Here is a 121,896-nt window from a genome sequence, read left to right on the forward strand (position 1 = left end):
CCCCATTGAGAATCTTTGGGATGTGCTGGAGAAGGATTTGCACAGCGATCAGACTCTACCATCATCAATGCAACATCTTGGTGAAAAATTAATGCAACACTAGGTGGAAATAAATATTGTGACATTGCAGAAGCTTATTGAATCAATGCCACAATGAATGTGTGCCGTAATCAAAGCTAAAGGCGGTCCAACGAAAGGTTAGAGTGTGTGACCTTTTTTTTAGTGGCAATTGTTTTTTGGCCAGGCAGTGTACTTATATCTTCTTAAACAAAATACAAAAAATGTGTAAAAATAATTTAAAATAAAAATAATAATAATAGTACATTTATCATGGTCACACTGAAGGAATATGAAAAAATCTAACTCTTAATTTGATGACTTTTATTTAGCAGGGTTGAAGAACAAAAACTAAATGACAGCTTCACAACAACAGCTTCTAAACAAGATGGCGCCGCAGATGGTCGCCTCGGCGTGTTGGTGCGCATTGTTTTGTTTTGTTTTTTGCTTTAAAACGGTCTTCTGTGATGGTACCCGGAGCTCTCTAACCAGAGAAGAACTCATGAACATCATGGCTACTACACCAGAGGAGTTATTTCCAACTTTTCTGCCTACTGCTCTGGAATATTTGGACATTCTGGTCAAAGGTTCGCTCACCTTTGTTCATGCCGGAAGAGAGGGAAACGGGCTGGGTTGCTGGTACGACTTCGCCAGCGTGGACTACGAACACCGTTACCTGGAATATTTCTCTCTAACGTGCGCTCACTTCCCAACAAAATGGAGGAACTACAACTGTTGTTGGGGAAAAACAGGGACTTTTATTCATCGGCAGTTTTGTGCTTCACGGAGACGTGGCTGTGTGGATTAATACTGGACTCTGCGCTGCAGCTGGCAGGATTCCAGCTCTACAGAGCGGACAGAGACACGGAACTCTCTGGCAAAGCGAAAGGTGGAGGAATCTGTTTTTACCTCAACAGTGGTTGGTGCAACGACGTGACAGTGATTCAGCAGCACTGTTCTCCAGACCTGGAATCCTTCATCATAAACTGTAAGCCTTTCTATTCCCCCCGTGAGTTCGCTTCGTTCATCCTGGTCGGTGTTTACATCCCGCCGCAAGCTAACGTGCAGGTCGCACAGCGCATGCTCGCCGACCAGATACTAAGTGTGGAGCGGACCAACCCGGACTCCTTAGTTATCGTCGCTGGTGACTTTAACAAAGGTAATCTGACCCACGAACTCCCCAAATATAGACAGTTTATTAAATGTCCGACCAGAGAGGACAACATTCTGGATCACTGTTACACCACCATCAGAGACGCTTATCACGCCGTCCCACGTGCTGCACTGGGCCAATCCGACCACATCATGGTCCACCTGATTCCTGCATACAGGCAGAAACTAAAGCTCTGCAAACCTGTTGTGAGGACGTCAAGGAAGTGGAGCAGTGAGGCTGTGGAGAATCTCCAGGCGTGTTTAGGCTGTACAGACTGGGATGTGTTCAGGACTACTACCAACAGTCTGGACGAGTACACAGAGGCTGTGACTTCCTACATCAGCTTCTGTGAGGACAGCTGTGTACCATCATGCACCAGGGTGAGTTACAACAACGACAAACCCTGGTTCACAGCTAAACTCAGAAGGTTAAGACTGGATAAGGAAAAGGCCTTCAGGAGTGGGGACAAAGACATATACAGAGAGGCTAAGTACAAGTTTGGCAAGGCAGTGAAAGAGGCCAAACGACTGTACTCTGAGAAGCTCCAAAACCAGTTCTCAGCCAACGACTCTGCGTCTGTCTGGAAAGGGCTCAAGCAAATCACCAACTACAAGCCGAAAGCCCCCCACTCCATCAACGACCGACGCCTCGCCAACAACCTGAACGAGTTCTACTGCCGCTTTGAAAGACAAAGGGACAGTCCTGCAATCATCCCCCACGACGCCCCCCAACACCTGCAGCCACAATCCACCACCCCCACCTCCCCAACCTCAAGAGGGGCCTTGGCACCTCCAACCCCCACCCTGAAGTTCCCCCCCACCAGCCCCCTACCCACGCCGAGGACGGCTCTTTCCATCCAGGAGAGGGACGTCAACAAACTCTTCAGGAGACAGAACCCCCGGAAAGCTGCTGGTCCGGATTCTGTCTCACCAGCCAGCCTGAAGCACTGCGCTGATCAGCTGTCTCCAGTCTTCACAGACATTTTTAACACCTCACTGGAGACATGTCATGTGCCAGCCTGCTTCAAGTCCTCCACCATCGTCCCTGTTCCCAAGAAGCCAAGGACCACAGGGCTTAATGACTTCAGACCCGTCGCCCTGACCTCTGTGGTGATGAAGTCCTTTGAGCGCCTTGTGCTCTCACACCTAAAAGACATCACCGACCCCCTCCTGGACCCCCTGCAGTTTGCCTACAGAGCCAACAGGTCTGTAGATGATGCAGTCAACCTAGCCCTTCACTTCATCCTCCGGCACCTGGACTCCACAGGAACCTACGCCAGGATCCTGTTTGTGGATTTCAGCTCTGCCTTCAACACCATCGTCCCAGTTCTGCTACAGGAGAAGCTCTCCCAACTGAGTGTGCCCGACTCCACCTGTAGGTGGATCACTGACTTCCTGTCTGACAGGAAGCAGCGCGTGAGGCTGGGGAAGCACGTCTCTGACTCCCTGACCATCAGCACCGGTTCCCCCCAAGGCTGTGTTCTCTCTCCTCTGCTCTTCTCCCTGTACACCAACAGCTGTACCTCCAGTCACCAGTCTGTCAAGCTTCTGAAGTTTGCGGACGACACCACCCTGATCGGACTCATCTCTGATGGTGACGAGTCCGCATACAGATGGGAGGTGGACCATCTGTTGGACTGGTGCAGCCAGAACAACCTTGAGCTCAACGCTCTAAAGACAGTGGAGATGGTTGTGAACTTCAGGCAGAACCCAGCCCCACCTGCCCCCATCACCCTCTGTGACTCCACAATTGACACTGTGGAATCTTTCCGCTTCCCGGGAACCATCATCTCCCAGGATCTCAAGTGGGAGCCAAACATCAGCTCCCTCATCAAGAAAGTCCAGCAGAGGATGTTCTTCCTGCGGCAGCTGAAGAAATTCAACCTGCCAAAGACTATGATGGTGCACTTCTACACAGCCATCATTGAGTCCATCCTCACCTCCTCCATCACCATCTGGTACGCCGCTGCTACAGCCAATGATAAGGGCAGGCAGCAGCGTGTCATTCGGTCTGCTGAGAAGGTGATTGGCTGCAGTCTACTGTCGCTCCAGGAACTGTACACCTCCAGGACCCTGAAGCGGGCCGGGAAGATTCTGGCTGATCCCTCCCACCCCGGTCACAGACTCTTTGAGACTCTCCCCTCTGGCAGGAGGCTGCGGTCCATCCGGACCAAAACCTCACGCCACAAGAACAGTTTTTTCCCATCTGCCACCAGCCTTGTTAACAAAGCCCGGAAACCACCCTGACACTCTCCCTTTCCCCCACACCCCCCCTTTTTTTGCTGACAGGACACCTGTAACCTGTAACTCTATGCGTTACATTAACGCTCAGCTTGGACTCCTGCTTTACTTGCACTGCTTTACTTGCACAATGATCACCTGCACTGTTGTATTGCTCTTGCATCTTATACTGCTCTACATTTACTCTCACTCACTTAAAACTGTGCACTTATATTTATATTATATTGTAGATATGTTTATACTGTTTAATTTGTATTGTATTGCACCGACTACGCCAAAACAAATTCCTTGTATGTCCAAAAACGTACTTGGCAATAAAGCTTTTCTGATTCTGATTCTGATTCTGATGATAAATGATGCAACCGTGACATAAAATAACTGTAACTTAATGGGGACATAACATGCTTTTAAATCCTTCCTTTTCAGCATCTGAGAGCAACTCGTTTTGCTCCCGTCTCTTTAAATGCTGCTGACGCTCTTCCCACCCCCACCCCCTCCAGGTCAAAAACCGCTCCACTTTAACCCGTTCGGCCATTTTTGTAGTTTGATAACAATTACCTAGCAGCACAGAAATAACACAAAACGGCAAAAGCAATGCTGAACTGTTTATGTAATACTAATATTAAAACACACAGTACGGTTCTGTCCTCAAGGAGCTAAAAGCAGCACACAGCACTAACATCAGCAGAAAACCTGATGCTGCTGCTATCAGAATAATGACCAGGACATCATATCAACACAATAAATTCATGTCTAAAATAAAGTTTGTCGTCATGTTAGCGTTATTTGCAGCTTACTGTGTCCGTCGTTCTCATAAACAGAAGGAACTGACCCTTAATCAGATGAAGTCTTTCAGCAAATCCTTCTTGATACTGGTGGAGGTTGCTGAAGAACTCATCCTTGAAGTGGGTAAAGAGGAATTTCCCACTGATGTAGGAACGTTTCCATGAAAAATAAAATTTAACCAGGCACTTCAAAGAGGTTCTGATGCTGGAGGACAGTGTAATGAACCAAACGTATCCTCTTTCAGCGTAGGCATACTTGCACTTAGACAACAAAATCACAGTGAGAAATAAATATGGCTGAAATTGATCAGCTGGAAGTCCATGGCCGTGTTTAGCTGTTCTGCAGAAAATACTTGTCATGGTATGACATCTTTGGACTTGGTTTGTGTTTTTGTGTTAACTGTTAGGTCTATGTTTCCCTTTGTTGTTAATTAGTTCCACCTGTCCCTTCTACCTCCATGTCTCCTTGCCACACCTGTTCTTAGTTCCTGTGATTACCTGCCTTTGTTTTCTCCCTGTATATTATTTGGTGTGTGTTCTTTGTTCCCCGCTGGTTCCTCCGTCACTATTCCTCGTCACACCCTGGTTTAGTCTTGTGTTTTTCTACTTTCCTGCAGTAGTGAGCTCTAGTAAGTTTTTGGCATTGTTCTCACACCAGTACCTGAAGTGTATTTTTGCTACGCCTGGAAATCGCTAAATAAAACTGATAACTCGTTTAATCATGCGGCTCCCAAGCTCTTGTCTGCGCATTGGTCCGGTCCAAACTCAGAACGTGACAATACTGTCCATTAACAGTTGGAAAAACATAACAAATGATATCCACAACACCTGGAGAGAATAAACTGAACCTTTCTGCACTCCCAAAGACTCCAAGTACACAACAAAATGTTCTGGCTAAAAAAGTGGATTTTGCATGATATGTCCCCTTCAAGCATGTTTGTCATTTATACTCTGCTGCTGGTTGTATTTTGTTGCTGGCTACCTACAGTGTTCAGGAAGGTAGAATATAGTATTTCATGGCTTCACGTTTCCCATGTGTTTAAGTACAGTGTAAAACAGGTTCATATTCAATTAGCCACTGTTCAAAATGGGAAAGACAAAAGAATATCCTATTCAAGGTCAGCAGATGAGATTTGTGAATCACAAAATGGTCATGAGAAGATAGCACTGATGCATGCAGCAATAAAACTTCTAATAAGGCATTTAATAAGCAGATTACATATTTTCTTTCTATGTTCCTATAAAGAGACATGGGTAACTAAGAAAACTAACCAATCCAGTCGGTCCCAGGTTTACCTTGCCATGATGTACAGTTAGGAGGATGGTAAGAGAGGTACATACATCTCCTCAGCTCACTCACATACCAACCAATTGTTTAGAGGTCAAAGTGGCAAAGAGCCTTTTCTGTCCAACCATCACATACTTAACCATGTAGAGTTTGCTAAAGTCTGCTGGGATTTTACCTGGACCCGTGTGCTTTGATGAGATGAGATTAAGATTATGTTTGTACGTGACAAACACTCCAGGTGGTTTTAGTATGAAGCAAAACATATATAGTACTGTGTAAAAGGTTTAGGCAGGTGTGAAAAAAATACTGTAAACAAAGAATGCTTTCAGAAATATAAATGATTATTGTTTATTTTTTATCAATTTACAAAATGCTAAGTGAGCGAACCCAAACATACAGCCAAAGTCATTAAGAACTTTCTTCACCGTAAAGAAGACCAAGACTTGCTGGAAGTGATGGTATGGCCTCACAGAGCCCTGATCTCAACATCATGGAGTTTGTCTGGGATGACATGAAGAGACAGAAGGATGTGAGAAAGCCTACATCCACAGTAAATCTGTGGTTAGTTCTCCAAGACGTTCGGAACAACCAACCAGCCGAGTTCCTTCAAAAACTGTGTGCAAGTGGACCTAGAAGAACTGATGCTGTTTGGAAGGCAAAGGGTGGTCACACCAAATATGGATTTGATTTAGATTTCTCTTTTGTTCATTCAATGCATTTTGTTGATTGATGAAAATAAACGATTAACACTTTTTGAAAGCTTTCTTTGTTTACAGCATTTTTTCACACCTGCCTAAAACTTTTGCACAGTACTTTATACATAGAAACGCACATAATGCATACCTTTAGGTACGGTGGAGGATTTGTGATGCTGCAGGCCTGTTTCCCCTGAGAACCTGGTTGGGCTGCATGTCATTGAGAACTTTTTTAAATACCTGGAGATTTTAATTCAAAATCTGATAACCTCTGCTAGAACACCGGAAATGGGTTTTTATTCGGTCTTTCAGCAGAACAAAGATCCAAAATATATTATTAAAGCATAGGCAAAGATGGGAGATGGACAGTACTGACAAGAGGCCTGCCAAGTTGCATGGATATGGCTATTAAAGCCCAGTTGTCCAGATAAGCCAGGGTTTGAATTTCCTTTTCTTTGAAAAGGGCTAACACTCGTAACAAATGTAAATGTGCACGAGGCGAGCAGTAGACCAAAAGGCAAGAACAGGTACTCGTCAGATATGCCCTCAAAGGCAAATTTTAGAAACTACCTGTGTTCCAGTTGTATCGCTACGTGAAAGTAAGCGTCCATAAGATCAATTGTTGCAAACCAATTGCTTGGGCTGACCACGTCCAGAAGCTTTCTTAGTGTCAACATTTTGAATTTGTACATGGGAAGGTATTTGTTTAACACTCTTAAATGTAGGATGCGAAGAAGGCCACCTTCCTTCTTTAGAACAACAAAGTAGCAACTGTACCAATCTTTGTTTTTAAAAGTTGGAACCACGTGCATCGCTACTTTTGCCAACCCTCAACTTTCTCTAAATTTGGTTCCTACAGTTTTATTTACAACTGAGAGGACACTGGTTCATTCAAATAGGTGGCCCTGTCCCTATCTGGGATGTCAGAAATGATGTCTCTACAGCTAATAATTGCCGAACAACCGTTGAAACCATCTCTCTGCCCAGCGACAACCCTTCACAGCGGGACGTGTGGAGGATACAATCTGCATTGATTCTAATCTCATTTAAAAGCAGGACCAGAGGGCTCTTAGGTGACATTTGAGCTCTGAGCTCGAACAGGCACAAAGCTTCAGCATGGTAGCTGAGCTCAGAGTGGGACAAGTTTTTCTCCTGATGGCGTGTAGATTGTTTAGATGGAACGGTCGAGGGGCCACTCTCACTTTGGTTGTATGATGGCACCAGGCAAGCTGCAAGGGATAGGTCCAAGGGTGGAGGATTAACCAGTGCAACTTTGTCGGCGCCCTTCAGATCTACATACTGTCTATAGCCAGACACAGTTACGGGTACGTACAGCGTGTTTTTTCCAGGAGGATGTTTACTCTGAGACAAAATCCGAGGACATGGGCAGGCCGCTTTTAACCATAGTTGGCTCCATCGTAAGATAAATCCCACTGAACCTTGACACCCTCTGAGGAGGAGGAGGAGTGGGCCTTCCAAATTTTCAGCTGCACAGCAGCAAAGGGAAAGACATGAAGTGTTGTCTTGGCCCATTGGAAAGGAGTAGCAGCAGCTGTACACTGACCCGTTGAAAGTCATTGTCGTCCACGGATGTCCAGCACATCATTATCCTTACCATGAGGCTCTAGGTGATACTAAGAGGCAGCAGGATCCTGCTCCGCCTCAGCTAACCAGTCCACATTTTCCTTATGGTCTGCTGGCTGGAAGTGAGTTCGACCAAAAGCCATCCTCGTTGGACTAAAACTACACCATGTTCCTTGACCCGGAGAGCAGGAGGCCTTGCTGTGACGTGGTAGCCTCTCCCAGTACTTCCTGCACAAACCTGACCCACCGTTCAAACTTCGAGCTCCAAAGCTCGCTGCAAAATGTACATGAATCCAGATCCGTCAACACACAATTTCAAGGCAGATGGGACCTGCTGAGTGCTGGTCTTTGCCATGAAGGAGAAGCTGTACCCCTGAGGACAGTAGACAGTAGACTTCTGCTTCGCTATTTTCTGCTTGGTGCTCATTCCAAACCACAAAGCCAAAAATAGGGAAAAGAAAAGAAAACAGAAGTAGCGCCCAGTGGACAGACACGCTAACCAGCAGGCAGTAGTGGCTATATCGCTCAAACTTGGAATGGGTGTTCTTAGTGAGGTGAAGACCGTAAGAACGGAATAATGACTGTGATGACGGATGTATTTAAGTGGAGGTCTGGACCATCCACCTGTCATCGCACGTCGTTTGCCTAAAGAAGTGATTGGAAGTGTCTTCAGTCAGGCCATGCGGGGGCATGATATCCCATACTTTATGTGTTGTACCATGTGAACTGACTGAAAGGGAACAGCTTTGTGAGTGCAAGATGTACCGAAAAAGAGGATAAGACCAAAAATCATCTGATTCGTGTCACCAACAGAGTTAGTTGTGCAACTATCCTGCTCATTTGTCGTTAAAGCAGGTAGTGTTTGCTCCTCATACCTCACATTAATCAGCTCCATGCGCTTTCTCTCTGTTAAGATCTGCTTGCATTCCTTCATTTACACATTCTGAGGCGTAACCTCTGACCCTGTCAGAGTGAGACATAGATCAACATATTTTTTCCTGTTTGTGTGTGAATGCTGTGCCTCATACCTGACTGTGGTGTAATACTGGATTACCTGAACGGATGTGTTTGGGTAAACAGTGCTGGAGAATTTAACTGGTTTCAGCTGGTGCTCTGGAAGCTGTGGAGTTTTAATGACATCCAGGCACGTAACTTTTAAAAACAACAACAGAGGAGCTAATAAGTTGATTTGCTGTTGTGTTTGCAAAATAATCCAGTTAGTTAGAAGGTCTGAAGTTGAGCAAATAAATGAGGCAATCTTTAAGCTTTCATTAAACAAAGACCTGCATTGTCACCTTTTTTAACTCTGCAAGAATAGCACAGCCCGATAAATAAAGTCCCAGACATGAATTAATTACAGTCACAGCTAATCTCTCCGCCTCTCAGACACAATTAAACTGGAAACCAACAGACAACTTGGTAGCAACCATTCAGGACTTCTTTAGTATGTAATTAGGTTAAAAATTTATATTTTCAGCCTATGAAGTCAGACAGATGTGTCTTAATTTTGCTGCAGGTTATTTCACAGTATTTGTGAATATTACAGCACCGTTACATACTGTATTTATCTTGCTAGTTAAGTATTTTGATGAATTGTTGTGATAAATATATGCTAGAAAACAAATACCTGAAGTCAGGACTTCAGGTAAAATCACAAATTAGTATTTTAGTTTTATGGAGATCCTAAGAAACAGTTTTTTTAACTTTATGTTAAGCAAAAGGCCATTTGGTGATGACACTATGTTTAAGTGAAATTCTAAAGGCTTGTGTCAAAAAATACAAATATATTATATGAATTATTATTTTCATTGTATTTATTCTAATATTATTAATTCTGTTTTATTAATAATTATTAAATTGTCATTATTTCTGTTAATATGTTTTGCTTTCATTTATTTCTATTCATTATTATCTTTATTTTATTCTATTAACATATTTATTTGTTTTCGTTATTTGAAATTTAATATTTATATGTTATTATTTTAATATTAGTTTTAGGTATTAATTCTAATGTGAATTTAATTTTATTAATACATATTAGTTCATTATTATTCTCTTATTACATTGTATTTATGTTTATTATCATCATAAATGTTATATTACTTTTCTTAATTCTATTTTAGTATGATTTTTATTTTCTTAATTGTAGTATTCCATTTACTATATTAATACCTATTAATTGTCTATTCTACTCATTCTATTAAGATATTTTATTTGTAGTTTTTGTCATTGATGACAATCATAATAATGATAATGATATAATAATGAAATAAGTATCAAACAACTGTTTGTATGAAAGCAAACTAAATGTACTTAAATGACCCTAAATCATAATCATGAATTATTTGCTGCCTATATTTTAAGAAAGAAAATACCCGACTTGGTCACGTTTCTGACACATTTCTGCTGCACTGACTCACCTTCTTAGAGCCCCAAGCCTGTCCTGCTGGTAGGTCATGAGTCACCTTGTTTCTGTTACTCACTACGCAACTTTCCCATCCTCATACCAGAGTTGCTTCACTCTGTTAGTTAAAAGCTAAGCCAGCTGGACACATTCATCCATGCTCTGTCTGCATGGTCCCTTTGCCAAAACTCCAGCAGGTGCTCTGTCCTGCGTAAAGCTGAAGAACATCTAAGAATATGATAGCTACAACATGATGATATTTATTTACTGGATGCTGCTATTGACATTTGCTGGTGGTGACTCTTAGCTATTAATGTCATTAACAGATTGAGGCCATGCAAGCAGATACCTAAAAAGCATTGATTTACTGCCTACTATGATGTTAGACCTGAGGTCAACTAGGCCGGTTGTTCATACTGAATGCTAGGGGCTCCTAATCATGGATATTGTCAGTATGAGATTCTCACAGAACGATCACCTTGACTAAATATACCTCAGTCATATACTGCAGGACCAAGTCATTGCAATACAAGTCAGAAGTAAGAGTCAAGTCTCTTAGGACTGTGGAAATGACTGTAGATTTCCAGGGGATGCCCCCCTACACACACTCACTGCCCCCACCATCCTCATCCTGCCTGCTGTGGAGCACTTCATGACCCTTGGAACCACCACTTCTCGTGACCAGAGCTGGTCCTCACACATAGATACTGTTTGGAAGAAGGCCCATCAGAGACTGAACTTCCTGTGGCAACTCAAGATGTACAACCTGCTACAGGAGATGCTGGTCACCGCTCTTCTGATTTTTTCCACATCTGAATTAATTAAGACTTAAGATTTTGAGAAAGCCACATTCTTTGAAGAAATATAGTTCTGTTTCAAACAAGTTTCACCTTCCAAGCAACGTAAACAACAGGGTTCCTGATTTTTTTGCATTCTTCTCTCTTCTTTCTCAAACATTCCTAATTTTTCTAACAGTTACGACCTCCTGTAAAATCTAAACTTGTCTTTTTCAGATGGCACTGACATGCACTACATTACTGCATCTCTATTAGAGACTACTTTACACTTATAAGCAGGGTGATGTTTATCGTCACTGTTCACGGGCCAGAAAAGATCACAGTCTCAGAGTTAAATCTGCAGCAGAGAGCATAGTCTGGATGCTATAAATGTCCCCTAAGGTTTAGCAGCTGTCTTGTGTTGCCTCTTGTTCTAAATCTTCATCATCTCGTCACTGTCATGATATAACTGCTTGTAGCAGGAGAAGAGTCCTACAAGGTTCTGGACGGCTCTGGATTCTTCGGTCATATTTGACCTCAAGCTTTACAAATAATTGACCACATTATTTAAACATCCCGAAACGTTTAAATAATGTGTTAATAATGTTTGTGCCTCGGACATCTCTTAGCTTTAACATTAAGGCTTAAGTCAACATTGGTGAACCATTAAACTACTTTCTGTGGTTTTGACCTGTAGCCGTTTGGGTCGGGGCTATTTTAAGGTTGTTGGCCTGAATAGGTTTCAGCTTTGACAAAATCAAGCAGTTAAATTTGCTGCCTCTGGAGCAGCTTTAATTTTTTCATCTGAATCTTTACTTTTTAGACTGTATTTCATCATTTCAGTGTGCACATAAAATGTCACTGATGGTAAAAGCTTTTAGTCTCAGAATTTCTGATGTTCCTTATCTGGTTATTGGACCGCGGGGTTTGACCTTCTTCTGATCTTGTTCACAGTCTTCTTTTAGAGTTTCCTTATGCCAGAAGTCATTTTAAAGAGCTTCACCCAACTAACCTTCAATTGCTCCGTAACTCTGCTCCAGACATGGCCGTCTGCCACGCTGTGCTGTCACTGTCAACACCACTGTTTATAGAGGCTTTCATCCATATCTCTGTATGTTGAGGGACATGTACTCCAGGACAGGCAAACAGGAAGGCAGTAATGAAGTGAAAGGTAGCCTGCAGGACAATTTCCAAGAATTGTGTATGCAGTTAAAACTTCAAAGCCATCAAAATGTTGCAGAAAATGTAACATTTTCATATCTAAGCTTAAAATCTTACAAAAAATTCCAAAATAAACATACTTCTAATGTTTGATTTTAGGTTTTCCAGGGCTGGTGTTGCTGATGACCTGAAAATCAGCTAAAGTAAAAAAAAAAATACATGGCTGACTACAGCAGAAAGTTGGGAAGAAACATCCTTCTGAGTTTATATTTCTTATAGTTGCTTGTTTAATTTGGTTTTTGTGTCAATCCCAAACAGATTCCTAAAGCAAAGCAATAAAACAAAAGTCACAGAGGTAAGACATCCCTCTTCAACACTGTTCAGGTAATTCTGCAGGTTTAAAGACATTTCCAAACCAGAAGGAATATAGTGTCCCTCACTGGCCAGAGGTCTCCTTCCAGTGGGACTTGCCTTGAACATCTCTTGGGGGAGAAGTTCAGAAGTCATCTAGATCAGATGTCCGAAACCAACAAAACTGTCCTTCTGATGCAGAGTTGCAGTGGCTCTCCTTTGAGCTCCCTCAAGAAGCTCCTAAGCCCTCTTGTTAAGGCAGAGGCCAGTCGCCCTGTGAAGGAAATTCATCATAGCTGCTTGTATTCTGGAATCTTTTCCCCTCAAACACAATCCATACCTGATGACAATCGGTAAGAGTTGGAGCATAGATGAGCTCTTTCTTCCACACGAAACACCATGTTGTTCCCGTATAACTACAGACAATGCTCCAAGACTCAGGGAAATTATGAATATGTTCCTGGTTTTAAAATAAAATAAGAAATTATTACAATAAGAGATGATTTAAATAATAACAATTAGCATCTATGTGACATGAAAGGCGGTTTACCACTCAACAGATTTCTTCTGTTTTTCCTTTTCGGGTCACACCAAAATTGTCACGGAGTGACATTTTTGGACTGTGTTTGTGGCTTTGTGTTTGTTTACCTGTTGCTTAGATTTTTCTATTTTGGTTTTTGTTTCATGTTTTCTTTTCTCCCTCTTCTGCCTCCTAGTGTTTACTTCTTAAGTTCTTTTATGGTTGTTTTCTTATTACTTGGTATGGTTTATTATTATTATTATTGTAATTATTATAGTTCTTGGTCTTCCCTGGATTCTCTAGTTTTATTTCTCTTTAGTATCTTTGTGTTTAATTGTGTTTTATTTGTTCCTTTGCACTCTTCTTGTTTACTAGTTTATTTTCTGTTTCCTTTCCAGTTAATTCAATCAGTGTGGTTAGGTTTGTTAACTTTTGTATTCAGGTTTTCTTTATGGGTTCTTTGTTTGTTCTTAGGTTGTTATTGTTGTTCCTATGTTCCCTCTAGTTTCTCTGTTTACTTTAGTCATGATTATTCTAGTTCTCTTATTCCCCATTTGATTATTTATCTTTGTCTATAGGTTTGCTTGGTCTGTGTTTCTGTTTATTGTTTATTAGTTACTTTGACCATCCTCAGTCTTTGTATTTGTTTCACCTGTTCCTTCTGCCTCCTTGTCACACCTGTTCCCTGTTTTCTCTGATTACCTGCCCTTTGTTATCCCTCAGTATATTAGTTGGTTTTGTGTCATTGTTTGTTGCTGGTTCCTTGTGTTTGTCATACCCTGTTCTCAACCCACTTATTGGTGCTGAGTTTTTTCCATGTGCCTGCAGAACCTCTTTTAAGTTTTTTGGATCAGGACTTTGTATCTGCAGTGCCTTGTTTGGTTTCTTTTGAAAACCTCTGGAAATAAAGCTAAAACCGTTTACAACATGCTGCTGCCCAGCTCTTGTCTGCACTTTGGTCCGCCTGTAAACCACATTATGACAAAAATGCTATCAAAACATTTTAAAATAAGACAAAGATAACCTGAGAAAATTCAAAAAGCTGTGTTCAGATAATAATGTCATTCATTAAGGGAAAAAAGCTCAAATCTAAACCAACCTGGTCTGATGTGGAAAAAGTAATTGCTCCCTAAACTTAATAATTGGTTCGACTTTGGAAGCAACAGCTACCATAAAGCATCTGCCATAACTGGCCACAGGGGCACTGACACCTTCGCCAGGGCCGAGGACATCCACTTTTATCTGGTCAGTCCTCAGAAAATTGTCTGGAATCATCAGACATTAACTAGTGAGGCCTTTTGGACATGTCCTAATGCCAGGAGGCATCAAAAGGGTCTGGGATGGATGGATGGATGGATGGATGGATGGATTTGTGTTATGCAAACATTTTCTGAAACATGGACCAGGGTTCTTTTTGTTTTCCTGAGTGTAGAAACCAGTCGTTTTGCTCTCACAGGACCTCCTTAAGCTCTGATCGGAGCTGTAGTTAACTCTCCCCCATGCATGTAGATGCTTGGATCACTTAGGGCTTGAACATTGGCCCCCTAGGGGGGGGGGGGGGGGGGGGGGGGGGGGGTTCAGTGTTCCTCACTGACCTGTTGTGACCATTTGTTTTTGTAGCATTAACTCTCCCCACTTGTTTTCTTTCAGTAACCACCTCTGCCCTGTCCACTGCAGACCAGATGTGGTGAGGTATGTAAGCACATAAAGCACATAAATATGATAAAAAATAATAATAATAATAAAATGTAGTTTAGTGTTTTCCTTCTATTTACAGGTGCCAAACACCTGTAAACCTACTGTAAAACAATTAAACACAAAATTATAATTATTTCTTAAACTTCTCACTTTCTATCTTTCCTCCCAAGGCGTTTTCTGGATCAGACCATAAGCTCCGCAGTAGAGCAGCACCTCTTTGACATAAACCCCTCAGCAGAGCAGCATTCAGAAACTTGTGGCTTGACTCCACGTCATTCAAGCCCGAAGGGAACGCCAACTGCTCGACAGAGACGTCGACAGCAGAGGGAGCAGCAGGGGGAGGGCCTCCGACAAAGAAACCGGTACAATCTGTCTGATGGTACCAGCATGAAATTAGTTTTCATTTGTGTGAGGTGTACTTCTGGTGGTCACATGATGTCTGTGTATGTGTTTTATGTGCAGTGCTGTGGAAAAGTATTTGTATCATTTGTTTCAGATCAAAAACTAGTTTTGTTTTCAGCAAATATGAGGAAACAAAGAAAAGTAGTTTTCAAATAATGGTTTATTTTATTAAGGTAAAAAAATAAGCTATCCAAACCAACCCCAACCCTGTGTGATTAAATAGCCCTCTACCATTAATTAGTGGTTGTGCCCCTTGGGCGGCAGCAGCTGCCATTAAGTGAATTCTGGGTTACTGAGCATGATTCGCTTCTTTAAGCCCATTCAACAACAGTTAGATTTATATCTGAACTTTGACTAGACCATAACCCAAGTACAAACTAATGGCTGGATATTCTCCTTCAGGATCTTATGGAAGAAAGCAGAACTTTCACTTCCATCAATTACAGAAAGTCGTCCAGGCTCTGAAGCAGATTTGCAAGCTGTTTATTAAATCAACATTTGAAAACTGCCTTTTATTTTTACTCAGGTTTCCTTGTTTTTGTTTTGCCCTTTAAACTGTTATTGTACTGCCATAAGCACAATAATACTGAATAACTACCAAAAACTGAAGGTTGAAGTCTTGGTAAAAAAGAGCAGAAGCACTGACTCACAAAATAAATAAATAATAATAATTATCCGCCATAAATTCAAGATATATCTAAAAAGGTTAAAACAACATAATATTCCTCTTAATTAAAACATTGATTCTGTTTAGACACATTATCAACAAAATCTGTAGTTATATAAATTAAAGACCAAAGGGATGTAGTTATTTTGGCTACTTACCGTAAGGATGGTCTGAGAGGAAACTTAGAAATGTAACAGACTGAGCTGCAGCTTCTCTGCTTGTCTTCGCTGTCTCTCCTGTCCATAAACAATAAAGTTTATGGTGCACAAGAACTCAGTTTAAACTATTAGAGGGTAATGCATGAGGCTTCAATTAATAATATTAGGTATAAAGTTCTAGAATTGCGCCGCTCAAGGTGGCAGCAGGTTGGAGTAGCTGTGTTACTTTTGATTCTCATTTATTCTTTTTTGGGAACTATTCCTCTTGTGGTGGATACAGTTGATTTTTTTTGGATGACTGTCCACTCCAGTGTCTGATGCTGTGCAGCTTGGAGGATTTTTCTTAATACTTTCTATTTTTTGACATTTGTTATGATGCATTGCCATGGCAACGGGGTTGTTTCTTAAAACCGGGAGCAGCTGATTAATATCTCAAAAGCTCAAATAATACTTCAGCTACAACCCCAAATCCCTGATGAGTTGAAAAGGAGACGTCGTGGATGCAGAGCAGGAGCTAAGAGAAGAGAGAGAAGGAAGAAGTTCAAACCATCTCTTCCGTCAATTTTGATGGGCAATGTGAGATCATTGGGAAACAAGTTGGATTAACTCCAAGCCCTACAAAGGACCCAGCCAGAGTAGCGGGCATGCAGTATCATGTGTTTTACTGAGACATAGCTGCAGGATCATATCCCTGACTCCAGTGTCTCTCTGCCGGGCTTTTTAACCATACGAGCAGACAGAGATTTAAAGAGGAGCGGCAAATGTAAAGGAGGTGGACTGGCAGTACTTGTGAACAACAGATGGTGTCATCCAGGACATGTTACTGTGAAGTGTCATCTCTGCAGTCCAGATATTGAACTGTTGGCAGTAAGTTTTCGTCCATATTATTTACCCAGAGAGTTCACCAGTGTTATTTTGGCAACAGTTTACGTTCCACCTTCCGCTGTTGCTGACACTGCATGTGATGCCATCAGCTCAGTTGTTGCTTTTGTGGCAATTTCTGGTGATTTTAACCATGCTTCACTCTCTGCTACACTTCCAACGTTTCAACAGTTTGTCAGCTGCTCTACCAGAGAAAACAAAACATTGGATTTGTTTTATGCAAATGTCAAGGACTCATACATCTCTACAGCACGACCTCCGCTAGGCAAATCAGATCACAATCTTGTTTTTCTCTTCTCGAAATATAAGCCCCTTGTTCAGAGGCAACCTGTAATAAAGAGGACTGTGAGAAAATGGTCACAGGAAGCTGAAGAAGCTCTGCAAGGTTGCTTTGAGGCTACAGACTGGGACACACTGTGCCAGCCACATGGAGAGGACATCAATGCCATGACTGAGTGTGTAACCGACTATATAAACTTCTGTGTGGATAACATCATCGCCACCAGAACCATGAGATGCTTCCCCAATAACAAACCTTGGATCACCAGTGACCTGAAGGACCTGCTTAACAAGAAAAAAAGAGCCTTCAGAGAGGGAGACAGAGAATTATTGAGGAATTTACAGAAGCAACTTAAAGTCAAGATAAGAGACAGCAAGGAGGTGTACAAGAAGAAGCTGGAGAACAAGCTCCAGCAAAACAATATCAGAGATGTGTGGACAGGGATGAAGAAGATCACAGGCTTCAAGCAGAAGGATGATCAGAGCGATGAAGGTCTGGACAGAGCCAATGAACTAAACACATTCTTCAATAGGTTCAGTTCAGAAACAAGCTTCGCATCCTCCTCTCCTGCTCACAGCCAAACAGACATTCCATCTTCCTTTGACCCACAGGACCCACAGCTGTCCAGTAACACCTCACATTTTTCATCTTCCACCTCTGCCCTAGACCCTTCTACATGTTTGCCATCAACCATATCAGAAGATGCTGATGCTTCCTTTGCTTCCCCCTTCCACCTGTGTGTCTCAAGAAGTCAGGTGAAGAGACAACTGGAGAGACTGAATAGGAATAAGGCTGCAGGTCCAGATCATGTCAGCCCTAGAGTCCTGAAGGCCTGTGCAGAGCAGCTCTGTGGGATTCTGCAGCACCTCTTCAACCTTAGCCTGGCCCAGAAGAAGGTTCCAGTGTTGTGGAAGACCTCCTGTCTTGTTACGGTACCAAAGAAAACTCACCCATCAGTCCTCAATGACTATAGACCTGTTGCTCTGACATCCCACATCATGAAGGTCCTAGAGAGACTCCTGTTGGCCCACCTGATTAAGCAAACAGTAAACCATCAGGACCCCCTTCAGTTTGCTTATCGCTGTGGAGTTGGAGTTGAAGATGCCATCATACACCTGCTTCAACAAACCCACTGTCATCTGGACAAAGCCAGTAGCACTGTGAGGATCATGTTCTTTGATTTCTCCTGTGCATTTAATACAATCCAACCTGATTTGCTTTGTCAGAAACTCCAGAAGACTCAGGTGGAGGCCTCAACAATCTCCTGGATCAAAGACTACCTGACAAACAGACCACAGTTTGTGAGACTTAAGGGTTGTGAGTCTAACCAGGTAGTCAGCAGCACAGGAGCACCACAGGGGACTGTACTCTCACCATTCCTTTTCACTCTGAACACCTCAGACTTCCAGTACAAGACATACTCCTGTCATCTGCAGAAATACTCGGATGATTCTGCAGTTGTGGGGTGGATCAGAGATGGACAAGAAGCTGAGTACAGGATGGTGGTGGACCGCTTTGTGGCATGGTGTGGAAACAATCATCTCATTTTGAACGTGACTAAAACAAAGGAGATGATTGTAGATTTTAAGAGAAACAGGAATAAGTCAAAAACTATATCTATCATGGGAAAAGAAGTGGAGGTGGTGGAGGAGTATAAATACCTCGGTGTTCACCTGGACAACAGACTAGAGTGGAGATGCAACTGTGAAGCCATCTACAAGAAGGGACAGAGCAGACTGTACTTTTTGAGGAAGCTTAGGTCCTTTGGTGTTTGCAGCAAGATGCTGCATATCTTCTATAAGTCTGTTGTGGAAAGTGTGATCTCTTCTACCATCATCTGCTGGGTAAGCAGCATCAGAGCCAGGGACTTAAAAAAGCTCAACAAGCTGATAAAAAAGGCTGGCTCTGTTCTGGGGACTCCTCTGGAACCTCTGGAGATCATTGTGGAAAGATGGATTCTTCATAAAATGAAGAACATTATGGAGAACCCTGAGCATCCTCTTCATGAGACTGTCCTACAACAACAGAGTGTCTTCAGTCAGAGGCTTCTTCCGATCTGCTGTAAGACGGAGCGCTACAGGAGATCCTTCCTGCCCACACCCATCAGCATCTACAACGGCTCTTTGAGGAAACCTTCATAATATGAGCCATAACAACATTTAATTTCCCTTTGGGATTAATAAAGTATTTTTGAATTGAATTGAATTGAATAAAGCAAAGCCATCATCAAGTTTAAAGGGAGAGCAGATGGATATGATTTCAACATTGGGTTCTCACTAAGAATAGTTTGGTATCTTACCCCACTAAAACCCCACACAACTTAACCAGTTGTGGAATATGAAAATATGACAGTGAAACCTTAAAGGTAAATTTGATTTTTTTTCTCTGTTTAGACACAGAGACATTAGTTTTCTTTGGGTTTTCCAATCAAGTCTTCTTAAAGGTTTTTTTTTTCTTTTTGGACAAAAATTGAAAGGTTATAAGAGACAACTTTGGAACAAAAATATATTTTTTTAATTTTTTACTTTTCGTTATGTGCATGGAAATGTAAGATTCATGACCTTAGGCAATTTAAAACATATCAAATATTAAGTAATAAAAACATCTGACACTAGTAAAACGACTAAAATAACAAAAGCCAACTGTGATAAACAGTAAATGCATCACAAAATAAACTTTATGTATAATATAATCAGAACCTTTAGGATTCATTTTCAAGAAAGAGCGTTTTGTTTCCAGATTAGTTCCATTTGTTAACAAAAACTGACCCCAGAGCTTCTGCAGTCATAGATGAACATAGTTTTTTTGCCAGCAGAAAGAATTCATAGTGTCCTTCTGAATGGTAAGCTTTTTTACTGAGACATAATCCAGTCAAAACAACTGGACCCACACCAGTAAGGAGCTAATCCTTGTTGATGGAGACTTGGTGGAGTCTGAGAGATCACTGTCATGTGGATTAGAGCTGTGTCTTAGTCCAAGGGAAGCAGAAAGTGTCATTAAGAGCACAGATAGTAAATATACTGTAAATAGAATTAGTACAAAGCTAAACAGCACATTATCTGCTTCGGAAGGTATAAGTAGGCCACCCGGATGACCTTGGTGTTTGTTTTTCATCTGACATCGAGCTGATAAAAAGAACAGGAAGGAGTCAGACTGAAGGCAGATGTCTAAAGTTGTGGTTCTTTTCTTTTTCCATCTGAGAGCAGAGCTGCATCCACCTGGGCCGACACCAACAAGGAGAACATCCCAACGAGCGGCGGCAGCAGTTCAGGGAGCGCAGGGGAGGAAACGGGCAGCAGCGTGGACTCGTTAGAAGACCAGAGCGGTCGTGCTGAACAGACCTCCAAACCTAGGAAGTCCAAACACTGCCCAACTCTAGTGCAACTCACTGACAACCAGGCCGCCCACACAGTGAGTCATGCCTTTCATCCTCATCTCTGCTCGTAGCACCATGTGTGGGACTAAGGGAGATACTGCTTGGTGAAATTGATGTCAGTTTAATGTGGCAGAAATTATTTCATTCTATTTTAACAATTCTATTTTCAAGAGTTGTCCATTAATTCACCAGTAGTAATGAAGCATTTTACTTTCTCCTATTCATCGTTTTCTCTGCGCAGCAAATAACTGTCTTGTTAACTGCCTGTTAACAAGAATCATTTCTGTAGGAAAGCTGGTTAATGACAGGAAGTAGCATCCTAATGGTTTTTAAACCACGAGACAGCGACATGTAATTTCCAGCAGATTGTACTAATTGTGAATTTTTCCCCTAAAGTAGTTCACATGTAGGGAGCGATGAGGGCTTGATTAGCCATTATCCACTTAAAGACGATCACAAAAGAAAATGATCAAAGCTCACCCAGTGTCGTGCCTGTAACATGTTCTTAGAATATTGATTATCTTTGGAATAATTATGTTTTTCAGCAAAAACAGATGTAAAAAAAAAAGACATAATAAAATGGTTGCATAAGTGGTCACATCCTTCAACTTATACTTTGTGTAAGCATTTTTCAGTTTTGTCATATTGCCCCCAAATGTGTCAGATATCAAGGACACGTCCTGTGCAGGGTCCTCTTCAGATCACCCCACAGGTTTTCAGGGTCTGGGCCGGGCTCTGGCTCAGCCATTGCATTTTAAAATCTTCTTCTTGTGTAGCCATTCTTTAGATATATGCTTTGGGTCATGGTCATGTTGAAAGATGATGTTCTTCATCTTTCTAGCAGAAGAATGATGCTGCCACCATGCTGCCACAAATACAGGGATCAAAATACTAACTGGGAAGACCGGGACATGAGGAACTAAACTAGACTAAATAATAAACCTAAAAATGAGCGAACATAAATGGTAACTAAATCTAGATGGAAGCAACAACTAAATCTAAGGACACGGGAAAAACCGAACTGCAAAAGTAAACAAGCACAAGAATACTAAGCGACAAACACAACTAAATAAAACTTGACAGGAAGGAAATAAACATAAGGAAAAAACTAAAGATCTAAAGGAAACACATAAGCACAAGGATCTAAACAAATATTAACTAGACAAAGTAAACTACTAATTAAAGGAACAGGGAAAACCTCTAATGACAAAGTAAACAAAAACAAAGACCAAAATGGCAGATCCTGACAGTTTTAACCATTTACATTGTGCGTAGATTCTCACTGAAGCCATCAAAACTGTGAATGAACAGGTATGCAATTATGTAGCAAACGGAAAATTGTAAAAGAACTTTGAATATATTTTGTATTCCTTAAAGTAGCCACCCTTTGCTGTGATGACTGGAATATTAACCTTTAGCCATCTCTCAGTGAACCTCCGGGAAGTTCTTTCAAGACCCATTTCAGGTGACCACCTCATGAAGCTCAGGGAGAAAATGCTAAGGGTACAAAGCAGTAATCAGAGCAAAGGGTGGCTATTTGAAGAATCTAAAATATAACAATGTTTAGAGTTATTTCACACCTTCCGTTTACAATATAATTCCATTTGTGTTCATTCATAGTTTTGTTGCCTTTGGTGAGAATCTACAATGTAAATAGTCATGAAAATAAAGAGATCCATTTGGTGAGAAAGTGTATCTAAAGGTTTTGACCGGTAGTGTAGGTCGGATCTATGAAAAGACTCTTTATTAGCAGTCACAGTTAAACAGCATATACAAAATTGTTCACTGGTGTTAGGCTGAACTGCAGGACCCGCTGTCCGACTTACTTACTTTGATTTTTTTTAGCCTAATACACAAGTAACAGGAGTGAGAGACAGTCAGATCACACAGTTATTATTTTCTCCCTGTCTGCCAGTAAGTTACATAACAGCACAGATGACACATGATAGCACCACAGGTTCTAGGTTAGATCTGTGTTAGTTGGTGTGAACAGCTTTCTCTGAGAATGACAGCTCATTAACTCAAAAGCCATTGAGGCTAAACAGTAGCTTTATAATCTTTCAACCTAAAATTATTTTGATTATATAGCAAAAATGCATCAGGAAATTGCTCAAAGTTGTCAGTGTCCTATCTATCCATCTATCTATCTATCTATCTATCTATCTATCTGTCTATCTGTCTGTCTGTCTATCTATCTATCTATCTGTCTGTCTGTCTGTCTGTCTGTCTGTCTGTCTGTCTGTCTGTCTGTCTGTCTGTCTGTCTGTCTGTCTGTCTGTCTGTCTGTCTGTCTGTCTGTCTGTCTGTCTGTCTGTCTGTCTGTCTGTCTGTCTGTCTGTCTGTCTGTCTGTCTGTCCGTCCGTCCGTCTGTCTGTCTGTCTGTCTAAATAGCGGAGATAGCTGAAAGTCTAGGTAGCTTTTAATCTAGATAGCCCAAATACATGATAGCCACGATACTATGGATAGCAAAGATAGCAGAGATAACCCCGATAGCTTGTAGCCTTGATGGGCAGGATAGCTTAAAGTATAGATAGCTGAGACAGTTCAAAAGCTGGGATAGGACAGCCAGTCGAGGGAGCCTAGATACCCAATTGTTACGAAGGCATGGATAACTGAGGTAGCAAAAATATGGTATAGCAAAGATAGCAGAAATAACCTTAATATGTGACATGGCGTAGATAAACAAAATAGCTTATAGTGCAGAAAGCCTAGACAGAGGAGCTAGCTTATAGCTGAGATAGATTACAGCCAAGATGGCCAAGATATTGTGGACTGTGGAAAGACAGACAAAACAGCCAAAATGGCCAATAACTAAAATCCCCAAGATAGCCTATATAGCTGAGAGAGCGCCGATAGTTTATGGTTAAGGCAGCAAAGCCAGCCTATAGCTAAGATCACAAAGATAGCTTAGATAGTCCACAACCAAGATGACCTAAAGGTCCAGGTAGGCTATAATCTAGACATCAAAGATAACTTGTTGTCTAAACAGCGGGATAGACAAGAATGTCTAGCTAGCAACATGGCCTACACAGCCTACCTAGAGATAGCCTGAAGCTTATAACCGATAGCAGAGTTAGCCAAGACAGCACGTAGCAGAGATAAACAGGGTAGCTTATCTATAAGTTTTATTTTTGCTTAACTTACATGCAAGTTTTTTTCACACTCACATCAGCATAATGCTCATAATTCTAAATGCATGCAAGCTAATTTGGAACATCATTCTTTCTTCAACTTTAATTGGTATTATTTAAATACCAATCTTGGTTTCATCTTTAGCATTTGCTTAATTTGGCCATCAAAACAATAAAACAAGGTTCTGATCGAGGATTTCTTTTTTGCAGTTTAAAGCATGTGTTGGTGAAAGACCTGGAGAAAACCACATGGACCCACTTGATAAAGGGTAAACTAAAATCACCAACCCTGTTGTACACAGTTTGGCCAACCTGTCACCCAAGTGATGTTTTTTTTTTATTGATAAGCTACCTGCTAACAATGGCAACCATGTTTTTTCTCTTATGACGTGCTCTGTGACTTAACCTGATAAGAACTATGATAGACCTATACATGTGAATGAATTTACTGCCTGAGGTTTCCTCAAGTTTTTAGGCTAAAACGCACAAGACTTTGTTGTTCACATCCAGAGGTTTAACCTTTGCTGAAATGGTTTTCCTTTTGCCTTTCAAGAAATGAAATTTTAAGAAGAGATGGACCTGGATCCGCCTCCCAGGTAAGTTCATTTGCTCTGAACTTGATTTAACTTTCTTGTTAGGTCAAAATCTGTAAACTAAGGTCTTAAATGCACAGCTAAGCTCCAGTGTAGGTATATAGAGACAGGAACAGTTTACTGTGGTACAAAACAGAATCAAGAAGTCAGAAAAGTGCATAGACAAACAAACCCCCCCAAAAAAAGATTGCCAAAGGTCAAACTAAACATAAAGCAGAACAATACTGTGTGGTACAGTTTATTCTCAAAATCTAATCAGTAAAGAATGAACCTGCGACAATGTAAATTCAATAATTCACAAAGGTGGCAGGAAAGTGGAGGGGCAGGAGAGAAGGACTGGAGTTGAGGATGGAGACACTGTAGTCAAGCAGAAACAGTGAACTGCATTCTTGAGAGGTTTCAGTGTTTTTTTAAAGAATTTAACTAGATAGAAAGGCTAAAAACAAATTAGGAAGAATTTAATCCAGCAGTTTAAGAATTGCCTCTTTGGCCTGCAAATATACTAGGTACACTTTGCTGGTACTAGTTCCTGCCCAGACTTGGCACTATTATATAGCTGCTGCAGATTGGTTGACTGCACATCCCATGATGTGAATTACCTCAGATTGCCTGGAGGTTCAGAGAAGGTATTCCCCAAATCTTGGTTGTGTTGAGTGGTTATTTGAGTTAGTGTTGCCTTTCAATCATCTTAAACCAGTCTGCCTGTTCTGCTCTGACCTCTGATATCTTCAAGGCATGGTTGTCCACATTATATTTTAATCCACTTACTGAATATATTCCCTTTTCTGGACCATTCTTTGAGATGGTTGTGTGTGCAGCTACCATGCCATGTTCAAAGTTCCTTCACTCCACGTTCTTCCCCATGCGGATGCTTGGTTTGAACTTCAGCAGGTCATCTCCAACACAGTTAAATGCACAAGTGCATGGAGTTGTTGCCATGTGACTGGCTGATTCACTGTCTGTGTAAATGAGCAATTGAGCTTATTTACCTTAGGAAGTATCTGGTGAATGTCTAATTAAATTGTTGACTCCAGGGGATCTTGGCTTCCTATCAAAGTTTTTTTTTCGTAAAGTGTAACTTTTACAGTCATTCGTTTTGCTGTTTGAAGATATCAAAAGATTTTAAGTCGATGTTTAGTGATGCCAGTGGGTCTGAGGAGACAAGAAGCCACCTTCTCGATCTACTTGTCTCCAGTTGTAAACGTTCAGTGAATCATTTCTCTAAGCAGATGGATTTTAGTAGCAGGTCAGGCAGCAGTTCAACCACAACACCCACATGGTGCCCCCGAGCTGCCATCTGGAGCCGGCATATCGCCGATCTCTGACAGAGGGGTAGTGCAGGACTCTCCCAGTTGCTCGTCAATGCCTAGTTTTCATATTTATTACCATCAGGATGGCTTTTTCTTTGGTAAACATTCAGTTTACCAATGTTGCACAGTATTACTCTGTTTACTTTCTTTGGTAATTCAAAGATTCATAGTGTTTTTAGTGACCTGGTAGAAATTATGATGCATACAGTCATATTTTTATTTGATTTGATTAGATTTTTCTTTACAAATTTCTTGTAACTAATTAGTTTTTTATACTATAGCATTATTGCACTGCCGGAGGCTGCCTGGGTGCTTTAAAGTGTTTCCTTCGTGACATTTTCTTGACTAACAAGCTATTAGTTACTTGCAAAAAAAATAATAATAATCTACAGATCTTTGAGATGACAACCTCTGACCCAGATGTTTGTTTGTAGGATTATTTAAGTTATGGATTAGATCTGCATGAAAACTTTAGCTTTACATTACGGTGTCAGACTGATCTTATTGTTACTGGTTACCTAAGCCTCCTGTTTCACACCTTTGACACAAACAGTTCTTAATCATTAAACACACAAACAGCTGTTTTAGCTCTGTGTATTTGTTTCAGTCTGTATCGGTAAACTGATAGAGCTCAACACAAACATGTTGTACCTGCAATGCCAGAAAACTGATAGTGGGATGTGATACAGTAGCTGTCTTTTTTCCCGTGCCAGCTCGAGCGCACATCAAATCACAAAATCATGAGGATATTTCCAACGACATACACTGACGTGTCGTTGACTTTGTGTATAATTTTGGGGGATTTTTGCAGCAGATACATTTTTACACTTGGTAAGGACTTTCTTTTAAGCTACTTAAGGCTATTTGTGACCCCTTTTGTATTAAACTAACAAGTAAATAAACAGTTTATCATTAGATTTTAGCGCGCCTTTTAGGTGTTTTGGTAATAATGGTTGATGTTAGACTAATCAAAGATGTTCACATCCTTACACTGCCACCACCATGCTTCCCACTGCATGTTCGGGGTGCATTTTGATTGTAGGTCAAGAAGTTAAAGTGTGGTCTCATCTGACCAGCCCACTATCTTCCATGTGTTAGCTGTGTCTGCTTCATAGCTTGTGGCAAGAAAACAGGCTTCCTTCTAGCCATTCTACCTTAAAGGTCAGATTAGTGGAGTGTAGCACTAATGTTTTCCCTGCTGACAGATTCTCCCACCTCAGCTGTAGATATCTGCAGCTCCTCCAGAGTAAACATTAGCCTCTTGGCTGATTCCCTGATTAATGTTCTCTTTGCAGAGCTCTGTGAGATGTGCAAAGCTTGGGAAATTTTGGTTTTAGAACCTAACCCTGCCTTAAACTTCTCCAGAACTTTCTCCCTGACCTGTTTGCTGGGTTCCTTGGTCTTCATGATGCTGTTTGTTCACTAATGTTTTCTAACAACCCTCTGAGACCTTCACAGAACAGATGGATTTTATTTTGTGCTTTTACATGAAAGGAATAATAAATACAAACGCACACCACACTTTCTAGGGTTTTTATTGCTGAATAGTTCAATCTTTTAATCCCCAAGGAGTTTTCGAAAGGTTCGTGCTCGAAATAACACGCCTAATTGACTTGTTTGAGTTGAGTTGTTTTTCTTTTACAAATTACAAACTACTAAAATAATCATTTTGTTAATGGTTATGTTTTCCAAATGCGAGTGAGAATTTTGGTCTTCCTTTGATGCTGGTTGAGTATATCAATCCTGAGTGATAAAATGTATATTATTTGAAAATCTGTGAGATCTCTTTTTTTCAGCAGACATGCTGGATATGTGTGTAGAAGCCGTGTGGTGAACAGTTGAGACCGAGTTTTGCAGTGATGCCATTTTGTGGAGTTTGTTTACTTTCTGATTCAACTGCTTGTAGTTTTAACTGTGTTTGGTGCTTGTAAAAATGTTTTCTATCAGCTTTTAGCCAAGATTCTAATATTTCTGTTAATACATGTCCATGTTTGACTAAGGGAACTTACAGTAGTTTAAATAAAGTTTAATTATTCCCCCAGTACTAGGGATTCGGGCTTAAGAGAGAAAAACCCATGTATTATTTTCCTTCCACTGTGACTACAGCTATGCTTTACAATGCATTGGTTTATCACATGAAGTCCCAAATAAATACTAAGGTTGTGGCTGTAACATCAGAAAATGTGGAAAGTTTATGATGACTTCTGAGAGGCACTACATGTGTGCTATATTTGTTTAGGAAATTGGAACATGACAACATGAAGCAGGAATATGAGATACGCGACTGTAAGCCCAGCCAGATGGAGGTTTGAGTGAGGGTTTCTGGGATGCATTAGGTCAATGAATAGTCCCCTCATAGGTACGAAGACAAGGATTAGGGCTGCGTCTTTCTGCAACCTCAGCAAGATTCCTTTCAAATTCACAGCATTTCTGTTTGTAGAGTATACATGTGTAAACCCACAGCTTAATCATTGTCTAATACATCCCCTTGTCCACTCAACAAGCACAAACACACACACGCTAGTGTCAATATAAGCCTTTCATTCCCACCACCTGGGTCAGTCACGATGATGTAACCGTGGCTCAGGAGGCTGAACGCATGGTGGTGTCTAGAGTGTGTGTGTTTGTGTGTGTGTGTGTGTGTGTGTGTGTGTGTGTGTGTACCTATGTACATCTAAATTACATCAGGATGATGTGAGTTGTAACATCTGCGCTCGAGTTAATTCACAGGGGCTCTCTCCAGAGCATCATCGAACTGGTTTGTGTCTGCGTCACTGTTCCCCCCAGAAAGCTCACAGCAGCACTTTTTCAATTATTTATTATCAGTGGATTGATTAGTCTGTCTGCTAAAGCAAATAGGAAAAAGTAATCAAGTTAAAGTTGATTAACAGCTTTTCTCTGCTTAATGAGCCGTTTGTTTCTGAAAGAACAGAAAAACTGCTCTCTGGTGAGATTTCTGGCACTTTTGGTTGTTAATGTGTGTGTGTAAGACATGATAATCTGTTTTAAAACACATTTAACCACTGTATTCCCTAAAACACAATATGTCTGAAGGAGTTGGAGGCATTGAATAAATGCAATGTTTCTGTAAGCAATGATAGCGATGCTAAACAAGAGACAACACAAAACCCAAAATATCACAATCCAAGCCTGAAGGAGAACTGGAAGAAAGAAACGCCATGCAGGAGTCAAGAAAAACAAAACTGAAACAAAATACAATGAATCCTTTCAAAAACAATGCAAATACTGTAATGGACACAGAAAAGCAACAATTTGTTCTGCTCATCTGAAAATAATATAACACAGTTATCATTACACTTTTGATAATGCTGTATATTATATTCAGTAAAATATTTTATTATTATCCTGATTTTGAAATTAACTTATTGCACTGAATATTAAAACTTTTACCAATTTTGTTATTTAGAGAGTAACACCAGCCCATTAAGCTGATATTAGCAGGTTAATTAGTCAGGGTATGTGTTTACGTGTATCGTTCATTCAGCTGCTCAACAGAAATGCAGCTCATAACTTGCTAATTGTAGTTTTTGGTCAGTGCTCCTTTAGCTCCCAAACCATGATTGTCCAACAAGAAATGTTTACAAACGCACACATTTTGTTTTGTTTTTTTAATCAGGAAAATGTTTAGCTTTCTTTCAGCCAGATGACAAGAAGTGTGCAGCAATAAATGAAAGAGGGGTAGCACTATTTCTATGCTTCATGCAGCCATAGACACTTTGACCCTTGGGCATTATCCAGTAAAAGGTTTAAGACTGTAGGAAGAGTCTGAGGGAAACTTTTAGCAGTATTGAAACAATATTTTTTTGAACCTTGGTAAACCTTGATACTGGAAATTGGTGCATGTGTGTCCCCAACCCAGGTTCTGTGGGTACCAGTGCTCTACGTGTTACAGACGTGTCCCCTGCTGTAAACCACCAAATACAAATAATAGATTAATATAGATAATCAATGACATGTTGTGTGCTGAAGCTGGGACACATCTAAATGTTAAATGGCATCAGCTCCCTAGAGCTACAACTTTTAACTCTACTCTCAAGGAATTAGTACTAATAAATAAATAAAAGCAAACATCTGTCCTCAGTGGAACCTCTAAATATGAACGTTTCTGAATTTTTCCAAAGACCAATAGCGCCTGACGGCCCCAATTAGATATTTTCCTGTGTATACGAATGTCTAGGCTGTCCTTGGCAGGATGATGCGATTCAAGCTTCAGTGTTCCAGTGTACGCTTGATTTCCTGTTGTCTTGTTTCTTCTGCTTCTTCCATGACGGACACGCAAAAGATTTTATGTGCCGCATAACTCTGTACAACAATGTTTTGGCACATTTTCTAACATTTTTTGGTGCAGACGAAAGCGGATGTCAATGAACTGATTTCTTTTAAAGGGGACATATCATGCTTTTAAATCGTTTTTTTACCATTAAATCATCCAGTTGTGGTCTATATAAAGTGGAACTGCAATGATTTGGTCTGAACTCCTTGTTACTGTAGCTCCACAGGCTCCTCTTTTACCTGTTCTGAGGTGCGTCTGAGAGCAACTCGTCTCTTTAAATGCTACTAAGACACTCCACACCCCACTTGAGGTCCAAGAAGGCTGAACTTTAACCCGTTCAGCCATTTTGCAGTTTGATAACAATTATCTAGCACCGCAGAAACGACAAAAACAATACAAAACACGGAGTAGTGTTCTGTCCTCAAGGAGCTAAAAGCAGCACACAGCACTAACATCAGTAGAAGGCTCGATGCTGCTGCTATCAGAACAATGACCAGGACATCATATCAACACAATAAATTCATGTCTAAAATAAAGTTTATTGTCATTTTAGCGTTATTAGCAGCTTACCACTTTGCTGTGTCCGTCGTTTCCATTGACAGAAGGAACTGACGCCACATTAGATGTAGTCTTTCAGCAAATCCTTCTTGATACTGGCGGAGGTTGATGAAGAACTCATCCTTGAAGTGGGGAAATTTCCCCACTGATGTGGGAACATTTCCATGAAAAATAAAATTTTACCAGGAAAGTAGTTTTGATGCTGAGGGACAGTGTAATGAATTGTTTGGGTTAATACAGCCAACAACCGCACCAAACTTATCGCTCTTTCAGCGTAGGCATATTGGAGCTTGGACTACAAAATTGCAGCATGAAATAAATATGACAAATGCACAAAATTGATCAGCCGGATGTCCATGACCTTATTTAGCTATTCCGCAGCAAATACTGTGACGTAACAGTTGGAAAAACGTAACAGATTATAGAGAAAACTGAACGGACTGAAAAATATGACCCAAACAGAATAAAAAGATAGCTCCGCAACACCTAGAGAGACTAAATTAAACTTTTCTGCACTCCTGCAGGCTCCAAGTACACAACAAAATGTATTTAAAGGCTAGAAAATTGGATTTTACATTATATGGCCCCTTTAAGCTGTGAGCTCTGCGATAGTGATGTGATTTCTGACTTCTAGGCAGTTACTTATGGGATGCCAGTGATGCCGAAATGTGTGCAGAATGCTCTAGGACCGAGAACACACCATGCCTTCCTCATCTAAGTTATGATATAAGTTTGTTTATCCTTATAAAAAATTAAAAGAGACTAGTACATTGAAAATGATTGTTAATATGGGTGTTGTGCATGTTTTGGCTGGGTTGTGGATGGAGGGGTTGGCATGAATTATTTTAATATTCACTGAGAAATGTGTTTCCAAATAATATAATAATAATATAATAATAAAAAATATTCAAGATACAAACTGCATGTTTGAATTAATTACATTCGTTTCGAGAAGTCCCACTCTGTAGTGGGACCTCTCAAAACGACACAAGTTTATGCAACACAAGGCAACACAAGTTGCATAAACAACCTCTCTGGTTGTTTATGCAACTTGTGTTGCCTGAGTGCCCCTGTTTAAGTGACTTACAATAATGCTTGGATGCTCATATAGATAGTTTCTCTGTGTATTTGCACATGAACTGAATTTAATTGAATTTAAGTCTGACGTTTGTATCTGTGAAACCATCATCAGAAAAAGAAACTTTTTATGGAGAATTCACTGAAACTGAACAAGTAAAATAAAGTTCTAGGTTCAGTGTATGAAAAACATGTTGGCCCTGACTTGCAGGTTAACTTTCAAACATTAATCTCACTTCATACTATTTCCCATTTAGACTCAAACAAGCTAAAAATAAAGGAATTACAAATGTCTGTTGAGGAGTAATCCGGAAAAAAGAGGTGTTTTAATGTGAAGCCTGGCGTGTGACGGGACAAAACTATCCTAAATGAACATATGATCTGAGTTTAAAAGATAAAACAAAAAAGTACAAATATATACTAAGCACAAAACAAGAGCTTTAAATACTCAAGAACTTAAGAAATATAATAAAAAACAAACGGTATAACCTGAAGATCTAAGGCACACTGGCTTTAAAAAACAATTACCACATCATTTATCCATCCATCATTTTTTCCCGCCTGTGCGTGTGGGGTCGCAGGGGAGCTGGTCTCTACCTCCAATGGTAATTGGGTGAGAGGTGGGGTACACCCTGGACAGGTCGCTTGTCTATTGCAGGGCAACACACACCTTTTTCAACTGTGGGAGGAAGCTGGAGTACCCAGAGAGAACCTACACATCCACAGGGAGAACATGCAAACTCCATGCAGAATGACCCCAGACCAGGAATTAATCTCAGGACCTTCTGGCTGCAAGGCAACAGTTGCCAACTGTGCCACCATGCAGCCCACACATCATCTAAATGATTAAATTATAAATGAATACAGAAAGCTATCCACATACAGATTACTGCTCCGTTAATCAACAAATGAAACATAAACAGGTTTTAGAAATGTGTAAATGTCTGTTGTCAATGATTAGTTCTTAATAAGATTTCCTTATTGGACCCACATTGATCTCAGACAGAGCCAAAAAGTGATTTAATCTATTTAATCACATTTTCTTATAAAACCAAAAGGTGATGACATGTAAACACAAATTTACTCAACAGACTGCTTTAACCTTTTTAACATTAAAATGCAAACACGGGTTGTTTGTTATAAGGAATATCTCTAATGATTAAACAGGCTGAGGCCATTACAGTCTAATTTGACCAGTAAGGCCTGAAGGCAGGGGAAAAAAAGAAAACTCTTACCAGAAATCTATGCTGTGAATAGCAAAAAAAGGAAAGGTCTTTTGTTTTGCTTTTTATAGAAAGAGAAAATGTTGTCCATTTTGTAATAGCCTCTGTTTTGTAATAACTACGGGTTTAATCCCCAAAAAATTAAAAGTTCGGCAAGAAATGTTTTGCACATTGGCAAACTAGAACTTGGGCTCAGTGTTCTGTTCAGCAATGAGCAGGTTCTGCATGCTGAACAACATTCTGGACACATTTTAGCCTGGATGTGCAGAAAGTGGTTGTCCGCTGTTTTTCTCGCCATGCAGTCAGGCTGTTACACACACTCCTGTGTGCTCCTGTCTTCATCCTCTGCCACTTGCAGCTTTTTCTGCCTGACCATCATACATGTATTATTGCCACATTTACACCACAGATGTTCTTTGATTTATGTGTGAGGCGGTATTGGGTTTTAACAAAATCAGGGTTCTATCAAAGCAAAACATCAAGGTTGAAGTGCTCTGAAGGTGACTGTGATTAAAAGAATCAGCTTAATCAGTCCAGAATCAGTTTCACTTTTTGCTTTCTGACAAAAGCAGAAAATGGTGTGAATACGAGCAGCATGAGAACATTTAACGAGGTCAACAGAAACCAGAGTGGAAATTCTGCATGACAATGCAATTCATTTCCTAATAAATTTAACTTTTTGTAGAAGACTACAGTTTCTTGAAAGCTTTCACTCCTCTTGACCTTTTTCACTTACAAGCAAAAATCTTTCATGGGGATTTTTATGTGCTTGACCAACACGAGGCAGTGCATAATCTGGAAAATGATACATGGGTTTTAAATGTTGTTTAGAAAAACCATCCACAAAATGTGACATGCATTTGTGAATGACACCATTTATTTTGACAACACTGCATGACGGATGGTCACAGAATCATGCTGTAGTTGTATTTTTCTTCACCTTGGAGCTAAAAAACCTTACCATGCGGGATACACTCAGCAGGTCACAACATCAGAACAAAGAACATGAGGATGTGTCTGGAAAATTCTGGCAGGTAGATGTAAATGAGCGCTGTGGGTTGTGGGCTGGGTTGGCTCTGAGATTAATTCAAATTAGTATCTGGAAAATGTGAACCCTGAATGTTTTTATTGGGTCCTTTGAGCTGCACTAAAACTGATTTTAGGATGGCCATAGTGCGGGGCTGGGGGGTGGGTTCTGAGGACAGATGTTCAGAGGTGATTCACAGCTGCTAAATAACTTTCTGTACAAACGCCACTGTGCTGTTTCCTACCAGGTGAGCTGGAATGAGATGAGCAGCGTTATTAACATCACCTGAGTGCGTCTATGATGAGGTGATTCTGAGTGTTGACAGAGGAAGTGAGTGCATGTTGTACACGTACAGGAGGGAGGAGTGTTCCTGAATGTCAGCTGTGATTGTTCTCCCCATGTGAGGGAAATTTGTACAGTTAGTCGGTCACAGTCTGCACGTTCACACAAGGCCAGCATTGCCATTTTGTATGCTTTCTGATTCACATCACAGTTACTTACCGTGCAACAGCTAAGGAGACGTGATAAGCGCCTGGTTTTGGCCTTGAGCCCGATACTGCAGCTACTACAGATCCTAATCAAGCTGCTTCCAGTAATGGGTCATGAATTAGCCTAAAAAAGACCTCTGGGTAACATTACCAAACCCATGGGGGGGGGTTTAAATGCAACCTTCACTGTAAACCATCTGTGGCGCCCAGTGTGTCTGATGGTTCTGACCTGTTTTTTCTCAAAAATAAGCCCAGTCCTTCCCAGACAGAGGAAATGAGAACCCAAGGGCATCCTAAAACTGAATTGTTTCCACCCCAGATTTTCATTTGTTTTATGAGCAACATAACATCTGAGCAAATCTAAAATAAAAAATAAATGACAGATTCCAAAGCATTACATTTCAAAATGTTGATAAAATAAAAGAGGTATTGAGGATGTTTTCATTTAGTTTCCCTGCTTGGAGGCGAGCGTTTCTCCTGCAGTTACAGCAGCACAGTTATGGAGGGAAAAAGAAACCATTCAGTCAGCCTACGTGTAACAGCTCACATTCTCTGTGCTTTTTCATGTCCTCTTCTCTCGCCCCACCTCCAGCGTCCGTCCGCCCCTTCCCACAGAAACAAACAAGCCCGCAGCAGCGCTCCGTTCAGGGGTCGCGGAAATGTATGGCAAGTTGTTGTGTCATAAAACGCTCAGGACGCTCCGTCCGAATTACAATAGCAGATGTAAACATTTCTAATCAATCGATGGCAACAGTCGACACTTCAAGAATACACATACACAATTATACATATTTATTATTGAGATGTAGCTGCATTATATATATATATATATATATATATATATATATACACAAAAATTGTGTCTTCAACCCCTTATTTATGATGATTTTACTTCCTACAGCTAATGAAAACAGATCATTTAAGATTAGAATATTACATTATAATAATATCACAGCCGGAAAAAAATGAGACAGTAAAAATTAAAACAGTAATATTTAAAACAGAAATGTGGGATCAATAACAGGTATATTTAATATATATCTATCTATCTATCTATCTATCTATCTATCTATCTATCTAGCAGTTGTACTCATCTCAATCTGAACTTAGAGCACAGAAAATGAACTGTCCAGTTTGAGCAATCCACCCAGATATTGAAAGAGGCAAAGAAGTGCATATTATATTTAATGTTTAAGTATAGTTATATTTAGAGAAATACGTGTTGGGAGTGCAGTGGATCACATAATTTACAGTTACTACCTTTAACTTAAGTGGAGCAACACCAAACTGGACCTCAGCAGTAAATAACTGAAGCAACAGTGTGGGGCAAGGCTGCCAACCTCAACCCACTGTGTGGTTATTTTATGCAAAACATGATTTAATGTATATTTTACACTTGAAATGTGTTGGGGAAACCATTTTATAAAGAGTTATCAGAGCTTTAGTTCATAGTAAAAATGTAGTTTGTACTTTAAGAGAAGGGTCCCAGTGAGAGAATAGAAGTATGTTATATCTGGAATGTTAATTTTGGACGGTAAATATGGCAACCTGGAATGTTTATTTTGTCTTTTTTTATTTATTTGCTAACTTAATGTTGGACCAGTGTTCATGTAAAGGCATCCATCCATCTAGACTTAGAAATTAGTGATCGGAATGTCTGCGTTAAAGCGCCTGTGTATTATATTTCACCACGGCTTGCCATACCTGTGAGAGCAAAGGAAAACTTCTATGGCGAAGGAGGGAGACAACGGATTCAAAGTCAAGGCGGGGCTCCGCCACTTCTGCCCAATCAGGTTTAGCAACGCTCCGGTGGGCGGATGTTTTTAAATGTTTCTGCTGCAGCCAATCAGAAGCAGGGACCAGCCCCTCTCTGGAAGCGCAGGGCCTCCCCGAGTCTCTGCTCCGTTTAAAGAGTGCACCACCCCAGCCTGTACGTTGTTGTTGTTGGATTGAGGACTCTTTGCTTTCACTCCCATGGTTGTGCAGACGTTAAGGATGAAGATCCAGGAATCGCCCGTCGCTTGTGACGCGGGGAGGATCGGAGATGGGGAGGTGCGCGCTTCGGAACCGGACCGAGAGGACGTGCCCAGGCTGGACCTGACAGCTCTGACCGAGGACAGCAGCTGGGGAGGTGAGGCTGCACGCTTACGTTGACTATTCACTTATTTCTTTATTTACACCTGCGTGTTATTGTAAACGGGGAAGCAGGGTAAAAAAAACACCATGCTTTAATGACCTCCATTTAGATCTGCACACATGGGCGTCAGCTGCACACGCCTTCCGCTCCAACTGCGCCTCCACTGCAGCTTCAACCATAAGAAAATGTCTCCAGCCACCTCGTTTGCCTTAGATTAGTCGCATTTGCTGCAGGATTGTGCAGCTGAGTTTAGTTTAAACAGCTTGAGCTTCGCTAATCATGATTTTGTTCATGATAAACAATGATTGCTGAACTGTGTGGAGCCTCATCCACAAACCGCCTGCTGCCGTAATTTTCAGTATATGGGAGGTTGAGAGTTTGTTTTGATGCACACCACAAATGGACTCTATTGAAAAGCTTACTGCAATGTTCAGAAACTGGTTGCATTAGAAGTGTTTATTCTTTTAGTTTAAGTCATTTTGACATGATGTGTGTTGGGAAATAATTGGAGTTACGCCATCAGAAAAGATTAATCCAGGGTTATTAGAAGCAGCCAAGGCGTTGCAGCACTCACTCACTCACCTCCTCCTCCTTCCCTCTCGGAGTGTTTCTAGATTTTCTTGTTTCTCTGTTTGCCTTTGCCCAGTTTGCTTCAGTGCAGAAAGGAAACAACACACAGTTTGTTTTGTGCTCAGACACCGATTGTTCAGATAGGAAACTGCAACACACCCGCCTCTCAGGTTCTGATCGGAGCGTCTACATGGATGAATGGGATGGTAAACAAACACGGTTCATCCTCAGGAAAACATTCAGAGAACACCATGTACTGGCCTGTTTTTGTTCCGGTTTTGATGCTGATGCTCCAACGACGCAGTTTCCTGTTCGATATGAGAAAACTGTTCTGTGCAATAAAACGTGTCAGCTTCAGCAGCCTCATGGTTGGAGGCTGGCTCATGGCCGTGGAGCTCTCTAGTGGCCAAACTTTGCACTTGGAAAAAAGTTGGAGCTCTGTCAGGGGGGGTTTGTTGCCATGCAGCCAGACCCCGTTTTTCCTGCACACATGGTGCATGGAGGATTTTCTTTCTATCCCCACGAGAGCTGCACAACATCAGGAAAACATGTGACCTTACCGTAGGATGACAGTTAACTGCTATTTTCCAAATGCTGCCCTTTCTTTTCCACCGTCATAATGTCCCAACAGCTTCTTATGTGCTTCAGGTGAGGTCAGAGCGTCCAACTGACTACATTTATTATTGCCATGTAGAGTGAGACGGCATAGCACTTCATATATTAGCCCATCAAACATTGCACTCATATCTATTGATATTGCAATGTCTTGGAATATTTGCATAAATACATATTTTCTTTCCTGCTCTTATCTCTCTGTCACTTTCAATTGCACCTCATTTTTATACCATAGGGTTCCTAAACTGTCTGCAAACGTATATGGAAAATTGTTGCATTAATACATTTCCATTGTCTAAAAGTTGCCCTTGCTCCTTATTTCCTTCCTTTCATTTTTGTGTCTGTCCTTCATTCATTCTTTCTTTCTTATTTTCTTCCATCCTACCCTGTCCTTCCTCCATCCCTTTCTTCCGTTGTGTTTCTTTCCTTCCCTTTTCCGTACCTGTATTCTTCTGTTTTTCCCTTCTGCCCCTCTTTTAACGTTTGCTTTCTTATTTACCTCTTTGTAGCCTTCTTTATCGTCTGTCCCCTTCCTTTTTCCATCCTTCCTTTCTACCTTCTTTCCTATCCTGTATCCCTCCTTCCTTGCTGTCTTTCTTATATCCCTCAGTCCTTCTATCCTGTCTTGTTCTTCCTTTATTTCTTCCTTTCTTACATCTTTTATTTCTTCCCTGGAAAATCTGGACGTTCACGTGAGAAACCCAGAGAGGGGTAACGGGCCCATGCGTAACTAAAGCACATCTAATATCAGAAACATTTCTAAGTCTTTTACCTTTCTATTTGGCTCCATCCTACTCATACTTTCTGTGCTGAAGGCAGAATACAACAGCACCACAAAGAGACTCCATGAGTGGCTGCAACAGGCCGCCTGGATGTACCGGACCTCCTCTGGGATTCCTTTCAAGCATGAAAACAGTCCGTCTCTGGCAATGCATGAAGTGTAACTATGGACTCAATTATTCCCCATCACCGAGGACCCAAAGAGGGATTTGTGTTATGTGCAATCAGATAATAAAACAGTATTATACTATAGAAATGGGCATGTGGATGGATGGATGGGAGCATTAGGCAGGGGTCTCCGACCTTTGTCCCAGTACACTCTGGTCACTGTGACCTGATATTTGTTGTCGGCTGCCAGCAGTGCTGAGATCACAGAAATTACAGCAGGAAGTGACACAGTTATGTCTCATAATTGCTGTTGCTTGACTCTACTTCATTTCTATTTCTTAGTTGTCATTTCTTCACCATGTCCATCTGTCCTTTCTTTCTCTGTTCTTGTAGAGTTCCTTTTTCCTAACTTCTGTTTCCTCGATTTCAAAAGCATTTTCCATCCTGGTTGTTGTGATGGTAAGTCTTGTCAGCATCTGAGCAGCTAATATGTCAAAGTAATTAAAAGGAAAGAAAGAAGCAGCTGTCTGTCTGACCTTTTCCTCTGCACGGCAACATGCTTGAACGATCTGGAACATAACCGCCGAGTATCTGGAATGGCGCACAGGCGGGTTTTTTGTTTCATTAATCTAGTTAATCCCAAACCATCAGTGTGCAGTTGATTTAAAGGATTAATTTAAAATGCCATGGAGCCTTAGCGGCAGGCTCCACCACACTGACCCGAGCCTCACAGGAAAAAACGTGTGGATGTGATGGAGTCTGAACCTGCTGATGCGCCGCAGGGTCGCTGCTTGATAAACTGCATGTCCCACATCCATAAAGGGCAAAAACCTCCAGGATTCTAGAGCTGGAATGTGAGCTAAATCTCTTCCAGTTTGGCCCAAATGTTCCCCCAGCTAAGAAAAATATGCATGAGCAGTGTCAAACTGGCCCTGCATGCCTTCCAGGTTGCATACTGACGCTATGGCTCATTTACACTGAAGGTCGGCTTGTTTTCATTCGCTGTCTCTGTTCTGTCAGAATAACAGCTCCTCAGTATGCTTCCACTCCCTGCTCCCCTTTTCCACGGCATCCACCTTGTAATTCCCACTGAGTCTCTGTGTTTTCAGCACTAAAATTTCCCAAACAGCCTGATATTTTCCCATCTCGCGTGTCTTATTTTCCTTTTGTTTCCTCATGCATACATTCTTGAACAGATGCAGCGTTTGTTTCTGGAAACTAAAAAAACACAAGTTCATCACAGTACCTCTCAACAGGGATCGTGGCCTGACATTATCCCACAGAGATTCAGGCTTTTATTAATAGCTCGGGGATCGTCAGGGGTATCCGCCTGGCTATTTCTCCCCAGACATAATTATTACCAGAGCGGAGGCAGTAACCAGGGGGACCAGAGTCAAGGTGGGCGTGGTTTACCCACACTTTCACAACATCGGTGGCTCTTCTGCCCCCAGAGAAAGTTTTTTAAAGAGCTTGTAGAGAGCTTTGCTGTTGTTTAGATTACTGCATCAGAAAGAAACCACGTTGCTTTTTCTAATGTTTTGAATCTGGCATTTTAGTTTAAAATCCTTTTTTTATTCTTTCTAAAATTAAAATGTTTAAAAGATTTAACTAATCTCTCTAATTTTAGAGGAAAACCTAGCCAAAAGACTGATTTTACAGATGCAGACTCATGAGCACCTCCAGAAATTCAGTTTTATTACAGTGTCACCATACGTAATAGGGGCCAGCCATAAACAATGATGAATAAGTAAATCCTGCAGCTTATATAAACAATTTAATTATTTATAAAAAAGCATGATGCATATCAGATTGCCTTCCCCCTGTTCCTCCCATCGATGGGACCACTGTGCAGATTTCTTTTCATTTTAATTTTAATTTTTAGGTTGAAACTGTTGGTTCAAAAAGCCAAATCAAGCAATTTAAAGGTGTCATATGTTTATTTTTAAGGAACTACTAATGGGTTTTTTGTTTTTATTTTCTTTTTCTGAGTCAGAAATTACATATTTGTTTCTTTTGTGTTTTTTAATATACTACTATAGTTTAGAACATAATTAAGGTCGTAAATTTCGCCGTCATTGAACTCCGGATCTCTCTGCAATAGCAAGTGTGCCAACTACAACAAATCCTGCACGTTTTCCGGTTTCATTCACTGCATTTCCACCCACATTATCTTTGCTGCAGCTTTTGTTTCATATGTGCAGACAAGAATCAAAATGTGACCTCGCAACAATCCCTTTACGTGTTCCTCAGAGCCAATCCCGGCAAGCCCACTGCAAAGGGAGAGCATGGACCGCGAGGAAGCTCGGCTATCCCCCCACGCAGGGGGACGTCTGATCCGCCAACTGCTGGAGGAGGACAGTGACCCGATGGTGTCCCCCCGTTTCTACGCCTATGGACACAGCCAGCAGTATTTGGATGACACGGAGGTGCCTCCTTCACCACCGAATGCTCACTCCTTCATCAGGTAGCCTGAACATTTTTCTGCGTGGCTGCAGGTGGAGAAAGAAGGAAAGAAAAGTTGGAGTTAAAATCTTATTTTGTCTCCTCAGCCGCAGACGAAGTTCATCTCTTGGCTCCTGTGACGATGAGAAAGAGGAGCTGACCTCCGCCCAGCTTACAAAGAGGATTCATGTTCTGAAGAAAAAGATCCAGAGGTTTGAAGAGAAGTTTCAAGATGACAGGAAATACAGGGTACGTAGTTATCACAAAAGAGACAAAAAAAATCATGATTCATTCAGGTGATTAATAGAAAAGTTAATTGTTTCTTGTTTTCCAGCCCTCCCACAGTGATAAAGTTGCAAACCCAGAAGTGCTGAGATGGCTCAACGAACTGGCCAGGCTTCGAAAAGAGCTAAAAGGTAAAGACTCTGTGCAAATAAACTGAAAGTTGGATCTTTAAGACAGTAAATCAAATATTTGTCTCCATGTGTTTCTCCAGAACGCAAGCTGTTGATGTCCGAGGAGGACCTACCCCCTGTGACCCGTCAGCGCAGCAACACACTGCCCAAAAGCTTTGGCTCCCAGCTGGACAAGAAGCCCCAGCAGGAGAAAGCGCCCCAGCCTCCAGTGGAGAGCACTCTGGAGTCCATCTTGAAGAAGCTGCAGGAGAAGAGGGAGCAGATGAACCGCCCCGAGGACATTAAGGTAAGACCATACTACAACCTTGCATTAAGAATCAATGATGCACACAGAAACAAACAGCAGGAATTTTGAGTTTCTTACTGTCCTACGACAGGATATGACACGAGAACAAATTGGAGCAGAGAAAGTTGCTCTGCAGAAGGGTCTTCTCCAATTTGAGAGCATCCACGGCCGGCCTGTGAGTCTTCTTCCATCTTAACCGCTACAGATCAAGTTTTTAAATTATACAAATTATAGGCTTACAAAATGCAGAAGAAAAATTATACAGTGGAAAGGAAAATGATGCAGTTTTCAAACTTCTTTGCAAATTAAAATCTGAAGTATGTATTCAGTACTCAGGAACCCTAAATAAAATCCAGTGAACCTGTGAACCAATGGAAAGGTTTAGACCCAATGACATTTATGTGTTGGTCCAGTCAAAGTCCAGATCTCAATTCTAAATTAACCTTTACAAATTGTGTATTTCTGGACTTCAATGCGTTTTAATTGCAAGAGCGTAAACGGCACAGTTTAGATTTCAATAAAAACTGTACAGCTGACCCTTCTATCCTCTAATCCCATTATAAAAATCATTTAACTGACTTCCTTTCTTTAAAGCATGAGCTGCAGAGCTATAATAGGGAAAAGTACAATAGCTGTCATGTTGTTTTTATGTGAAAAAAAGCATTCTAAAAGGACAAATTTCCTGCTCAAGGTGACCAAGAACGAGAGGCAAATCATGAAACCGTTGTACGACAGATATCGCCTGGTGAAGCAGATCCTCTGCAGAGCCTCCACCATCCCTGTCATAGTAAGTACCGCATCTTAATTCAATCTCACCACACGTTCAGCACGTCTGCAGGCGCTTAATCCCGAATGGTGCCTGCTGCAAGAACACGTGGCAGTCACGCCACAGACATGTTGTTACCCTCTCAAGACTTTAAGTCCAGATTTAACTGATCAAAGGATTAAAGAGAGGATCCTTAACAGGAAAGGCTCAGAAACTGTAGAACCTTCTCCACAAAGAGAGGATGGATTGTTCTGAATGGAATAAAACTGAAAAAATGTGTTATTGTTTTTTTTAGATTGTTTACTTGCATGCTTTGCCATTATATGTGGATTCACGTCTTAATTCCACACCACGACTTTAATTTTAAAAAAAGACATAAAGACACCCAGATGTGTCTCTTCCTGCTTGTGGCCTTGCTTTAAATGCATCTCGGTGTGGTTAATGCCTCCCTTGTTGACCGTCACCACAGGGCTCCCCCTCCAGCAAGCGCCGAGGGCCCCTCCTTCAGCCAATAATCGAGGGTGAAACTGCACTCTTCTTCGACGATATCAAGGTGAAGAGCTGCTGCTGTTATTGCTGCCTCCCACAGACCCCTCCTCCATCCTATTTGCTACCATTTTCACTCTGATGGACCTAGTTGGTGCCTGTTGATTGGGCAGATGGCTGCATCAGTACAGCTGTTAAATCAGTAGCTGTTGATGTTTGAATCCCCATATCGCTTGGATTCATATGTTTATTGTTGGGTGATGAAAAATTAAAGCAATGTTCTCCATTTCAGTTTGTACACACTAATGGGTGTAAACAATGATTTAAGGACTAACCCTGCATGATCCTCAGTGTCTAATACCTGAAGCTGGATCGGGTTTAACCCTTTGTCCTGTTCTTCAGTCTCTGGTTGCTCTGTTTATTAACCATGTGCTGTTTTTTCTTTCTTTTAGGAGGAGGAGGACGGCTCGGAGGACGATGGAGACACAAAGACTCATTTCACAGAGAACATTCAGCCCGAGCTCAGTGTTTTCAGCTTCATGGATGAGGAAGTGGATGGTTTCATTTCTCCTGTGGATGAACTTTCACCCTCAAAAACCACAGCAGACATGGGGCTGTCCAACCTGCACTCGGCCACCATGTAAGTAAATTAATAAGAATAAGCACAGCCTGTTGTGTTTTATAACACTCAGTGCTTATCAGACCTTTTGATTTAACATAATAAAACACTGAAACTGAATTGAGATCCCACACAATAAAGGTTGGTATTCAGGACCAGGGTTGTTTGGAGTAGTTATGATCAGCTAGTTTTTTACTGACGTAGAGAGCAGTCCGTGATCTGAGTTTAGAGAATCAGGGTGTATACTTATGGGACAGCCAAGCTCAAAGCTACTCAGGCAACACCTATTCATGTTAACAGCTATTCAAGCTAATGGCTACACAGACGAGCAGTTACTCAAGCAAGAGAAAATACACAGGCTAGCAGCAATTCAAGTTAACAGCTATTCAGGCTAAGACCTACTACAGCTAACAGCTGCTGAAGTCAAGACCAAATTACATTAACAGATACTCATGCTAATGGCTACTTTAAAGCTAAGGGCTAAGCAGACTGTCTATTTAGGCTAACAGCAACTCGGGCTAATAGCTATTCAAGCTCATGCACAAGCTAACAAGCTATACAAGTTTTCAATTATACAGGTTAAGATCTACTCCACCAACTGGCTAATGTGTATTTATGTTAACAACTACTCATACTAACATGGATTAGTTGCTTTCTGTGCTTACCCTCACAGCAACTTCAGCTAACAGCTGGTGAAATTTACAGCTATTCAAAGTAATAGCTACTTATTAGCTACTTAAGTTATTCAGATCTCACACCTGGCTAATGAGACTGACAACTAGCTACTGAAGCTAACAGTTAGTTAAATTGGCATCTACTCAAACTACTCATGCTAACAGTAGTTAGTTACTGTGCTTAGCCTCTCAGCTAGTCAACAGTTACAAATGTAAGTTAACAATATTAATAGCTACTTGAGCTACTGGATATTTGAGCTCATACCATCTCAGGGTAGCATCTAAAAGGATTAACAGCTAATCAGGCCCACAACTACCCAGGGCAACCAGTAATTACTGCTCAAGCAAATGGCTATAAGGGTTTACAGGTACTCCAACCATTAGCTATTTGTGTCACTTGTGTATGGACTATTTAGGCTAACAGTTTTGGCGAACAGCTAATAACTAATAGCTACTCCTAAGCAAACATCTACTCAAGCTATTCAGGCTAAGAGCTTATCAGGCCTTGTCTTCTGATAAAACCTAAGCTTCAAAACTTTATTAGAATATCTGGTGACAACCAGATCAGGTATTTTAACCTTATTACTTCCATAACATAGTTTTTGTCATCCGCTATTTTTCCTTTTCTCAACCAAACTGTATTGGTGCTAACAGTGCTTTGGGGATTCTAACTTATCCTTCCGTCTTTCGCCAACATTTGTTCCTTGAAATATTCTGGCTCATACATCTAGCACTTCTAACCTTTTAAAAAACGACATACTGTCTTTGCCTTTGTAATCGCTTTCAGTATCCGAAGCAATTGTAGTTTTGGTATTACTCTGTGATAAATGAGCATCCCAGGAGACTTGCTAATGGATACATTAATAAAGCCTTCTGCACTCAGCGTAAGAAAAAGATGTTTAATAAAAAGGTTGCGGTTCATCAAGTCTCATGCAAAATTGACAAGCGATAAGAATAGCTCGAATAATTGAGATTATTTTGACTTGAAATTTATTTTTTACTATAGAGGAAATTGGCTCATATTGTAGCTGTTAGCTTCACTTATCTTTGAGAATTTCTACATGATTGTCCAAACTTAGACTGTTTTGACAACTGTTTACCTCAGGTACCACACTGACTGCTCATTACTCCTCCACACTAGCATCTTGGTTTGTCCTGCCCTTTTTAGATTAATGGGTTTTCTAATGTTCAGAAAACTGACCAAGAACATATTAAAGAATCTAGCATAAGAAAACAGAAAATAAGCAACATTTTTAGGCTGTTGTCTAGGGAACACTTTAAATATCTCTGAGTTGGTGTGGTGCTGATGGTGTAGGGGCGAAAGCGCACAACCATGTGCAGAGGCTATAGTCCTCGAAGCGGCTGTCCCGGGTTCGAGTCCCGGACCTGGTGACATTTGCCGAATGTCTCCCCCTCTCTCTACCCCTCTTTCCTGTCTGCCTACTGTCAAAGGAAAAATACAAAATAAAAGGCTACTAGTGCCGAAAACATATCTTTAAAAATATATTTATATATATCTCTGAGTTAAGCATTTAATTTAAGCGTAAAACATGTTTTTATTCTCTCCATCACAGGCAGGAACTCGTGGAGCAGCTTCAAGAGACAAGAGAGGAAAAGAAGAGGATCCGCAAGAACCTAAAAGAGTTTGAGGACCAATTCTTCAGACAAAACGGAAGGTATAGACATTTTGTCCTTCACGTTAGAGGTTCTCTCCAGCTTCATTTGCTAATTTTTGCAGTCTTGTTTTTTGTCACAGAACTGTCCAGAAGGAGGACCGCTCCCCGCTTGCAGACGAGTACCACGAATACAAACATGTGAAAGCCAAACTGCGACTGCTGGAAGTCCTCATCAGCAAAAGAGACTCAACTAAGTTCATCTGAGACAATATAGATTCAAATAAAATTTACCAGGACTGGTGCTCAGTTTCTTGTGAAAAAACACATCTCACTCTGTTGGAATATACTGGGAACAACGCGATGCTCTGGGAAAACACAAAGCCAAGCCAGACGTTCTTCTCCATCTCACCTCAACTTTGAAGCAAGAACTTTCTTCACACAAAGCAGCACACGCACAAATAAACTTGCATCACTGATCATTTATTTCTATCAATTTGATAGTTTTAAAAGAATTGTTATGTTAAACTGTAGAAATCCTTAAAGTAAAATCCTAATATTATTTAGAAAAAAAAAAAATGTCATCAAACTGTTGCTATTTTTGAAGGATTTTGTGATGAAGATGTGTATTTATGCTGTTTTTCTAAGGGAGATGTTATTGTTTGTATCAGTTTTCACCAGATGAATAGCTTCTGTTATTTCAGTTTTGCCCTCCATGTACTGTCTGAAATAATATTTTTATTCTGCTTCTGTAGAAGTTTAATCAAGTACTTGCTCACTAACAGAAACGGATTTCTCTTTCACTACAACCCATAAATGGCGGCTCAGAGTATAGGAAATGATCACAGTCAATCAAACTTCTCAATTTTGTGACCACTTCAGCAGCGTTTGGCAGGATATTGTTTATATGCTTTTTAATTTATGTCACATAAGCTGGTCTGGAAATCACTGTTTGGTGTTTTCACACACTGTTCAAAGCAGACAAGGCCAGGTGAGTGTGCAGGACAGAACATGGCTGCCTGTTTGTTTCTCTGTAAATATGGATCACTAAGTATGTTTACATTTCTGTGAGCGAGTACTTTTCTCCTTTCTTTCTCCAAAATGGATGATTACTTGTGTGAATTTTGTTTTCACTTAGTGTAAACACTGGCCAGGCTTAACGAATCTTGAGTGTGTACATTTTAGTACATAAAATTGTATTTTGTATATAATATGGATTAAATCATATTTTTATTGACATTTATGGCCTTTGCGCTTTTTTTGTTTGGCATAAAATAATGTTGAGAATATTCATTCCTCAAATAAAGTTTCAAAGATTAAAAGATGCGTATGAAGACAGAGAACATTTCTAAGCACATGAAAATATACAATAGGCTACGATGATCGTACAACATAAAGTGTGGTGCAAAGGTTTTAAACTACTCATTTCGATGGTGAGCTGACAGCCTCTTCTGATCTTCCCTTAAATTGTGTGTGCTTTGACTCCCAGAATGGCTGGCAAGGGTGGAGGCTTTACTACAATATTTAAATCCTGCTTTCACTGTTGGCAGATTTTCCCAGAGCCTTTAAACTGCAGCTACTGGAGATAAACTGATGCAGTCCGTTGTTGTGCACAGTGGTGCATCTTCCACCTAAGTTTAATAAGATTTTACTGATTTCTTGACTCAGGTTTAAAGTATGACCATTTTGTAATCATTTGAGGTTTTAACGTACATGTATGCTGTAATAACAAGCCCCTGGTCCAGGATTTTCTGAATTTCTTCGACTCCTTTAGCCTCATTCAATCTCTGACCGGTCCTACCCTTAATTAAGGAAACAAACTGGATTTCGTACTGCCCATTGGACTTTGCGTGGACATTAATAAGTGAGGCTGGTAAATCTGACCGTTTTCTAGTTCTATTTACCTCATCGGTCCCTGCTCTAGATGTAAAACCCTGTGCTCCACCATTTTGTTCCCGTCTGATAAACTCTTCTTCAACAGGTTTATTGTTTTCCACAGCCTTTTCTGAAAGTAAACTTTCTGATCTGGATGCTTTTAATAACTTTAACGTTGAGGAGCTTGTCTCGTTATTTAATTTCGTCTGTACGAAACTTTGCCACTGTGGCTCCATTGAAGAACATAATAAATAAATCATCACCAGAGCACTGACAATGAAATGAATCCATTAATGGACTAGGCATGAATGCCGACCAGCAGAGAGATGTTGGAAAAAAAAATCTTCATTGAAGGACCGTGTAGATAATTATGAAAATGCTGTAAAGTGTGGTAAATCAAGCTTTCTTTCTAGCATTGTCTTCTCTAACAGTCATAGACCCTAAAGTTATTTTTTATGTTTTAAACTATGTTTTAAATCTTTCCAACTTATTTGGCCCTACAGCTTCTATTGAACTTTGTGAACAATTTCTCGTTTTCCAAGGCAAAAATGTTACATTTGAGGGGCTCTGTCAATAGAAGTCGTTGTGGTTGTGATCCTTCCTTTTCGGTCTTCCTTACTCATTGTGCCCTGCGGTTTTCAACCAGTTTTGCCTTATCAGTTTTAACTGATAATGTGAAACAACTGCGGCCCACAAACTCTTCTTTAGACATTGTACCAGCTGGCTTTTTTAAGGAGGTTTTTCAAACTGTTGGGTTATTTTTTTGTTACTGATAAACACTTCCCTCAATTCAAGCTGTATCCCAGCTGCCTTTAAAATGCTGAGGTTCAGCCACCTATCAAGAACAAATATTTTGAGCCTTCTTTCATGTCAAACTTCAGACCCATTTCAAACCTGCTGATTCTTTGCAACGTTCTTGAAAAAAAGCTTTTTATCCAGGAGCAAACTTTTTTAGAAGACAACACCTCTCTTAAGAGTTTTATAACTGTTGATCTGGGAACCACGTTCAGCGCTGCGGATCATAGGCATGAGCATTGTGTGGGCATTAAAGGAGCCGATGGACAGTCGTTTAAGTCTTACTTAACAAATAGGATTTTGTTAGTCCAGATTTATACTTATTCCTCAGCTACAGCACTTATTTGTGGAGGTCCTCAAGGATCCATCTCAGGGCTAATCTTGTTTTCTGTATTTATGTTGCCCTCGGGTATATTTTTAGGAAATATGTCTTATTCCACTGCTTTGCTGATTACACTGAAATCTATCTTCCAATTTATACAAAAACAAATAGCTCTTTGAAGCTGTTATTGGACTGTCTTGGTGATATAAAGACCTGGATGAACTTCCTCCACATCAACAATAATAAAATGGTGGTTATGGTATTTGGGAAATTGGATCTCTCCAATACTATTTCTGAGGCTGATATACAGGTCCTTCTCAAAATATTAGCATATTGTGATAACGTTCATTATTTTCCATAATGTCATGATGAAAATTTAACATTCATATATTTTAGATTCATTGCACACTAACTGAAATATTTCAGGTCTTTTATTGTCTTAATACAGATGATTTTGGCATACAGCTCATGAAAACCCAAAATTCCTATCTCACAAAATTAGCATATTTCATCCGACCAATAAAAGAAAAGTGTTTTTAATACAAAAAACGTCAACCTTCAAATAATCATGTACAGTTATGCACTCAATACTTGGTCGGGAATCCTTTTGCAGAAATGACTGCTTCAATGCGGCGTGGCATGGAGGCAATCAGCCTGTGGCACTGCTGAGGTCTTATGGAGGCCCAGGATGCTTCGATAGCGGCCTTTAGCTCATCCAGAGTGTTGGGTCTTGAGTCTCTCAACGTTCTCTTCACAATATCCCACAGATTCTCTATGGGGTTCAGGTCAGGAGAGTTGGCAGGCCAATTGAGCACAGTGATACCATGGTCAGTAAACCATTTACCAGTGGTTTTGGCACTGTGAGCAGGTGCCAGGTCGTGCTGAAAAATGAAATCTTCATCTCCATAAAGCTTTTCAGCAGATGGAAGCATGAAGTGCTCCAAAATCTCCTGATAGCTAGCTGCATTGACCCTGCCCTTGATAAAACACAGTGGACCAACACCAGCAGCTGACACGGCACCCCAGACCATCACTGACTGTAGGTACTTGACAATGGACTTCTGGCATTTTGGCATTTCCTTCTCCCCTGTCTTCCTCCAGACTCTGGCACCTTGATTTCTGAATGACATGCAGAATTTGCTTTCATCCGAAAAAAGTACTTTGGACCACTGAGCAACAGTCCAGTGCTGCTTCTCTGTAGCCCAGGTCTGGGGAATGCGGCACCTGTAGCCCATTTCCTGCACACGCCTGTGCACGGTGGCTCTGGATGTTTCTACTCCAGACTCAGTCCACTGCTTCCGCAGGTCCCCCAAGGTCTGGAATCGGCCCTTCTCCACAATCTTCCTCAGGGTCCGGTCACCTCTTCTCGTTGTGCAGCGTTTTCTGCCACACTTTTTCCTTCCCACAGACTTCCCACTGAGGTGCCTTGATACAGCACTCTGGGAACAGCCTATTCGTTCAGAAATTTCTTTCTGTGTCTTACCCTCTTGCTTGAGGGTGTCAATAGTGGCCTTCTGGACAGCAGTCAGGTCGGCAGTCTTACCCATGATTGGGGTTTTGAGTGATGAACCAGGCTGGGAGTTTTAAAGGCCTCAGGAATCTTTTGCAGGTGTTTAGAGTCAACTTGTTGATTCAGATGATTAGGTTCATAGCTTGTTTAGAGACCCTTTTAATGATATGCTAATTTTGTGAGATAGGAATTTTGGGTTTTCATGAGCTGTATGCCAAAATCATCCGTATTAAGACAATAAAAGACCTGAAATATTTCAGTTAGTGTGCAATGAATCTAAAATATATGAATGTTAAATTTTCATCATGACATTATGGAAAATAATGAACTTTATCACAATATGCTAATATTTTGAGAAGGACCTGTACAATCGTTCTTCTTTCAGGAATCTTGGCATAGTACTTGACAGCTCCTTTAAACTCACAAAGCAAATCAGTTCTGTTGTTTTTTTCAGCCACAACTTCTTGCTAAAGCAAAGCCTTATTTTCTTCCTATTGGTTTTCAATCTGATTCATGTTTTGCCTTGGTTATTGTAATTGTCAGATCTGTCATCCCTTCACCGCTTGCACCTTGTACAAAATAATCCTGCTCATCTGTTGACAGGAACTAGAAAACAGGAACATATAACTCTTGTTCTGGCTTCACTCCACAGGCTTCCTGTTGGTTACAGGATTAATTTGAAACTTTTGCTACTGGTTTATAAAGGTCTTAATGGTCACCCCATCATATTTAAAGTCAAAACAACCAGTTGCTCTTAGATGTTCCAAGGTCTACTCAGAAAAGTAGAGGTGATCTATTGCAGCATCAAAACTGTGGAATAATCTACTGATCCATTTAAGAACTGCTTCTAATCACCAGATTATATCATCTACGTTAACATCTACTGTCAATTAGCTGCTAAGGCTAATGACTACTTGGACTAACACTACACAAGAAATAGCTAATGAAGCTAATAACTGTTTGAGCTATTAGGCTTAAGTTGCCTAAGCAGTAGCTTTATTAAAGGGCACATATCATGCCTGTTAAATGCTTCCTTTTCACTTTTAATCATTCAGTTTTGGTCTATACAAAGTGGAACTGCAATGTTTTGGTCTGAAGTCTTGCTATTGTAGCTCCACCAGCTCCTCTTTTACTCCTGTTCTGAGATGAGACCTTGTTTTGATGCCGTCGCTTTAAATGCTACTGAGGCACTTCACAACAAGGGTAAGTAACCACAAGATCTTCGGTTTCAGGGACAGACCTCATCGTACTCTCCAAACCTCAACCTATGAGCCATTGAAGTTCCGTGTCCCAGCAAAACAAGAAATGTTTGGAGCATTACTGTGAACCAATAAAAGGAATAGCCAACAATACCCAAACTACCTACAACAGAAACCTTTCCAACATATTTTATTTCAAACCTGGGCTTGAACAGAGAGCATTCTGTATATTGCAGACAAATATGCAGAAAAATCACATCACATCCTCTGAAGCACAATAAAAGGTGCAAAAAGTCAGGGGCTGCACAAACCTTTGCATAGGACTAAAGTCTGTAGGAGAAATCAGCCTGAAAATGAAGAAATGAGAAATGTTGAACATGAGTGTACATGCAGCATAGAGCTTAAGCCAAAGGATGCAGCGTCATCAGAAGAGTTTCAGGTGCTTTGACGGTAAACCCAGAGATTTTACGACAACTTGGCTGATTCAAGTTATTGCTCAGCGGACCAAGTAGCCATACTTTTTGTGTTTGTTAGATATGCAAAATGACTTCACTCACTTCACACTAAGAGGTTGGACTTCAGGAATAGATACAATATCAGGGCAAGCTCTAGAATAAGTGGCAGGTACACTGTATCAAATGTTTATATATATCTAAGTATTTAATATGCATACATCATTAAAATATGGATTTATTCAATTATTACATATTAGTTACTGCTAATCTATGATACAGTAGCTAATAATTACATGTACTAATACTAAGATTTGAATATGCTTTGCTCTAAGCGACATTTTTGGGACATACTTCAAGTTTCCTTGATTCCTTGCAGAGACGACGCTGTCCAATTAATAAACAGTCAAATCAAAAAATTAATGGAAACCAGAATCAACATGAAGAGTTGAGCCCTAACAAAATTCAACAGCCAGAAAATCCATTAATGCATCAGAGCGAGTCTCATTCAGGTCTCTGCAAGAATAGGAGTCACTGTATTTCCAAGAAAATGCCCATCTGGGATTTGGTTTTACCCAACAACATGCACACAGACAACATCCAGGGACTAAAAGTCAGCGTTATGTCCTTACAGAAGGCAACACTGTTGAATGCAGGTTAAAATGCGTCAGCTGCTCAATGATTTACAGCTAAACAGGAATGAGCAATTATGATGTTGCCCTGGAGCCTTCGTAGGCCTGCCAAAGACTCCTCTGCTGCCCTCTTTTTCCAAAAATCAGGCAAGGATGACATCCTGGTGTATAGATTTTAAAGGATCAGCATGACTATCACCCCTCCCAAAGATCAGGGCTGTGGATTTGGTTCAAAGTCCTATTTACACACATTTATACATCTCCATTTCATCAAAATATAGACACTCTATTTAATAAATTAAAACAACAAAAACAAATAGTGTCTCATAGTAATAACACCAGTCTTTAAATGTGAAAAATAGAATTTAAGGAATATAAAATACACAGCTTTGCAAAAGAAAAGGAAAACGTTGCAAAAATCCAGACGTTTCTTGACTGTTACCGGTTTTTCTGATCTCAGGTCGTCATGCACATTTCAGAAAGCGATCTCTATTTGAATCTTCTGAGTTATGTCCAAATATCAATGTCGGCTCATCAAATCCTCAATTTTGAACCGTTTTCCAGCAATAAAAGTAATATAAAAACATTGGTTATACACATAGACCTATTAGGATTTAAGATACTAAACAATCTTGAGCGAGTGACCTCCCTGCGTCCGGCATCCTCCAACTAATACTCCGCCCGTATCTGTTAAAGTGCATTAAAGGCCCTCCTGGAACCCCGTTTCCTCAGACCAGGCTGAAGCCCTCGTACTGCTCCACCGCCTGAGTGAGGCGACGGCGCAGGATCTCTTTGGTCTGGTAGCGGGGCATGTCGAGGAGGTTGTAGCAGGTGTGAGCCACGGGCAGGTAGTGTTCCTCTGCCGTGGTGGACTGGATGACGATCCGAAGGCTCTCCATGCCGTGGATGGGGATGCGGTCGCTGCCAGTCAGGAACACTGCAAGAACAGGACAGGGGAAGTTTCAACTCAACAGCTCCAAAACAGATTAGCACATGTTGAAAATGGTTCTCTGTACTGTCTAAAATAATACATTAGAATTTCTAAAGTCATATTTAATGTTTTTCCAACTTGCCCGAGTTCAATTCAAGCATTTTTGCATTTTTTGTGTTTTTAACCACTTTAATCCAGCAGCAGCAAAAATTCTGCAAATTGTTTATATTTTTGTTGCTCTTATGTAGAGTGCAGGGCAAGTCAAACTGTAAAAATGCTTTCTGAGGCCAAAAAGTTTAAAGTTACATAAAAAAAAGGTTCGTCTGCAGACATGAAATAAGGCACAAAACACCACATTAACTACATGTACCTATGAAGGAAATAACAAAAAGAGTCTGCTGTCAAGCACCGAGAACTGTTATCGCCTTCAACCAGTGAAAATGCTCACATAAGAACTGCTTCTTCTTCTCCAGCGGGAATTCGTGGAAAACCTCCCAGAAAAATCGAACAGTTGGGTGAGTGGCGGTGTACTCTCCTTTGTACACAGCGTTCTATAAAGAAACGGGAGAAAAACGGATAAAAAACTTCACTTCTTATTCAACAGGCCACTCTGAAGTGAAGACTGTGGAAGTACAGTCTTTAAATAGTTGGGATAAAATCGTGAAATTACGTATGTCCGTCTGAACTTAAAAACCTTAAACAGTCTTTTGATTTTTGGTTTATTCTTGTATTATCAAGTTTTCAGCATAAAAATTAGTCCCAAGAGGTAAAATTTATTCCCAACAAATCAGAGCAACTTTTCTCTGTAAAAAGCCTTAGGCTGCTGTGTTAAGATTGAGAGAGGCAGATGTTCACAGAGACTCCAGGTGACTTTGGTAATTAGACCCAATTAAAATGTTAGGATGCCTGAAATAAGAGCAAACACTAAAAATCCAAGAATAATGCGTCAATGTTTTATTTCTGCAAAGCTGCCAACAGCCTGCCTTTGCAGATGGTTTCTCAGACCTGTGAGCAGTTGTTTTTACAATTAATGACTAACAACACTACGTCTCTATTTCTATAAGTGCTTTTTTGAACCTGTAAATAAGCATGTTGGCGTCATCACAGGAATGAGCTGGTGGCATGGAGGGAGTGGTGAGAGTGCAGGGAGCCAGGATTTTTTAATGAGATAAAAAAAAGTGTTCAGGAAGTAAGAATTGTCGCAATAAACTCCAACATTGTGCAAGGACTTCCCTCACAGAGAAATAATATGTACGAATGATTGTTTAAGTCCAGCTGAACTTGGGCATTTTTTTTGGTATCTCAGATTTCTAAAAGAACCTGTTGGGTCACTCTCACAACATTAAAGAGGGATACCTTCATTAAACTACAGTGTAACAGTATTATTTTAATACAATGACTCAAGACTTGCCACTTATGTACGTGAAATCAACAGAAACACACCGCTCTGCATTCACTATTATTTGAATCTTTCACGGTATCTCAGCAGCCGTCAGAGCAGAAGCTGAGGAGGGGAACGAGGCTATCGAAGCCTAAACGCAAAAATAAAAAGGAAACATTCAGCAGTAGTTAATTTAGAGCTGCCGGTCATCTGCGTTGTCATGGTAACGTATGTTGTTTGTCATGATCGGAGCTACGTCTTGATGTCTTCCAGTCAGCCACATAAATGCAGACCGTTTGAAGAACCACATCGCTGGTATTATTGGACCTCAGTACAGCACTGTTGATCAGGGTATATTACTGGAGCGACTGCAGACCTGGGTCAGTCCTTCTGGAACAACACTTGACTGGTTTGAGCCCAACTTGAAGGACAGGGACTTCTTTGTGTCAGTAGATAACTTCACATCAGAGTTGACCAGAATAACTTGGGGTTCCCCAAGGTCCCATCCTGGGTCCCCTCCTATTCAACACCTCCATGCTCCCCCTAGCTCCGATCATGATAAGTCACCATGACAACGCAGATGAGACACAGCTCCACATGACAATGTCACCAGGTGACTATGAACCTATTAAAGTTCTGGGCAGATGCATAGAACAAATCAATGCGTGGGTGGGCCATAATTTTCTTCAGTTGAATAAAAACGAAAGTTATTTTTGGACCAAAGGAGGAGCGATCAAGAGTCAGAACCCAGCTTTATTTACTACAGCTAGAAACCGCAGACCAGGCACCAAATCTGGGTGTAGTAATGGACCTGAACCTTCAGAGGCACATAAGGACACTTCATTAATCACTAAATGGACCTTCTATCACCTGAAGAACATTTTCAGGATTAAAAGACTAACGTCCCAGCAGGATCTCGAAAAACCCATCAATGCGTTCATCTTTAGTGGAATTGATTCCTGCCTAAAAAGTCCATCAGACAGCTGCAGTTGATCCAGAACCCTGCTGCCTGGTCCTCACTAAAACTAAGAAAGCAGAGAACATCTGCCCAGTTCTAAAGTCCTTTCACTGACTCCCTGTAGCTCAGGAGAAGACTTTAAAATACTTCTGTTAGTTTCTAAGTCACTGAATAACTTTAAAATACATGAAAATATCTATTGCTGTTGTACCAACCTTCCAGACCACTCAGGTCTTCTGGTTCAAATCTACTCCACATCCCCAGAATCAGAACCAAACATGGAGAAGCAGCATTCAGTTATTTGGCTGCACTAATCTGGAACAAACCTCCAGAAAACTGCACAGATGCTGAATCCCTGAATTCTTTTAAATCAAGGTTAAAAACCCATTTGTTGACATTTGCTTTTGTAATATACTTAGACAACATATTTACTAAAACATTTGTCAGTAGTCCAACTTTTCTTTACTTGGTTTTGCCACTGCACTGTATGTTTGTGTGTTTTCATCATGTAGAGCACTTTGAATCGTCTTGTTGCTGAACTGGGATTCACAGATAAACTCGCCTTGCCATTCAGCAGTCTAAGCAAATCAGAGTAGGTCATTGCAGAGATCATGTGATCCACACAGATGATGTTAATCTGGTTCAAACGACCACCATTTAACCTCTGAGCTACAGGGACCACTGAACAGCACTCCAAGAAAGTTTGCAACCTGCTGAGTATTTGTTCAGACCTGATCCACTATTCTGGTTTGTTAAACATATTGTACTTAAGATGTTATAGCAATTAAAAATACCTCTTCGCTGCAACTTGTTCTAAGAGAAAAATCTAGATTTAGCCCATAAATGTTGCAAAACTACAAGCAGAAATAAGAAAATGTGACCTGCAATCCAAGACAAATCGTAATACGATATAGAGGAAAGGATCCAAGGAAATTTTATAAGCATAAAAACATTACTCCCACCAAAATCCAAAAATCATATTTGTTTCTAAATTTCAAATGATGAATCTAGGATAGGCCTTGCTGACTGGAACCTGTTGGTAAAGGTGTTTGTGTTCAGGTCTTTGACCATCTTACTGACCTTTTCCATCTCCTCCCAGTTGTAATTGCTGTTACCGACCACCATGGCCATCAGCTCAGAGGGCTGGAACAGCGACAGGATCTCCCCTCCACACACTTTCAGGAAACCAGAGGAGAAGGCCGAGTACTGCTCGCACATCGAGCCTGAGAACACGTAGCACAGGTAGGCCTCCACAAACTCCTTCCTGAAACACAATCGAATCACCACCTCAGGTAATCAGCTAACTCTGTGAAACATCTGCATCCTTAAAGATCAGCTTGAGAGGAAAGAGCTTATGCAGACTGTAAACACTCCGTCATTGTGTCTGTATCTGTGCGTTCTCATTGTTTTCACCAGACGAACACGAGTTCATCAACAAGCAGCCTGAGCTGAAGCTGTTTACATCTCAGTGGCGTCTTTCTGCAGAGGTTCTTTAAACAGATTAGATCTGTAATCTGCTGCGTTGTGCTGGACCACCGGTGACTGCATCCGTTTACCTGCTACACTGTTTACTTGAAACTCTCAACTAGCAAAGCTTTAGAGGTTGAACAGAAATGTTCAAAAAAAGCCCAAGGAAACCGTTGCTGCAGGGATGCTGGTGCTGCAGATGTATCAACAGAATATTTCATTAAATTTATTCAATATTTATTCCATTTAAAATCATTTTAGAAGAGCATGATAAATGTAATAATGTCTGCAAGGAAAAATCTGCAATTTGATTTTGTGATAAAATTTCATCTAAATTCTTGACCAACTACAACTTAAAACATTTAAGCCATGTTATAATCTCTCTCTGCTTTTTATGTTATCATCAAACACATTTTTATATTAAATAAAGTTAACCTGAGTTAACACGAAAAGCAGTTTTCAAATGATTTCATTAAGGTCAAAAAGCTCCAAACCAACTTGGCCCTCTGGGAAAAGTAATTACCCCCTTTGTTAAATCACAAATTAAAACTCTGATTAAACTATGTTCTTTAGAAAGATAAACTCTGACAACCCAAACACAGGCCTGATTATTAACCGACATGGAGATGTAATAAATAATTGAAATAGAACCTCTCTGACAGCTGAAAGAACTCAAAAACCAACAAGCCAAAATAATTAATAAATGTAGAAAAACAAGTGACATCAGTCTGGAAAGGATTATGAAGCCGCTTCTAAGGCTTTGGGACACCAGAGAACCACAGTGAGAACATTTATCCATAACTGGAGAAAACCTGTAGCAGTGGGGAACCTCCCCAGGAGAGGATGATCAACCAAAATTACTCCAAGAGCTCATTGATGATTCCACCAGGAGGTAACAAAACAACCCAGAACAACATCTAAAGCTCTGCAGGTCTCACTGCCTCAGTTAAGGTCAGAGGTCATGATTCAACAATGAGAAAGAGACTGGGCAAAAATGGTCTCTATGGGCAGAACCACTGCTGACCCAAAAGAACATACAGCCGCCAAAAACATCTTGATGATCCCCAAGAATTTAGAGAAAACATTGCATGGACTGATGAGACGAAAGTTGACCTTTCTGGAAGATGTTTGTCATGTTCCATCTGACCTAAAACTCACAGCATTTCAGAACCAGAACATACTGACAAACAGTGGTGGTAGTATGATGGTCTGGGGTTGGTTTGCTTCCTCAGGACATGGACAGCTTCCCATAATTGATGGAATCATGAATTTTGCCCTTTACCTGCTGGAGAACATCCAGCCATCAGGTACAGAACCTTAAGCACAACCACACATTGGTTCAGCAGCAGGACAATGGTCCAAAGCAAGGGCACCCCTGAAGTTTGGAATCCATTCAGATACTGTAGTGTGGCCTTGCTACATACTAAAGAACGCGCCAACGTGGCTGAATTAACATTTCTGCAGAGCAGAGCGGGCCAAGATTCTGCAGTGCTGATGTTAAAGACTTGTTGCTAGTCATCATAAACTCTTCATGTCAGCTGCTGTTGCTAAGGGTGGTGCAACTAGTTAAGAGATTTAGAGGCAATTACTGTTTCACCTAAGACCAGGCTGGTTTGGATAGATTTTCCCCCTAATGAATAAAAACATCCGAAAATCTTTGTCTAATAGTAAAATTATTTCAATGATCTGAAACATTCAAGTCTGACAAAAAAGCAAAAAGAGAAGAAACTTACAACCTTTTTCAAAACCTTGAAAATCTGCTTCTTGGTCATAAACCTCCAGACTGAGGCGTAGTTCAAGCTTTATTTAACATTCATTTCTGTCCAGACTAATAAACCATCTCTTACAACTGTCTGGAAATTGTTTTTATGAGGTCACGGCGACTTTAACTCAGACTGCAACAATTGAATCCATTCTTCCTTGAGTTGAGATGAGGTGCTAGCTTTAACGTAGATTCTCTCAGGGGCTCCACAGAAAAGGAAGCAGGAGAATTATAAGGTCGCTGTGACCGATTAAAGAAGAAAAACCAAAGCTTTATTCTTTACCGTTAATAAATATCTTCTTTAGCATATAAAACACAGGTCTTCATTTTAAAATGATCACTTCAATTAAACTCGGCCAGAATTTTGTTTTTCCAAGAAAAGGTTATGTGGAGAAGTGATGAACTGTCAGTAGTTTGGAGAATCCTTGTTTCGGTTCAGAAAGTAGTGACGGCATAAACCAAGGTGGATTGCTCCATCCAGGTTGGTGGGGAGACTCCAAGAGAGTTTAGGCATTGTGATACTCTATACTGCCAAAAGTGTTCACTAACTTGTGTTCACATGAACTTAGGTGACATCCCATTTTTAATCCATAGGGTTCAATATGACCTTGATCCACCCTTTGCAGCTATAACAGCTTTAACTCTTCTAGGAAGGCTGTCCACAAGGTTTAGGAGCGTGTTCATGGGAACCTTTGACCATTCTTCCAGAAGCACATTTGTGAGGTCATAAGGTAATGTTGGGTGAGAAAGCCTGGGTCTCAGTCAGGACTCCATGCAGACCAGTCAAGCTCATACACATTAAACTCTCTTATCCATGTCTTTATAGACCTTGATCTGTGCACTGGTGCACAATCATGTTGAGGGACAAGAGGAAGTTGCCATCTCCAAACTGTTCCCACAAAGTTGGGAGCATTGATTTATCCAGAATCTCTTGGTATGCTGAAGCAATCAGAGTTCTTTCACTGGAACCAAGGGGCCAAGCCTAGCTCCTGAAAAACAACCCCACAGTATAATCCATCCTCCACCAAACTTTACACTTGGCACAATAAAGTCAGACAAGAACCGTTCCCCTGGGAACCGCCAAACCCAGACTCGTCCATCAGATTGCCAGATGGAGAAGTGCGGCTCATCACTCCAGAGAACATGTCCAGTGGCAACGTGCTTTACACCACTGCATTGGACACCATTATGACTGGATTCACTTTGTGGCGGAGTTGCTGCTGTTTCCAGTTGCTTCCACCTTTTAAATTATATCACTGACAGTTGATGGTGAAATATTTAGAAGGAAATGCTGCAAGTCACTGACTCGATGCAATCTGCTGGGTTTCCCTAGGTAAAAACCTTTTAACCAATTTGAATAAATAACCGAATCTGACTGCACTGTTTGATAGTTGGGATTAATTAGAATGTATGAACCAGACATGAAATCTGTTTGAGTTGATTGAATTTAATTTGTAAAGTGCCTTAAGACGACATGTGTTGTTGATTGGCGCTATATAAACTGAATTGGATTGAAATTTCACGACTGAACTTCTGAGGACGACCCATTCTTTCACCATTATTGGTAGAACAGTCTGCATGTCTAGGTGCTGGATTTTAATCATCTTGGAAGGGACTGCAACAAATGATTTCAATTATTTGGATGGGTGAGCAAATACTTTGACAGTATAGTGTATCTTGTCCACGAGAGACGGCGGGTGAAACGGGATGGACAGACAGGTGCTTCATCTATAGTAAAGAGGAGCTTGATCCGTTTGTGGTGGTGAAAAAGGAGTTGAGCAAAGAGTTAAAGTTCTCGATTTACTGGTTCTGATTCTCACCTATTTATACAAATTATGAAACATGACTGAGCCTGCAGAAAAAGCGGCTGAAATGAGCTTTACCCTTAAGGTGGCCGGGTTCTGCTTTAAAGTTGGGGAGAATCGGAGTAGAGCTGCTGTTCCTCCAGGGGGTTCTGATTAGCAAGCATACTGGATGCTTCCCTTTGTGAGGAGATCCTGGGCAGACCCAAAACTCTCTAGAGAGACTGTATACCCCCCATGGCTTCAGAAAGCTTTGGAAAATATTTTGGAAGACCTGCCATAAAGAGCGACTTCTGGATTATGGACCACACTCATCTTTGTAACCTTAACTCAGAAAACAATGGTTAGACCAGGGGTTTGCAACCTTTGGACCTTCCAACATGGCTCCAAATAACACTGGCTAAAAATGATAAAGAACCAATGAATGTTTAGGTTAAAAGGTTCAGGTTTACTTTTTAGATCTAATTTTCCTGTCAGGTTGGAGAAAATGTATCCATCCAGTTTGTAAAACTTTAGTTTTTCTTTATCTTAAAACCTAAAATTAGAAATAAAATTACAATTTTTTAAAACGACAAATTTTCTATACCAGATATTTATCAAAAATTACATGTTTTTTATTTATTCAAAGGTCATCTAACATATGCGGCTCTAGATGGGTTTTATTTAGCTGGACTGAGGGTAAAAATGACTCTTTGGATCGTAAATGTCGCAGACCCCTGGGTTAGATGGATAAACAACTGCCCGGTGGAAAATAAACGCCTTGTAGTTCACTTAAAATGTTTTGAGTTGCTTCACATGGTAGAAATTTGCTCCTGAATGGACTGCAGCTTTCAGCTTGACCCTCCCGGTCGTCCAACCCTGGATCACACTGGCTGCTGTCTTCTGCATGAGATAACGTAATGATTACTGCACCACACAGCTTCACCTGTGAAGAAAATTAACTATTTTCGGAGGGCTTGCAGAGCAACAGCTGTTCAACAGTTGTCACTGCAACTCTCGCCATCTGTTCACCACTAACTGTTGGGCCCGCCGACACCACCTGTTCCACAGCTCAGAGCCTAATCAAGCCCGTTGGCATCAGATCAAGACATTAAAGTGGTTCTGAAAAACACTCTGTTCATTGTTGATGATAGCTTTCACTAAAAGCAAGGTACACAGGCTGCAAGATGGACAAAAACATGACTGTCCTGACTGAAAGACGTATAAATAAACCTCTTTGTTAGCTGTTCAGACCTTACAGATACTAAGCTGTCAAACCTGTTGTTTTTGTCCACAGCGATGCTCTCTCCTCCCGGAACCAGCTCCTTGATTTCTGTCATCCCATAGTTTTCCCTGGTGATCTACGACAGAAAACACAACAGTCTCAACTCTGAATGTTTATAATTACAGCAGTAAAGGGCAGCAGTTACAAGAAAGAAACCATAAATTAACACTTAACAAGCATCTTAAAAATGAACATGGATATTATTTTGACACGATGACAATAAATCGTAAATACAAGTTATTTTACGCATGCATAAATGCATAGATACATGCATACATGCATGTGCATAACATCTAGTTCTTTCACTAAATTGTTTGGAAACCTGGAAAAGGGATGCCAAAGAAAAATGTCTTTTTACACCATAGGGAGAAACAAAACATCCGCCATCTTTGATCGGCAAATACATGTTATAAGAAAAGATGAAAGTTACACACAGAAAAGTTGAGAAGAAACGTCTCCTCTATGTCTCCTTCTTCATAGTCTAGAAGTTGCTGAAGACTCCTGGAAAAAAAAAAAAATCATTTGTTAGTTATAAAAGTCTAAGATTATTACATCAGAAAAAAACTCAATCCATTAAACATGTAAAAAGTAACAGATTTGAACCAACAGTGTGTGTCTGATTAGAGGTGATCTAGTAAAACAGTAGCGAACAGGATATAACTCAGAGGGAGTGTGGCCTGACGTTTTCCTGCAAGAAACATGAAGGATATTCATTTCCAAAACACAGGGAACAATGCAAGACGTCAAACAGTCCGACAACAAAGAGGTTAATTAGTGAAAGAGGACCGACGTTTGTTTCCACTAAGGTGAGGTCATCACGGTGCAACTGGAAGGAAACTGGAGCCAGTGACCTGCATGGATTTGGTTCCATTTTAACTCCTAACAAATAAGCATCTGTTTTAAGTTAACCTGTCCTCGAAGATCATGTCTGTGGAGCTGCAGGCTACGCAGGCAGATAACGTTAAAAAAAATATTTATGAGGAGAATTACGCACTACAGAAACAAAGCTATTAGTCCTCCTAAGCCCAACATTGACTTTCTTACCTCAATAAAAACAAAGCATGAATTTATGCAAATGAGACATCAGTGCATGCAACATTAAAACATAAAGCAGTTTAATAAACCATTTGTAGCAGACGTTATGCTTACTGTAAGAAAATAAATTGATTGGAAATCATAAAAACTAGAGCAAACCTGGCTTCTGTTGGTGAGAGCTCTTTAAAGTCCTCCAGTGTGGGCGGCACATCCAGCAACTTCTTGTAGAGCGCCAGGGGAAAGTGCAGATCCACCACTGTGGAGTTATAGATGGCCAGACCACAGATGATCCCGATCAGATGAAACCAGTTCTGCTCTACAAAACACTGGACATGCACACAGATTTACATGTTAATGAACCTGATGGACTTGGTTTTAGCGATGCCTGTCCTCTTCAAGTAGCTGCAGAACATGAAGACTCACATCCATCAATCTCCAAGGCATGGATGTTTTATGAAAAAGAAAAAGCCCTTTTTAATACACATTACTGGGTTTGACTTCATTGTGTTTTTTCCCATAATCCATAGGGTCAGAATTATACATACACCCCCCTCAATATTTGGGAGATGTAATAGTCGCCAAACGCTTTTTGTATCCACCAGAGGATTCCTAGCATATGCTGTCTGAATACTTTATAACTTGGCAGAACTGGTTCAAGTCATTTCAGTGGGTTTATTTTCTGGTCTTTAAGCACATTTCACCCATGTCCAACCAAGTTGAGGTGTGGGTTCTGGGAATGCCATCCCAGCAGTTGCTGTGGACAGCAACGCTCGGTTTGTCCTGAGCCTTGGCGGCTCCTGCGTTGTTCCTGAAGATCCTGATGAGTTTTCTCCCGATCCACGAGGGACAGTTTAGTAGAACAATGATCCCAAACACACAGCGATGGATCCGATACAGCAGGTTAACAAAAACGGTCTGGAAAAATCTTCTCAAAACTGCAACACCAACCCGTTGGTAATGTGCCGGCGGTGATTAAAAGCCTGGTCCATGTCGGGAAACAAGACCACATAAATTAACAGTCGAGAATGTTAGTCTAGAAATAACTGGAAAGAATTTTTTTTTTTTTTCAAGAAAAAAAAGCTAATTTTATTGTTAAAGATTAAATTATATACAGCTTATATCTGAGAAGACAATGGCGTTAAAACAATCGTCTGTCAGATCTGGTGAAAACTCAGGGGTTGTGGCGTAGCACAACTATGGCACAGGTTCACAAATAAGTAACTAGAAATTATGTCCATGATAAAAAAACATGTTATGCACATTAGATTCAAAAAAATATTTAGGATTTATTGGGCTGAAGGTGACAGATATCGGCAGCATTAAATGTGGAGAGAAAACATTTAATATATGAAGAACAACAACCATTGAAAAGCTGCTCAGATGATCCGATTCAGAAAAGAGTGAAAAAACAAGATGAATGTTCCTGGAAATTAGGAGATGACTAATTTTGAAGATTTAGTGTTAAACATTTTATTGCACTACATGTTTCATTTCTGAAAAAAACATCTACTCAAGCTTTAGAGGGAAAATACACTTTTAGACAAATTCCAATTGATTAAAATCAGGATAAGGTTGTGGAAAAGGTTTAGAGCCATTACAAACCTGCTTCACAGCTTTACTTCAGAATCTAATAATGGTCACAGTTCAGGTAAATGTTCCCTCATGGTGATTCTTGTTTTATAAACCTGAATGTTCGCTCTGATAAACAGCATGACTTTATATTACCAGGACATACAGGGCAAATATCTGCCTGCATCATCCTGCAGATCAGGTTTACCCAACAGAAAGTCACCTAATGTCCTAAAATACAGATTCAAACCGCTCAGGAAACAGCCTGAAAATAAGTTTACTGTGATTTAAAAAAAAAAAAAAGACGGATTTAACTTGTTTTAATTGCTTTAACTTGATCCAACAGCCCTCAGTGTAACAGTTCCCACACAGCGGCTGCAACTAAAAACCAGTACAGCTTGTTTGGATCTGGGCTTGTGTAAACTCCAGTTTAGTCCCACAGAAGAACTTACTTTGTCTGAGAACCACAGCAGATTGGACTCTGTATAATGAGTGAACATCCCATAGACAGGATCCAGAAGCTCCTTTAGCAGCAGCAGGAAGAACTCTTTAGTTACTCCGCCTGCGTCTATGGCCTCCTCGCCATCAAAGATCACCTGGAGGGAGCAGATAATGAAGGAGGCTACAAAGTACATCAGGACGGGTTCCTGTATATTTTCCATGTCGTAATCCCAGACCTCTCAGTTAACAAGTGCGGCAAAAAAATAAAAATAAATTATTGTGAAAAGTGAACTTCATATTTCATGTAGATTCATTGAATAGACTGAAACGCTTCAAGCTGCTGGGTTTACTTTTTGTAATTTTGATATTATGGCTTACAGTTAATGAATGCCCAAAATTCTGTCTCAGAAAATGTGAATATTGTGAAAAAGTTATAGTATATTCCCAGAAAGTTGAGTGGGAAAGAAAACGGTAGAAAAAGGTGCACCAACAACAGGGATAACTGCAGCCTTGAGAGGATTGTCAAGCAAAATATATTGAAGAATTTAGAGGAGCATCACAAAGAGTGGACTTAGACTGGAGTCAGAACATCCACTAGGTGCACTGGTCTGACCTCAACCCCACAGAGAATCTATGGAGGATTGTCAAGAGGAAGATGAGAGACACCAGAACCAATGCAGATGACCTGAAGGTCACTATGAAAGCAACCTGGCTTCCTGAACACCTCAGCAGAACCACAGGCTGATCTCTTTACATGCCACACCACACTGATGCAGCCATTCATGTCAAAGGAACCCCAAACAAGTATTGGGTGCATAGAAATGAACATACTTCTCAGAAGCCTGATATTTCTGTTTAAAATATATTTTTTATTGATCCGACGTAATATACTAGTTTTGTGTTTTGAGGTAATTAGCCGATGTGACACCATGGGTGTCCAATAATGAACTTTTCATAGTATTCTAATCTTCCGAGACACTGAATTTTGGGCTTTCATTCTCTGTAAGCCATAACTATCAAAATGACAAGAAATTAAGGCTTTAAATATTTCACTCTATGTGTAATGAATCTATATAGGAGTTTCACTTTATGAAATTAGTGCTAAAATATATTGAACTACTTCACAATATTCACATTTTCGGAGCTTTTCTTGTATTTTTTATTTTTTTTGTATTTCTTTAAGTTTAAATACAAAAGTAAATAAAGAATGAGCAAAAAAGCGGACTGAATGGAAGCAACCTTTGGACAATGAAATGTTGAATAAAGTATGACTAAAATTTAAAAGTCAGGCTTCTGCTCACCTTGAGTGGCTTCTTGAGGTCCACATCAGAGTACATGGTGAGCTCCCGTAGCGTGTCGCTGACTAAATGGTTCCGGCGCACATGCAGCACCAGATATGGGTTCCTAGCGAGGTGGGGTTCCAGCGTGAGCAGCATAAAGACGTTGTGTAGGTTTGCACCACTAACTGCCATCTTGGCAGAAGTAACAAAGAAAGATGAATATTTAGAATAACAGATAGCATTTTTTCACAATCTGTCATTTTATTCTGATTTATTTTCTAAGCAGACAAACATCATTCCTCCTAATCTTTAAAAGATGATCTTGATCAGCAGTTCTGAAGCTTTGCTTTTTTCTTTGATTTTTAAGCAAATCCTCCTAAACTTAAATTATGGACATGACGAATGGTCCATTTTAAAAAAGGGTCTTTAGGCGTTTTGTTAGTGGCAGCCCATCCCGATGCCAGTTTGTTCTCATTCGTTTTGTCAAATCTATAAATAAAATCCTGAAGATAACACAGATCGACAGAAAATAGGATTTTTGCTCAAACAAGATGATTCCCAAAAACCTGGCATAGTGTAGATGCAGAATGATGATCTTGGGCCCCCGTGTCACATCTTTGCAGGATTTTATTCCCCATTTCTAAAACACATGACTTCCACACTCTGTTTGTCTGCTGTAGAGAGTTCTTTTAAGGCCCGGTACTTCTGCTCTGGTCTTCCCGTTTTCTTCATCGTTTTTTACAAACCGCACATACGTTCTTAGGTTACAGTCAGGTACAAGCACTGTCACAGCATAAATCAACTGAACTGAATGAAAATTAGTTTAAAAAAAAAAAAACAAATCCAGAAAGCTTAGAGAACCGTTGATCAAGACCACTTTAAAAGATCACAAGAAAGTCGGCTATTCGGGGAGGTTTAAAACTTTTGCACAGAACTCTATTAGCTAAAAAAGATGCACTGTTGCAGTTACCTGCATTTGCAGTTCAGCATCTGTTTGCAGCATTGTCGTCTTGGCTTGGGCGTTCAGGATGAACGGGAAGGCACACAGGTTCACTGAGGGAAAGTCGTTCTGCTGGGATTATAACAGTTACTGTATTACAAACCCAACATTAAATGAGTGATGCAAGATCTTTAATATTCAAGATCAAAATACCTCTGAAGGGGATGAGCCCATTTTCTAAGAATCAAAATAAGAAGGGGAGAAATATTACCCGACGGTGACTGAAATCTCTGATATTTAGGTGTTCCTTTACGAGTGGTTTGTGATGTCATATTTCGACATGCAAAATGAATAACAGCCAAATAACACAAATGAAACACGGCACTCACAATATCAGCTTTACTCAGAAACCATTTGAGGTAGTCTTCCTGGATGTCCACCAGGCTGGTGATATCAGGGATATAAAAGCGACTGTACTCCACGTGGTTAGCTTTTAGGTTTACCTGGCAACACAAAACAAATCTGTGGCCCAAATCCCATCTGATTTCCCAGAATGCAATCCACTACACATTTCCAGGAACTTTCAAGCAGTAAAGCATTTCCTCCTCAAGTCGTCCTGAATGTTAGCTCACAGCAGCAGGTGTCAAGTCTGGATACCTTGTGGAGTTTCTCCAGCAGCCGTAAGGTGGCCAGGAAATAGTTGTCGTAGAAGACGGGCACCAGGACAGTCTTGCCGCCCGTCAGCATGAACACAACGATGCTTTTGTACATGTCGACCATTCTGGTGAAGAAGCTGTCGTCCATAAAACACCACCAGTTATCTAATAGAAGAAAGACGATAAAAAAGGGAAAGGACTTCAACTTTGCTTGTTAAATCACTTGAAATGCAAACGATTTCACAGATTACCTAAAAGAAATATTGGATTATTTGACTGTGGTGTGTGCATGGAAATATGATACCCAATACTTTGCTGGGGTTGGCGTCTAGCCGGAGAATAGCCATTGCCAGGGGAATAGTGAGTCGGATGTAGTTCTTGGAGTCCTGCAGGGCGGGATACTCAGACAGGATGAGGTAGATCCTCATGGCCTCGACATCGGGGGGCGAGCGCGGCAGCTGAGGAATCAACAGGCTCTCAAAACTCTTGGTGGCCTAAAAGAGACATTGAAGTTGCAAATCAGGTTCAAAAATGTTACACAGAGGACGGGAAACATTCGTCTTGCTTAGCTAGGCAGCAGGACTAAGGCAGAAGACTCTGAATGTTTGGATTGTGGCTTCGGTTTAACCGCTGATTACAAATTCATCTCAACTTCATTCAAACAATTCCCAAACCTACCATTACTGCCCCATAAATAGTGGTCATGAGTCAGAGCTGCAGTTTCTTTTTTAAGACCTGAGGCAGAACTTGATGTACTTCCAAAACAAACCCATATGCACAGGAACATCTACCCTGGGAGTGATGAGTTTCATGGAAATGGTTCTCCAACGGGACATTACACCTCCACAAATCACTCACTTTAACATTAATGCGTGCAGATGCTTCTAAAGCAATGATTTAGGTATACTGATATGGTGATGTAAAATAAATGAATATTATTTTGATTAGACTAATTAAAGCAATGGAAACACAGGATTTTCAATGATTTTTCTGTTGAAGGGCTGCTTCCTCAACATGATCAGTCTCCAGCAGTGTTCAACTGTCTGGTTCAGAGGTCAGTGGGAGATAGACAGATGGATCAGGGCTCTGCCACAATAATGCAGGCCCACCTGCAGTCTGCATGCCAAGGAAAAGCTGGGATGTTGGGTTTGCTCGCGCCCATGCAAGCATGCATAGATGGATGGATGGAAGCAGTGCACATCATTTAGCAGTCATTAGATATGTTTGCAAAAGTCAATTTATTTATTTTAAGATGTAAAACCCAGCAGCACCGACGAACAGTATGGTGAGTCTTGGTGCCTTGGAGTGTCGGGGCAGATTTGCTCCACCAAAGCAGGAGACAGAAATATTCTTCTGATTTTATAACAAACTCTCAGAAAAAGCAAGCATAAAGTGCTCTAAAATGTCCTGGTAGATGGTTTCACACTATACTCATTTTTTGCCTAATTTAAGTCATAATCATTAAAATGACAAGAAATAAAGTCTTGAAATATTTCCCTCCATGTGTAATGAATCTCTATCACGAGTTTCACTTTCTGATACGAGTGAGAAAAAAAATACTGAACTTTTTATTCAAATTTTTGTGCACCTGTTTACATCCAAGGAACACGGCGCTGTGCTTCCAGAGGGTCGGCTTCTTCCAAAACTACATCAAAAAATGCTGGATACCGATTTAGATGTTATGTTACATATAGTGTGTGTTTTACCCTGTCTGGAGGATGATTTTATTGGAAATATTTCTATTCATTAAAATCCTGCTTTCATCCAAACCAAACCTCCTCAGTGACAGATTTTCAGGGTGATATGAAAAGGCCTCATCACCAGACAATCTGACTGATATTGATGCAACATTATTCTATCTAATAAATCATCTATAGCAGCTTGTCTCATTATTAGCATGTTGACTTGTAAACAATGAGATGACTATTAAAACACTTCATATTTCTGATTTATTACCTGTTCCAGGAGTCCAGTGAAGGCGGGTTTGCTGAGAACCTCAAACAATGTTCTGACCAAATTCAGATCAATACCTGGGATCTTTGGGTTGGTTTTGAAGTGAGTATCATCACTGAGAAGACAAAAAATATAATATATATATGAAAAAAGGGGCAGAAGCAGGTTCTGGTTCATATTCAGAAGCAATAAAGAAAAACAAAACCTGGTTAAATTTTAAATTAAAAAAGGTCTCAATATATTACGCTTATAAAGATCTTATTGTATTTATCAGCCAAGAGTTAAGTTCACTAAATGTTAATTCAGTTTGATTTTCCAGTTCTCAATAAGCTGTGGTTGGGGGCATGATCAGACAGAGATTCACATGCAGAAAAATCACCCCAGAAGCAGCAACCAAAACCTTCTACATGAACAAGGAGATTTTATTTACAGTCCAAACCTTCTAAACAAAGCAAAGGTTGGACTTACCCCCAACACATCAGATGCCATCCTGTTGAGACCAAGCACAAAACACCAAAGCAGACACAGCTATAGTAAACCGAGTCAGAGCAATGAGCTGCAACATAATGACTCTTCTCCGTTTCCATATGAAACAAGCAGTTTAGGGCTGCCGAACACCACATCGCTACAATGAAAAAGGCTAAATATTCCAGTGGTGTCCATCTCCAGCCGTCACTGTGCAAAAGACGGGGTGACCCCTGGACAGGCCCCCCAGTCCATCACAGGGGAACACAGAGACACACAGGACAACCAACCATGCACACACGCTCATAAGGGCAATTTAGAGAGATCAATTAACCGGTCATGTTTTTGGTCTGTGGGAAGAAGCAGGAGTACCCAGAGAACGTACATATGCACAGGGAGAACATGCACACTCCTTAGAGAAAGACCCCAGGCTGGGATTCAAACAAGAAGGTCCTTGCTGCGAGGCAGCAGTGCTGCCATTGCTTCACAGTGCAGCCCATCAGAAGATCCTTCACTTGTAGATCAGGAGACACATCCCAACCTAAAGCCCTGCTCATATTACAGTACCAATTCAACTTTTTTTAGAAATCTGATTAAAGGCATTTTACATTTATAAAGTTAAAGAAGGGGTTCACTTTTCCACCATTTATGTTTACAATGATACATCTCAGGAAATGGAGACTAATTGAGAGAAAAAGGAGTGAAGTGGTGCAGAGCTGCAGTGCAGCAGGGAGTACAAACAGATTCAGGCCAAACTAATGGCTTTTTACAAACTTTAGAAATAAGAAACAGTAACTGATCTGTTTATCATGAAGGCAGGTCCAATCCCAAGACAAAACAACCTGATAAAGACTCTGTGTCTTTTATGTTTTATGAAAGGTTACCTTGAGGTATATCTAAGTCCACACTGCAATTATAAGTTAGTTGTTAAACTTTCAGCTACAAATAAAACATATGCAGGAAGTAATTTAACTCCGAGTATGTCCTCTGGTCTTCCAGCTTTACTTCGTTAATTGATCTGATGTAGAAACATTAAGTTTCTGACATAGATATCAGAAAACCTGAATCTGTACAGAGTTTAAGCTTAATCCTCTGCCTGTCGTTCAGTAAGAATCCTTGTTGACAGCAGCGACGTTGCGTTTATGATGATATTCGTCAGCTATATTCCCATGATGAAAAGTTTTCCCTTAGGTGGGCGGGGCATATCTGCACGGTGCTATGCAATAAAGTGATGAAGATGTATGTCTTCTGTAAAGGTGCAGTGTGATACCAAACAACGATCGAATAACTGAGTCACGATTCAGAAGCTCTTTGTTCCAAGTCAGGTTTGTTTACCTTTGGTCCAGGAAGCTGGCGTTCCAACAAGCCGTCGAGGAGAGCTGAATCACGATGTCGCTGCAGAGGAAAACAAAACAAAGCATGTTTTCTGCAAAACAAGCAAAAAGACAAAGTGCCTTGCAAAACTATTCATTCAGTTTGAGCTTTTTACATTTTGTCATATCACAGCTAAAACGTATGACTTTATCTTTACAAGGATTTTATGTGATAGACCAACTAAAAGTGGTGCATAATTACAAAATTTAGGGGAAAAAGATACATTATTTTCAAATATTTTACAAATAAAAATCTGAAAAGCTGCAAGTCCTTCCGGGTATGCCTGTACCAGCTTTACAAAATAGCTCAAGCTCAGACAGGATGTACAGCGTCTGTCAAAATCACATTTAAAGCGTTGCCACAGAAGAATCGCCCTGCTGAAAGGCAAACCTCCACCGCAGCCTCGGGTCTTTGGTAGCACCCAACAAGGGGCTCCATTCCTCAAGGTCTGCTGTCCTGCAACTTTGAGTTGTGTTCCAGATTCAACCCTTCTAAATCAATCGCCTCATCGTTTCCTATTAAAGTCTACAGACCTAATTATTTAATTCAGCTGTGTGGAAACTGAGACCCATCTAAAAGTTGCAAGAAACCGGGCTCGAGGACTGGAGTTTGAGACCCTTACACTAGCAGGTTTATCCTTCTTCCCATCAACCTGACCAGCTTTCCTGTCTCTGCTGAAAAGCAACCCCACAGCATGATGCTACCCCTGCCATGCTTAAAAGAGGGAAAGATGTGTTTCACATTGCATTTGCAGAAAGACCAAAAAGTTAGATTATGGTTTCATCTGACCAGATATCAAGAGGGATAAGGAATGTTTTAAAGGCACGCTATAAACCAAGAAACAAATATTTGATTAACATTATAACAGTGGCTCAAAATCCATTCAACCCTGTAAAACAGACTGGCAGAGTTGTAGCTAAATATGAACTATGTCTAAAAACTCAATTAAACCAGGGCAACAAAAAAAAAACTGCCTGACAAAACATTTTACAACTTTTATCCATTCATAATAACTAATTTTGAATCTATTCTAAAGTCTAAAGCTATCATTTTAAATTTTAAAACTATAGCTTTAGACTAGCCCTGAGGTAATGACATAAAATGGGAACAATAATTAAATTAATTCAATATTTCTGACTTACTTGGTGACACTAGAGTCTGTGTTGTACATCATTTTTAATCTCCATGAATTTAATTGTTCATAGTTGATCGGGAAGAGGCTTTTACTGACATTAATCACTCTGAAGTCCTCTGTGACAACAGAACTCTGAAGAAAACAAGAAGAACCATCTTAAACACAAAAAGGTCATGTAGATTCAACATCTGAACAATAAACATCTCTTTAATGCTGATTCTCTTTAAAAAAAAAAGTACCCTGAGAAGATCTATAAAGTGAAAATTCATCATTTTTTCTCAGCAAATTATGCATAGTTGATGCAAATAGCTTAGAAATTACTGCCACCTTGTGGTGAAACACCGAACCCAAAGCTGTTGGGGAAAAGTTAACCCACTTCTTTACTGCATGTGTTAAATTGCTGCAGTTTAGATTAACAAGTAGAAAATATAAGTGTGTCTAAACATGAATTAAGATCTAATTAGGGAGTTTTTCCTCTCCACTGTCTCTACATGCTCATCTGGGAGGAGGGAATGCTGCAAGTCCCTGACTGGTTGCAATCTGCTGGGTTTCCTTAGACAGAAAAACTTTAAGCAATTTGAATAAATAACTGAATCTTACTGCACTGTTCGATAGTTAGGATTAATTGGAATGTATGAACATGACTTGTAATCTGTATGATTCGATTGAATCGGCATTTCTGCTACCTGTGCGACCCCTTCTCTTTTCCAACGGTTATAATAAGTCTGACAGAGAGAGGTTCCCCCAATCCTTGTGGTTTTTAGTATAACAATGGTATAACAAATAGTATAACAAACTAACACTCAGTAGTTTAATCTAACCTCCCCAACAACCATTACAAACCATTTGTGAAGTGCTATATAAATAAACCTGAATTGAATGAATTGTTCTCAGTGTCTCACATTTCTTGGTTATAAAAAAACATTTTGTCACATTTCTGGACCAGCAAACCTTTTCCACTGTTTTTAAAAGCAGATCAGTCATTTTAATGTATTTCTTGGCACAATGAGAGCTCTGGAATCATTTAGTACCTGCACTAACATATGGACGTAATGTTGTCAAGTCCAATGGACTTTAGACACAAACAGAAATCAGATTGTTTTGTCTGTTAAAAAAATTAAATGAAACTTTGTAAGGAACTGCCAAATGGATGGATAGTCACTTATTGGAAACATAAAAGGAATGGAGTGAGCACTCTTATTTTCCATTAAAAAAAAAAAATCCAGCTATATAGGAAAATTGAGTGAGATTAATGAAAATACTGGAAGAAGAAGAGGGTGGATTTCCATAGACCAAAAAAAAAAAAAAAACAGTTGAACAGTTGTTCAAAAGACTTCTTATCTCAGAAATATGAAACATGTCTTATATAAAATCTTTTCTTTAAGGGTAGAAACAAGGCTAAAGGTCGAGGACACAACGTTGTTCATGACAAGGCTACAGCGGTCTCCAGCAGAGTCTACACCATGGCCACTGAGGTGTAGTAGGTGTTGGTAAAAGGGTGATGGTGAAGTCTCATGTACGAAAATATGCCGTTAAACTGATTTTTACTGTTTAAATGTTCTCATTGAGTAAAGGAAAATGGCTACAGAGATCTGCAGATCTTATTCAATCAATCAAAAATTCTCTCCAAATTTTCCTGAATGATTTTATCCACAATATTAGCTGTAGGATTGAGCGTTTTTTTTCTTGGTGTCTGAGCCAAATGGACAAGAGTATTTCACTGAAGATGCTGTCTGATTGTATATCAGTATCTTAACTTCTTCCACCCAACACGTGTAAAGGACTGAAGTGAATTTTTAGGCCCACACACCCTGTTGTTGCCAGAAAATTAACTGTAGAAACACTTTGCTGTAAAGCAGTTAAACCATCTGCTGATCAGTGGTAGGAAAGTGGGACTTTCAGCTGCTTCCATTCACTGCTGTTATGTTTTACTCAAGTATTTTGTAGACAGTTGGGAAACATTAGTGCTGACAACCGTGTACATACGACTAAAAATTGCTTCATTCAAAACTGAATCCAAAATGAAAACGTTTCCTTTTTTTGAATGAGAATTTTTGTCACAAGCAGTCATTTGCCATCATGGTGAGTTACAGGGAACTGGGTTCAGATTTAAGCTGCACATATTTATGCCGTCATTTTCGTCTTGGGTGGCCGTTGCATGGGTTCGTGTTCCGAATGTAATGTCATATTTATTTTACAAATTTTGGATGCATGCTAGGCTTTCTTGTGCTCAGCTTCTTTACAATCAACACATTTATTGACTTCAGGAAATGTGGAGAACGATCCTAAGTTAGAAGCCTGACCCCATTTTAAACGGCAAAGAGGTAAAAACCATAAAACATGGCTTTAAGTAACTTTTGATTTTATTCTGTATTTGACACATTTTCCTCTTTTCCTCTAAACAAAAAAACAATTTAAATACAATTTCAAAAGTTCATTTAAAAATGTTTTTATTAATTCTGATTCTGTAAAGCAGGATTTAAACTGATGTGAAACTCACAGTATCTGTAATTACAGATTTAGGTTATTTTCCAGAAGAAATACGTTTTAATAGGAGAAATAAATCACATACCTGCTCATTGGAGTACAATAAGAAACTGTGGTCTCCTCCACAGATGATTTTTGTATACTGCTTTGAGTCTAATGAAAAAAGAAAAGAAAATTAACATGTGATAAAAGTGAATCAAACTGTTAAACTAATGGCAGTTATCTAAAATAGTCTAAAGCCTTGCTTCATTTATTGCATTTGTATCCAAGGAGACAGAAATGAAGGATAAAACTAACATTGTGTCGAAGCATTTCTCATAAAAGACCAAAATTTAATCTCAACAATTTCTTTAAACATTTTTCATTTTTAAGAGATATTTTCTGCAGTCACATATCTTCCAGAAATCATCATATGCAAACACTGAAATCCATTTCTGAGAAATCATAAACAGAAAGGAGGTTTTGTTTGCGTGTAACTATCGACGAAAACAATCGGCTTTAAAGCGACTGTTTTGCCAACAATTCGCAAAGACATCTTTATAAATGACCCATACCAGAAAGGTCGAGGTGAAAGTAGGTCAGAAAAGTCACAGTTTTCTTTTAGAGTTGAACTAAAATATCTGGAGACTTTCTGTCAGCTCTGTCGACCCGACTGTAAAGCAAACTGCTGAATAAGAAGTATTTCTGGTCCATTTTCAGTCCAGTCCTGGGCCATGACAGCATGTTCTGCAGCATTTTCCTGATAAACTGAGGAAGGCAGACAAGTGGAGGACAAAGAGGTCTAAAAAAATATACATCTGCAACAGATTAACAGTGTTTTTAAATCATGTCCTTAAACAGGAAAACATTCCAACAAAGTGCTGACATGGGACCTGAGAGGTGCATCGTCCTCCAAGTCGGTCATCTACTTTATATTGATGGGGTCCACTTTAAAAGGATTTTAAACTCAGTCTGCTTGGAAGGAAAATATAAAGAAATCTGGATATATATACAGCTTTCACAGTCCTGTATGTGGTCATTGTTTAATTTTATTGCTGCAGGTGGCTTAAACAGCCATAAGCTTTTTAAAGGAAAAGTGGCTCCACATTCACAGCTTGATAATAAGCAGGTGGATTTTCCCTCCAGTGTCTCTATAGCAACCATCTATGAGCAAATGACAGCAACCAGGAGATCAGTTTGTCAGTAAATATGAAAAGCATCAAGTGAAAACTGCACCTCTTCTCTGCAGGTTTCCAGTCAGGAAACTGGACTTCACAGGAAATGGGCTTCTTGAATCGCCCAGGACTCCTGTCCCCAGTTGGCCGTGGCTGTTGCAACCAAATGCATACACCATGCTAGACGATGGGGCTAAGGCCAGAGTGTGGTGCCTGACAAAAAGAAAAAATATCAGCGGCATTTCTTAGAAATGTAAAAGAAAACTCCTCCAAAGGAAACAGTTTACCAGTTCAAATGATTTACATATTTAGAATGCTATTAATATTATTACAACTTAAAAAACATACATGTTCCATGTGATTTTTACATGTCTTAAAAGCAACATGTGTATATAACAAAACTAAACTCTTAACTAGTTTAAGGGGGGAGAAATTGGATGGTTTATTTTAAATGTTACAAGATAAAAGCAGTACAAGATTCCAAGGTTATGATAACTAGGAGTAAAAATATCAAAGTCTTTTAGTGTCAGTGTAAAAACAAGGCTTTTTACACAAAAATGTACAACATGATCCTGTTGTTTAAAAAAAATAAAAATAAAATTATACTTTGCTGCTGCTAAAATGATCATATTATTATTGTAATCTTTAGCGATAATTTTGACGTTGATGCATAGACTCATATTTCATGTGCTGATTGAGTCGTTGAGCGTGTTGACAGATCACATATTTGTTGTAGTTGCTGATGCTTCAAATGTATTTGATCAGGAACAAGACATGAAACAATGTTACATTTAAAAAGAAATCGGCGTCCTGTCTATAGGCCCTCGGCTAAAGGTTAATTCACAGGCCGGGTCAATGGTCAGGCTTTTAAAGTTAACCTTTTAAACTAGTAATAGAAAGAAACACATTTAAAACTCGTACTCGTACTCGTCGTCTTCCGCTTTATCCGGGACCGGGTCGTGGGGGCAGCAGACTCAACAGAGACACCCAGACGTCCCTCTCTCCAGACACCTCCTCCAGCTCCTCCGGGGGGAGCCCAAGGCGTTCCCAGGCCAGCCGAGAGACATAGTCCCTCCAGCGTGTCCTGGACCGTCCCCTGGGCCTCCTCCCGGTGGGACGTGCCTGGAACACCTCCCAAGGAAAGCGTCCAGGAGGCATCCGGTATAGATGCCCGAGCCACCTCAACTGGCTCCTCTCGATGTGGAGGAGCAGCGGCTCTACTCCGAGCCCCTCCTGGATGGCCGAGCTCCTCACCCTATCTCTAAGGGAGTGCCCGGCCACCCTACGGAGGAAGCTCATTTCAGCCGCTTGTATCCGGGATCTCGTTCTTTCGGTCATGACCCAAAGTTCATGGCCATAAGTGAGGGTAGGAACGTAGACCGACCGGTAAATTGAGAGCTTTGCTTTTCGGCTCAGCTCTCTCTTCACCACAACGGACCGGCACAGCGCCCCCATTACTGCGGCAGCCGCACCGATCCGTCTGTCGATCTCCTGCTCCATTCTTCCCTCACTCGTGAACAAGACCCCGAGATACTTAAACTCCTCCACTTGAGGCAGGAACTCCCCTCCAACCTGAAGAGGACAAGCCACCCTTTTCCGGTCGAGTACCATGGCGTCGGACTTGGAGGAGCTGATCTTCATCCCAGCCGCTTCACACTGGGCTGTGAACCGCCACAGCGCATGCTGTAGGTCTTGACTAGAGGGGGCCAGCAGGACCACGTCATTTAAAACTATCAGCAAAATAAGACTTCAATACAATCAGGAAGTTAACCTGTAAAACCGCGATTACAAAGGTTGTTTAAAACCAACAGTAAAATAAGAAGAAAATGCATATAACGTGCCAAGCAGTGTAATCTGTGCAGGTTTCAGTGTTCAAGTAGCATTTACAGACAAACTGATTTACCAATCAGTTTATTGAAAAATCTAATCTTAAATTCTACTTGAACCGCAAATAAATGTGACCTAAATGATTATTTTAAGATTTACTTTCTAGTTTTTTTTTTTGGCATGGATGTACAAAGAACTGAAAAACCTAAGGTAAGTTTAGAATATACACCTGCTGAATTGACGTTTTCCAGTAAATATGCTTATTGCAAAGAATATTATCTCCACTCGTTCACCGGGAATCTAACAAGCTGCCATCAGTTGCTGAACCAACCAGTCTGCTGCTCGCTTCTCCAGCCTTCTAGCAATCCACCTTTCCCTTTATAAGAGACATGGACGACGCTCCTTTGGTTTCCAAGCTGTGACTTACTCTCTTGTAAAAAAAAAAAAAAAAACCAAAAAGGTGTAGATGCGCTCCTCAGAGCCAGAAACACTTTGTTCACTCTGGATTTTCTCCAGCAGCTCAGTATGAACGAAGGTTTTTCTAGCTTTGAAACCATGACTGTTTAAACCTGATTTAATGGTTAACTGTTCTGCTGAAGCTCTCTATCCCTTTGCTCTAGTTTTATATGCCTTTTAGTATGGGTTAGCAAGCAGTTGTCAGGGTCAAATTTCTCTGTTGCTGTTCTTTCTTGAGTTTGACGCTGCAAACGTTGGGAAACATTCATCATCTCAATTTAAGCTCAACTAAGAGAGTTTACAGTCTGGTTGCCGTTTCTGGTGGCAACAGATTTTCACTTAGAACTGATGTAAGTTTAAAATTCACAGTACCTGCCACAGGCAATCTGGGAAACCTCGGTCCCCATGAGCTCCAGCACCCGTCTCGGTAGAAGCTCATTATTGGTGGAGCCATGACCCAGCTGCCCCCATGAGCCGTCTCCAAACGTAAACAGGCCTCCATCCTGCCGCAGAATGAACATAATTACTGCCGTTTGTTCATTCTAAGGTTATGATACACAGTAATCCTTAGTTAGAGGGGAACCTTGCAACCAAACTGGACTATTTAACCACTAATGGACAGATAATTCAGACCAGGTGGCCAAATCATCCATGTCAAACTCTGGTCCTCTATGGCTGGTGTCCGGCAAAGATGTGGCCTTGGTCCAACACAGCTGAATCAAATGGAGGAATTACCTCCTCAGCTTGTGGTTCTGCTAATGACCTAATTATTTGATCCAGGAGTGTTGAAGCAGAGACACATCTAATAGTTGCAGGACACCGGCCATCCAGGAGTTCGACACCTGTGATTTAGACAATGGGACAGTGAATAAAGTCGGGGAACTCAAATATTTCTCCTTACATCTGGAAATTACTGGACAGTTGAGAAATGATATACCTTTGTGAGCGCTGCAGTATGCTCATCTCCACAGCTGATATAAACAACTTTCTGGGACCTCAAAAATTTGATGTGACACGGGACGGCTCGGTCTGAAGATGGAAACGATAAAGTCACGTAAAATTAAGAAAACAGAAAAGAAAGAAACCAAAGGAGGATGCTGTAAAATGGGATTTTGTACTTAGGTTTCTAGACCAAAAACACTGCTCCCTCTAGACACCTTGACTCTTTATGGGTAGGATGCAAGATTATTTGCAACCAGCTGATAATTACCTTGTTTGTCATTAAGACCAAGTTGTCCCGCTCTGTTTTTGCCCCATCCAAAGACGGCGCCTGACAAGGACAGGGCAAAACTGTGGTCTCCTCCAGCCGTTATCTGAGCCAGAGGAATTCCCGCCAGAGACTTCAGGGGATGAGGCGAGAGCTTGCTCGGCTCTCCTTTACCCAGACCGAGCTGACCATTGGTGTTCTGGCCCCATGTGAACAGCTGACCATCTGAGGAGGAAAACACAAGAACTTTATTAATGTAAACATCCAAACATACAGTTTATAGATCCCGTCATAGTGGAGGAAAACATGCACTCTCTAAATTCTAGGGTTTCGTGTATCAGGACATAAAAAAATAATTATTTTACTAGTATCTTAAATTATCTAAACCCCAAAGGTCTAAAAACACAATGGAGCCAGACTTTTGTTCCATTTCTTCACCACTCTAAAAAGGTCCCACTACAACTAGGCTAAGGTCTGGACTTTGACTAGGCCATTGCAACACCTTAACTCTTTTTCCAGCAATTTTGTAATAGTTTTGCTGCTGCTTAGGAACCAGGACTGTTTAAGTCCTGGTTCCTAAACACGTTTGTCATTTATTTTGCACCATGCATGCACAAGGTGATTCAAAGTGCTCTGCATAAAATAAAGAAACAAAGATAAGAGAACCACATTAAAAACACTTTGAAAGAGTTCCCTCATGATGAAATCCATCTCAAAGCTGGAATTTATCACAGGATTCTCGCTCATTTTTTATTCCAACCCAAATAAAACAAATATAAATATATGCGGAGAAAGACATACTGTAAATATTCAGTTATTTTGACATTTAAACAATGAGACAGGAAATAAAGCCTGGAAAAACATATTTTTCCAGACTTTATTTTCTTATTTCATACATAACCACCAGCCAGAGAAGCAAATTATATTGATTAATATTTCTTTCTAAGTGCATTTAAAGACACCTTACATTATGAACAACACATCAAAGCATCATTATAAAAAATATAATCAAGATAGAAATACTATAAACTACTACAGGTTCTCAAAAATGTACATACGCAAGGTAAACTGGGGCAAATATGTAGCCCAAATAATTAAAATAAATTTGCGAGGTTATTTGATTACAAAGAGAAGTCAGATACAGGGAAGGAATGCAGGGTTTGGTGCTTTAGAGATAATTTTTCCCACCTCTAGAAAGTGCGATGCAGTGCTGGTTCCCACACATTACTTGAGAGACGCTGTGGTCACAGAGCCTCTTCACCAACCTGAAACAAGAAAAGAACATCATTTAGAGTAAAGACAACTGAACAGATATCCGTGGAAACACGACAACAGTAAAGGGAACAGACCACACAACCTTAATTAAAACAATAACAGGGGTCAAATATAGCAGTAATAGCTCTAAACACAAATTAAAAAATTTGCTGGTTGAAGAGGAGCCTTTATATCTTTGACCTCCGTGTCTTTTAGTAGAGGCTGATCTGAACTGCAAGGTATCGACTAAACTTTCAGTAAAACTTCTGTCATGGGTTTGTAAAGCAGGGCTCTACTGTAAGCCAGCTACTTTCCTGGCAACACCAACAGTTCTGGACAGACGGTTTTGGTTTCCTACAGAAAGATTGGAATAAAAAAAATGGGTCAATAAAAGATCTGTAAAATAAAAATAGAAAGCCAGTGTTTTTTAGGTTAAACTTGTGAAGACTGTGTCAAAAACACATCTCTGATCACAGTGGTGCTGTGGTCAAGGGTCGGGTTTTCATCAGTCGCTGGCCCAAATACAACCAGAAGCGAGTTCTTTCAGAGTTACAAACTTTTTTCCTTTCACATATTCTTGCCTCATCAGGAGACTTGTTGTAAAACGTTTTTTCTATTCTTGCTTGGAGGGATTTTAGCTGTTTAACATCAGGAGGTATTTTTAAAGGATTGCAGGTTGGGAACAACAGTCAGACCACTTTAATAGTAATATCTCACACCCCCAGAGTGTGATCTGATGACGCACAGCAGTGTTTATAGGAGGTCCCAAATGTTCAAAACTTCAAAACCACCCAGCATTAACAGGCATCAGTAAACTTTTTACATAATTTCTAAGCATCCGTTTCATTTTGCTGAAGCTATGATCTGTCATCGATGTGCCATGTTGTCACCTTGGGATTCGAACCGCAGCCTCCGCAGTCCCCAGGCCGAGCTGTCCCCCTTCGCCGGCTCCCCAGGCGAACACTTGACCCTGCTCATTTATGGCCATCGAATGGGCCCAACCACACGACACCATCGTTATCTTCTGAGTATCCAGAGCCCCCACCAGCTCTGCGAGGAGAAGACATTTTCATCAGAGTCTTGGTTCTACTTATACAGTTACACTTAATACTGCTTTGAAAGATCAACAATTCTCATTTACATTTTTTATCATTTTAGAATACATTTAAAATAACCCATACAGCCCATAACCTGAAGATCAACACTCATGGTGACCTTTGACCCTATCTTTTCCTGATCAAAGTGTTATTAAACTTTTTTTAAATGATTTATGAATTTTTTTTATTCCTGTGAAATCTGATCAGTTTAAACTTCTGGTTCAATTCTAGATTTGTGTCGCTCAAGGTGGCAGCAGGTTGGAGTAGCTCTGTTACTTTTGATTCTGATTTATTCTTTTTTGGAAACTATTCCTCTTGTGGTGGATATAGTTGATTTTTTTTGGATGACTGTCCACTCCGGTGTCGGATGCTGTGCAGCTTGGAGGATTTTTCTTAATACTTTCTATTTTTGGACATTTGTTATGATGCATTGCCATGGCAACGGGGTTGTTTCTTACAACCGGGAGCAGCTGATTAATATCTCAAAAGCTCAAATAATACTTCAACTACAACCCCAAATCCCTGATGAGTTGAAAAGGAGACGCCGTGGATGCAGAGCAGGAGCTAAGAGAAGAGAGAGAAGGAAGAAGTTCAAACCATCTCTTCCGTTGATTATGATGGGCAATGTGAGATCGTTGGGAAACAAGTTGGATGAACTCCAAGTCCTACAAAGGACCCAGCCAGAGTACCGGGCATGCAGTATTATGTGTTTTACTGAGACATGGCTGCAGGATCATATCCCCGACTCCAGCGTCTCTCTGCCGGGCTTTTTAACCATACGAGCAGACAGAGATTTAAAGAGGAGCGGCAAATGTAAAGGAGGTGGACTGGCAGTACTTGTGAACAACAGATGGTGTCATCCAGGACATGTTACTGTGAAGTGTCATCTCTGCAGTCCAGATATTGAACTGTTGGCAGTAAGTTTTCGTCCATATTATTTACCCAGAGAGTTCACCAGTGTTACTTTGGCAACAGTTTACGTTCCACCTTCCGCTGTTGCTGACACTGCATGTGATGCCATCAGCTCAGTTGTTGCTTTTGTGGCAATTTCTGGTGATTTTAACCATGCTTCACTCTCTGCTACACTTCCAACGTTTCAACAGTTTGTCAGCTGCTCTACCAGAGAAAACAAAACATTGGATTTGTTTTATGCAAATGTCAAGGACTCATACATCTCTACAGCAAGACCTTCTCTAGGCATATCAGATCACAATCTTGTTTTTCTCTGCTCGAAATATAAGCCCCTTGTTCAGAGGCAACCTGTAATAAAGAGGACTGTGAGTAAATGGTCACAGGAAGCTGAAGAAGCTCTGCAAGGTTGCTTTGAGGCTACAGACTGGGACGCACTGTGCCAGCCACATGGAGAGGACATCAATGCCATGACTGAGTGTGTAACCGACTATATAAACTTCTGTGTGGATAACATCATCCCCACCAGAACCATGAGATGCTTCCCCAATAACAAACCTTGGATCACCAGTGACCTGAAGGACCTGCTTAACAAGAAAAAAAGAGCCTTCATAGAGGGAGACAGAGAATTATTGAGGAATTTACAGAAGCAACTTAAAGTCAAGATAAGAGACAGCAAGGAGGTGTACAAGAAGAAGCTGGAGAACAAGCTCCAGCAAAACAATATCAGAGATGTGTGGACAGGGATGAAGAAGATCACAGGCTTCAAGCAGAAGGATGATCAGACCGATGGAGGTCTGGACAGAGCCAATGAACTGAACGTATTCTTCAATAGGTTCAGTTCAGAAAGAAGCTCAGCATCCTCTTCTCCTGCTCACAGCCAAACAGACATTCCATCTTCCTTTGACCAACAGGACCCACAGCTGTCCAGTAACACCTTACATTTTTTATCTTCCACCTCAGCCCTAGACCCTTCTACATGTTTGCCATCAACCATATCAGAAGATGCTGATGCTTCCTTTGCTTCCCCCTTCCACCTGTGTGTCTCAAGAAGTCAGGTGAAGAGACAACTGGAGAGACTGAATAGGAATAAGGTTGCAGGTCCAGATCATGTCAGCCTTAGAGTCCTGAAGGCCTGTGCAGAGCAGCTCTGTGGGATTCTGCAGCACCTCTTCAACCTTAGCCTGGCCCAGAAGAAGGTTCCAGTGTTGTGGAAGACCTCCTGTGTTGTTCCGGTACCAAAGAAAACTCTCCCATCAGTCCTCAATGACTATATACCTGTTGCCCTGACTTCTCACATCATGAAGGTCCTAGAGAGACTCCTGTTGGCCCACCTGAGTAAGCAAACAGTAAACCATCAGGACCTCCTTCGGTTTGCTTATCGCTGTGGAGTTGGAGTTGAAGATGCCATCATACTCCTGCTTCAACAAACCCACTGTCATCTGGACAAAGCCAGTAGAACTGTGAGGATCATGTTCTTTGATTTCTCCAGTGCATTTAATACAATCCAACCTGATTTGCTTTGTCAGAAACTCCAGAAGACTCAGGTGGAGGCCTCAACAATCTCCTGGATCAAAGACTACCTGACAAACAGACCACAGTTTGTGAGACTTAAGGGTTGTGAGTCTAACCAGGTAGTCAGCAGCACAGGAGCACCACAGGGGACTGTACTCTCACCATTCCTCTTCACTTTGTACACCTCAGACTTCCAGTACAAGACAGACTCCTGTCATCTGCAGAAATACTCAGATGATTCTGCAGTCGTGGGGCGGATCAGAGATGGACAAGAAGCTGAGTACAGGATGGTGGTGGACCGCTTTGTGGCATGGTGTAGAAACAATCATCCCAATTTAAACGTGACTAAAACAAAAGGAGATGATTGTAGATTTTAAGAGAAACAGGAATAAGTCAAACACTATTTCTATCATGGGAGAAGAAGTGGAGGTGGTGGAGGAGTATAAATACCTCGGTGTTCACCTGGACAACACACTGGAGTGGAGATGCAACTGTGAAGCCATCTACAAGAAGGGACAGAGCAGACTGTACTTCTTGAGGAAGCTTAGGTCATTTGGTGATTGCAGCAAGTTGCTGCATATCTTCTATAAGTCTGTTGTGGAAAGTGTGATCTCTTCTACCATCATCTGCTGGGGAAGCAGCATCAGAGCCAGGGACTTAAAAAAGCTCAACAAGCTGATAAAAAAGGCTGGCTCTGTTCTGGGGACTCCTCTGGAACCTCTGGAGATCATTGTGGAAAGACGGATTCTTCATAAAATGAAGAACATTATGGAGAACCCTGAGCATCCTCTTCATCAGACTATCCTACAACAACAGTGTCTTCAGTCAGAGGCTTCTTCAGATCTGCTGTAAGACGGAGCGCTACAGGAGATCCTTCCTGCCCACAGCCATCAGCATCTACAACGGCTCTTTGAAGAAACCTACATAATGAGCTACAACAACATTTAATTTCCCTTTGGGATTAATAAAGTATTTTTGAATTGAATTGAATTGTTCCATGAAACAACTGGGGCTGCTTCTCATCCAAGGTATTGAGCTTCCTCCAATTCTGCCCCAGGAAAATTCCCCTGAATGGGACAATCCAGGAACAACTGGAAGACTGTGTGTGGATGATGGAGCTCAGAACATTGGAAATGTGGACCTGCGTTCAGGACACTCCTCAACCCCACTGAGAACCTGTAGTCAGGTCTCAAAAAGAAGAAGAATCTAAAGCCTACGAACTGGGATTATCTCCAAGCACAGGGAACACAAGACTGGGTCACCGGCACTCAAGATTTGGAACAGAACCTGATACCCAGCATGTCTGAGAGAATCACAGACATTATAAACAATTGGAATATTGACTCTTCTTAAAAATGTCATGCAGTCAAACAAACCAAATCTTTTGGCCTACAGAACTCACGAGGTCCTCATAAACCCAACCCATTAGAGGAATTTAGAAATCCTGCCGCTACAAGACTTGTTCTATAAAACTATGATAGACGCATTTAAACTGTGCCAGAGAGATTTTATGCGCTCAGAAGGGACGCAGATACTTACAAACAGTAACTCTATGTTTCCTCTGCAGATTTCAGCTAAAGAGTTTAACGAAGAAGCTTTGCAGGAATGGATAAATCCTAAACATGCCACAGCTTTTAATCAGAATCAGCTTTATTGGCCAGGATTATGTGCACATGTTCACAGCGTACAGACATTGATTTTAATGTTTCCAGGATCAGTTAAAGGAAATAAAACAGCTAACCTATAGAGAGAAATATTGTCCATCACTCCCATTTCTGCTACTAGGTCACAACTTTATTGCTTCCAGATTTTCTCAGCTTCCACCGATTCCTGCATGGTTTGTGTTGTTGTTGCAGACTCACCCAGATGCCTGTACCAAACCTTCCTTACATCTTGGTTCCTACACATTTTTCATGTACAGTTTCTAACTTCTCAGTCACTTTCAGCAAATTCCTCAAAGCAAAAGTAAAGTTTACTGTGAATTCATGATGAATATTTCCAGAAATGTCCGGTTTTAAATAAGAAACCTGGAAAAACCACACCTGAGCACAAGCGGACGGACAGATACAGGTCCTTCTCAAAATATTAGCATATTGTGATAAAGTTCATTATTTTCCATAATGTAATGATGAAAATTTAACATTCATATATTTTAGATTCATTGCACACTAACTGAAATATTTCAGGTCTTTTATTGTCTTAATACGGATGATTTTGGCATACAGCTCATGAAAACCCAAAATTCCTATCTCACAAAATTAGCATATTTCATCCGACCAATAAAAGAAAAGTGTTTTTAATACAAAAAACGTCAACCTTCAAATAATCATGTACAGTTATGCACTCAATACTTGGTCAGGAATCCTTTGACAGAAATGACTGCTTCAATGCGACGTGGCATGGAGGCAATCAGCCTGTGGCACTGCTGAGGTCTTATGGAGGCCCAGGATGCTTCGATAGCGGCCTTTAGCTCATCCAGAGTGTTGGGTCTTGAGTCTCTCAACGTTCTCTTCACAATATCCCACAGATTCTCTATGGGGTTCAGGTCAGGAGAGTTGGCAGGCCAATTGAGCACAGTGATACCATGGTCAGTAAACCATTTACCAGTGGTTTTGGCACTGTGAGCAGGTGCCAGGTCGTGCTGAAAAATGAAATCTTCATCTCCATAAAGCTTTTCAGCAGATGGAAGCATGAAGTGCTCCAAAATCTCCTGATAGCTAGCTGCATTGACCCTGCCCTTGATAAAACACAGTGGACCAACACCAGCAGCTGACACGGCACCCCAGACCATCACTGACTGTGGGTACTTGACACTGGACTTCTGGCATTTTGGCATTTCCTTCTCCCCAGTCTTCCTCCAGATTCTGGCACCTTGATTTCCGAATGACATGCAGAATTTGCTTTCATCCGAAAAAAGTACTTTGGACCACTGAGCAACAGTCCAGTACTGCTTCTCTGTAGCCCAGGTCAGGCGCTTCTGCCGCTGTTTCTGGTTCAAAAGTGGCTTGACCTGGGGAATGCGGCACCTGTAGCCCATTTCCTGCACACGCCTGTGCACGGTGGCTCTGGATGTTTCTACTCCAGACTCAGTCCACTGCTTCCACAGGTCCCCCAAGGTCTGGAATCGGCCCTTCTCCACAATCTTCCTCAGGGTCCGGTCACCTCTTCTCGTTGTGCGGCGTTTTCTGCCACACTTTTTCCTTCCCACAGACTTCCCACTGAGGTGCCTTGATACAGCACTCTGGGAACAGCCTATTCGTTCAGAAATTTCTTTCTGTGTCTTACTCTCTTGCTTGAGGGTGTCAATAGTGGCCTTCTGGACAGCAGTCAGGTCGGCAGTCTTACCCATGATTGGGGTTTTGAGTGATGAACCAGGCTGGGAGTTTTAAAGGCCTCAGGAATCTTTTGCAGGTGTTTAGAGTTAACTCGTTGATTCAGATGATTAGGTTCATAGCTCTTTTAGAGACCCTTTTAATGATATGCTAATTTTGTGAGATAGAAATTTTGGGTTTTCATGAGCTGTATGCCAAAATCATCCGTATTAAGACAATAAAAGACCTGAAATATTTCAGTTAGTGTGCAATGAATCTAAAATATATGAATGTTAAATTTTCATCATGACATTATGGAAAATAATGAACTTTATCACAATATGCTAATATTTTGAGAAGGACCTGTAGATGGATATGACATCTAGACAAGTGAACATAAATAAAATCTGTAAATACCAATATTTGACCATATTTATCAAAGCCCCGGAAAGTACTTCAAACTAATTCCAAACTTGTCTTTTTATCCTTTGTAGGAACATTTTTAGATCCAGCTTAAAACAACTTTCTAGTTTTGGTTCAGGTCTAATTCATGACAGATCCATGTATTAAATGATGGACTTGTTGCGACCTGCAGATGACATTTTCCTGAACATCTACAGTCCAACTACAGAGGAAAATAAACACCTGCACTGCTTCTTGTGTCTACCAATTTACTTAATCATTTAAAATTCATTCTTTTACATTTAAATATTTAAAGAATATTTGCTTTGCTGCCTCTCCACAAACACGCCAGCAACTCTGCAGGATGATACAGCTGAAATCGCTGAAGCAAAAGCTGCAGAACATAACCGCCCTCATTTATAGCTTACCTGGGGACGTCCCATCTCTGTTGTGGCCCAGCTGTCCACAGCTGTTGGAGCCACATGTGTACACGCTACCATCGTGCAGCAGGAACAGCGTGTGCTGCCCTCCACACGCGACTTCCTTCAATCCTCGTCCACTGAACACATGGCAGTTCCTGGGCTCAAACGCAGGGTTCCTCTCCTCACCGATGCCCAGCTGTCCATCCCTGGCATTCCCCCAACACAGCATGCTGAGGAAAGGAGAGGAAATGAGCAGCAGTCTGAAGAGGCGGAGAGAGTGAGGGCCAGATGGAGGGAGATGATTCTGTTCAGGCCTCAGAGCAGCTCCGCTTTCTCCTCTTCATGTAAATTCCAACCCTGGGAGAAACCAAACCAGCAGGACCATGTCATCATCCTTAGTAGAACCGCCTGCTAGTCACTGTGCACTACCGTTTAAATCCTGACGCCTGTTTAATTATAAAGCAAGTGTTTAATTTTGAAAAGATTGTTGCTAGAATAAAACAAGCAGAGAGACCAAAGAGCAGGTTCAAACGAATGAATAAAAATAAAACGTGTTTTATTTGGTCAAAACCCCTTTAAAGCAGTTAATGTTGTAATGTTGGATTATTTATTAGCAAAGGTTGGGGATTTGTTTTTACACTAGAAACATCCCTGCAGACACACATAACTGCAGAAAAATAGTTCTTCTCTCAGATGCTGCCTTTAGGGTGTGGACCATCTGCCTGAATCTTCCTCAATCCAAACCATCCTCCTCTGCACTGCATCTATGTACTTTCTCTGTGGTCTTCCTCTTTTCCTCACACCTGAAAGCAACATATTTAACATCATTTATTCAGTACATTCACTATCCATCTATTGAACATTGCCAAACCACCTCAGCATCGCCTCCACCTTTGTCTCTAACCTGAGCTGTTTATCTCTGAACATCTTCGTCTTTTGTGGTTTTGTTAGCACAGTGGAGCCAGTCTCACCACCATTCTGTAAAACTTCTCTTTACGGTTTCAGTTCTACATGCGTTTCATTTAGGGCTGCTGCTTCATATCAGGAAAACATCCACTTCAGATATTATTGTCACAATAACATCCGTTGCTGATTTGTTATCTGGCCAAGCGTAATATCAGCACTGAAACTGTAATCTATTATATTACAACATGCTGCATCCAAAGCAGTCATTTAGGATTGAGATTTTGCACACACTGAAATTGTCATGTTTGACATTTATAACTGTTATAATCCATTATATTTTTTAGAATTATGAATAATTGTTGCTTTTCTTCATTAAATTAAGAGCATTTAGATGATTAATTTCATGTTATATATTTGGTTTTTAATCTTTGTGTAAATAGCGTGCTGCATTGAAACTTTGGTATTTTTACTAATTATTATCAGACCATGAAAATCTCATTCTAGGCCATCCTAAAGTAGACATAATGTAGCATTCTGCTTATATCTCCTATAAATTAACATCTGAAATTATGGATTATGAGAGGTTTTGGTTGATTTCTTTATCAACTAAAAAAACTTGCATTTTTTGTCTTTTGGTCTGAATAAATAGTTTCGGAAGACATTTTTGGCCACCTCTTTGGTAACTAATTATTAATATCTTAAAAATAAATATGTGTGTGCTGTCTGGGTCGAATCAACCTGAATTTCAGCCTGATTTTAGCTTTAACAGCAGTCAAATCAATTCACATAGCAACTGTCACTAATGTCAGTTATATTTATATAGAAACGGTTAACCACAGGACCCTACATCCTCAAAAACAAGCCTCTAACATCCATCCGTGTCTGTGATTGAGCTGCTGTTTATTATCTCACAGGATTATCACAACATAATCACTCCGCTCGGCTAGCTGCTAACTTTAGCTCTACTTTATCGGACTAAAGCCGCTCCAACCTTGCGGTCATATCAGATATTACACTAACAATCGCGTTAATTAAGTGCAATGAACGTACCCGCCTATGTCTACTGATATGTCTCTATTTTAATTTCGTAATGAGACCAAAACAGAACCAGCTAACGTATCAGCTAACTGAGTTGTGGGCTCCAGCGCCGCTGATAACCAGCGGGAACCTTTAGATCCTCGGCTGTTTGCAGCGTCACCTAAACGGCTGCTGTGAGATAAATAATGCTTGTTAATCGCATGTGAACGTGGGTAATCTCACCTTGACAAATGCATGTTGAAGAAGGGGCGTTTTCTGCTCTCCAGTTCATACAACAAACGAGGAAGCGCTCCCGTTGCTTAAGTCACCAAACTCTTCTGCGAGGAAAGATGTGATTGGTCCGCTTAGCCGGAAGTGCTGCTGTCATAAAATCTGAAACCTCCTCAAATGTTGGAATTTATAAACTGATTTGTCTCAAATATTTTTTTAGATATGTGTAGGTAAAATGCTGCTACATAAATGCTAATTATGGCTACAAACTGTACTAACTAAAACTATAAGCAGTATTAATTTATATACAAATACTGAAACATCTTTAGGTACAAAGGTGTGCAGCTGTACAGTCATCCCAACCAGCCAACATGTGAATGTGGGTCCTGCATGGATATTTGTTCAGATTGACCAGGTACATAGCTTCTTGTATGGGACCCACTTGGGTTGACCAACTACGTCCTGTATTTATAAAACCAGAAGGAGTTTCACTAGGTCTCAAAAAGGCATCAGGAATATCAGTACAGCTGTGTGCTAGGACCCGTATGGGTCCCAGTTTTCTGCCATTCAATCTTCTGTGTGTATAAAACCCACATTCTTCAGAAACTTTCCAAAGCATCAGAGGGATCACAGTTCAAGATTAAAGATTCATTATTGGCATTATATCACCATAATGAAATTTAGCTGAGACCTGGCTCTGGGGGGGACTTCACGTAACTCCAGGTTGGATGTTTTCTCAGTCCAGGGGAGGTGTGTGAATGCCCAGGAACTTAATTCTGTCCATATGCTCCGCCACCTCCCCCTGTATGCAGAGAGAAGCATGTTTAGTCTTCCTGGACCTCCTATAATCAAATATCATTTCCTTGCTGGTGTTCAGAATGAGGTTGTTCCTGGAGCGCCACTGAGTCAGACTGAGGACCTCCTGTCTGTTGTGGGTCTCATCATTGTTAGGTGTGAGACCCACCAAAGTGGTGTCGTCCGCAAACTTCACAACCATGTTTGTTTTGTGAATTGCAGAGGAGTCGTGTGTGAATAGGGTGAAGAGGGCAGGGCTGAGAACACAACCCTGGGGCGTGCCGGTGTTGAGGATAAGTGGAGCAGATGTGAGTTTCCCAATCCTCACCACCTGGGGCCTGTTGGTGAGGAAGTCGCTGATCCAGGAGCAATTCTCCCTGTAGACAAACTGCAGGCTGTCCAGGCCAGCAGGGATGGCGTCCTTGATGTACTTCAGGATGATCCTATTAAACAACTTTATGATGACCAGGGTCAGAGCAACAGGACACAATCATTAAGGCAGGTGGTGGTTGATTTTTTGGGCACAGGCACAGTAGTGTAGGACTTCAGGCAGGGAGGGACCATGGAGAGCTGCGGGCAATGGTTGAAGATGTCCAAGAAAAACCCTGCAAGTTGGTCAGCACATGGTTTTAGCATCTGACCTGACACCACGTCTGGACCTGCAGCCTAGTTGATGTTGATCTTTCTCATAATGGAGGTCATTGGTGCCGCTGCAGGACGAGAGGCTGGTGCTGCACCTCTGGCTAAGGTAGGTGTTTAGTCCTTCTCCTTCCTCTTTTTAGATTTCCTAAAAGGATTATATTACAATTATATCATACCAGTGACAGCCAAACATTATTAGTATTTAAAAAGTTTGGACTAAAACTGTTTTATACCAGTGACGCAGCTTATTTGAATGATGGGACCACAACTGCCTCATACCAGCGACCTCAAGGATTAATATTATCATTTTTCTTCTAGCACCTGATGAATTCCTTACCACAGAGGACTTAATGAGCTAATTACCTCTATTAGACAGATTGGATTAGAACCAGCTGTTACCAGTAAACTCCCAAGGATTATTAGTGTCATTTGATTTGTTTTTCTGTGTTTGATTTTCTGTATCATTGTAATGTTTTTCCTCAAGTACAGCGCTTTGAGTGCTTTGTTGCTGAAAAAAGCTATATAAATAAACTTGACTTGACTTGACTTGACTTCTGCTGCGTGTAGTGTCAAAGCATGCAAAAAAGCTGCTTAAGGTGTCAAGGAGAGCTGGGTCATGGTTGAGCTGCTGGTCGCTCTGCTTATAGGTTCTGATGGATCTGATGCTTCTCCACATACTGCGTGGGCTGTCGTTATGGTGCTCCTCGATGTCCTGCTTATACCTTTGTTTAGCCTGCTGGATTCCCTTTCTCAGTTCTCTCCGGGCCCTACTGTAGGACAGTCGGTCACCTGATCTGTAAGCTGCATCCCGAGCTCTTAGCAGGGTCCATACTGTGCCGCCTACCTATGGTTTCTGATCAATGTCAAGAGGCATCAGTCAGGAGGAGGGTACAAAAGACAAGATTTTAGATATTAAAGGGAATGCAGTGAAGACAGTTATAAGGGGGAGAAAATATTTGACAACAGAACTGGAAGGCCCTCCAACACTGATGATCAGACGAGAAGACAAGTGGAACCAAGAGGTTCACAGCAACAATAAAGGGAATGCAGGAGTTTCTGGCAACAGCTAAAAGCACATGGCTAAAGTATCCTATTTTCTTCGTAGGTCTAAACTATCGGGGAAGGTGGCAAGACATGAGTCTTTTGCCTTGCAGCAAGAAGTTCCTGGGTTCGACTCCCGGCCGGGGGTCTTTCTGCATGGAGTTTGTATGTTCTCCCCGTGCATGTGTGGGTTCTCACCGGGTACTCCGGCTTCCTCCCACAACCCAAAAACATGTCTGTTAGGTTAATTGGTCTCTCTAAATTGCCCTTAGGTGTCGGCATGGTTGCTTGTGTGTTGCCCTGCGATGGACTGTGTGATGGAAATTCTTGCAGTAAGCATTTCACAGTGTATAACCTTTTTTACTCCTCAGAACATCTGTGTTAGAGGAAGAAGCTGTAAAAGCCATTATCAGAAGTTTAATGGTTCAGACCCATCTTTAGGACAATGTCAGGAAGGGCAGTTAGGTCTGTTCCTAGATAACCTTGTCACCTTTGAACTCAAGAAGGGTTTGGGTCATAAAACACAGAGTCTTTGAAGTTGAGATAACACTGTCATGTTCTGGTATAAATACTGTGTGTAAATGTTGATCGGGGCTCTGTTCAACTGACTTGCTCGGTGACAGAGTCATTCAAACACTGAATGCCTTTGAATAAAACTTATAAAGACAAAGTCCGGATTTTCTCTTGTTATGAGTCAACTTCTCTCCACTTTGATAAGAAAATTCCACAACAATTTTAGCGTCACAAACAGGATCTGACGTGCCAGAGGAGACCGCAGGATGGGACACGGACGCCTGGCCAGCCTGAGAGTTGTTCTCAGTCCACCTCCATTTTACGGAGGGGAGTCCGGGTGCCCGCCTGCGGCTTCTGGACGATTGGATCCGAACTAATTGTCTACAAATATATCTGGGTGAGAAGTTGCTCTATATGATATAATGTATATTATTATTTTTTATTATACATTAACCATCATCTCCTAACTAATTAATTAGGTTCCAGAGTTGCGAGAGGGAGGACATCAGCTGAGGGCCCAGTTACCCTGCAAAGGAATGGCAGGGAGGTTCTCATTGGTAACAATGGGATAAAGCAAAACACAGGGTTTTGCGGGTGGTTTTTAGCAATTTTCTACACCTCATAAAGGAGAAAATCCAGAGGGCAGACGTGCCGCTGGACAGGTAAAAAAAAATGGTTCCGGAACCTTGAGGCATCAGGGGTGTCTCCTTCTTCATACTCTGATTTATAAAATAATGAAAGGAAAAAGTGGGGATGATTGTGTGAAATGTGCTTTAATTTGGAAGATAAGTTTGGTTTTTCACAGCGTGGAAGTTTGAGTGTAAATAAGTTAAATAGTTTAAATAGTTTCAAGTAAAACAGTCGATGGAAAAATAAAAAAACATGAGAAAAAGATTAAAAAGCACAGAGTGCATCAATTAAGGGGTTAAAGAGTTAAAACTTTCCTGAAGGAAGTTTTGTTTGTCTTAAATATTGCGATCAGTCGGAAAAGAAGGTAAAAGTGAAAAGGGACATTAGAGATGCGAAAAGAAAGTTGTTTTAGAAAGGAGTATAGTTCATGTTGTGGAAGGAAGTGACAGGCAGGGGGACAATTGACTGACTGACTGATAATATTTCTTTGTGCAAAATCTGAACCTATACTAAACTTTTCTTCTGCCTCTCTCACACACAAATACGCACATATATGGGATTTGAGTTCAACATCTGCGTTTTTGAGTCTGGATATTAGAAACCTGCCCTTCTCCATGGCTACTCCGCCAGAGATGCTTCTCCAGCACAGCCTGAAAGAGAGAGATCTGCCTTCCTGCATGTTGAAAATCGCAGTGTGACTTTCTACAAGAAAAAAAAAAAAAAACAAAGCTCAGAAGAAGTCTGGACCCACTGAGATGGACAACGATCCATGCTGTTTGCAAGAGCCAGAAGAGCGATACACTGGATTTATAATGAAAGCATCTTATTCGGGCAGAAGAGAAACCGGAGCAAAGTTTCTTCTTTCTCCCTCCTGGAGAAGTTAAAGTGGACAAAGAATGATTGAATGTCTCACCAACAGACCGGGGAAGGGCCTGGTTGTTTTTTGGACTGATAGAGGACTGTGTGTGACAGTCTGACTCTGGAGCGATTTAGAAACTGATGGGGGTAACGTACAAACACACACACATTTGCATAAATCTCTTCCTATTTTCTGCAATGAAGAACGCTTATTAACCGCTGCTCATGTGATGCTTGCTTGACGTTGACAGATATAGCGGGTTAAAATATTATTTTAGGGTTAGAAAAGTATCTTTAAAAGGGTGATAACTTAACTCATTTGATACTTTCCAGTTAATTCTTTTAGAGAAACAAGTTCTCTTTCATCGTGTAATATTCAGGGTCAATTATTCTAGTTATTAAAAGTTATGAAAATGCAGAGGAAGTTACAACATCTCCAAAACTCAGCAGTAACCAAGTGTTTCTATGTTATTCTCAGGACAGATCTCATGAAGGAGCATTTTTAAAACCCAGCGAATGCGTAAAACCTGATGGGTTTCTCCTTCAGATATTATTTTCTGTTGTCAGAGTTTGTATTCCATAAATCTAATGGGTAGAGACCTCATTAAAACAGGCTTAGTTCTACTGCAGATGGTCTTCATACAGTTTCTGACACAGTATTTACAGTTTGGTGCAGTTTTTGTCCGCAAGTGCTAACTGACGCTTATGGAAAGTACAAATTCATTGTTTTTCACAGCAGCTGCTGGGAAGAAGTTATATTAGGTTTTTTCTTCCCTCTTCTGATTCATGCAGCGTGTTGATTTATACTGTACCTTATATCAGGTCCTGACAAAAACTATGAAAGGTTTGGTTCTGCAGGTTCTTTTTTCTCCCTTTGGAGAAGGAAAGGACCTGATCAGTTCTGTGTTGCACAGAAATATTATTAAAACACTAGTTGTTTTCTAAGATATCACCAGATAAAAACTTTTAAAACTTTTGAGAGTAATTGGTTTTGTTAAACACATTTCCCTTGGTAAAACAAACCTTTAAAATGAGTATGAAAAATTGGGTTATTTAGAGAGAATCTGATTGGACAGTGGTACCACACAAAAATTAAACTAATCTCATGCTTCCTAAAAGACTCTGCATGAAAAGGCCTTCAGAACCGTGGAGTTATTTTCCACCACAGTAACAAGTTTTTTAAGCATGCTTTTTCTTTATTTTAAAACAGATCTGGTTTTTGTTTTGTTTTTGGCTTTTTAGCATAATGTTTGTCTGAAGCTTCTTATGAACTGGGTTAGGAGCAAATATGATCTGAGGTAAATTAGGAGCTGTGAACTAATAATTTTAAATCTGATTATTGTCCAGGCAGAAATAATATATTTAGCCAATCCTTCAATCTCTGCAGAAAGTTAACACCATTGTTTAATGCAGTAGTATTCAACTTGTGGTTCCTGGACACCTGAAGCCCGTAAGCCATAGATTTTGGGTCCATAAAATTATAATATTTAATTAAAGGTAGACCGATTACTTATTAAAACAGATCTAAGCCAATGATGAGTTCCAGTCATTTGGTGGCTTTGAAAAGCAATAATACTAAAAATTTCTACTCTGGGGAACACAGATTGGGGTTGAAGAGTTTAGTTTTGGAACCAAGGTTGGGATTTTTATAACAGAATCAAGACAAGTAAAATCCTTTATTTTAGGAAAAGAAAAGAAATAAAGGCCCTCTTAACAGTAAGAGGATGGTCGGCTCAAACTCAAGTCTCCTTGTTTGATTTCTTAGGGTTTAAAGATTAAAAGAATACATATGAGTACAAAGGTACACAAGGTGATTTCAGATTACTAAGAGATAAAATATTGGAAAATTTATCAGCATTTGGATTATTAAAGAGGGGTTCTAGTAATAATTTTATCCCCAACTCTCAAAATTTAAATAGCCCAAATTAAAGAAAATTATGTTTGTTCTTTTTAAAACACTATGTGGGAAAAAGTCCAGTTTGGAGACAAGCTTCTTATCTTAATTTCTGATTAAGTCAAACACTGCAGTTTGTTTAGTTTTGGTATAACATAAAAATGTCAATGCCGACTTTTCTAATTTCCCCTCGGGGATCAATAAAGTATCTTTGAATTTGAATTAAATTAAAAATACTTCTTTGCATTTAACTTGAAATTCTGCAATACAGCTGTGATTTTTTGGACTATGTGCACTCATTTTTTTAAAAAGGATCCTGAAGATTGTCATAACAAAATTGATCAATTATAGCATTAAAAGATATGGCTGAGAAAACATATTCTGAAAAGAGATTGTTAAAAATTTCTTTGAATTCTTGAAGCTTCAAATTTGGCCATTTGTCTGTCTTTGATGTTTTGTCTTTGTTTTGTTGGAATAAATGTTTGATTATATGTTGCATGAAACAATAATCCATGTTTAGAATAATGTTTCTAAATCCCAGATTGATTAAACTTTTGAGTTTTCAGGAGAGTTAAGAAGCAGCTTGTTTCTGAGGCTGTCAATCAGAGGTTAGTTCTGCCTGACTCCGCCCACCTACCAGGTTGGTTCACGCCTTTGTTGTCATGGTAACGCTCAGCACCTCCATTCCTGAGTTTTAACATTGTTTAAGAGACAATAGAATCAAAATGCTTGTAGTGATTGTTGCCTTAAAAACATGTTTTTTTTGTATAATGATTAAGGATGTAGGATGACTTGGATTTATGTGTTTTATTATTAAAAGGTTAATGAAATAGTTTAAACTAGTTTGAAGAATTAGTTTTGCAAGCAGAATCATTGGTGATTTATTAGATTGAAAGTTTCCCTGGTGCCATTAAGCTAGCTGACAATTCAAGATATGCCAAAAGTAAGGAATATATTTTTGATAAAGAATCTGAGTCATTACTTTATACTTGGTGGGAATTATTTATTAAATTCAAATTTGTAGGGTTTATGCATCTGAATTACATTAGATGTCCATTAATCTAATACTCATCTTTGTACAAGACAAATCAGGATGATATGTGACTCATTTCTAAGTGAGACATTGATGAACTGAATAATTAAAGTTTGTGTTTTGTTGTTAATGGAACTGAATTGCAGTTAAAAACATCTGGATTTTCTTTATGTTGCTTTCGTTAAATTCATAGTGACACATAGTTATGTCAGAATTCATTTCTTTGGTTCTAGGTTATGTGATCTTGGTTACTAAACATTTTTGTACAAACTTTTTGCTGGATTGTCGCATGGGTTGGACCCTGCGCCAGAAGAGGGGAATGTCAGAATAAAGTAACATGGGGTTCCAAAAGTTTTTGCACTCTTGGGAAAAAGGGTAGCTCAGACCTCCAGTGAGGACTTATTGACAATGCGAGAGAGACGTTGTACTATGTTTATATAAATGGTGCATAGCTCCCTAAGACCACATTCTGAAAACCTCTCTGAAATTATGGTGTTGATTCTTTTGTGAAATTTTACATCTCCACAGATTAGACCATTTTTGAAATTATTTTTGGGTATTCTGAAACTATGAAATATTGACCTGTAATCAGGCCTTCCACAAACATCATGTCACATTTTTGATATTCAGAATATTTAGCTGATGGTCACTGCTAGTATATCAGGTGAAGTCAGAAGATCAATTCTTTGGATTTTGTTGGATGTTTTAATGAAGTTCATGTAGTTAAGCACTTAGGTTTGAGAATGGGACTTTGAATTGAAAATTAGCCAAGCATTGTGAAGGCCCTGCCTATTGTTCTCACTTATATGAGATTGAGACAAAGGACACAGACAAATCTCAGTCCTTTTGAAGTGCTGTGTGGCAGGTCTCCTAATTTGGACATGGGGACATTGCCAAGATCATTTTCTTCCACATCTTTGTGTGAAGATAGGATGTTGTTTTACTGTCAAAACCTGTCCACTGTGTTTTCTCAAGTTTCACAGATGGTGAAGGCTGCATTACCAGAAACAGCCACTTCCACCCTCCAGTCCTTTATTCCCGGCGACTGGATTCTGCTCAGAGAATCTAGGAGAAAACACAGGAAGTCCAGGGCTGGAATGGCCCATATCAGATCCTACTAGACACCCAGGAAAGCTGCAGGAAAGCTCTAGCTCATCCAGCTTCAACTGGCTTCCAGGACAAGTCATCTTCTAACTGGATCATCCACGGCTGAAAGGTGTGAGGACAGCGGACCACCACAAGATAAAGAACTGTAAGCTGATCACTGGCGAGTGATTGAAGAGGTGGTTGAAGAACACTGTTCTTACAAGGGCACAACAATCTCTTGGGCAGTGCAACGTTATTTCAGAATCTACTTAAGGCCATCGCATTGCCTGAAAGTTAGAAATCATAAGGTCATTTGCCTCACTGCACACGATATCTCGGATGCTTTTATCAAACTTTTATGTTTATTGCTTGATATTTATCATTATGGTATTATTACAAATTTGAATGTGTTCATTTCCACCGTTGTTTAGTTGGACTATGGAAGCCTAACGTCCAGCAGGTTAGAGTTCCTGTTTCTAAATATATTTCTAGAGGAGCTTCCTACGACCGCCCACCTGTACCAGACTGGTGACAGGCAGCTTGAAGCCACTCAGGAGAGACAGCAGGATTTTTTGTTTTTTTGTTTTTTAAGTTGTGTTTATAATTTGTTTTCTTTGGGAAAAACTGTTTGCTTTCAGTACCAGAAGAAAGGACATTCCACTTCAAGGTCACGATGCAATTAAACGGAAGATGGTCTGTTCTGACGCTAATGATTGGTATTGCAAGTATTTTTATAACTCTTGTGTTCATTTTGGGAAAAGGTACAGCAAAGACAATGTGTGGTTAATCTGACTAATAATACTCATCAGCAGATTCAAAGAGAGATTCATCACTTTTCTGACTACTATGATCATACTGATAATGTTTGGTGGCAACTAATGCATCAAACTGTGAGGAAGATAAGAAATGATGGTTGCTATGTTTGTTGTTTGATTTCACGTGCTATTAATGATCAACCATTTTTGGTACCAGTTCCTATTGATACTGCTTATACCCTAGCTACTTTCTTTCCAGATAACCGGTTGGTGGAGGTCATTTTTCCTTGGGTGAGGAATTATACTGTAAGAAAAAGCAGAAATGTTAGTAGATTTTCTAGTGAGACTAATTTAACATGTGCGTCTACAGGAACTCTTTATAGATTTCGGGGTAATAAAAATCCGATTAAAGATCCAGATATTTGTATTACACAGGAGGAAAGCACACTTTATTTCCTTGGGAAGACAGTAGGTTGCGAAGCTATTATATCTGTTTTATGTGCTTTAATCAACAGACATAAATTTGAGTCATGTCCTATCAGAACTGATCCTTATACTATTTCATGATCTTTGGCTCCAGATCCTTTTGTGTTAACTTTTAATCTTACTGCTTTATCTGAGGAAGGTTTCACTGTTCTAACTACGGAGCAGCAGGCTATAAGAACTATGAGTTTGCAAACTAGAATGGCTTTGGATTATCTGTTAGCTGAGAGGGGTGATGGTTTTGAAGAATTTTCCTTTAGTTGTGATTATCTTGTAATCAGAAGAAGGGAGTGTGATGGAAATTCTTGCAGTAAGCATTTTCACAGTGTATAACCTTTTTTACTCCTCAGAACATCTGTGTTAGAGGAAGAAGCTGTAAAAGCCATTATCAGAAGTTTAATGGTTCAGACCCATCTTTAGGACAATGTCAGGAAGGGCAGTTAGGTCTGTTCCTAGATAACCTTGTCACCTTTGAACTCAAGAAGGGTTTGGGTCATAAAACACAGACTCTTTGCAGTTGAGATAACACTGTCATGTTCTGGTATAAATACTGTGTGTAAATGTTGATCGGGGCTCTGTTTCAACTGACTTGCTCGGTGACAGAGTCATTCAAACGCTGAATGCCTTTGAATAAAACTTATAAAGACAAAGTCCGGATTTTCTCTTGTTATGAGTCAACTTCTACCCACTTTGATAAGAAAATTCCACAACAACTGGCAACTTGTCCAGGGTGTACCCCGCCTCCCGCCCATGGACTGCTGGAGATAGGCACCAGCTTCCCCACGACCCATTACGGAAGAAGCATAGAAAATGAGTGACTGACTGACATTTAGAGTCCATATATGAAGCATGATGATGGTAGCCTTATGTTTTAAAGCTATGTATATGAGCAAATCAACACAAGGACATCATGTAACCAGTGGACAATTCAATATGGGGCCAATTTTAAACCTGTTTTCCACCAATATAGGTTCCATGTCTACAAGCTAGAGGCAGAATTTCTGTTCAGATTAGGTTTATTTCACATTATTGTACTGTGGCAATAAAATACAACAACAATCAATACAAATACATGACAAACACTTGAAATACAAAGTAATACAATGAATATGGACTGGATAGTTTTAAAAACCGTCCATCCATCCCTTTATTGTCTTCCACTTGTCTGAGGTTGGGTTGTGAAGGAACGGGAAGAACAAGAGGAGGACACCCTGACATACTTCTTACTAATAAGATTCTTCATCTCATTTTGAAATTTCAGTACATAGTCTAATAAACTTCCTTTAATTACCGGAATATTATTTCACAAGAAATTGAGTTATGTTGTGTACATGTTAGTTGTATAAATACATTTTAAGCCACATTCTGAGATGCATCACAATATATGTTTCAATTTCAGCTCTGAGGTCAATCAAGAATCTCCACAGAGTTTGATGTTTGCAGATTACATTGTGATGTGTGGTGAGAGTAGGGAGCAGGCAGAACAGAACCTACAATGATAAAAGTATGCTCGGGTGAGAAGATTAATTAGAGTCAGTTTAATGTGTGTCAATGAGAGGGAGACTGCGAAGCTGTAAGGGGAAGATGTACTTAAGATAGATGACTTGTTGTTGATGTTTTGATCTGTATCCTGTTGAAAGACCAAGTGATGACCCATTTTCAGTTTTAAGTCCAAAGTCACCAGATCTTAATATAAAATCCCTGGTTCATCATGCTGTGCTCCTTAACAAGGAATTGAAAGGGAAACATGCCTATTGCATCTCAGATTCTCCACCATACTTAACAGGGAGTATGAGCTGCTTTTGCACATTATTATCCTTTTTTCACAAGAGACCCACCGTTGTTGAGAAGCACATGGTAACAGTTGAGTAAACTTCACATGCAGAAAGTATTCCTTGCATGGCTGTCAAACAACCAGTTGACATGTAGATACTGTCTAATGTTTGGAATGAAGATTTGGTTATCTCAATATGCCACTCTTTGCTACAGTTCTCTAAAAGTCATCTATGAAGAATTTATATGTACCTCCTTTACAATCCTGCTTAATCTGTGTCGTGGTAAAGAAATAAGTCTCCTTGCCCAGACTCATAGTCGGTGGCTAAAAGAACAATAAGAAAATGTAGCCTCTGTGTCATTTCATGGCATTAACCTACTGCAATAGAAGATGAGTTTATTTTACGACTTTTCACACATCTTTATTAGGGGTGCCAGCTTTTCCAGAAGACATGTCTGTCTTCTGGAAAAGCTTAAAACTGGAGGGCAGTTTGCCCAGTAAAAGAACAATGCATGAATAGGTTTGGATTATTCTCCCTTTAACCCTAAATTCTTTCAGGGCTAAAAGAAAATTTAAGTAAACAGTCAAGTCTCAAAATACTGAAGCAGTTGTGGGTGATAAACAAAGGGGCTGGTCAACATTCTCACTGTTAATAAAATACAGGCAGATAAATGGAAATAACTAGGCTAAATAAGTGTTATTTTTCCTTTTACTCTCACATAAACTCAGATATTTATTCGACCAGGTCATAAAGCCCTTCTTTTTTTTTTTTTACTTTCTACGGCAGACACCAGACGGGGCGTATTGATTGGTGCAATTCTCTGTCAGTCATAACTTACTGGGCCAATTGAAAGCGCTGTGTGCGGGGCGTGAAACGAGATAAACGCTGATTGGTCACATAAGAGGCCTTGTACTCTGTCCCAGACACAGTAGATGGCGACGTTTGATGCCACCCGCCGAAAAAAATCTCAAAAAGAAGAAGAAGAAGAAGAGGCCTTGTTTGATAACACCAAGAGGAGGGCGGAGGTTTTCACTCGTTTGCATTCAGTCGCTCTTCGGGAAGTAGAAAGGATTCAGGTCTACAGTTATTGTTTTAATAGATCCAAGGTATGACTTTAAACACACAACAGAAAGCTCAGTAGGTTGGTGTTGCTATGCTTATGTAAACTGCTTCTCTCAAGCTAAAGGTAGCCACTTAGATTGCTTGCTAACTAGCTAATGCACAAGACTGAAAAAGACGAGCGACCTTTTTACTGACGTGTCTTATTGGTTTAGAGTTTATTTGTTGTTATGTTTAGAGCATGTTATTTGTTTATCGAACGCATGAAGTAATGCAATTATCTTATAATGCTTATGCCAGATTTGTACTGCAAATGTTAGCAGCTAGCATGCCGATAAAGCTAGCTTCTCACTTAAATTGAGTAAGGAATCTCGGCTAGGGTTGAAAATCTAAAATATTAAAACCTAGACTAAATTCACACTTCTATGTTCTCTAAAACAACGTTTATGTTTTGTGTTGTTTTTGTTCTGTTCGCGAAAGTTAATAAATAGCAATTTTTTTAAAATGTTTTACGAATACAGGTTTGACAAGTCGTACGTTGGGTAAAGGAATCTGTTGTTATTGTGGTTTTGTGTCCAGCTTTGAGCTGTCTGACTGTAGTAGATGGTAAAGTACAGCTTCAGCGTTGTATTTAACAACAGTGGGATGTCTGCGTCATTTAAAGACGGTCATTCTAGAAAGGACGTTGTTGAATCTTGTTTAGATCATTTAGTTTCCAGGCGGTAATGTTGTAGTTTAGAGTGTCTCCTGTGTTAATTCTAATAAATACAACAAAATTCAGATTTACATAAAAAATATCCTCTCCAGCATTTGGGTAGTACACCCTAATACCATAAATATTACCAATCAGCGTAGTGGGAGATCCCAGTTTCCCTGCTCCATTTTACAGGAAGTTAATAAAGCATCTAATAAAAATAAATTAAGAATGCAAACCAGTAAGAACCTGGTACAATTTAACCCGATTCTGTCAGTTAACTGGACCCCTCAATTAACATATTCATGCCAGGAGTATTTACTAAGACTTGTTTTTCCTGGGCCGTTACTTGCTTTGAATGAAAGGAGCTCCTGAATGTAAATGTTAAATTTAAAATGCATTTGTAAACAAAGAGCAACAACACACAAGCAAACTTCCTGAAAAAGTAAATCACCTTAAATCAAACATGATGTAACGACATCATTTCATAATTTTCACCACTGCTTGCTCTCCTTGTCATTTAAAGAGCACCTTGGGATTTCATGGCTGCAGGAATGTTTTGAGATAATTTGAGTCAATTATTTACACTGCTCATAACCTGGTGTTATGGTTTAGGTGCAAACACACCCTCCATTTCTGCTACCTGTATGACCCCTTCTCTTTTCCAATGGTTATAATCAGTCTGACAGAGGGAGGTATCCCAATCCTTGTGGTTTTTAGTATAACAATGACCATCAGTGGGACCCTTTGTGGGGTTCCTCGAGGCGACATTGTTGTAAATAAGCACCATTTAACTAAATAATCTGAACTGAAACTATCTCTGTAGTTATGCTGCTATAGATTTAGGCTGCTGGAGGACATAATGACCACTTTCACCCTCTTTGCTACATTCTCACACTACTCTCCAATTTTACATTATTTGCTGTTATTTCAGCTTTTAACTTTGTTCTCTCTTTTCTCTTCCTAGAAGCTACACCTGGCCTGGCTCTGTGTCTACCTGTGACACCTTTCTGGAGAGGGGAATCGTCCGAGCTTCTGCTGACAACAACTTAATGCTCACCTTCTACAGATGATCCACATGGCCCTGTCTTTTAGTGTTTAACCCTTTCTCTCTCCTAGACATGGCTACTGACTGAGCTTCTACTGTGACTAACTCTATGTTCTATCTTTCAGACTCTAACCTTGAAAACTGGCTCAGAGTTTATCTGTTCTTTCTTTCTAGATGAAATGACTAAAGGAGTTACATCCATTAACATTTACTTTTCCTTCCCATAGAAAGTACTCCTGGATCAGTGCTTCTTTGTTCTTTTTGTGTCTCTGCTCTGTTCTCTCAAACCCCCAGTCAGTCGTGGCAGATGGCCGCTCACACTGAGCCTGGTTCTGGTTCTGCTGGAGGTTTCTTCCTGTTAAAAGGGAGTTTTTCCTCTCCACTGTCGCTACATGCATGCTCAGTATGAGGGATTGCTGCAAAGTCAACACCAGTGACTGTCCACTGTCTCTACATGCTCATCCAGGAGGAGTGAATGCTGCAAGTCACTGACTGGATGCAATCTGCTGGGTTTCCATAGATAGAAAAACTTTTTAACCAATTTGAATAAATAACTGAATCTGACTGAACTGTTCAATGATTAGGATTAATTGGAATGTATGAACCTGACTTTTGTGAAGTGCCTTGAGACAACATGTGTTGTGAATTGGCGCTATAGAAATAAACTGAATTGAATTGAATTGTTCGTGTCCCCTATTCACACACTTTCATTCCTTTATTTTACTTTGTTTTTGCTCCATATGGTAAAGGCGAGTTTGTTGAGTTTCCGTCCTTAGCAGTAGTATTTTCTTGCCCAAGATTTTGTGTTTTCTTTCCTGGAGGTCTGCTTGCTTGTGGCTTAACAGTTTTTATATATTTATTCTTTCCTAAATTGGTAATGTAGTTCAAAGAACTCTTGTTGTGTTGGTGTTTATGATACAAATTGTAAATACCAGATGTCTTCAATGACACGGTGAGATGAATTTTTTTTTTTTATCCTGAAAAGGGTTATACCGATGTTATGGACGTTTTGGTTATAACGATCCTAATTAAAATGTTTAATTGTGCTTATTTCTCTTCAGTGTTTGAACATTTCTTTACCTCTGCATCTGGTCCGCCCTCTGTGAGTGTCTTCAAGGGGATGTCAGCTTCCTGCCTTGTGCGCCTGGCCAGGTGCAGTGGTTCTAAAGTCAGTTGTAGTGGTCTGTTACAGAAGGCTATTGATCAACTGCCCTTTCAGCTTGATAGCAACAAAACAGAGTTCCCATTCCTCTGCAGACAACTTTATGGACCTTCTGGGAGGCGATACAGCAACACACGCTTTGACACAGACAGTAGTGGCCACCTTACAACCTGGGATTCCTTTGGCATTTGGGATGATCGTATTGATGAGCCCATCATGCTCCCCCCGAGCATTCGTTATGGCAAACCCATTCCCAAAGTTAGCTTATCTAAGATAGGGTGTGTTTCCCTAATTGGTCAGCGCAAGGAGAATGAGGACCGGTTCCAGGTCTCCCAAATGTCTGACAACATCCTGTACTTTGCTTTGTTTGATGGGCACGGTGGAGCAGAAGCAGCTGACTTCTGTGAAAAATACATGGAGAAATTCATCAAGTAAGCGAATTGTACACATACTTTTCATGTCTGTCTGGGAAATAAAGACTTTAACGTCCAGCTGCTAATAATTCTGATCTTATTTCAGGGACATTCTGGCAGAAGAAGACAATCTTGAATTGGTTTTAACAAAAGCCTTCCTTGAAGTAGACAAAGCTTTTGCTAGGCACTTGCACTTCTGTCCAAACGGTAGGTACTTTTATTTGAATATCACCTAAGAATTGTGTATACTGTACTTAAACACTTTTCTATTTTTAAATATAGAACATATTGTTTTCCTCCTCCTACAGGTCCTTCTCAAAATATTAGCATATTGTGATAAAGTTCATTATTTTCCATAATGTAATGAGGAAAATTTAACATTCATATATTTTAGATTCATTGCACACTAACTGAAATATTTCAGGTCTTTTATTGTCTTAATACGGATGATTTTGGCATACAGCTCATGAAAACCCAAAATTCCTATCTCACAAAATTAGCATATTTCATCCGACCAATAAAAGAAAAGTGTTTTTAATACAAAAAACGTCAACCTTCAAATAATCATGTACAGTTATGCACTCAATACTTGGTCGGGAATCCTTTGACAGAAATGACTGCTTCAATGCGGCGTGGCATGGAGGCAATCAGCCTGTGGCACTGCTGAGGTCTTATGGAGGCCCAGGATGCTTCGATAGCGGCCTTTAGCTCATCCAGAGTGTTGGGTCTTGAGTCTCTCAACGTTCTCTTCACAATATCCCACAGATTCTCTATGGGGTTCAGGTCAGGAGAGTTGGCAAGCCAATTGAGCACAGTGATACCATGGTCAGTAAACCATTTACCAGTGGTTTTGGCACTGTGAGCAGGTGCCAGGTCGTGCTGAAAAATGAAATCTTCATCTCCATAAAGCTTTTCAGCAGAATGGAAGCATGAAGTGCTCCAAAATCTCCTGATAGCTAGCTGCATTGACCCTGCCCTTGATAAAACACAGTGGACCAACACCAGCAGCTGACACGGCACCCCAGACCATCACTGACTGTAGGTACTTGACACTGGACTTCTGGCATTTTGGCATTTCCTTCTCCCCAGTCTTCCTCCAGACTCTGGCACCTTGATTTCTGAATGACATGCAGAATTTGCTTTCATCCGAAAAAAGTACTTTGGACCACTGAGCAACAGTCCAGTGCTGCTTCTCTGTAGCCCAGGTCTGGGGAATGCGGCACCTGTAGCCCATTTCCTGCACACGCCTGTGCACGGTGGCTCTGGATGTTTCTATTCCAGACTCAGTCCACTGCTTCCGCAGGTCCCCCAAGGTCTGGAATCGGCCCTTCTCCACAATCTTCCTCAGGGTCCAGTCACCTCTTCTCGTTGTGCAGCGTTTTCTGCCACACTTTTTCCTTTCCACAGACTTCCCACTGAGGTGCCTTGATACAGCACTCTGGGAACAGCCTATTCGTTCAGAAATGTCTTTCTGTGTCTTACCCTCTTGCTTGAGGGTGTCAATAGTGGCCTTCTGGACAGCAGTCAGGTCGGCAGTCTTACCCATGATTGGGGTTTTGAGTGATGAACCAGGCTGGGAGTTTTAAAGGCCTCAGGAATCTTTTGCAGGTGTTTAGAGTTAACTCGTTGATTCAGATGATTAGTTTCATAGCTCGTTTAGAGACCCTTTTAATGATATGCTAATTTTGTGAGATAGGAATTTTGGGTTTTCATAAGCTGTATGCCAAAATCATCCGTATTAAGACAATAAAAGACCTGAAATATTTCAGTTAGTGTGCAATGAATCTAAAATATATGAATGTTACATTTTCATCATGACATTATGGAAAATAATGAACTTTATCACAATATGCTAATATTTTGAGAAGGACCTGTATGTTTAAACCAAATGTAATTATCCTGTGTAGGCATTGAGGCTTTGGATTTCCCCACTGACATGACCTGAGCAGATTCGGTTAAAGGTCTGCCTTTTCATCCAAAGTTTCTCAAATGATAAACGAGCTACAAATGGAGGAAACAATAGAGCTTTAGTACATATGACATGGCTCTCAAACACGTAGATAGGCAAGTAAATGTGTGTTATGCTGCAGTCACTAGATGTTAACCCTTTGAAGGCCCTTAAGACCTGAAAAGTGTGAATAATGTAGTCATTTTCACTCTCTATCAATAAAAATGGACTTGCAAAAACTCAACCATTAAACAATATGCAGAAATATCCCCGACTCATCTGTTAGAGCTTATTTCAACAAGCATAGTTGATCCCTTATAAAGTTATTAATGGTGTGTTTTTCTTTGATTTGTGCTGTTATTTTCTTTTAATTTGTTACTCATCTGTTTATCAGAGTTAGACAGATTAAACTGGTCCTGAACAGGTCTTTAGTGAATACAACCTCTGTTAAACATCAGTATGTGAAGTATTACGTTGTGTTAATCCTGACAAAATCTAAATGAAAAAACTCAGTTGCAGCCAGTTGCAGCAGAGAAAATCCACTTAATGAACTGATCATTAGCGCTTGTGAATGTCTCTCTGACAGCAGAGGATTATAGAGGTTCAGCAGCAAAAGTTGCTGGCAGACAAAAATTAAGTTTCCCATTATTCTACAGGAAGAAAGTGAGGGAAATATATCAGATAGCTGACAATATTCCCAGGAGTTAGATGTTGCAGCAAATGTGTCTCAATGCCATGGCGTGCTTCATTCGAAAGTAAATTTCATGACAAGCTCTTTTCTGTCTAAGACAAATGTGGCAGTATAGCTAAGGTCTCCAAACCTGCTGCTGAGTCATCATAAACTCAACCGTATACCAAAGTATTCTGAGGTCAGGTGGCAGGTCAGCTGGTGCTTGGCCCAAACTCATGAACAGAATCATGATCCAAACCAAAGTAGTAAACAGCAGAATTTCTGAAATGGAAAAGAAGCAAGGTGTGGGTAGGCCTCAGCCCTCCATGTGTATGTGAATATGGCTTGGGGATGGGGGGGGGGTCACACAAGAGATAATTTAGTACTGAAAACAGTGGGTCTTAAATCATACAGTGCAAAACATGATTTCTCAAAATACTATAATTTACACATTTGTCTCAGTGAAACTCTTCATATTGTTTTCTTTTTTCAGTTATCATGCAGTTAGAGAGTAAGATTCTGTCTTACTGTAAAAGCTAGTAAACGTGTTATGTGGCCTGATTTCGGGCCACGCTGTGTGAAATGTCCCAATATGCCTGTGTGTGTGTGTGTGCATGTTATCTACGGCAGCTGCTGACCCAGCTCAGAGCTGGAGGCCCTTGGTACCAGTGTGGATGACGAGAGGATAGATATTGGAGAGTCCAGCGGGTCCTAAATCCTGGACTACTGGAAGGTTCCCTATCTTTCTCTAAATCCTCTTTCTTTCTCTTCTCTTACCAAGTGTATGCTTCCTGTGAGACAATGCATCTGTTTGACCAGCTGTATGAGATGTTCAGTATCTTCTTAGTGAAAGACCTCCAATAACGGCAGAATGTTTGAAATACAGCACACTCTACACTTGCAGACACCGCTGGTAAAAAGCCTGACATAAATTCATCTTCTAACGCAGTATTACACTGATATCTAACCTTTATTGGAAATGGATTTATAAACCAATAAAAGATAATACAGCAGCTCTTTGTCGAACTCTGGTGGCGTTTAAAGTCCATTCCATGTTTACATATGTGATTGAAGGACAAAAGGCTTTTTCCTGGCATGCTTCCTAACCAACCAGTTGGCATCTAGATGGTATCTGATGAATGTTAGAGAGGCTTGATGTCCCCAAGATGCCACCCGTTGCTGCAGTTCTCTAACAGTGAGTTTCTGTTTATCTCCTTTGCCATCCTCCTTATCGTGCTTTTATGGCACGTTGTTCGTTTGTCCTCAACCAGCCTTGTTTGTCACAGTTTCAGTTGTTTTAAACATTTTAATTAATGCTCTGACTGCAGATCTGGAGAAGTTTAGGTGAGTAGCTATCTTCTTGTAGTCCTCTCCCGACTAAAGGAGATCAACACTCCAACCTGACGTGTTATTTTAGTCCTAATTATTGTTAAATACAGGAAAATGATCTTGACGAAGTCTCCCTTGCAATACTGTGGGATGCTTGTAAAGAAAAACATAAAAACAATATAGACCCAGAAACTACGCAGAAAATAAAAGGAATTAAAGACCAAATAAACCAAGAATTACAGATTCATATACAGAAAAGAATATTATTACTAAAACAGAGCTGCTACGAAATGGGAACAAGCGGAAAGAGTCGTATTTAAAATTAGAGAACCAGTTAACTGTTGGAAATGTACCTTCTCATTGATATGGAGGGAATCATTTTCTTGGGAAATGTAGTGCGAGTCTTTTTTTTGCCCAGAGGAGCTCAAAGGTAGATAACTCGTGCTGGAGGGCATGTGGCTCGGAAAAAGCAGAGAAGCATCGTGTCTTCTGGATTTGTCTGAAACTCTGTACTGGAATTAAGAAAATGGGTTGAGGAGGTTATTGGGACCAGGGATCCCCTATATTTTTGGGAAAACTCTCAGGTGGTGTTAAAGGAACCAGCAGAAGGTATATATTCAGGATTATTTTAGCTGCTAGTAAAAAGGGTAATTACCCAGAAACGGAGGACTGATAGTTGAGAGCCTTACATTTACACTAAGACTAAAACTAGATAATACTGAGAAATCTTCATGGACACTAGATCTACATCCTCCAACTGAAAATGAACAGACACCCATTAATGTATGGTTATTATTTATTTGCTTATATTTGTGTACTTGCCTTCAGTCTCTGTCTTTTATTTTTTTTAGATACCACACGAACTGTTTAAAAACTTTGGAAACTTCTAACATTGAAATGGGGATCGTCTTCTTTTCATTTGTCCTTCACTAAAAATAAAATATATAAAAAGAAAGAAATGCCAATTAAAAGTGGATCAATATCACTTTATTATTGTCCCTGTAGGGGAATTCGCCAAAACCACAATCAGTTTACAACAGAAGTCTAAACAGGAAAGAAAATGCAATGGAAAGCTTCAGTACATACATACATTAAATCCATCAGACTTTCATGACAATGCTGTCCTGTTTTACATTGATCTGAATAATAGGAGTTGCTGTAGGTTTGCACATCTTTTCCAGGGGTGCCAGTAACTGTGGAGGCTGCTGTAAGATCTCACATTCATCAGTCATTTCATTCATTTGAGAGACTGATTGTCTAAATTAAAATAATTTTACCTTAAGGTACTAAACATTGCTGTTGTATAGTTGCACATTTTTCCAGGCTTTGCTAAACTCTTTGCCCTTTATAACAACTAGTTAATGTTTAGAAACGATTCACTTTGACATTTTCTGTTGTCTTTTTTCTTTACAACTCTGTTGTTTTTGGGCAGCAAAAAAATATAAGTCTTCAATGATTATTTAGACCTTTTCGATTAGCTTGTGTGTTGTTATATAAGACTGAACACTTAAACATCTTGTGTGTCATTTGTTTTAAGGTTTATTTTTACATTAAACTTCTATGAAATTTGCTCCGGATCTCAACGTTGTGCTGCAACACAGTTCTACCTGCATGTATGATTACATCCTGTGTCGTCTACTGTGTAAACTGTAGTTTGCTCCGAGTCTAAAGTAACTTCTACTCGTTTGTTTATGTTGTGCTTTGTGGATGTGAGATACACCATGTGATTGTTGACCTTCTACAGGCCTTGTTCTACTTCTGACGGTTCCTTTTTTGTCTTTGTAGGGCCAGGAATTAACGCAGGAACCACCGCCACTGTGGCCCTGCTGAGGGACGGCATCGAGCTGGTGGTCGCCAGCGTGGGGGACAGTCGCGCCATGTTGTGCCGCAAAGGCAAGGCTCTTAAACTGACTGTTGACCACACCCCTGAAAGAAAGGACGAGAAAGACAGGTAAGTCTCTATGTAAAAACATAATTGCCCACCTTGGTAAATCAATAATTAACTGTGTGATTAATTTAGTTTTTTGGTTCAGTTTTACTTGCCACACCAACGCCTGATTATTGCCAGACCTGTAGAAACAAGAAATCACTTTGTTTGGTTTTGTTGACCTTGTATGGAAAATGTACCCTTCCCTTTTTTGGATTTTGGTCACATTAATATCAAGAACAGGACATGCAACATGGACCAAATAGAAGAATAATTTTAGTTCTGGAAACCTCACAAATCATGGGAATATCTCTTGAAGTAGAATTTATTTAAGGAGGCCAACAAATAACGGTTTGCATTTGCTAAGTTGTATTAAGTTGACAGAAAGCCCCACAGTGACACTTGAAGGTAAGACGTAAATCCTTCTGCACAAACTCCTGTGGTTGTTTAAAAAATGTCATTAAAAGTCAACTAAGAATAGTTTGGAAACCAGAGCTGCACGATATATCTAGTTGCAGTTGTCGTCCCAGTATCAGTGCGAGGAATTTCAGCCAAAATCTGTCAAGTGTGACGCGTTCACACCCTCCATATCTACCGCAGTTGAATGAACTGTTGGCTTCCTGCAACACGTGTGTTTCCTCGTGGCTGAGATTGTAAGACTCATTGTCACGTTGTGTCATTGTAACGAAAGGGAAGTCTCCCAGAAATGAAGGTTGACTATAGATGGTGGTGTTGTTGAAATTTTCAGCAGTAATATCACAAAAAATATATTTTTCTGAAATTGTACCACCCTATTGGAAAATTATTTTAAATTGGGTCTACATAAAGTCACTTTTTCCAATTTTAATAAACAAAAAAGCAGTTAAGTTTAGTCAGTTGTGCATAAAATAGTTCTGTTCCTCTACAAGCCTCTAACTACGCTTGTCTGGTTGTTGATTGATGACATGTTTTCTATCAGGCTTCTCTTTGAGAAAGACAGCTCTGATCGGTTGTTTTGGGTTAATAAATTACTGCACAGAAAGAAACGTTTTAAAAAACAAAGACAGCTAAAACTAAATCAAATCTTCAACAATTTTTTGTCTTTATTTCTGGATGGATTCCTCCAGTAGTTGTGGTGAAGATCTTACATCTAATGCTCGTTTTCCACTAGTCCCCACTCTGCTCGACTCGGGTCGGGTCGGCTCCACGCAGTTTGGTTCGTTGAGTAGAGTACCATCTCATTGTGGACGGTATTGTCTCACAGTCCAAAAAAGTAACTTGATGTGATTTTTAGTGACACCAACATAACACCAATGGAGGAGCTGCTGCCTTGTGGCTGCTGTCAGACTCAGGGTGAAAGAAGAGATTCACATATCCACTAATGGGAAAGCCAAACAGAGCCGTACCGAACCGGGCCAAGTAGGGACCAGGGGAAGTTGGCCTTGGTCATCTGCCTAAAACATCTCGTGTGTTTTGCTTACGTCTGGCTGCCATGTTCAGGATAAAGAAAAGCGGGGGCTTCATCACCTGGAATAGTCTCGGACAGCCGAATGTCAACGGCAGGTTGGCGATGACTCGCAGCATCGGAGACTTTGACCTGAAGAAGATGGGAGTCATTGCTGAGCCAGAGACCAAAAGAGTTACGGTAAGTTCAGATCCAGAGTTTCTGGAAACTAGAAAACAAGATCATTTGGAAAGGATCCTCCAGATATAGATAATGGCAAGATGAGCAGTCTTATATCTAAACAAAATTACATATCACTTAAAAAGTTGCATTGTTTGGTCCCTCATTTCAGAAACTCATCTATTAGATAGATTCATCCCATATTGTGAAATATTTCAAGCCTTTATTTCTTGTAATTTTGAGGATTATGGCTTACAGAGAATGAAAATCCAAAATTTGGTCTCAGAAAAATGGAATATCACATAAATGGCAATTAAAAAAAACATTTGAATGTATTAATGTTATGTAAGTCAGAATCATCAAAATTACAGTCTTGTGTTATTTGACTCTGTGTAATGAATATTTGTAATAAATGAGTTTCCCTATGGCATATGAGAGACAAGAAATATTGAACCTTTTCACAATATTCAAATGTTTTAGATGTATTATAAAAGTTATAATACAGGTACATCTAAAACATTGGTGTTTTCTGGTCAAACGACCTGTTCAACTATCTTAAAAACCAACTTTTTGTTGTCTTTCTTGCAGCTGCATCATGTCCATGACTCCTTCCTGGCTCTGACCACAGATGGCATCAACTTCATCATGAATAGCCAGGAGATCTGCAACGTCATCAACCAGTGTCACGACCCCAAAGAGGCAGCTCAGAGAATATCTGACCAGGTAAAAAACACATCCCTGACATGGAAACACAAACATGTACATTACCAGAGCATTCCTGCCTCTCCAGAACTGCAAACTTCCATATATTTAATTAGGATTTTATCTGATATTCTCTTTGTCTTAAGTTGAGTCTGTAAACTGATTCTTTTATGTGATTTTTATGGAAACTGTTGATATTTTCAAACAAAAAAAAAAAAAAAAACAGCATTAAAATGTTTCTTTTGTTAAATAGTGGTTCTTGTTTCTGTCAGGCTCTTCATTACGGTACGGAGGACAACAGCACCATCATCGTGGTGCCGTTTGGTGCCTGGGGAAAACACAAGAGTTCAGACGTCAGTTTCTCCTTCAGCAGGAGCTTCGTGTCCAGTGGCCGCTGGGCGTAGTCTGCAGCCCCACAATTAAAGAGGTGTTTTCTGCACACTTCACTAACGTGCAATACAGGCTGTACCCCTGGATAAACATAGAGTGCACTTTGCCCACACGATGATACCTAATAGGTTTAACATGTTTAGAGCAGCTTGATGTGCAGCTCCTGTGAAGAATGGGGCTGTAAATTCACGATGTGCACTAGATAAAATAATCCCTTGTTATATAAGGTTTTGTACACAAGTAAAGAAGCAACATTGCGGTGCTAAAAACAAGGAAATGTTTGAACGGCAGGTAGAAAGTCATAATGACATGCAAGCTCGGAAAAAATGTGGCCAAACCAAATTAATTTTTATTTGTGATTGAAACCAATGGGAAGAAAAAGATTTCCTCTTTATTTTACTTATTTTGGGGGTTTTATCTTTTATGTTTGGAGCACATTTCAAGGTTAAACAACTTGTGGGAAAACTTTGATACTTAATAATCAGTGGAATAAATTCCTAACTTACCATTTTAACGCACGAAATGACTGATAAGATAACGATGAACCATATCCGTCAATTAGCTTAGTGTCACAGACCTAAACAACTTGTTCCAGTCATGTTAGCATCTTTATGCACAGAGCAGTTTCTCTACAACACGGCCTTCAACCTTTCATTGACCACCTTCTAGATCTTTAAGATCTTTTTTTGTTTAAGAAAAGCCAAACTTCTAACTTCACCCAACTTTACTGTTAGTTTAATTACATTTGCAGCAGCTTAGGGAAAACGAAGGAATAGTTAATGGAGACTTGGAGCCAAGTAATCATAAGCAAAACATTTTTGGTCTGAACATCACCACCAGCCTGCTGTCTATGTTCCTAGAAGGCTTTTAGATACTGTATCTGGACGCCAACTTCTCTGCAATGAGTTGTGCTGCATCAGTTAAAACCAACCACCAAAAAAAATCCTTCTTAGGGGTTTTATTGTCCGAATCAGTTCCTAACTGGTTCTGTACAGTTAAGAACCGGGCCGGTTTTTCACAGATGATGTCCAGAAACGTCTCTCTCTTCCAGTTAATGTTTTGATGTATCCTCAACTTCTGTAGATGATAAATGTGCAGGAAGATGGTTTAACTAAAGTTTATCTGTTATACTTTCTTTCATTCAGATGTCCTAATATCACCACGCAAATTTATAAATGCAGTTTAAAGCAACAGTGTTTATTCAAAAAAGAAGCCTTAATGGTGCTGACCGGATCTTCTGATCAGACCCACAAACATGCTTCAATCACATCTTCTTCTTCTTGAGGCCAGGCCAGGATTTCAAAGGCCGTGCATTTCTCTGTCCTACATTAAGCTACATTCACTGTGTGACTTCTGGTGTTGAAACTAAAAAGGAAGATGAGAGAAAATGTTCTGGTGTGTTTCCCTGCAGTCTGACTTTTTATTGAGGTTCAAGTTCAGACATTTTCTGTCTTTCAAAGAGTTGATTCCAAGAGGGAAAACGGAACCGGTGCTGAACTAACACACTCCAGTTTATCACCGGTTTGAATAGTTGGACAAACTCCCATTAATTTCAGGTTCAAGTTCATTACAGTTTCCTCCAGTCCAGCTTGAATTCAATCAACATGAAGCCATTTGAGGGACTCCTGGATCTCTTCTCTTTCGCCTCCTGCCAGTAACACCTTGCATCCTTAACACAGCAGGCAAGAAACCGGGCCACACGAAAGGCTTCGTGAATTAGTCCCTGTGATTTATTTCAATCCTCTCCTTTTTAAATGTTCATGCTCTGAGAGAACCATGTCAGAGAGCTCTGGCCACTGCTTTAAAGTGATGGTAAATATTCACAGAACATGATTTAGCTTCTTTCACCGTTAGGGAGTGAAAATCAAAAACTTTGTTTTTAAAGGGTCCAAGCTTTCAATTCTTAGAAAAGCAGCCCGACCTGTCCAAAAACAACTGCAAAACGGCACAATTTGGTTATTTGTATAAATAAAAAAGTCACCAGAGCAGCCCTGAAAGCATCATTTAGCACAATCTTGGAGTTTTAGAAGAGAAGTTTGATTTCGGTGTAATAGCTGCACATTTCTGAAGTGGTCATGCAAGTTCAAATGTTTGCAGCAGTTTGTGTTGCTGTTTGGGCTCAAAGGTCTGTTTAAGGTACAGGAATGGAGACTGGATGTGTTTGTAAATAGTTATATTTATGTACCTCTGTAAAAAAGATCATTATATATAAATATATAATATGTGTGTGTAATATTTATCTTGGATCCCACATGTCTGAATATTTCACACTTGCAGGTAATCACTAAGAACGCCATCTCTGGTCCACAGAACGAAAAGCATTTTTAATGCAGCGCTACAGCGAAACAGTCACAGCGTAGAAGCAAGCTGTGTTTTGACCCTGGCCTCCTAGTGTGAGCTAAAACATTTAGTCAGTAGAAGGCAGACTTAAACCAACATATAAATGGGTTGTTTGTGTCTGTTGGCACTTTGTGATCGATCGCATTGCTTCGTATTTTATCTGTGAGTGTTGCAGAGCTTGTATGACCCTTTATGTTAGCAGGGTGCCTGTGAACATTTTTTGATGGGGCTGTGATGTATTATTAAATATGATGTATTGCTTTTCACATATCCTCCAGCCACAGCCTGTAGTATGTTCTTCGGTGTTTTACTGTTTGGTTTTAAACACTGTGTGGATCCTCCCACACCCACCTTCATAACTGGGACCTAAATGTGATGCATCGGCTAAACCGTTACTGTGACTGGTTTTCTGTTTTACCTTGTTTTTATGTTTGCTCTGATCTGCTCGTCAATCATAAAATAAATCAAAATGCTTCTTGCTGCTCTGGTCTGTTTAGTGTTTGTTTGCAGGGGCCTGAGCTGAGTAGGGATCAATTTACTCCAGTCAAAAGGGGCCAACTGGGAGGAATTTATTAAATAAGCACATGAATAAAACAAACTTTTACACAGATAAGGCTATAAAACAAACGTGTTGAACCAATTTCAGAATTGGTAAATGGACTGAAGAGCTTCATTACTTATGCTGGTACACTTAAAATGCTGTTTTGAATATTGTTGAAAGAACAAATTACACTGAAAATGATTGGAGTATTTTATTCTTAGTCTGTGGGTGTTTTAGGCAGCTTCTTCTCAGCTGGTACTGATGATGACCTGTCCTGTTAAACAAACCAAACAAATGGATAAAATACCAGTACTGTGACTAATCTTTGAAATTGATTGTTTTTCCAGTGTATTTATTGTTAAACACATGAATACACACTGAATCAGCGGCGCTGATGGTGTAGGGGTTAAGCGCGCGACCATGTATGGAGGCTACAATCCTCAAGGCGGCTGTCCTGGGTTCGAGTCCCGGATCCGGCGACATTTACTGAATGTCTCCCCCTCTCTCTACCCCCTTTCCTGTCTATCTACTGTCAAAAATAAAGGCCACTAGTGCTGAAAAAATATCAAAAAAAACAAACAAATGTCTCTTCCTCTGTAGGGTGTTTGGGCTAAAAGGTTCCCCGGGTGCCTGAGCACCTTTCAAAGGTTCTGGAAGAGAATATTATAAATTGAAGGGGAGGAGTAAACTGTGTGCAGTCTAGTGTTAAAGACTTAAGCATAGGTACAGACTTGTTTTAGAGATGTTTAGTATTAATGTTTGTTAAATAAAGTGATGTTTTAGATATTTCGTATGTATGTTAGTGTATATGTTTGTTTCCCATGTCATGGTAGGTCTGTTAATGGGAGGGGCTATAAAAGGGTGCCGGTTAACAACCTGAGTCCAGCTGTGACCTGTGTAACCGGGTCTTCTACCTGTATGTCTTCAGTGTTGGTGAATAAACACCCAGTGGGTCTGCACCTTTTCTCTGCCTCAAGCCTCCTGCCTTAATCAGCTGCCAAGGGCCATTCTAGCACTGAGTTTATATAGCGCTGCACCCTGGAGCCACAATCACACACTGATACACAGACGAGTAGGCAAGTTAAGGTTAAGTGCCTTGCCCAGGGGCACATTGACATGTGGCACAAAGAAGCTGGAATTGAAACCACAACTTTCAGAGTGCAAGACATCTACTCTCCCTACTGAGCCACAGTGGCCTCCAGTATCCTTACAGTTGGATACTTTCCAATAAACCAGACCAATATAAGCGTTAAATACTCTTATTATCTCTCTTTATTTAACAGGGGTATAAAACTTTTATTGCAGCAGCAAAATCTCACATTGAAAAACTCCCACTTTGTTCCAATCTCAAAAGATTGTTTTCAACAATTATTGGTAAACCTGCCGTTAAAACCAAGTTTTTGTGTTGATTTGGATCAACATCCTTCAGAAAGATCTAAGGATGACACGTTCAGGTTCCTAGCAGAGACCATCAGATTTTACTCTGAAATGTTCTGGTATTTCAAAGAGTTCATCATGCTGTGCACTTTTACAAGCTTCCCAAAGCCTTTGGAAGTACACAGGCCCATAACATCGCAGATCCCCCACGTTACTTTACAATGCGGGCCGTTTCTCCTTCACATATTCATCCTTTATCGTACCAAACCCACCTGCGGTGTTTGTTTTCGTCTGTGTGCTTTGGTTCCCTTTAACCAAAGCACACATCTCCAGCTAAATGTCTGAACAGAACAGACTTTTTCTTAATGTGTCTGAAATGATCAGTTGGTTTATTCATGGCATCTGATGGGGGTTATGGAGGCATGTTGACTGCAGGATGCCACTCTTTGCTGCCTTTCTCCAATAGTGAGCTCTGGAGATGTGTTCCCTCCATCACAATCTTCCTCACCGTTCCTGGTGGTGATAAATACTGGAACTTATCCAGCCTACTGGCCAGTTGCTACGAGTGCCATAATTTATGCCATATTTACAGCGCATGGAGACAGAAAGTCTTGGATTACTAATTGTGACTAGAAACTTAAAGATGTAAACTATAAATTTAAAAGATGCGTTAGTTCCTTTTATTTTATACTAACCTAGGAAATAATATATGGTTTTGCCACCCTTGGCAGCAAGAAATTAGCATTTAAATCAGATTTAAGTCCAGACATTGACCACTCTGCTCCAAAACCTTTATTTTGTTTTGTTTTTGGCCCTTCAGGGATGGACTTGCTGGTGTGTTGTGAATCATTGTTCTGCTGCATAACCCAAAGGCACTTTAGCTTGAGAACAAAATCTGATGGCCAAAAACATTCCTTCAGGATTTTCTGCCAGAGACGAAATTTGTGGTTCCATCAATTACAGCAACCCATCCAGATCCTGAAGCAGCAAGTAAACCTGAGACCATCACAGTACCACCACCTTGTATGACTGGATCATCTTGTGGATCATCAAAATGTTATTGGAAATGTGAGACGGGCCTTTGTGCTCTTTTGGGTCAGCAGTGTGTTTCACCTCTGAACTCCCTGATTGAGGCTATTTTTGCCCAGTCTTTCATGAACTCTGACCCTAACTGAAGCAGGCGGAGCCTGTCGAGTTGTTCTGGGTTCTTATGTGACCTCCTGGATGAGTCGCCAGTGTCCTGCAGTAATTTTGGTCGGCCGGCCACTCCTGGGAAGGTTCTGCACAGCCTCTATGTTTTCTCCCTTTGGCCCTCACTGTAGCTTGCTGGAGTCCCACTGCTGTAAAAAAAAGAGGTGATATCATGAATTTTCTCATCTAATTGTAAACTTCTTTAGATCGGGGAATGAAATTTAAATTATTAAATTTGTTTAGCCGACTTCATGTTGTCAGACAGGTTCTTGAATCTACAGGTCAGGCCTGTAATAAGGCCTGGGTGTGTCTTGTGGAACTGGAAGAAAGAAAGAAAAAGCGCCTGGAGGAGGAATTATTTTTTTTACAAAAGTTCAGTTTGGTTTGGATCACTGTTTTCCTTCAATAAATAAAATAATTTCAAAACAGCCTTTTTGTATTTATGTAGGTTATCTCTGATGACACAAAATTGGTAACAGGAGAAATACTTTTTCATAGCTCTACATGAAGAACAGAAAGCTGCAGTGTTGTTAGCTCTATGTTTTAAAGTCTATATCATCATTAAGGTGGTTGAGGGGGGAGATGTGGAAGGTTTGAACAACCAGCTGAAGGGAAAATAAAGGGTTACACCCCCATGCAGCTTGGTGGGGGTCGCCATTAAACCTATCAGTCCCTAACAAGTTGATATTATTCAGCTTGAACAGTTCCTCTGTTCTGTCAGTCTGCAGCAGCCGTCTTCTCTCTTCTTCATCAAGCGGTAAGTAGTTTAAAATACATTTATTACTTTTTCATCATAGTGGTGATCCTTTTCCTCAGATTTCACACAGCAAGACAGCACCTGTTAGGGAAAAATGTGTTGCGAGGTGATTTTATCTCAGGCACAGAAACTCCAGTAAACTGTTCAGGGAAAAAAT

The 121,896-nt window shown here is 40.3% G+C and overlaps 3 protein-coding genes and 1 long non-coding RNA gene across 11 annotated transcripts in view; 2 read left to right on the forward strand and 2 right to left on the reverse strand.

Annotated features, from left to right (window-relative positions):
* The window catches only part of LOC124868286, a 21,058-nt gene extending 10,792 nt beyond the window's left edge, over positions 1–10,266 (reverse strand). The window contains exon 1 of the long non-coding RNA XR_007038297.1: positions 10,223–10,266. This is a non-coding gene — a long non-coding RNA (uncharacterized LOC124868286). The remainder of the gene's footprint in view (positions 1–10,222) is intronic.
* Positions 1–46,929, forward strand: part of fam13a (family with sequence similarity 13 member A) — a 92,046-nt gene extending 45,117 nt beyond the window's left edge. Inside the window, exons 10-26 of one of the 4 annotated variants that reach the window (XM_047365352.1) lie at positions 14,665–14,706; positions 14,883–15,074; positions 20,308–20,512; positions 23,819–23,877; positions 24,162–24,204; positions 36,165–36,309; positions 38,782–38,847; positions 40,639–40,852; positions 40,938–41,079; positions 41,165–41,246; positions 41,327–41,532; positions 41,624–41,707; positions 42,224–42,319; positions 42,768–42,851; positions 43,237–43,424; positions 45,652–45,753; positions 45,834–46,929. In XM_047365352.1, coding sequence (XP_047221308.1) covers positions 14,665–14,706; positions 14,883–15,074; positions 20,308–20,512; positions 23,819–23,877; positions 24,162–24,204; positions 36,165–36,309; positions 38,782–38,847; positions 40,639–40,852; positions 40,938–41,079; positions 41,165–41,246; positions 41,327–41,532; positions 41,624–41,707; positions 42,224–42,319; positions 42,768–42,851; positions 43,237–43,424; positions 45,652–45,753; positions 45,834–45,957 — 2,074 coding nt within the window. In that variant the 3' untranslated portion in view covers positions 45,958–46,929. The remainder of the gene's footprint in view (positions 1–14,664; positions 14,707–14,882; positions 15,075–20,307; positions 20,513–23,818; positions 23,878–24,161; positions 24,205–36,164; positions 36,310–38,781; positions 38,848–40,638; positions 40,853–40,937; positions 41,080–41,164; positions 41,247–41,326; positions 41,533–41,623; positions 41,708–42,223; positions 42,320–42,767; positions 42,852–43,236; positions 43,425–45,651; positions 45,754–45,833) is intronic. The other 3 variants (XM_047365355.1, XM_047365353.1, XM_047365356.1) reach the window with 3 other exon arrangements.
* A 4,635-nt stretch (positions 46,930–51,564) lies between these two features.
* herc3 (HECT and RLD domain containing E3 ubiquitin protein ligase 3) lies at positions 51,565–91,229 on the reverse strand. Of its 4 annotated transcripts, XM_047365390.1 has the most exons (26): positions 91,096–91,229; positions 89,593–89,732; positions 88,936–89,286; positions 82,164–82,323; positions 81,208–81,284; positions 80,023–80,244; positions 79,750–79,841; positions 79,185–79,315; positions 76,591–76,742; positions 75,461–75,528; positions 72,896–73,020; positions 71,715–71,774; positions 69,918–70,029; positions 68,266–68,455; positions 67,963–68,126; positions 67,695–67,808; positions 67,519–67,542; positions 67,336–67,437; positions 66,387–66,557; positions 65,097–65,240; positions 63,235–63,401; positions 62,475–62,541; positions 62,034–62,116; positions 56,826–57,009; positions 53,855–53,957; positions 51,565–53,412 (listed from the first exon to the last, which is right to left on the reverse strand). In XM_047365390.1, the coding sequence occupies exons 3-26, from the start codon at positions 89,156–89,158 to the stop codon at positions 53,204–53,206; spliced, it is 3,144 nt and encodes a 1,047-aa protein (XP_047221346.1). In that variant the 5' UTR covers positions 89,159–89,286; positions 89,593–89,732; positions 91,096–91,229; the 3' UTR covers positions 51,565–53,203. The 4 variants fall into 4 exon arrangements, with proteins under 4 accessions (XP_047221346.1, XP_047221348.1, XP_047221345.1 ...); XM_047365392.1 differs by lacking the exon at positions 89,593–89,732 and having other exon boundaries at positions 67,336–67,434; positions 91,096–91,226; XM_047365389.1 differs by lacking the exon at positions 89,593–89,732 and having other exon boundaries at positions 91,096–91,226.
* A 12,319-nt stretch (positions 91,230–103,548) lies between these two features.
* Positions 103,549–118,355, forward strand: ppm1kb (protein phosphatase, Mg2+/Mn2+ dependent 1Kb). 2 transcript variants are annotated; one of them, XM_047365901.1, is made up of 8 exons: positions 103,555–103,694; positions 106,451–106,557; positions 106,647–106,982; positions 107,071–107,171; positions 112,697–112,862; positions 114,318–114,462; positions 115,030–115,164; positions 115,416–118,355. In XM_047365901.1, exons 3-8 carry the CDS (start codon positions 106,768–106,770, stop codon positions 115,545–115,547), a joined length of 894 nt encoding a protein of 297 aa, XP_047221857.1. In that variant the 5' UTR covers positions 103,555–103,694; positions 106,451–106,557; positions 106,647–106,767; the 3' UTR covers positions 115,548–118,355. The 2 variants fall into 2 exon arrangements, with proteins under 2 accessions (XP_047221856.1, XP_047221857.1); XM_047365900.1 differs by having other exon boundaries at positions 103,549–103,694; positions 106,451–106,982.
* The last annotated feature ends 3,541 nt before the right edge of the window (positions 118,356–121,896 follow it).

The sequence above is a fragment of the Girardinichthys multiradiatus genome, chromosome 5 (assembly GCF_021462225.1).
Source record: "Girardinichthys multiradiatus isolate DD_20200921_A chromosome 5, DD_fGirMul_XY1, whole genome shotgun sequence".
Taxonomy (NCBI): Eukaryota; Metazoa; Chordata; class Actinopteri; order Cyprinodontiformes; family Goodeidae; genus Girardinichthys; species Girardinichthys multiradiatus.

What these genes read in the sequence shown, in the direction of transcription:
- ppm1kb (XM_047365900.1), top strand. Translation starts at nt 106,510, where the DNA reads ATGTCAGCTTCCTGCCTTGTGCGCCTGGCCAGGTGCAGTGGTTCTAAA. An exon ending in CAGAGACCAAAAGAGTTACG is followed by an intron (nt 114,463 to 115,029) that starts GTAAGTTCAGAT and finishes TCTTTCTTGCAG; the next exon opens with CTGCATCATGTCCATGACTC. An exon ending in CTCAGAGAATATCTGACCAG is followed by an intron (nt 115,165 to 115,415) that starts GTAAAAAACACA and finishes TGTTTCTGTCAG; the next exon opens with GCTCTTCATTACGGTACGGA.
- herc3 (XM_047365390.1), bottom strand. Translation starts at nt 89,158, where the DNA reads ATGCTGTGTTGGGGGAATGCCAGGGATGGACAGCTGGGCATCGGTGAG. An exon ending in TCCCAGATTGCCTGTGGCAG is followed by an intron (nt 76,743 to 79,184) that starts GTACTGTGAATT and finishes TCTTTTTGTCAG; the next exon opens with GCACCACACTCTGGCCTTAG. An exon ending in ACCTCAAGAAGCCACTCAAG is followed by an intron (nt 65,241 to 66,386) that starts GTGAGCAGAAGC and finishes TGCTCCCTCCAG; the next exon opens with GTGATCTTTGATGGCGAGGA.